Genomic DNA, 121,896 nt, shown 5'->3' on the forward strand with positions numbered 1-121,896 from the left:
GGTTACTCAGGGAAGCTCACTTTTGTTTAACATCCTACTTTCACTGCAGGAAACCCTTAGAAATCTAGATCTGTGAAGAGGACAGGGGTCGTGGATAGAATTCTCAGCATTGTCTCCAAACAAGTGGAAGAAAGCCATTATAGAAAACAAAAGTTTGTGATGTGGATATGCCCTCAGAGTCTGAAAAAAGGCCTTAGACACCAAGGGGGAGTAGGGCTGTTCTCAGCGCCACTTCCTGAAACCAGCAGGCTTAGCTCATTGATTTCCTGGGAGATTTCTTTGCAATTTGATGGCTGAACGCATCATTAATGCAAGAGAAGAATAAAATCTGAGGGGAAACTAGAAGTCTTTAACTCAACAACCAACCACCCTTAGTATTCTCAATAGTTTTCAGGACAGAGCCTTCTTTATGTATGCAGTAACAGCAGCAAGGATACTTATCGCAAAGCATTGGAAGACACAAGATTTGCCCACTCTGGAAGAATGGCAGATGCAACTGATAGACTACATGGAATTGGCAGAAATGACTGGCAGAATCCGAGACCTGGGAGAAGAGCTAGTTGAAGAGGATTGGAAGAAATTTAAAGACTACTTGCAAAAGTATTGCAAATTGTATGAATGTTAGAATGATGCAGGATACAAAGATAATATGGTATTAGTGATATAGTTGAAAGGAGTATGTAAAAAATGGTTTACAGAACAAAGGTGAAGTCAGAATAATATTATGTCAAAGTCAAATAAAATGAAAAAATGGGAAAAGATTGGAGGCATAATAGTTGAAATGTATAATATGAAATAAGATTTGAAAGAAGGTGAGGTTTTGCTGAAGAAGATTGTGTAAAAGGGAACACAGAAAAGGGAGATGTGAGGGTGTCTGGAAAGAGGATTATGAGAATAATATCTAAGAAATTGGTTTTTTTTTCTTTATGTCTTTTTTATGTCTTTTCTCTTTTGCTTTTTATGAGGGGTTTTTTACTGTGTTTTTCTATTGATGGTGATGGTGTTTTTTCTTTTTCTTATTCTGTTTTGTGAAATTTGTTTTATTGTTTGAAACTTTAATAAATATCTTTTTAAAAAAATAGTTTTCAGCATATTCCAGCATGGTGATATGCTCCCTGCCTTATTTCAATTCCTGCTTTGGTCTCCCATAAAAATAAAAATAAAGATTTATCCAAGTCACCTAACTGTGCCTTTGAACTTAAAGGTAAAGGTAAAGGTACCCCCTGACCGTTAGGTCCAGTCACGGACGACTCTGGGGTTGTGGCGCTCATCTCACTCTATAGACCGAGGGAGCTGGCGTTTGTCCACAGACAGCTTCTTTGTCATGTGGCCAGCATGACTAGGCCGCTTCTGGTGAACCAGAACAGTGCATGGAAATGCCGTTTATCTTCCCGCCGGAACGGTACCTATTTATCTACTTGCACTTTGACCTGCTTTTGAACTGCTAAGTGGGCAGGAGCTGGGACCAAACAACAGGAGCTCACCCCATCGCGGGGATTCGAACCGCCTACCTTCTGATCAGCAAGCTCTAGGCTCTGTGGTTTAGACCACAGCGCCACCCACGTCCCAATGGCCCTTGAACTTACTCCCAACAAATTCCTCTATATTTGAAAATTTGGCAATCAATAAAGTTCATCTCCTGAATTAAAAATTAGCTTGAACAGCAAACCCTTGCACATTAGAAACAAAGATATAACTTTTCCTTAAGTGCCCTTCCCCTCAACACACACATGACTACAAGCTTTGGATGGACCATTTCTGCCTTTTCCTGCCTGTTTACTGTATACCATGTTGGACTGGTTTGCATATAATTCTAAGCCATTGTTTATTAAACTATGCATTATTAAACCATGGTTGATAGTTATGTGAACCATGCCCAGCAACTCAACTATGGTTTGTTCATCTGAATCCATGCTCTGTCACTATGTGTGAACCCAGCACCCTTCCTTACTAAGCTGCAAAGGCACTAGGCAAGAACAGCTGGTAAACCAATCAAGCATTGGAGAAACAAGCCATAGTTTGATTTCTGTGGGTCAAGTTATGGTTAACTCATAGCTTAAACAAACTGGCATAGCATTGTACGTGAATCAGGCCAGTACGTTGTGCCTTGAATTATAAAACTTTTTGTTAATGAAGAGCAGACCTACACTGCCCTTCCTGCTTCACTGCAATATAACAATGTTTCCAGCCCATTGGCAGGATTGTATACTGACTGGCAAAAGAGAATTGTTTTGGTTGGCATGATGGACTAAGGAGAAGACCAGTTCTTGGCTCAAGGCCTGGCTGGCTGTGTGGATGGTCTCTCTAACAAGCTTGCTTAGAAAAAGAAGAATGAGACTTGGGGGGAGACAGCAATTATTTAGAAGCCCATAAGAAGAAAAAAAGGGGAAAGAGATAACATATTGCCAGCGAATGATGCATGGCTTCAGGCAGGAAGAGGAATGGCACAGTGCACAGCTGTGTTAAGACTGTGTTCTGAGAGCAAAACAGTTCCCTGCTTTATTGGGAAAACAAGCTTCCTATCATGAAAACTGCTTTCAAAGAGAATTTTGGCAGAGAATGTCTATGAAATGCTGCTTTTTTGCAAAAGAGAGTTATCAACGCATCATACATTTTATGCTTGAACTTCTTTCACTTATTTTTAAAACAATGAATTCATTTATTTGCATTTGTTTGATTGTATTGTGCTTTGGAATGTGTGTTTTCTACATTGCTTCTAGCATTTTTCTGGAGTTAGTAGTTCAAAAATGGCCCAAAAAAGAGAGTGCTTTTTAATAACAAATGCATATACACATTAGGAAATTCAACTTGCATTCTGCTTCTCTGCTTCTAGAGAAGTCTTGGGTGTTGAGCAAGACATCAGGGGCAGGAGCGCTGGTTGAGCTATGCCTGGATTCAACCAAATCCCAAAGCAAATACTCCCACACTGATTCAGCACATAAATGAAGATGCTGACAAGTGATCTCTTTCCTGCTACTAAAAGTTGATTGCGTTGGCAGGGACCAGAAACAGGGCTTTTTCAATGGTGGCCCCACTTCCTACCCCTGCAAACTCTGCTTATTTGCCTCTATCATTGCCTTTAAGTAGCTTCTAAAGACTTCTTTATTTTACCAAACTTCTTACAGATGTTGTTGGTCCCTTGTGTTGTTGTTGTTTTGTTTTTTGTGTGTGTTCAGTCCTTTGGGGGCAAGTTGGTTGAGGGACTTAGTGGTTAGTCAACTGCAGATGTAACTAGATGAAGCAGATTATCTACATCCATTTCGATCCGACTTCTGGATTGGGTATTTTACTTGGTGTTGGGGGCACCATACTACAGTGGTTTTGATCCCACCAGCAGGGCCACACTAGGTAACAGCACTGGGGGACTGCTGTCTGGACCCACAGCACTTGCCTTATGGCTCTATCTTGTCCCACATCCAAAACGTCTCTATAAAACCACTCAAAGAATCCGAGATTGTTGGAGGTTTGGTGAGCTGACATGTTTTCCCTTTGGCATACCAGGTGCATAGTTTGAGGGTTCTCCTCAGTTCCAAGCAGTCACTTAGAGGCCCAAGTGGCTTCAGTGGTGAGGAATGTCTATGCCCAGGAGTACATATGTTCAGCTCAGCCAGTTTGATAGCTACAGCTGTTCCTAGACTAGGATAGTTGGGCCTCAGTTATTCATGCTCTTAATAGCCCTCAACAGAAGCAGCACATCCAGTTTCACTGCCTAAGGCAAAACAGGAATGTGCCGTCCCCCTGCCACCACTGCCCTGCCTCCTTACTTGGAGCACATGAGATCTCATGAGATTTCAGTGAGCTCTCACAAGTTCTTGCCAGAAGCTGTGAGACCACTTCTCAGCCAGTGGCGGAGGCAGCGGGACGAGCAGGGCAGAAGCTATATCAACAATGGGGTGCCATTTAAAAGGCAGTGCACTACCTTGTTCCAGTGTAAGTCCTGCTGAATTTGGTGAAGCTAAATCCACATCAGTAGGGATAGGACTGCAGATTTAGAAACAGAAGTGGAATAGATGCCGTGGCTAAATTAGCTGAGGGGTTGTTTTTCATGTTAAAGGGAGGGGGGGAATAGCTCTCAAGCTCAAACCTAATATGCTAAGTTTCAACAAGGAGTGCATTTTTATGACCAAATTATAAGGCCCTGAAAGTCGAGGTTTATAATGGAAAAGACTGATAAAACCATAACTATGGAATTGCAATTGCACCACGATGAGGAAATTGGCTTGGATAATATCTCCTTCTGGAATGACTGCTATTCTAAATGATCCCGCATCTCCATAAATCTAAGCTAACTCAGTAATTCAGAATTACTAAGATTTAAGCTTAGTACCGATAAACAGTAAACTTATGGGCTATTGCTATAATAACCGCTGGTCTGTACTCCTTTATTTCACAGCAGGTGGTCTTTCAGCTGAGTGACGCCAGAATGAAAATACTTCAATCCATTTCAGAACTAATTCTGTAAAGTTGCAAAAAAGCAGGCTGCTAACTTCCTCAGAATTGTGTCTCCTAGCAAAAGGATTTAAACCAAAAAGGGGGAAAAGCGCAATGCACTAGAGTACCGTTCTTTTTACATTGTTTTATACTAATACTGCTATACTGTGACAGCTGTCTCAACATATTACCGCAATATGTCAGGAACAATGCACAGAGGGATATGTAATGTAACTCTAAACATACTGTATTTCTTTGTACCTACTTAAAACTTTTTGCAGATTACCTGATTTTGGGGGAAAGGCTTAACTGGGTGGTGTGTGTTTTTCCTGCAGTAGGAAATAACTCTGCCCTTACTTTATAGCCATAATGCCCACATTGTGGAATTTAGTTTTAAATCAGGATGGACAAATATATCGATCACTTTGCCTCATTTCCACATCAGTTTGTCATTTTAAAAAGAAAACTGAAAGAAAAAGTCCTCACAAAGATTCATAAACATTTTCCCTAGCCTTTTTCCTAATTTTGAACGTCTGCATTTCTGCAATCAGTGTCTCTTAATATAATACTTTTTTGTTATTGCATTATCATCTGCATTAATATGTGCTCAGTCCCCAATATCCACATTTTGTATGCTTTTCTGATTGCATCACAAAATTTGAAGACGTGTACATTTCAAAAGAAAGCTGCATTTCACTTTTTTATATTGATCCACATTTTTAAATGTGTTAAAATGGGATGATCTCCTCCTTTCCTGTCTAATGACTATTATTTATAACCAGTGCACCTCAACCAACAATAACTGCACAATTTTGCTAAGCCTATCTAAATTCTGTTCTTTTAACTATTTTCTTGTTCATTTCCCTTAAATTAATGTATACGTCCCACTTAAAGTAGTAGCATGTTTTAAATAGGGTGGGGAGAAATAAAATCTCCCATCAGACGTATTTTTTGATAAAGACATTTTTGATATACAGTATCAGCTGTCTACAGAAAATAATGTTATTGGTTTGGGAGGTAGGGAAGCTATATGCCGAGGCCCTTCTAATTCCAGGATCCAGCAAGTGTTAAAATCTAAGCAAGGATTCAAATTGTTGTAATAGCCAGACAAGCTTCTTGATAACGACCCTCTAAATATGGGTCATTAAGGCAACAAAGGAAGTGGTTCTGTAGCAGATGACAAATGGGCAATCCCCCCCCCCCTCAATTCACTGGTAGTTAGTTAGAAATGACAAAGACTAAAGCTGAGTTGTGTGTGTGTGTAAACTAGAAGCTGGAAGAAGAAGTAGGCTGAAGCAGTGGCGTAGAGTGGGGGGTGCAGGGGGGGCTGGCCGCACCGGGCGCAACATCTGGGGTTAGGGCAAATCCACAGGTTAGGGGGCGCAAATCCACGGGTTAGGGGGCGCAAATCCACGGGTTAGGGGGCGCAAATTACTTGCCTTGCCCCGGGTGCTGACAACCCACGCTACGCCACTGGACTGAAGCCATTGAGGGAGAGACATGCCTGATTTCTGCTCACATCCAAGGCTGTGACTATGGATGAAGCAAGACTCTCTTGGGGTGTTAATGCTGTGAACTCCTCCACCATAGGCTCAGGTTGCATATATGTATAAAGAAATCATATATCATAAAGACACCACAGTCTCCACTGGCCATCACTCCACAGGAAACACAAGCCCTGGGTAAGTCCCTCTTGCACCGCTCAGAGGTTGGGGTGGCACACAACAGTACATTAGGCCCAAGATGGTCAAGTGACCGTTCTGATGTCATTTTTCAGAAGACAACATATGTGCTCCCAGCAGCCAGTACACTTTCCACAATCTGAAATATGTATTGGTAAATGGACATCATTAAGAGCCCCTCCTTAATGAAACAGTGTCTGTTCTTGTCTCCCCACCTATACCTCTGTCCTGCAGATAGCAGCTTTGGGAGAAAAGCCATTTAACTCAGGGAAAGAGCAAAGAAGGAAAGAGTTAAACAGACTCTCCAAGTGCCACTTTCCCCATTCTTCAAAGCAGTCACATGGAACTGCTAATTAATTGGTATCCTTTTAAAAAAGTGGGAGATCCTAATCACTTATCTACCATATCACATTTAGGAGCTGTATGAGCAGAGGGCAGTAGTCATATGTTCCAGAATCCTTTTCTGCACTCCTGGGAGATTAGCCATAAGAACGTGGCCTTTGGGCTGGAAAATGTAGAGCCAGCTCCACTCGCACTCCCAAAAGTGAAAAGAAGAAGCTGGGCTGCTTCTTTCAGCCAGCTTTGAAAACAACCAGCTCTGTGTCACACGGTCACTGCCACGACTTTCCCCCTAACCTCCAAGCAGCCTCCATAGCGGTCATTCTCCTTGGAGATAAATGCTTGGGCCTGTCTTCAGCTTCCTCTAGGCACAAGGCACTGCTGCTCAGTAAAAAATGACATGCTTATCTCTTAACATTCCCACTACAAAAGTAATCTGATCACTCTTTGTAAGCAATTTCCCAACCGATCTATTTTTTTTATCGCATTAAAAGATCTGGATTTCCAACTTTCCTTAAAACTTCTTTCCCCAAACAGCATATGCTGCTCCTTCCCTGCTGCTTTCTCAATTTCCTATGCCTAAGCAGCATGAGACATTATTTAAGTGTTACATTTCCAAGTGTTCATGATTCTTTCGGTAAGATGCTCATCACACATCACTCATGCCTCATTTTACAGGCAGAGTGGGTAATTAGCATCTTCTGCAATTGGATGACATTATTTGTTTTCCTAATTTAATTCCATCATGAAGGTGATAACATGGCATGAAGCTGTAATGTACTGGTTGATTTATTAAGCTTCTTATGGATGGAAAGAATTGGGTGAGGAGCATCCATTTGTGAGAAATGGTATTTTGAAAACTGAAGCTTCTGTGGTTGAATGTGAGAAGATGCAATCAAGGCAAGAAGGCACAGTTGTCTTAAAAGTGCATTCATCTTGATTTATGTGTTTTTAAACATGCATCTTACCTGCAGAGTTTGCAGAAGGCAAAGCTGGCAACACAGTAGCAGTTCAGGAGCTACACCTGAACAATGATTGAAAAGCAGTTAAATTATACCTCTCCAATAATAATGATGGTGAAAATTGTATTTGTAAAGGGACTTATGCTGTTCAAAGTGTTTGTGTGCATTTACTCATTAATCCTAATGGCAAATCTATAACATAGGCCTGTATTATCGTTGAAGGTGGGCAGAGAGGTGGCTGGGACTAAGAGAACGGCAGCTTGTTTAAGGAGCTGCAAATAGCAACTTCATGCCAAAGATGAGATCTGAACTGGGATTCACTGTTTAATGTTAATAAAGTCAGTAAACCAATGTACCTCATTTCCACATCTCACCTATATGGGCTCTTGTTTAAAAGGTGATGCACATATTTGGGTTAACCTGTGTTTCATTGCTAAAGAAACAAACAATTTTTTAAAAAAAAACAAAAAACTTTTCAATAAACCAGAAGCGGGGGGAAAGCCAGGGCAGCCATTGTGCCAATAGCCGTCAAAGGAGTAAAATGATTTCTAATACTGGATATGGAGATTGCAGAGAAGCTGAATTAATTATTTCTGTCAGTCTTTGCTGCAGAAAGTGTGGTGCAGATGCCCACTCCTGAACCATTTTTTGTTTTGTTTTTCTGGGAGGATATTGGGAAAGGCTCTGCTTGCAGCTCCGTCAGTGGGGACAGCAAACAGGACAGGGACATAAGCCGGGGCATTCTCTACAGTGGCACCTCATCAGGCTCTCCCTTGTTGTAGCAACTTTCAGGTGAAATACAAAATTTCGCTTATTTGCTGAGGGCTTTGGAGCATAACTGGTTTTTGAGCTCCATTGGGGAAGCATTATGATCTGCTGCTTTCTATTTTACTGGTGATGATTTGGTTTCTGAGAAGATACCACTGCTTTCAGTATAGCAGGCCCAAGCCTGTGGAACTCCCTCCCACCTGAGATTAGACAGGCATCCCGCTTGCTGAACTTCAGGTACATGGCTAAGACTTTCTTGTTCCAGTGGGTGTTCCAAGGTAGTTTTTGGTTTCATGATGATGATTATTGTTGTTGTTTTATTGTTCCAATTTCTATGGGCACCATTTAGAAATGTGAAGTGGTATATAAATGTCTTAAATAAATAAAAACTGAATGACTTAGAGGTGACAAGAGATGAAGTTCTAGGGCTGGCTGACAAAATAATTAGCAAGTCAAAGAGTGAGTAGCATATGTCAGTCAATGACTCTTGTGAGGTGAGTTGGCGTCTGTGTTACATCTTGAATTGCTGGAGGAACAGAAATATTCTCTACTTGTACCGCATCTGCAAAGCCTACAAGCTGTGTGTGTGTGTGTGTGTATCCATGTTTGAAACTATATTACTGACCTTCTGCAGCAGTAAACGATTCTAGACCTTAGAATCATAAAATTGTAGTGTTGGAAGGGACCCTGGGGGTCATCTAGTCCAACCCCCAGAAATGCAGGAATCATAACTCTGGTCCTCCTTAAACTGCCTCTGTGTGGTGACTGGAACTAGGGGAAACTTCCACTATGTGGCTATATCACATCCTCAACACAAAATCACAGACCCACACACCCTTTCCTATCTCTCAGACATCTTATACTGTTTGAACTCAGAGATGCTCTGGAAACATTTCTGACAACTCATGTTTTCTGGCCACACCCACAAACAGCTCGGAGCCTCTTTTTTGCAGCTGGTGAAAGAGGATATGTCTGCCCATCTGAGCAGCTTCTTTTTGATTAATATTTGTTAAGAGTGAGTAATGGTGGACAAAGTGCAAGTCTCTTTTCATAATAAATATTAGTAGTAGTATTACATTCATTGCCCACCCTTCACCAGCAGGTCCCAGGGCGGGTTACAACAATTAAAAATCAAAACTAGTTTAAGCAGATTAAAATCATGGGAATGGGGTGAGCCCTGGAAACACATCTCAGGGTTCAAAGGACTATTTTTACTTGATCCTATGCATTTGAGGGGGAGGGCTGGGAAGAGAAAGGGAGAGTGGCTTGTGTGTGCTGCAACTGTAAACATTTCTGTTTATTGTAAAAGGTAGGCTTGGTGTGCTTGTTTATATTTGAGAGAAGTATTGAGGTATTGCATTCCTGTTTTTTCTTTAGGTTTAAAAATGTTGAGAGAGAAAGAGAGAGAGAGAGAGAGCGCACACGAGTGAGCGCACATCTGTGCATGATGTTTGGTTGGCTACTGTGAGAACAGGATGCTAGACTAAATGGGTATTTGGCCTGATTCAGCCAGCTCTTCTGTTGTGGTGATGGTAAGATGCACTGTTCATACAAAGGATACCTGTTGTGGAATTACCTTCTTAAATACAAACAGAGGTGTCTCGGCAGTGAGGCAGGTGCACTCCGTGCATGTTCATGCTGTTTATTTCTGAGGCTTAGTTCCTAAGCATGGTTCCTCTGTGAGAAGAGCTTGTAGTTTATGAGGAGTTGGTAGGGCTAACAGTTAAACCTATTGGACTGCAACATACTTTGGTTGGATAGAATATTGCCTGCATGTTTTTCTTCTCAGTAAGCCATTTAGCCAGATCCCTCCTTGTCTTCCTATGTTGAAATCCTCCTCTCTATCACTGGCACATTATGTGGTTGTTCTGGTATCCTTTCAATCATGGCTTACAGCAAAAAGGAAACAATGGTCAGAGAGCACTTTAGAAGAAGAAGAAGAGTTTGGATTTGATATCCTGCTTTATCACTACCTGAAGGAGCCTCAAAGCGGCTAACATTCTCCTTTCCCTCCCCCCCCCCCCCACAGCAAACACTTTGTGAGGTGAGTGGGGCTGAGAGACTTCAAAGACGTGTGACTGGCCCAAGGTCACCCAGCAGCTGCATGTGGAGAAGCGGAGACGTGAACCCGGTTCCCCAGATTACGAATCTACCGCTCTTAACCACTACACCACACTGGCTGTCAGAAGAAGAGAGAAGCTAGCAAATCTATTATGCCGTACGTTTTATGGGGGGGGGGCTTTGCATTTTCTGTTTGGAAGAGAGTATAAACAATCAGCACTTAACTTATTAAATGAGATTTACCAAAATACAACTAATTTTCAATTATTTGCATTTTTGCCCACTGCCAGTAACTCTGAAAAAAACCCCCAGAAATCATGTCCTCCATCATGGAGAGCAGGTGTTGCAGTGAGATCACCTGTACTGCCTCCCTGTTGTGGGGCAGGACCGTTTGGATAGCCACAATACCACATTGGTTGCCCCTCGGTTGCTGGGACAGAAATTTGGCCTGTTGGGTCATCTATTGGCTACCGAGGGGCTATTTAAGCTGCTGCACATTGCTGGGAGCTTTCTCTTTCTCTTGACGTGCATCGGATCACCTGCCCTCCCTCCCTATATTTAGGGCTGTTCTTCTGGCCTTGCTATGCCTGTCTAGGGGTTGTCTGTCTTGGAGCAGGGGCCCGGTAGGAATTTTGCCATTTGGCACATTGGCTGGTGCCATTGGGTTTTTGCCTACCATGTAGCAAATCGTCACAACTTTGTAAGGTTGGCGGTTAGGCAGTGGTTCAATGTTTGGCGGAGGGGAAGTGGTTGGCTGTGCCTGCCCCTCCATTGCTGCTGTTAGGGAATTCAATTAAAGAAATCCAGGGACTCGTCTTGCTTTTGTCTGATCCCCTTTCAGGGGTTAGGGCCACGCCAGAGTCCCTGGGAGTATATGGGGTGAACTGGAGCCTGCACTGAACTCCGTGCCTTCCTAGAATGTTTTCCCTTACTGACCTCTGGTGGTGTCCAGTTGTCAGTCCTATTCCTGCCACAGTGAAGGGTCAGGTAGCCAGGAATCAATGCCTAGGCAATCACTCACATGATGTAATTCAATAAAGTTGTGGCCAGATTATTGCCAAAAACCTTAAACTAAAATTCTGTGTATTTATTTTGAGGGGTGGTTTTGGGGGTCTTCACACGCAACAAACTAGTCCTCAACAAAACTGCAGTTGTTCTACTCCAGGGCAAGAAACCACCTAGCTATTCTGTCTGATCTTGTAAAACAAATAAGACTATGGGAAAACAGCAGAGCAAATCCCCTTTGTCCCAGGTAAGTGGCGTTGGACTGGGTGAAAGCATCTCTCTACTCAGCCCTGCCACCGTTCCTCTGGTCTAGTGCTCCCACATCTGCCCACAGATGGGTTCCCCACCTACCAGCAGAAAGTCCCCCAAATTCTTGTAAAATCCAAAACGAACTGAACCATGACACAGCATCTTGCATTTGGGTGGTGAATTTTATATATATATATATGGGTGAAATGTGATTGAAAATCCACTAGGTGGCACCCAATCATTTTCCTTGCAGCTTCTTTTCTCCCCCTATATAATTTTGATATGCAGAAAAGTTTGAGAGCCGAGAGGTTTTCCAAGGCTATGTGGAAATCAGAACATGGATCTAAAACTCAGCTTTTGCGTATGATCCACATACACGTCAGTATTTCTTTTTCTTTTTTTAATCAACTTTATGAAAATTTAAAAAACAGTTCCCAAACACAAAGTGTCGTCTTCCAAGACAAATACACATGCAGATGTTAAGTCTTGTATCCAGTCATCCAAAACAGACTTAAAGAATATTTTACGTTGCAAATTCAGCTCGCATCCATTAGGAATACTTCAATCTGTAGCAGTAAGATGATTTCTCTATCGTGGCTGCTGAGATTGAGATGGAAGGGAAATGAGATAAATCGAGACCATACAGCCAACTCCATATTTCTTTCTTATTGCTTTTATCACCCGCTAGTGATGAGTCAAGTGTTCCATAAGTGCTACATTCCGCACATTTTGGGTCCAGGTTTCTATGGTGGAAGGGAAGGGAAGCAACTATTTGCCTTACTGCTTTCATAAGAAAGAAGACTAACTATGCTTGATATTTGGGTTAATATAATTTTCCATGGGCAGGAGGACTAATAAGATGTTTCCTGGTAATAATGGATGAAAGCAAAATGTCAGTATTTCTGCTAACTTGTATAAAATTATGGAGGATGGGTGGAGGTGAAGAGTACAGATACCACATGAATGTTATGTAGAGAAGAAGGGGCTTATTTGCAGCTTATTTCCAAGCATAAAACGCACACAGATCTCCATTGCTTGAATGTATTAAGGAAATGGGAAAGATAATCTGAAAGGGCTCAGGATGCCCAGCAAAAGACACCTCAGAAACACATGGAGGCCACGCGAGGGGAAAATCCATCAGGGGGGAGGGAAAGATGTGTGAGTCATTGGAGGTTTCTGTAATACACTGTTGTTCATTATACAAGTTATAAATGGAAACCACACTATGTTTTATTAGCTGTCTAAAAGGAATAACTGTTTCTTTACTAAAAGACAAACGCCATCTTGTAAAAGTCGAGGGGAGAGATAAAATACTTGCTCCTATAAAACATATATAATGCTCTTTGAGAAACTCGCCTCACGCTATTTGCTCAGTTAAGCATGTCACAGCAAACAAATGAACTCCAATGGTTACAAATGGTGTTTGACGTTTAGAATTTTTGGAATGTCTAGGGTGTGTTATCTACTTTTGCCCTAAATACTTTTGCCTCCTAATAGGGATTTCTATATGGCAGTGTTTCCCATTCTTTTTGAACCCTGCCCGACCCCTTCAGAATACAACTTCTAACTTCAACTGTTTCAATAGTGGAAGGGGGCACAAAGGACAGGAGTTGCCTGCAGAGCTCTGCACATGCTCAAGTGCTTTGAATGACTTTTCTTTTCCCTACACTGGCTGCCTCTGAGCAGCTCTTCACTCGGCTGCCACTATTTGCTCTGTGACTTTGGTATGTAATGAACGGCATCCACAAGGAAGTGAAGAAAACAAGATACTGGGAGCAATGGATGCCTGGCTATACACATATGAAGAGTCAACTGACTTTAAAACTATTCAGATAAAAACAAATTAAAACTAGAACAGACTGGAAGTGCCTCTGTATTATAGGGTCCTGAGCAGGGGTCAGCAACCTTTTTCAGCAGGGAGCTGGTCCACTGTCCCTCAGACTTTGTGGGGGGGCTGGACTATATTGGGTGGGGTAATGAACGAATTCCTATGCCCCGCAAATAACCCAGAGATGCATTTTAAATAAAAGCACACATTCTACTTATGTAAAAACACGCTGATTCCCGAACCGTCTGTGGGCTGGATTTAGAAGGCGATTGGGCTGGATCCAGCCCCCAGGCCTTAGTTCGCCTACTCATGGTCCTGAGGAATGTTGGGTAAAGACCCCTCAATACCTTGCCATTAGGTCTAGCAAGTGAAATGAGCCTGATGATGATGATAATTATAATTCTACCCCATCCATCTGGCTGAGTTTCCCCAGCCACTCTGAGCAGTTTACAGCATATCTGTGATGGCCTGGGACTCGGGCTCGGACTCGGAACTGGAGGAGTCTTGGTCCGCACTGGATCCTCTGCCTCAGGCGGCATCTGAACCGAGTCTGGGGCCTGATTCTGAAGAGCCCCAGTCTGCACAGGTACCCCTGCAACAAGCACCAGCTGAGCCGAGTCAGGGGCCTGAGCCTGCCCTGGCTCCAGATGCGGGGATGACCTCGTTGCCTTCAGCTGGGAAATCACGTGCAGCTGTTCCACTACCAGTTGGGTCAGGAGAGGCTGAGGCGGCCTCTGGGTCTAGTAGTAACCCACAGATATCTCCCGAGCTGCAGACTCAGGTCTGAGAGAAGGAGAGACCTGAGTACTCACAGGAGGAGGGCTCGCCTTTGGGCGAAACAGGGAGGTGTCACCGGGGGATCAGGACCAGCCATTACCCCATCAGAGATAAAAGGCTGCGGGACCCTACCCCAGGTTGCAGGAGCAACATTGCTGCTTGCTGGAACCTACCTGTTACCCTGTGCCAGACCTAGCCTGGTTTCCTGCCTTGGCTGAACTGGTTGAACTGACTCCTCATGGAATCCTTGGATTCGGGACCGGACCTGGACCGCATTGCTCGGGTTAACCCCCGGGCCCAGCACAATATCTAAAACTACAAAGCATCAAGCATTAAAAGCCTCCCAATGCAGGGCTGAATTCAGATGTTTTCTAAAAGCTATGTAATTCTTTACCTCCTTGATGGGAGGGTGTTCCACAGGGTGGGCGCCACTACCGAGAAGGCCCTCTGCCTGGTTCTCTATGACCTCACTTCTCGCAATGAGGGAACTGCCAGAAGACCCTCGGTGCTGGACCTCCAAGTCTGGGCTGAACGATGAGGGTGGAGACACTCCTTCGGGTATACTGGGCCAAGGCTGATCTTTTGTATTTCTGTTCTGTAATCCAAATACCAAATCTAACCTGGAGAGAGAGGATCGATATTTGGAATGTCCAGAGGGGAAGCTGTGCCCATCTGAGCTGCAGCCAAACCAAGAAAGAGTCTTGTGGCACCTTAAAGGCAAACAGTTTTATTATGGCTTAAGCATTGGTAGACTAGAGCAGACCCTCCAAGTGTCCCTATTTTCCAGGGGTGTCCCTGATTTAGAAAAGCCATCCTGGTTTCTGATTTGATCCCAGAATGTCCCATTTTCCTTAGGATGTCACTATTTTCACTGGAGAAATGCTGGAGGGTATGGAGTTATCTAACCCCCAAGTCGTCTGAAGGCAATGCTGTAAAGGGAGTTTTTTTTAATGTTTAATGTTTCATTGTGTTTTTATATATGTTGGAAGCCACCCAGAGTGACTGGGGCAACCCAGTAAGATGTGTGGGGTATAAATAGTAAAATTATCATTATGGAATAGGATGTCCCTATTTTCATCAGATGTCTCCTGAGAAATCTCTTTGTGGGACAAGAAGCTACAGTTAGAACTGGATATGGAACAACTGACTGGTTCAAAATTGGGAAAGGAGTACGACAAGGCTGTATATTGTCTCCCTGCTTATTTAACTTATATGCAGAATTCATCATGCGAAAGGCTGGGCTGGATGAATCCCAAGCCGGAATTAAGATTGCTGAAAGAAATATCAACAACCTCAGATATGCAGATGACACAACCTTGATGGCAGAAAGTGAGGAGGAATTAAAGAACCTTTTAATGAGGGTGAAAGAGGAGAGCGCAAAATATGGTCTGAAGCTCAACATCAAAAAAACTGGGCCCATCACCTCCTGGCAAATAGAAGGGGAAGAAATGGAGGCAGTGAGAGATTTTACTTTCTTGGGCTCCATGATCACTGCAGATGGTGACAGCAGCCACAAAATTAAAAGACGCCTGCTTCTTGGGAGAAAGGCGATGGCAAACCTAGACAGCATCTTAAAAAGCAGAGACATCACCTTGCCAACAAAGGTCTGTATAGTTAAAGCCATGTTTTTCCTAGTAGTGATGTATGGAAGTGAGAGCTGGACCATAAAGAAGGCTGATCGCCGAAGAATTGATGCTTTTGAATTATGGTGTTGGAGGAGACTCTTGAGAGTCCCATGGACTGCAAGAAGATCAAACCTATCCATTCTGAAGGGAATCAGCCCTGAGTGCTCACTGGAAGGACAAATCCTGAAGCTGAGACTCCAATACTTTGGCCACCTCATGAGAAGAGAAGACTCCCTGATGTTGGGAAAGATGGAGGGCACAAGCAGAAGGGGATGACAGAGGACGAGATGGTTGGACAGTGTTCTCAAAGCTACTAACATGAGTTTGACCAAACTGCGGGAGGCAGTGGAAGACAGGAGGGCCTGGCGTGCTCTGGTCCATGGGGTCACAAAGAGTCGGACACGACTAAATGACTAAATAACTAATAAAATTTTCATCAGAGAAATGTTGGAGGGTATGCTAGAGTCCATCAGATTTATTAAATATATTCCTCAGCTGCAAAGGCATACGAATAGGGGGCTACAAGGTTACTGAATAGCCTGCTTAACCTGAGGATGTTTGTAAGAGATTTTATTACAGCCCTATTTATGATTGAACTATTCAGCTTTGTCCTTTAATTTGAAAACTGTGTTGACTTAACCTTTAATAAGAATGTTTGCTTTTTGTTATTTGATTAAAGGTTCCACCCACATTTTCTGCTACATTTGTGATCCATGAATGATACGTTCCATAAAAGCAAAGGCTCTCATGTCATGTTAAATAACAGGTATATTGTAGAATAAGTTTACATGGGTATACAGGAAAGGCAGCAAAAGGCTGTGAAGTGCCTGTGACATGTCTGGGCAGTTTTGCCCTGGCAGTGACCATACCCCCTCATTAGGAAAATTGTAATCATTATGTATCAAAATTGTATACTGCCCTTCATCTGCAGATCTCAGGGTGGTTTACCAAAAAAATAAAAATAAAATGCAAAGTACACCATAAAAACAAGAATAAGAACCACAAACCACTAAGCCTCCCCATCCCACATCTTTCTCTTTATCGGAGACCCTGGAGAGCTGCTTCCAGCCCATGTCAGCAATACTGAGCTGGGTGAACTAATCATCCCATGTTGTGTAAGGCAGCTGAACTTTGCCACACGCAATATTAACAGATGCAATACAGGTGTATCAAACCTTATAGGAATTGCTCACCATTCATTTCCTGCTGAGGCCCTTAGGCTTTTTAATTGGCTTATTAAGCAAAGCTAGGGGCCAGACTTGCATTCACAACTGCCTTGTATCCAGGCGCACAGCTCCATTGGCACAATGGGACTTCTGTTTCCTCTGCTTGTCTTACCTCTCCTTTGTAAGAGGCAGAAAGGGGATAGAGTAGGAAGCAGAGAGAAATAACGAAATGCGGCCAAGGCAGCTCCTGCTTCGCTGTGTGTTTGCCTGTGATCCTCTCCAGCTTTCTGCCTGCTTCCAGGGGAGCTTTTAAACTCTTAATAGCCCACGTCTGGCTTACACATTGGTACTCCTTCTCTGCTAAGTACAATGGGTAGTCAGACTGTAATTTTATACAGCATGTAGCATTAATTGTTTTAAAAGGATGACAGTAAAGAGAATAACCAAAACTGTTCCCAGTTATTATGCACCGAAACAAACACTTGATCTGAAGTCCTTTGTTCACTTTTTGCTTGTTTTATTTATTCAACAATGCCTAATAAAAGACATTTCAGCATCAAAACCCTTAATTATACCTGAAGATCAGGTGCATGAAAAGTTCCAAATGGCATCAGATCTTCCCTTTTCCTAAAAGGGAGAAAATGCTTGCGCTAGAAGTTTGAGCAACTACAATGCACAAGGGAACAAAACTGAGCAAATAGAGGATGGGATGTGGATATATTTCAAGAGGATCTCATGATCCTCATAAGATCAGGCAAAACAAATGAAAATTCCTAGGTTATTTAAAAAAAGATTTGCAGGATTACCTCCAGATTTATCGGTCTTTTGTTCTAATGCATGGGGAAACTATCAGAGAAGGCCAGAAGGATGTTTAAGCAATTGTTTATCTCAGGCTTTTTGCACTTGATGATGCTGACATTGCCTCATGACCAAATTGTTCCCAGTCATTGAGCAGCAAAACAAACACTTGATTTGAAGTCCTTTATTTCACTTATTGTTCATTTTATTTATTTCACAATGGCTGCTACAGGACACTGTAGAACTACAAACACTTTAGGTGATTCACTCAGATGCTGGGTGCATTTCCATCTGTTTTTTTTCTCAGTTCTGAAACCAGGGGGAAAGGTATTGCTGTTTTTAGATAGATTCCCTATAAAACTCTTTATGGAAAGGGAACAGGGTATTTGACTGACTGCCTGCTCCTGCATCAGCCTTTCCACTCCTGGGGATGACGCTTGGAGGCCCTACAGGGAATATGTATTCATTAGTAAATAAAGATTGATTAGTAATAAATTATGGGTGATTTATTTTGTGTGTTAACTTGTTTGTTAAGGACCATGAATACTTTTTAAACTGAAAAACAGGAGATGTGTGTTTGTGTATAATGAAATAAATTGAAAATAAAGAGAGGAGCTGAGTTGGTAGAGCATGAGGCATCGGTACTGACCCCCTTCCATGCCTGCTCCCTGGGATGCAAATAGGAAAACTTAAATGCCAATCGAAGACACAACAGACACCCAACCCCTCAGAACACCATGTGCCATAAGTCCATTTGTGTTTGATGCTATCTTTCTGGCTGTTCTGCAGAGCAAGCTCATGCTGACATTTAATAGCTATAACATCATCAAAATGCTGCAGTCAGCCTCATGCAGAAGATATCCAGCAGATACCTAAATGTGCTTTAAGTCACACTGACGGTTTAGCATTTGCACTGCTCACATTGGGAACGCTGAGCCAAAACACATGATAACATCAGAGTACTGTATGAGTGGGATAATGGTTGCTTTGTTTAATGTTCTTTCATATTAAGCAGTCCCTGAACATTGCAAATGTATATATCAGGGACTCAGCTATATTAGTTTTTTAAAAATTGTTGTTGTAATGTGTTATAACACTGTGACACCAGGTGGCGCAGTAGAGCTGAAATTGGAACTCTTAAATTTTCCATTGTGGGCTTTAAAACTGTTTTTTCAGAACATTTTCAGAGTGTTTTTTATAGCTGTGTAGATGCAGCCCAGGTCTAGGCTAGGGCCTTTCTCCACGACGTGCTAATTGTTTAAATGCAAGATTCTAGGTAAAGGTAAAGGTACCCCTGACCGTTAGGTCCAGTCGCAGACGACTCTGGGGAGCCGGCGTACAGCTTCTGGGTCGTGGCCAGTATGACTAAGCCACTTCTGGCGAACCAGAGCAGCACACGGAAACGCCGGTTACCTTCCCGCTGGAGGGGGTACCTATTTATCTACTTGCACTTTGACATGCTTTCGAACTGCTAGGTTGGCAGGAGCAGGGACCGAGCAATGGGAGCTCACCCCGTCGCGGGGATTCGAACTGCTGACCTTCCGATCAGCAAGCCCTAGGCTCTGTGGTTTAGACCACAGTGCCACCTGCGTCCCTATACAAGAGTCTAGTCTAATGTTAATGTTTAAAGTGCAATTCCTTCACAATGCAATGAAGATCAACACACCCATCTTAATTTACACATACAAATGGATATATGGCATGAAAATCTCTGAACAAGTATCGAAACGAAGTTGGCACTTAAAACGTAGCAACACCAGACAGAGGTAGCCGAAAGCCATTGTAAGTAGAAGCCAATTACAGCCTTGTCCTCTCTGAATTTGTCTGATGCCCCTTTAAAGCTGCCTCGGTTGGGAGCTGTCACATCTTGTGGGAGTGGATTCCAACTCTGTGCTGATTCTCTGCAATATCCCTCCAGCCTGACTTGGGCAAACATTACGCACTGGAAGAGAGGGAGACAGAACTTATTGTTGTTCTTGTGAATGTATGTGACTTATGCAAAAAAATAAGGCACATTTTCCTGGGTAATTCCTTTTTAAAAATAATAGTTTTTATTAAAGGTTTTCTTGGTTTACAAAAGTATGTGCATTGTCTCTTTTTTCAGGTTGCGTTTTCTGCAGATCAGTTACATTTGTTCTGAGACATTAGTGTTGTATGCAGTATATAGGCAATTCCAAAGAAAGGCTCTTGTACAGTGTGCTTATATCTCCTGAAGAGCTATAGCTTTTAGTTTAGGCAAACGAAGACCCTCCCTACAGAATCTACATCAATTCCCAAATAAATAAGCTCAGTGCAAGCACCCTTTGACTTTTTGTACACAACTGAAAAAGGGAGCAACCAAAGAGTGCCCCCTCTCCTTCTCTATATAATCAATATGGCATGTAAAGAAGGGGATTCTAAGGCCAAAAGGTGGAGACAAACTTCTGAATGTAGAAGGAAAAGCAGAAAGACCCCCCCACAAACACACACACCCTACCTCCAGCCAAACTAATTGTATGCCTAGGATCCAAAATAAGCTAAGTAGCTAAGGAGAAGCAGTGTGCCAACAGATGAACAAACTGTCCTTAGAACAAGCAGTCATAGGGGCATAAGTGAATATACCTCTATCATTTGAAGCTCTGCACTATATCATAACGAACATAGATAGGCCCAGTAAGCCAGGTTTGTGGCCCCCAGGGATAAGAAGGCAAACGGAAACAGAGGTTTCACAACCTGTCCAATTATTGCTTTGATTGATCTCAATGGGGGACTATCACACCACACAACCAGGCATTGCTGCCATTTGTCACCAGAAAACTAATGGCTACTTTCCCCTTCGTGTAGATCACCCCCCAAAAAGCCCTCCAAACGAGTAAAAATATTCCCCCTTCCTGGAAAATAATAGCCCATCCCAGGGGCGCCGACTTATAAAAAATATTGGGGGGGGCCCATACCGGGGAGGGTGGAGCCAACTAGGCTGGCGGGGGGCGGGGGCGGCCGGTGCAGAGAAAGCCGGAGCGGCGACTGCGCTTTGAACCCGCTGTCAGTCAGCCGGGGCTGAAAGGCAGACTTTCTCCCTCGGCTCGTCGTTTGCCCAGCCACCCGGGAGGCGGAGTGCTGAATGCCGTTACAGTTTTATTTTGGGCGCCTCCGGTCTCCTCCTCCTGCTTTTCCCGTGCTCCATCCCCTCGGCGACTTCGCGCTTCCAGCAGAGAAGCTGCGCGCAGCTCCGGGCGGCGGATGGGAAGACCCCCTCGCGGGTTTTTCACGCCTGGAGAGCGCCGGTTCGGAGCAGGTCGCAGTCTCCGCTGTTGCCGGCCGAGCAGGAGTGCCGAAGAACCAAGAGTGGGCGGGAACGAAGGGAGACGAAGCCGGGAAGTGATGGAGGCGACAGAAGGTAGCGGCGCGCGTCACCTTCTATCCGAGGCGCGTGGAAGCGGAATGAAGCGGCTGGCAGAGAATCGCCGGGGGGGGGCGTAATGAGGCTGAACTAATAATTTTCTTAAATTATTGGGGGGGCAGAGCCCCCCCAAACGAATTTTTGAGGGGGCTCGGGCCCCCTCAGGCCCCATGGAGTCGGCGCCTATGGCCCATCCCATTATTGAGAGAGGCTGCTATTTCCCCATGTGTGCTCACTGAAATCTCCTCCACCAGTAATGCTCTCACTGTTAACCAGTCATTCGTTGATGTGGCTTGGGGAAAAGGCTAAAGCTGGATGTGGTTAGTCTGGATAAAAGAAGAGTGTTTTCTCCTACTTCAGAGGGTAGGACCTGAACCAACAGATTCAAGCTACAAGAAAGGAGGGAGAACTTTCTGGTGGTGAGAGCTGTTCAGCAGCGGAACGGACTCCCTTGGAAGGTGGTAGACTCTCCAAGGTCGGAAGGCCACCTGTCATGGATGCTTTAGTTGACATTCCTGCACTGCAGGGGGTTGGACTAAGTGTCCCTCTGGGTCCCTTCCAACTCTACAGTTCTATGATTCTATGACACTGATTACTCTGACCAGCCTGTATGTTCATCTGGATGGAGAACTGTGGGCTTAAATGGATGCCGCCTGCATTGTTCTTCTCCACTCCTAACCAGCAGATGTAGCTGTGCACACAGAACACTTTCCAAAGGAATTAAAATAATGCCAAGCACCTGTTTGGGAGGGTCACTAAGGGGACTGAATTTAGTCCTCTTACCTCCTCCTATTTTCAACAAAGTAGCCTGTAGGCACTGGAAGGCTACATAAACAATTAGTGACTGGAAAACAGATTTTACAGTTTATTAATGAGGAGCTGAATAGAATGAAAGATGAAGTATGCAACCTGCAGACCAAACTAGTGATGACCGAAGCTAATGAAGGAACAAACAAACAAATTATTGATAGAATGGGAGACCACTTAGAACAAATGGGAAATAGTAGAAAAGACTGCATTAAGATTAAAAGGATAACTGAAAAAGCAGAAGGAGATAATGTAGTTTCTTATCATGTTGACTTAATTGTTTCCATAGCAGGAGTAGATTTGGCTAATAAAATTATTGCTGCAGCTTACTATTTAAATTCAAAAATAGTGCATACAAGCTAGATAGAGATAGTCAAGATATATTTCAGAGCATTAACTCAAGAGAGATGTTTTTAAGAGTCATCCAACATCTTAATGATATTAAAATTGGTGGTAATGTGATCAACTTCCTAGCAGACATTTCCTGTTACTCTGAGCTAAATCAAACTGAGGTTGAAGCATTAAATGATTCACATATTCCATTTGTCCAATGTAGTACTATCACTAATTTTTCAAATATCCCAAAATTATATTTAATTGACTTAAGTACGGAAAATTAGTTGCAAACTGATGGAAATGACAGTGTTGGAGGGAGTCTGAGTGTCAGTAGGCTTGACCTGGGAAGCAGAAGAGAATCAAAATATATTAAAGAAATAATGTTAAAGAAAAATCAGTTATCGTTGATATTTTCCCCCCTAATATATTGTTAAGAAAAAAGTATGAGTGAAATGAAATGTTTGAGTCTTAGGGTGAGAGTCAATGTTGTGCAAGCAGGCATCCTCTGAAATGGGATTTCTCTTTTGACTCCCCCCATCCCTTCAACCTTCTGTGCCCTGCAACCTACTCCAGAACAGATTTTGGAGGCATCTGAGCAGCTGGAGGGGAGAGAAAAGAAACTGGAACTACTGTTGTGGAAAGGAGGCTCCATTGTGCAAATGGGCAGACACTGGATGCCAATCATCATGTCAAAGGATTTAACCCTTCAGTTAAAAGAATGCAGATTATGCAGTTCTTGAAAAAGGGAAAAGGCAATAAAATATTTCTGCAGACACTCACATGAAAGAGGTGCAACAAGACTATATGAAACCTCCTTAGCTAGTGCAAATCTATGTTTCTTGTGTGACAGCTAAGACCAGAGGTGTGCTAATATATGTTAAAACTTCAATTCATTTCTAGTTTTTAGCAAGCGTAAGAGATAATGAGGGACACTGTATTATGAATAAAAAAGGTGCTGGGTATTTTGTTTTGTTTTGTTTTGTTTTGTTTTGTTTTGTTTTGTTAAAGATTTTATTGATTTACAAAAGTGTGTGCAATGTCTCTCTCTCTCTCATATTTTTTCCCATGTAACATTTTTACAAATCAGTTTCACTTGTTGAGACATTAGGAAGAAAAGGGGGAAAGAGATGGAGGGGGGTGCTGGGTATTTTATTTATTTATTTTCTAAAATTTATGTTCCTTTTAATTGCAAAAGGGGGGAAAAACTGATAGTAGATAAGATGCTGGTCACATTATGCACCAGATTCAAAATAAAGTGTCTTTTCCCATTTATTTCATTTCCCTCCAACCTCACTATTTACAGTGTTCTTATAGTAAATATAAATATGTAAGTGAAACCAAGCTTATGGGGAATGTCCATGGTTGGGAGGGAAGATGGTGGGCAGAGGTGGCCCATTTTGGGTGACAGGTCAAGTGCCAAGGCCCATGACACCCCACACCACTGGGCAAAGATTGGGGTGGCCTGTCACAGTGGCGTCAGGGTGGGATCCGTGCTTCCGAGTGGAAAAGGCCTGTGAGCAATGTGTGCCTGAAGTAAAAGGGGCAAAAAAAAGGAGGGAGAGAGGGAGGGATGGTGGGAGAAACAGCAACACACCTTGAGCAGTTCAAGTTGATACTGGAGCAGCCAAGCCAGCAGCAGAAGGAGAAGTTTGAGAAAATGGAGCAGGGCCAGTACTATTGGTCTGGTGAAATGAAGCAACTGCAAGCAGAGTGGATGAGAAGCCTCCTTGAGGAGAAAACTGCAATTGCATGTGAGGGGAGAGTCCTGCCTTACAAAATCCTGCAAGGGGGTGACCCTGTTGGGATACTGATGTTCTGTTCCACCTAAACAGATGTGTGGAGCTGTTGTATGTCACGTGTCTGTTTACATTCCAGAACAGCTTGCTGGGAACTTCCGTTTGTGTATAGCTTTTGCTTTGTGCTTACGGCTTTTTGCTTGGACACGAAGGGGAGCAGACATGTTTTTCCTTTGTCCTGTTGCTGAATAAAATGCCTGTAAATATGCTTACATATGCCTCTGTCCGCTCTTCCGTTGCAAAGAGTTCTTGTCTCTGCTGGCTTGCATGCTCAGTCTCTAAAGGTTTCTGAGGCCTGAGTCACAATTTTGATGCTGTTTCAAGAACCGGAGTTCGCCCGGCTGCCAGCCAGTGAGCTGGAGCCAGCTGGGGGCCTGCCAATTGCCCCCGTCTCCCAGGACACATCCCAACAGACCCAAGACCCCAGCTGGAGGTCCAGAGTGTGGAAGAGCAGCTGACGGGCTTAGACAGTGAAGAAATGCAGTCTGTAGCTGAAGGCGAGAGGGAAGATGGCATCTCAGAGAAGGATGAGCTGTCTCAATTTGGCATCTCAGAGAAGGATGAGCTGTCTCAACTCACGGCACCCTGCAAGCCCAGTGCTGCTTTGAGAGGCTCACTAAAACAGTGCTGGGGGCTCAGGGCACCATGAGCTGTTGTGGCCTCCAGCTGGAGCAGTGGCATTGGGTGAGATGGGGGGGTTATTGCCCCGGGTGCAGTTTGGGGGCACATTCCTCATGGCACCCTGCCACAACATGAGCTGTTGCATCCGTCTCACACTGTCTTCCAGCTGGAGGGTGCCTTGAGAAGGACGCAACAGCTCACAGCATCTTGGGAACCCAGCACTGTTTTTGTGGGTCTTGCAAAGTGGCGCTGGGCTGGCAGGGTGCCATGAATGAGCCCCGCAAAACAGGGTGGCATTAGCCATGTCAGCCAGCCAGGCTTCCCACTGCATGTCTGGACAGCATGGCCCCACTTAGCTCCAGTGTGTGGGGGTCTCTCTGGCAGTGCACCTGCCCCCACAGCACACCCACCCTAGACACCAATGGGGACACTCTGCCACTGGTCAAGAGACAATGGAAGAGACTGCAAGCCTGGGCAGTGTGTCTGGACGTCCTGGGCCCTTGTCAGCCTTGCTGGAAGGAGGCATACAAAGCGTCACACAACTGCCTTAGGGACTCCACCCTGGATTTGTGTAGGGTTTACTCTTTTGCCATTTATTCTCCCAAAGATTTCCCAGCAAAGGGAGCAAGTTAATAAGGTCTCTTTATAGGCTATATGTTTAATTATGTTTTTTTAAAAACTAATTAAACAATAGCCCTGCCCCCCAAACTAATTCAGGACTGGATCTGGGGCAGGTGATTGTCAGGTAGCCCCAAGGCAGGTCTACCTGATTCGGGTCCCCTCGATCAAGGGTGCCGGTCGGATGGAGGGGGCCGCACACAGTCTTAATAGCAACTACAAAAGTCACAGAATCAGATGGATACAAATATGTGGCCAATGATTTGCTGAATGTTCATGATTGGCAAATATGAATTACAGCTCATAATCCGAAGCAACAATTAATCAACACAACTATCACATTTAATGATCCACTGGGAGGAAAAATGTGACTAAAAACTGCTGGCTTCATTGTACAAATAAAAGCACAGTAGAATGTTCAAAAAATGATCAAAACTGATGGTAATTCCTGCAGAGACTCCTTAATGTTCAAAGTGCTGCCTGAGCCAAGAAACCTACCGTGCCTCATGGCAGAGCTGGTCCTGGAGAATAGAGCTTTGTGAGTTCTGTTTGCAGAACACTATTGGCAAGCACTTAGTTCACTTAGAAAACTTTCTATGTTATTACTTTGAAGTATGCTTTTGAATTCTCAAACATACCAGCTTAAGTCAACATTGCAACATAATGAAGCCACTCTGTTCTTTCCTCCTGGAAACAAATAGCCCATCACGTTATTGTCAGAGACTGTTAATGTTGTCCCTTGTACGCTCATTGAAATCTCTTTCCCTATTGTTCATTCACTTAAGGAGAAGTTGATTGCAACACATGATCTCTCTTTGTGGTCAACTGTTAGCCAATCATCGACTGATGAGGCAAGGCACCAATGTCTTCATTAGCCTAAGCACATTGCCTACATACACAAAGGCAGGAGTCAATATGTGAACGTCTATCTGGATGGGGAATTGTGTGTTCCAGTGGGTCCTGCCTCCCATGCAGTAGTGGGAGCTGCACACACAGTTTTCCAAACAGTAGAAAACTGGGGAAAGGGAGAACAGATAGAATATCCTGAAAAGGACATGGGTAGTGGATGGAATCCTGAATGGCAGTCACCCTAAAATGTTATGCTGCAGGTCCCTTTTTGAAAGGATCGCTAATAATTATATTTTCCCCATTATTATTTTTTAAGACAAGCTTTCCACTAGAAATTGATTGTGAGCATTGCATTATAGGCTCCCTGATTTTGAGGCCAGGAATAACCAAACATTAAGCCCTAAATGGCCACTGGTCCCATCACCTCCTGGCAAATAGAAGGGGAAGAAATGGAGGCAGTGAGAGATTTTACTTTCTTGGGCTCCATGATCACTGCAGATGGTGACAGCAGTCACAAAATTAGAAGACGCCTGCTTCTTGGGAGAAAGGTGATGACAAACCTAGACAGCATCTTAAAAAGCAGAGACATCAGCTTGCCAACAAAGGTCCGTATAGTTAAAGCTATGGTTTTCCCAGTAGTGATGTATGGAAGTGAGAGCTGGACCATAAAGAAGGCTGGATGCCGAAGAATGGATGCTTTTGAATTATGGTGCTGGAGGAGACTCTTGAGAGTCCCATGGACTGCAAGAAGATCAAACACATCCATTCTTAAGGAAATCAGCCCTGAGTGCTCACTGGAAGGACAGATCCTGAAGCTGAGGCTCCAAGACTTTGGCCAGCTCATGAGAAGAGAAGACTCCCTGGAAAAGACCCTGATGTTGGGAAAGATGGAGGGCACAAGCAGAAGGGGATGACAGAGGACAAGATGGTTGGACAGTGTTCTCGAAGCTACAAACATGGGTCTGACCAAACTGCGGGAGGCAGTGGAAGGCAGGAGTGCCCAGCATGCTCTGGTCCATGGGGTCACAAAGAGTCGGACACGACTAAACGACTAAACAACAACAACAAGCCCTAAATGCTGACCCAGCCACAGTATGCATGCACATACACAAAGAAAAAGCACTAAAAGAGACAAATATTTAAATAATGTAGATTTATAGAAGTCACAAGCCACAGATAAGCCCTGCTTTCTCTGCTTTTCAGCCATCATCCCGCTCAATTTGTGCATGTTTGGCTGGTTACCGTGTTGTACAAATCTGCTCCTCAGGAAAGACTTTTGTGAATTTGCCAATTTGGACATTCATAGAAGACTTCATCCCAGAAGATTGGTTCCTGTTCATTTTGCTAAACAAATTATTTGAATCACATCCAAGGACATTTTGTCAGGGAATGAACAACTACCTTTGCACCCACCCTGCAAGGTTCCTTCAAGTCTGTATTGGCCCAGTGTTGTTATTCACAAGCAGAACTTGTGTATCAGAATACGCTTGTAAAAATCGCCTTAAAACAGGACTGTCATACTGAAATTCCCAACCCCTAGCAGAGGCCAGTGAGCTTCCTACCCAGCAAGCAAAGTGGAGAGCTTAAAAGCTCTTTCCACATAGGGTGACTGACTGCTGCTCCTATTCCAGATTGTATTTCTCTGTCTCTGTTAAGTACAGGGGATGGATATTAAACTTGCCACTGGGCAGGGGGTTATTTGGATAAACTTTTAATTCAAATAACAGCTTTCTGTCAGCAAACCTATGTATTAGAGACCAAAAGTTATCCTGTACATCAGGATCCTGAAAGGTTAGTTCAGTACACCCTCTCTGGTCACAATTAGAGAGGTATTTACAAAGCAACCCATTTCCTAAATCCAAGGAATCCCCCTACAATGGCTTGGATTCCTGCTTGCCGTTCAGATTCTCTCTCTCTCTCTCTCTCTCTCTCTCTCTCTCTCTCTCTCTCTGTGTGTGTGTGTGTGTGTGTGTGTGTGTGTTTATATTCGGATGTGTAATAAAGAAATGTACATGTTATGGCTTAATACAGAACTGGTACTGCCCACCTTCATAACTCAGAAGAGTTCAGGTTTTCGTTCGGGCAACATTTTTCAGAGCTCACTGGGAGCTGTCCAGGGTACTGATTCCTTCCAGGACTTGACAAGAAACCTGATCTGACCAGGCCCGTCCATTTCCCTCGCAAGTCATAAGCCCCAGCAGAGCATGTCAAGGAGGGGGTCGCTTTCCCGACTCCTCCCTCCAAGCTACTAATCAATCACACGCAGGCACCGGAAGGGTTACCAGGCTTTCTGGCACCAGCTACAGATCATCAAACAGCAAGTCGAATACATGCCATGTTCTCTCCCTCCTCCAGCAGTTTAACTCAAAGATTTATAGGGGCTGGGGGATGTTGTCACCCAGCCAGCCCCATCACATGCTCCCACTTTGGGGACTAACTGTTACCACCTGTCTGAAGGGCCCCACCCAGCAATACTTGCTCACAGGATCACTACTTCATGACAAGCCAAACATCACTGGCAAATATTCCGCTGGCCACACTTTCTATGTTATGACTTTAAAAGAGGGTTGGAGCAATGGAAGCTTAAGCGCAAGACATGTACTAGTAGTACGTGTGAAAAGGATCTAGGGGTCTTGGTGGACCAGAAGCTTAACATGAGTCAACAGTGTGATGCAGCAGCAGCAAAAGAAAAGAAAAGCTAATGCTATTCTAGACTGCATCAACAGAAGCAAAGCGTCCCAATCAAGGGGAGTAATAGTACCACTGTATTCTGCCTTGGTCAGAGCACACCTTGAATACTGTGTCCAATTCTGGGCACCACAATTTAAGAAGGATGTTGACAAGCTGGAACATGTGCAGAGGAGGGCGAACAAGATGATCAAGGGTCTGGAAACCAAGCCTTATGAGGAGCGGTTGAAGGAGCTGGTATGTTTAGTCTGGAGAAGAGGAGACTGAGAGGAGATATGACAGCCATCTTCAAATATCTCAAGGGCTGTCACTTGGAAGAGGGAACAAGCTTATTTTCTCCTGCTCTGGAGGGTAGGATCGGAACCAATGGCTTCAAGGTACAAGGAAGGAGATTCCGATTCAACATTAGGAAGAACTTTCTGGCAGTAAGAGCTGTTCGACAGTGGAACAGTCTCCCTCGGGAGGTTGTGGACTCTCCTTCCTTGAAGGTTTTTAAGCAGAGCTTGATCGTCATCTGTCCTGGATGCTTTAGTTGAGATTCCTGCATTGCAGGAGGTTGGACTAGATGATCATTGGCGTCACTTCCAACTCTACAATTCTTATGATCTCCCCACGGCGTGCTAATTAGGCTTTAGGGGATAGCTTGTATTAATGCTAAGGGGATTTTTTCCCCTAAGCCTAATTGCTTGGGGGGGGGAGTGATTTTTGTTGTTTAGTCGTTTAGTCGTGTCCGACTCTTTGTGACCCCCTGGACCAGAGCACGCCAGGCACTCCTGTCTTCCACTGCCTCCCACAGTTTGGTCAAACTCATGCTGGTCGCTTCGAGAACACTGTCCAACCATCTCGTCCTCTGTCGTCCCCTTCTCCTTGTTGATCTTTCCCAACATCAGGGTCTTTTCCAGGGAGTCTTCTCTTCTCATGAGGTGGCCAAAGTATTGGAGCCTCAGCTTCACGATCTGGCCTTCCAGTGAGCACTCAGGGCTGATTTCCTTCAGAATGGATACGGGTGATTTTTAGAGAGGGGAGAATCATCCCTCCCTACATACTGTGATCTACGTACATACCCACTTCACAGCAGCTAGGCTTATGGGGAGACTATTATCTTGGTTTCAAGTCTTTTTTTTAAAAAAAAAATAAGGTAACCTTCCCTATGGGGGTGATTAGTGAGGTGCATGGCTATTGTTTCATTCTGCACACATCGCACCCCCCCCCCATTTACCCCTTATGACAATTAGCCAGCTTTGGCTGGTGACCCAACTGTACTCCTATCTGGACAGGGATAGCCTCACTACTGTTGTCTATGCTCTGGTAACCTCTAGGTTAGGTTACTGTAATGCATTCTACATAGGGCTGTCTCTGAAGATGGTTCGGAAACTTCAGCTGGTGCAGAATTTGGTGACCAGTCATATTACACCAATCCTGGCCCAACTGCACTGGCTGCCGATCAGTTTCTAGGCCCAATTCAAAGTGCTAGTTTTGACCCATAAAGCCTTAAATGGCCTTAAACAGCTCAGAACCTCAGGACCTCTCTCCATATGAACCTGCCTGGACTCTGCAATCATCATCTGAGGCCCGTCTTCTTGTGTCCCCTCCACAAGAGGTCCAAAGGGTGGCAACATGAGAAAGGGGCCTTTTCTGCAGTGGCTCCTCCCCCAAGGAGGTTCACCTGGCGCCTTCATTATACACCATTAGGCACCAGGTGAAAATATTCCTCTTCAACCAGACTTTGGCAGATTAACATCCTATATAGTTTAATATGTGCGTGTGGGAGGGGGTCAGGGGGAGTGGGATTATTGGTTGGTTTGGTTTTGTTCTTGTTCTTATAATGTATTTTGTCTTTTTATCTTGTATTTTTATGCTGTGAGCTGCCCTGAGATCTACGGATCAAGGGCAGTATACAAATGTAATTAATTAATTAATTAATTGAAATAATAATAATAATAACAACAACAACAACAACAATAATATAGTGGGGCCAGTGTAGAGGGCAGAGAGATCAAGACTGGTGTTAGCTAGGAAGGGAAGGGAGAAAGTGTGTGTGTGTGTTTGTGTGTGTGTGTGTGTGTGTGTGTGTGTGTGTAAATGAATGCATAGAGGTGAAGGGTGTTTATGGGCGAGAGAATTATGGATAAAAGGGGTGGATCCACATGTCCTGCACACTTTAGGATCTGGTTCCTACCTCACCCCTTACTGGTATGCAACCCGCAGCAGAGTAACCCTGAGAAAATCCTCTTTAATTATTTGACATTTAACATGTGGCAATATTGCAACATAATGAATACACTTTGTTCTTTTTTCTGTGAGAATATTCACCCTATAAAACAAAAGCCCATCACATTATTGACAGAGGCTGTTCACTGAAATCTTTTCTGCTATTGTTCCAGCTGCAAAGTAGGTTTAAGGAGGAACTGTTCATGCCAAAGATCTCCTCTTGTGTTCAGATGTTGACCATAACCAGTGATTACTGGTTGTGAGTCTAAGGACATTATGCACAGAAAAACCAGATTCAGTGCATGTCTGCCCAGCTGCCTGGGAACTGTGCACAAGCCTGCATGGTTCCCTTCTCCCTTACAGCAGTGATGAGCTGCACAAACAGAACCCTTTCAAAAGGCTACGCGGGAGCGACAATGGGGATATTTTGTCTTCCCCTTCACTCACATTGAATAAAACAACAGAACCCTTCCTGAGTATAATCATGCAATTGAGTAATGTCAGCTAAAACGGAAATCGCTACTAATCCTCTTCCACACCTCCTGCTACCGAGACAAATAAGGAAACCAAAATGCTGCTTGGAGGCACAACTGAGAACAAAACCTGTACAGCCTTTCAGGACACTGTGTGCTAGAAGTACATCTCTGTCTAGGCTACAAGCTCAGGTCAACAAGCTTCGCTGGCTAAAGCATCGCCAAAATGCACCAGGCAGCTTAACAAAGAACATATCCAGAAGATCTATCTCTAAAGATCTTTTTCATTGTCATAAGGGCCGACCCAAGGCGTCTTGCTGCCTGAGGTGAAGCACAAGGTGGCAAACCTTACTTCCATGTACCAAAGCTGGCTAAACTGGCAGCTGAATCTCAGTTCAACCCCGGCAATGGAACAGCACCCACCACCACACCTTAGTGTGGGGCAGATCACGTGGCTTGCACAGCTCTGCTGCCTGAAGCAGCCACCTCACTCTGCCTAATGGTAGGGCTAGGCTGGGCCACCCTGCCATTTGATTGGCTTATGCTGCATTTATGAGCTGGGGCAACCCAGTCAAACAACGGGGTACAAACAATAAAATTATGAAGAGAAGGAAGAAGATGAATGCAGCTATATCAGTTTAATAAACAAATTTCTGTCCTACACTTTACTTATTTATTGTTCAAGTTGAAAGCACCTTCTACAAAATAAATGGACATGGCAGTCATTGCAAGACTGCCAATGGGGGAACATTTATAGAAGTTTCTTCTTGTCAAACACATAGCCATCAGGAATAGGACTCAGTAAGAATCTTTCTCAGTGATGTGCTAGTTGTCTGCATGCAATATTGTCGTATTTTTCATACAGGAAAGCATTCCAAAATTAAATCCTTCACTGATACCTTGACATGATACAGTTGAGGAAGGTTTTTACTGTTTGTTTCACTGATCACATAACTCAGTCACAAGAGAGGAGCTCAGGAAAGGATATAGGGGTACCTTGTTTGTGGGCAAAAGAGTAAGAGGCAAGTTTGGGGATAACAGAACCACAGTATGATTAACTATTAACTATTCAACTGGATATCAGCTTCAAGCAATATCTCACATTGCAGGCCTTCCCTTTGAAGGGGCCACAACTGATACTATATATGTTCAGTTCATGTATTATGGCCAAATTTGTACTGTAATAATGATTAATAATGTTAATGATTCAGCTAATTCCCTGGTGACCCATTGGAATGCGGAGTTAACCAGGGCTATTGACTGTCGGGCTCTGATGCGCCCTCTCCGGTTGCATGGAGCCCGGACAGCCCTGTGGTTTCCCCGGAGCTGAGAGCAATGAAACAAATGTTGAGATGGCTAGAGCTGGGAGAGGCCGCTGAGACCATATAACACCGGTCCTGAGAGACCTGCATTGGCTCCCAGTACATTTCCAAGCACAATTCAAAGTGTTGGTGCTGACCTTTAAAGCCCTAAATTGCCTCGGTCCTGTATACCTGAAGGAGTGTCTCCACCCCCATCGTTCAGCCCGGACACTGAAGTCCAGCTCCAAGGGTCTTCTGGCAGTTCCCTCATTGCAAGAAGTGAGGTTACAGGGAAGCAGGCAGAGGGCCTTCTTGGTAGTAGCGCCTGCCCTGTGGAACGCCCTCCCTCCAGATGTCAAGGAAATAAACATATATCTGACTTTTAGAAGACATCTGAAGGCAACCCTGTAAAGTTTTTAATGTTTGAGTTTTTTTTGTGTTTTAACATTTTGTTGAAAGCTGCCCAAAGTGGCTGCCCAAAGTATTATTATTAAAATTATTGACATGTTGGCAAAACACAAATGTAGCACTTTTTCTAATTAATTAATTAATCGAACTATCTGTAGAAATACATTTTATGATGCGCTATATATTACATAGTTCTCAATACAAATATCATATTTTTATTATAATGATTAATTGTTAATATATATATATATATATATGGCTTATATGCCAGAATGACTTCTAAGTGGTTTACAATGATAACATCGACCCATAATTAAAATACACAGTAACATTAAAACATCCTCACTTGAAATATATAATAAAACAAACAATAAAAGTAGCATCTCAATTACAACAATTAAAGACTAAAGGCAAGTACAAAATGGAATCATTGTTCCAAGATCTCTTTTAGGACCTAAAAGATTGATCTTGCGTTGATTGCACTTATATTTGAAAATCTGTATTCATTTAACTTTGTTGATCAAACTAGCCACCTCAGGTTAAGGCTATTCAGAGAAGAAGAAAATTGAGCAGATGTCTTGAAGTTTTAGAATATGCTTAGCAGTCCATTCCTTAAAAAACTTAGGTGATTTGGCTCAGGTAGATTTATTTCAGAAATAGGTGACTATTGCATTGACTCTGTAATGAAATAAAATATAATCTGGATCTTTCCCCTGCAATCCATGCATTGTTTTGTTGCACAGGGATTTTTGCAAATGAGCAAAGTTTCATCCTGGAAACCTCATTAATAGCTCTTTTATGCCAAGCCACAAGCCCCTGTCAGCAAAAGAGAAACCAGGAAAACTGCCTGAATATTTACTATCCCAGGAAGAAAGCCTTTCCGCAGAACCTCTACAGAACCCTCTTTGGTTGTTAGCACTCTTCAGGCAAAGCTCTCAAAACGGTTTACACAGGAATGAAAGAAGAAAACAAATACTAACCAATAAAAATAATTGTGTGACCATTGAAGTGCACACACACACACACACGCACGCGCGCACACACACACACACACAGACAGACTTAACAGATAGCAAGAAAAGAATGAATGGGTTCTTTTTTCTCCTCCCAAAAAATATTCTCACCTCAGAATATATTTATTGTTTTTTTCATATACAAAGAAAGTGACCAAAAAGGAGGCGGCTGGGTTAAAGAGCTTGCCAGATGTGCTGCCTGCAGTGCACCCAGCAACTTCTAGAGAACATTTCTGAAAAAAGAAGGGACCCCCTTTTTTTCCCCCTCACACCTCTTGGTCAGTCTTCTTTCCACCAGCACTACTATTCCAAGTATGTATTTTCTTTTTATATTTTTTTTAAAATGACTTTTTAAAGAGCAGGCGCACAAGACTCCACAGTTGTGCCAACCATCTTCCACCTCCCAGAGTGTTTCTGGGCTCCCCTGGTGCCAAATATGGCCTCCTCATTCACATCACAGGAGACCACTGAGGATAATTCTCCTTCCCTTCCCTTCCTTTGCCTTGGGATACTGTCCAGAGAATTTACAAAATTCAGTCAAAACATGGCCATTCCCTAAGGTGTTTTGAGGGTTATGTATATGGACCAAGAAGTGTGCACATTTCCCCCTTCATGGGAGGATTATGTGCATGTTCTCCATGAGGTATAAAGAATGTGCCAAAAGCTGCTCAATTTACATTCCCCTTTACACACACACACACACACACACACACACACACACACAATTCTAGCCACATTCACACCATACATTTAAAGCACTATGGTACCACTTAAAAATTCATGGCTCATCATAGCCCTCCAAATCCAATACATCTGTATTCTTCAGTTGGCACCAATCTCTTATCCAAGAAAAACAGGCAGCCTCGTAATATAACTTTAAATCAGGTAGGCCAAATCACCACCTCTCTTTGATGTCAATTAGTAGGGTGTGCTTTATCCTTCTTTCTGGAGATGTGCTACTCATTTCCATTGGGAAAGCGTACAAAAGTAACATTTCCTGAATGATTTGGCTCCAATCTAGCCTCAAACATGGATAAGCATCATGAAGAAGGAGCAAAACTTTGAAGGTGGGTAGACTTTGCTGCAACAAAGAAACTTCTGAGCTCTTTCAACAAGACTCTAGCTCAGAGAAATTAACAGAAACCTCGGAGGGAAGACATGTCCTCTGCTCAACAAAGCACTGTAGCCGAACAATTAACAAAATCACATTTCTGGTTGTGGAAGTCGTCATTATTACCGGAGAAGTTCCAGTTCTGGGTCAGATGGCTGTGCTTATACTTATGGATATCAAACCACAAAAGAAGTTTTTTGTTTTGCATGCCTGATGCTCCTCTTTATTCCGAGTGCACCTGGGAGAGGTCTCATGTGTGCCAGGGAGTTCTCTGAACATGATACATGCACAGTGAATGTCATTCAGTGAATAGAGATTAACTTTCTCAAATATAGTGGAATATTACAAGAGGTTCAAAGCAATGTTTCCACCTGTTACTGAAATTGTTTACCCTAAGATGCAGTTTCCTGTTATTTTGCTTTACTGGCAATCTACGATGATACGTTAAAATATTTTTGCACAACCTAATTCTTGTGACTAGAGCCACATGAATCAACAAGTGTCACCTTCACCCTTATCTCATGCCACCAACACTCTCTTCATAGGCATCATGAAGCCAAGCTTCATTACATACTTAACTTTCTCTAACATACTTCAACCTTACTATCATACCAACGTGCAAGGATAGGGAGGTTGGCAAAGAAACGGATATTTTAAAAGTCAGGAGCTTGAGAAGTTCAATGTGACGTTGTTGTTTTGTGTGTGTAGGGGGATTGTTTTGTTGTTGTTTTTTGTTAAATTTATTACCTGCCTTACCAGCCGGTCTGGTGGGGGGCATTTGCAACAATTTAAAATTCAGAAATTCAGAAATTAAAAACATGGGCCTTTGGTCCTATTGTGCTACCCAAGTCATGTAGGTCCCATGGCAGTCTCAAGCATGTCTCATAACCATACAAATGAACACAATGAAGGCACCTCATGTAACTGCAGCAGCTATACCTTTTTGAACCTCACATCCTTAAACTGCTGTGAGGAATGTGAGGAATGTGGAATCCATCATTTGCACTAAAGACAAGAGGAAGAAAATTCCGGGCACCTTTAAGCCTCTGTAAGAGGCATTTGCCTGTCAATGATTCTCAAATTATCTGGAACAAATCTTTCTTCTGCTGTTTTGCACTGGAACAAGGCTAAAAGGAAACACTGAAGCTGAAATAATTCATGAAGCAGAAGAGTAGATGTTTGTGCCTGTCCTAACCCTTATAGGTGACAATCCTAAAGTCACTTGCCAGGTATTAGGCACCATTGAAAATACTGAAACTTACCGTATTTTTTGCTCTATAAGACTCACTTTTTCCCTCCTAAAAAGTAAGGGGAAATGTATGTGCGTCTTATGGGGCGAATGCAGGCTGTGCAGCTATCCCAGAAGCCGGAACAGCAAGAGGGATCACTGCTTTCGCTGCGCAGCAATCCCTCTTGCTGTTCTGGCTTCTGGGATTCAGAAATTTTTTTTTCTTGTTTTCCTCCTCCAAAAACTAGGTGTGTCTTGTGGTCTGGTGCATCTTATAGAGTGAAAAATATGGTACTTCTAATGAAACGTAAATAGGATTGTATCAATAATTGTGCTTTCTGGGGTAAGCATTTTTTTAAAATAATAATAATAATAATCCACCCCACAGTCAATGTAAAGAAAGGTAGCTATGCCAGCTCTAGGAGTGATGTACATTAGGGTGTATCCTGGGAATAATGAGACTTTGGATCCACCATTTCCAGGCCCTCATCTAGCACATTTGTTTTCAGTCCCACTATGGAGAATCCCCAGTGGTTTGGGCATTTTCAGCCATTGCACTAGGGAGACGGCAGCCTGTGGCTCTCTTCCAACAGTCCCTCAACTGCCCTCCCTGAAGGCTTGTTCCCTAAACAGGCATAAACAATTCATAAAACTGTTACTATGTTGTATGAAGTGTTACCAGGATCCAGAAAAAGTGAGAAGCCAGAGCTGATGGATTCGGTTCCATGAATCTGAAATACGAAGGTTCCATGTGCTTCCAGATGTAAACAACTGCAGAAGATGATAGGAGGAAATCAAAGAGGGGGGAAATTGAGTAATTGAGTCATACAAAATTGCTTTTCAAAAACTGTCAGCCATGGCAAGCTGGAGGAAGCCACGGATAAGTGTCAGGCAGCAGTGGGTCCAATCCCCACAGCAGGTCGCCAGCAATGGAAAAGACAAGGAAAAGTTCTTACCAACTGCTTTTCATTCAATATTCACAGAGAGAAGCTTGGAAATGCAGCCTCTTGGAATAGTGGCGTTGCCCTGAGTCTCCACCCCCTCCCTCTCTCACATTATGCGTCATCCCTATGGGAGCTGAGATGTGTCCTCTGCCTCTGAGCTCTCTGCTCTCCTACTTTCAAGGCTCACTGGGTTCTGGGAGGGGGGGTCTGGAATGCTTTCTAAAGTCACTGTGCCATCAGCTGTCCCCCCCCCCCTTGTGCTTCTTCCTCCTCCTCTCCCATTATTTCCCAGCTTTCCCTCTCATCTGCCTCTGAGCTGTGATCCCCCTCAAATCCCTGTTGTAATTCAGAACTGTCTTCCTCTTCAGGACCAGGCTGGGGAGGCAGTCTCCACCATTCCTCCTCTGCCCAGTCCCTGACAATAAGCCTTATTTATACAGTACAATCCCCCTTTGTTTGCACAGTCCTTACTGTACCAAGTCACGTTTGCGCTGGAAATTATACCATAACAGAAAGAACAAAATAGTTCTACAAGTTTTACTCAGTCCATTATGTTTGAAAGATAACAGTAATGTATGCTTTCATAAATGACGTTCCCATCAAACCAGGTTTGACGGCAGTAAAATGGACATAAGCCAGAGAACTATTTCATATTCTCCTTGGAAAACGAACTCAGCCATCAGTATCCTATTCTTCATGCCTTGCAGTATCCATTAAGTGAAGACTTCCTTATATTTTCAACACAAAAAGCACACTCTGATTTAGCTGAAAATTAATAATCAATGTTAAGTTTTTAAAAATGGATTAGTTTGATGTTGTTGGTGACCCAGCCTCTAGTAACAATGTGTTTGGGTTGGGGGTGACTTTTAGTCCAGTTCAGCCACTCGTTATGGAAAGCTCCTGATTTATTTTCCTTTTTGTCTTTTGCAGAGGAAAATCAAGTTGTTCCTCATCTAGCACAATTGTAGGGTTATAACAGCAGTAACATTTTCACAGCCAGGAAAATATCAGGAAATAAAAGCTATTACAAAAACAAATATTGCAAGAAGACAGTGACACAATTCTCACATCCTACTTCACACAGCCGTTTCTGTGACTCACATTGCAAAGCAGGAAGCAACAGAGGTAGGGGTGTGTGTGGAGAATATATATATATATATATATATATATATATATATATATATATATATCACTGAAGCAAGAAAATCCACTCATTTTCAAAGGAAGGAAACTGCCTAAAGGTACAACGAATTCTTCTGAACTCCCTAGAAAAATAAAGGTAAGTTATTTTGGGGATATCACCAAAGTTACATTGCTGTGGTGCATATCGTGTAACTCAGGCAGTGTTCCATAATTATTATTATATTTTTAAACTTCCGTTTTTCCTAGAAGCTCCAGGTAGCGCAGAGCCATAGTGGGGGGGGGGCGGGGAAGGGGGGTTTGGCCCTGAGCGCACATTTTTGAGGAGGCACAATCATGCTCCCCCACAATGCTATGGATATTGATGGTAAAACCACTGGACTAAGGGACGGGACTTATTTTGCAAATGAAAGTATGGATTCTGAATCATTTTGCACAGCAATATTCTGATGTAAGAGTTGTGTATGGCTGAGACAATGGACTCTGTGGCTTGCACTGAGATTGCAGCAGCAGCATGCTGCGTTTGTCTAGAAGGCAAGTCTGTCACACTGTGGTGCCTCTCACTTTATAAAAAAAATTAGTAGCCAAATATATGTGGTTGCACAGGTATAGCTTGTGCTCTACTGGCCTTAAATATGCCTTGGAGGTGCTTGCCTTCTAGACCTCTGCCTTCTAGACTAATTTTCACTAAAGTTCCATGCTGTTCTATAGTATTGTCACCACTGGATTTGGTGGGTCTGTAGCAATGCTGACAAGAGCAAAGATTTAGAGTGGACAATGGCCTGATTCACACATCACAGTAAGCCAGGGTAGGGCCATATTATTATTATTATTATTATTATTATTATTATTATTATTATTATTATTATTATTCCTATACCACCAGTTTATAACATAACACAAAAATGCATACCATAGTAACAAAAAAAGTACCTACCTGTATAAAGGTAAAGGGACCCCTGACCATTAGGTCCAGTCGTGACCAACTCTGGGGTTGCAGCGCTCATCTTGCTTTATTGGCCGAGGGAGCCGGTGTACAGCTTCCGGCGAAAGCCGCTTCTGGCGAACCAGAGCAGCACACGGAAATGCCGTTTACCTTCCCGTTGGAGTGGTACCTATTTATCTACTTGCACTTTGATGTGCTTTCGAACTGCTAGGTTGGCAGGAGCAGGGACCAAGCAACGGGAGCTCACCCCATCATAGGGATTCGAACCGCCGACCTTCTGATCGGCAAGTCCTAGGCTCTGTGGTTTAACCCACAGCGCCACCCGCGTCCCTCCTACCTGTATACACACGGTTTAAATAGTCATAGATTTAATTAGCCAAAGGCCTGAGCAAATATGAATGTTTTTGCCTGGTGCGTAAAGATATGTAACAAAGGCACCCGGTGCGCCTCCCTGAGGAGAGCATGCCACATGGATGTGCTGGTTCCCAAAGAGGTGCTTGCACCCATTTGGGGGGCTTTTTAATTTGATACAGGACAGCTGCTAAGCCAAGGTTTGCGTTAGTGAGTCATCTAAACCCAGAATTGTGGTTAAGTTCACTCTTTATCCCTGAGGATGGACTGATCTGATTATTTAACTTTTTTTTCTCCTTTTAAAAAATGTATCTACTACTTACAAGCTTCTGGATAGATCAGAAATATTTTTCAGTGATAAAAAGTGACACTGTGCATTGGCACTGGAGAAAAACCTCTCAATCTACTGTTTTAATGTGCTAGCAAGGACTTTTTCTTCCTAAATACCACAACTTGTTAACTTGGAGACCCAAAAATAACACAAGTCCTGGTGAATGATCCTGTTCTCAATTTCTTGTTATTGACATTTTGTACCTCTTTCAAAATATTTCTAAAATATTCTGAGCCTCAACAGACAATACATTTTAAAAATAAAAAAGAACTAAATGCCCCTGTCACTCATTCCTATTATAACCCTTCTTTTTCAAAGAGCTCTCCATCAGCAGCTGCAAAGGAGAGCAGGTTGGGTTAATGAAAAATGTCGCCAGCGGAACAAATAACTAGCATTAACCATTCAGAAGTATAGGTTCTCTGATCATTGCAGAGCGCTCATGATGACACAGCAAACTCAGAACAATACTCAGATTCCTTCTTACCTGTACTTAGTTACAGTTCCCAGCTCAGAAGGAAACAAAGTTCTGGTGTACTATTAGGAGAGGCCGGAGTGGCAGAGGGCAGTCATGGATCACTACTTTGTGGCAGCCTTTTTCTCTTACCTGCATCCAGGGGGGTGGAGGGAGGGAGAGAACGATAAAACATCAAAAGATTTGAATTACTGTGATATGCTGGTTCCTGATCTCTCTCTCTCTCTCTCTCTCTCTCTCTCTCTCTCTCTCTCTCTCTCTCTGTGTGTGTGTGTGTGTGTCTGTCTGTCTGTCTGTCTGTCTGTCTGTCTGTCTGTCTCAAATAGCTGGTTTCTACATTAAGGATTTATTTTGTATATTGTTATAGGATTGGGGTTGTGATGGTTTAGATTATATCATTGGATCGCAACCAAGCCTGTGATTTTTTTTTAATCTAGTAGAGGGAATCTGCTGAGCTCCTTGAACCTCTCTTTTGATTCAATAATGGGGCTGGTAGACATCCATTTGCTTGTTAGATGTGTTAGCGCAGAAAGGATGTGTTGCCAGACAGACAACTGAGATGCTTCCAGGAGGAGTGGGGAGTGGGCCTTTCTCCTGGCTGGGTTTTAGACTATCCCCTGCTTCTTAGGATGACATAAGTGTAAGCCAGGAGGTGAAAGGACTTAGAAAGGCTCCTCTTGTTCTCGGCTGAATCCAAAATTATGGTGTTGGATACTCACCCACCCAGAAACTAACGAGGAGGCAAGATCTGTTACAGTGTAAGTGCTGTGAGTCCCTATGCTTGGATTGTATATATGTGTAAAAAAGCCCACATATCCTATAGATATCACAGTCTCCACTGACCCAAACTGTCCTGTTTTTACTGGGACTTACAGAATTACCGAAGCTGCCCCGGGTTCTGATTCCATCCCGGGATGTCCTGCGATTTCAGGCAAGGGGGTTCTATACCTTTGCCTGCTGGCCAGCTGCTGCCGCCCACCACACACACACACGGAGGGCTGTAGCATCCTGAAGTACAAGGCCACTTCTGGACATTCGTCACTGCGGCCCTCCATGTGTGTGTGGCATTGGGCAGGTGACGGCAGCGGGCAGGTGAGTGGCGATGTGCAGTGGCAGGCACGGACACGCACAAGCTGGTAAGGTGGCAAGTGAGCAGCAGTGGCAGGAAGGGGGTGTGAGCTGGCCAGCGGTGGTAGCAACAGTGGGATAGTGAAGAATGACCCAATTTCTTCTTGGGAAATGTTGGAGCATATGCTGACCTTCATTCCAAGGAAACGAAACCCTGCATAAGTAATGGGTTTAGGCTCAGAGATTAGGCTGCGTGTAGCAACAGGTAATTTCCCAAAATTTCACATGGAAACATAGCACAAGTGTTCTCTCCCATGGATCATGATAACTCTCAGCCCTGTCTTTGTAACTCTAAGGGCTTATCTACACTTCCTCTTGTTCTGCTACTTTTCCCCAGGGAAAACCACTCTTTAGCATACAATCAGAGCAAATAGAAATCAGGTTTCTCACAAACTGCTCTTTGTTCCAATTTGGAGCTAAAGAGCAGGTTTCCCCTGGGAATGGAGCAGGGGAAGGGGGAAACTGCTCAGACTTGTGCCTAGAAATTGTAGTTCAAGTGGAAAACCACTTGGACCTGTGCTTTCTAGACATGGGACAGGTGGAAGTGCGGACAAAGCCTTAGACCAGTGTTTCCCAACCTTGGGCCTCCAGCTGTTTTTGGACTACAACTCCCATCATCCCTAGCTAGCAAGACCAGTGGTCAGGGATGATGGGAATTGTAGTTCAAAAACAGCTGGAGGCCCAAGGTTGGGAAACACTGCCTTAGACACATGGTAACCAAGACTGCCATCCTTAATTTGAGGACACATGGTTGGGATTGTGCTGTACCATGGTCAAATATTTACACTTTCTCTTAACACTAAATTTTGTCATTCAAAACAATAAATTTTGACTTACTGAAGAGGCCTCAAATGGCTTTAATGATCCCTGAAGGAAATCTCTACTCTAGCTAGACTGCCCAGTGTGCTGCTGTAGCCATGAGTTTTCTAAATCAAGGATGGGTTGGAGCAGATGATCTTTATGTCCCTTCCAACCTGATGATTCTGTTATTCGTGGGGAGAAGAGGGACCTGCCAGATCTTTGAAATTTACTCAATGAGTAAAGCAGGCTCCCTGTTTCAGAAGGTCAACCAACTTACAGAGGCTTATGAAAATGACAAGCAGGGGCACAGAGCTAGCATGCTCAGCCCTAAGGGGCCCCCTCACGTAGTTTCAAATTACACAGGTAAGGTGGATGTTTTAGTGGCATAGATATATTGCAGTTAAGATGACAAATGTGTCCTGGTTTCTTTGCTTTTCAGCCATGATCCTGCTCATTTTGTGTGCCTGCCTGGCTGCAGGGCTGCATCAATCTGCTGCACAGGTAGGACTTTGGTTTATTTGTAGAATGTGGGGTGTTCATAAAAGGCAAACTGGTTCCTGATGCTTTTGCTAAGGCCACCTATCCTAATCAAATCCAAGGAGATCTTGCCAGAGAGTGGGAAAGCACTTTCACACCCACCCTTCAAGGTTCATTGAGGTCTGTGCTGGCCAAGCTTGACATGAGCGTGTCTGTGCAAAATAGCCCTAAGCTGCCAGGCAGGTGCCCAACTTGCTCCCTTTTCCTCACTCCATATTCTTTGCTACCTAGAGAGCAAAGTCCTGCCCCAACCAGGCTCAAGGTGCTTTCCTGCTGGTGACTGCAGATAGAACCCATCTGCCTTTGCTATGCCAGCAGACAAGAAGCTAGTTGAGCTTCTTTCAGAGAAGACTTTCAGAGAACTGACTTCACAGCTCATACCTCTCTGGTGAGTCACATCCAGAGGACAGAGCACTAACAAATGGCCAAAGGAATTTGAAATTAATTATTCTCCAGATTATAGGTTTGTAATCTTCTGTTTTTAACTCTCCAGTTTTTGTAGTTTTTTAAAAATTATTTCTGCTGTATTTTTGTTGTTTCCTGCTGCTGTTTTCGTGTTAACTTATAAATGACTTTCTATTATTCTCCAAAGAAATACACAAAATGTTCAAAAAAGGAGGCAAAAGGATTATAAGAGAGTTCACAGGGAATAATATTATTACAGTAATACAGGATAAATAAGCTACTTTACACATTAAACCTACTATGAACACTTTAGATTTATTATAACACTGCTATTGTCTTGCAAAAACCAAATAAAAGCATGAAATTGATTCCTGTCCTTGAGATCCTTAACATTTATTTGATGAATTTAACTGATAAATTTTAATCACAGGGTCTCAATTGCTTTGCATATATTTATACACCTTGATTTTCTCCCCATCGTTGTTGTCAATTTTATTATTCCTAACGGTTCCCATAATTTTCTGATCAATTCTATTTTAGCTGGTTTCCTACTGTCTTTCCTTTTAGCATATAATATCCATTCAAAGGATATATACAAGACTTGTATCTAGTGCTTTTTAGATACACAATACTTTACAAAGTTCAGTAGATGCATGAATGGGTTAATAATTACAGTAAGCCCACAACTTAAGCAGGGGTTACATTCCAGGGATCATGCCTAAAGCCAAAATCATGTAGAGTCAAAGCACATTGGGGTCAAAGGTGGGTGGGATTGCCAAAGTCATTTTTTCCTGGAACCCTGCCCCCTTTCCACCTCTATCTATCTATCTATATCTATCTATCTATCTATCTATCCATCTATCATCTATCTATCTATCATCTATCTATCTATCTATCTATCTATTGCCACAAGTTGAAATCTGTATGCACACAAGTTAAACATGCATAAGTTGCAATATTACTGTATTGCAGATATTAATATTGTGCAGCATGAAGCAATTGGATGCATATAAACTGAGTCCTTTTGGAACAAAAATTGTCCAGACTCAAAGTTTTACTAACCAGAACTTCTTCAAAAACAGGTACAAAAACATCCATGTTTATAAAATATATGCATATTCAAGCATAGGTTCTTCTTCTTAAATATATAACTTAGTTACGATCAGAGCTGAAATCAAGGCTCTGTTTTTCCCATGGCCTGCACTAACCTGCAGCTTCTTGAGAGGCTTCCTCATCACATCCTTCCCTGACTGTGCCTGGGAGCAAATGGCCAAGCCAGCTCCCTTTCAAAATGGTGACTTCACAATGGAGGACCTTAATCACATGATTAAGGAGAGTTAAACACTCACACGAACGCTAGCAGAGAACAACAACTCAGCTAGAGCTCAGAGAGAGCTTCCTTCTAGCTTAGTAGAATTTTCCAGCGTTAAACCCTTTGTGACAGACATACAAACATCCTCCACTTCAATGTGCAATTAAACAATTATACTTAACATACTGTACTCCAGTTTGGATGACTTCGTTGATAACCGCAATTACCATACACCAACCACTTTCTGCCTCAGGACAGCAATGTGATAATAGTCATTTTTCTTTTCTTTGAAGAAGCAACAATGCCCCCCCCCAATTTACCCAATATTTTACTTTTCCACAAAGTTTCTTTCTTAAATAAAAAGTCCCATACTTCATCTGTGGTTACAGTCTGCATGTTTTTCTTCTCTTTTTCTCTATAATGGAGTTTTCCTTGATAATTCTCTTGTAACATTATTCTTGTTCTTCTCTACTGTAAAAATTAAATGCTATTTTTAACTGTTAATTTATAAGTTTATATTTAATAAATTTGGGTCATTGGTTCAAATACGTGTTTCCAAATGTAAACCAGTCTGGGCTGACTTTATTTTCATGTGACCTATCAACTAAAAAAGATTTATTTGCTGGGAACTCTTATCCGCATCCCTGTGTTAGCTTGTCAATAAGGACGCAGTCTCAATTTCTTTTCTTTCTGTTTCACTTTATGTATATAGTGTACATGATTCACATTTTAAAAGTTGCTCCATAGATATGAACACACACACACCCCCACCAAAAAAACCCATAATGGCTCATTATTGGACCAGGGCATTGTGCCTTGAGTACTTCCTCCTCCCTTCTCTTGCAAGCCTTGGTGTAAGATTTCTGGGGTTTACTAAACCATTGTTTCCCATTATGCCTCAACCAGAAAAGTGTGGCTTAAGTTGTAAGTGTGGTTAGGCTATGGTTTGCAAACTAGCATTTGGTTGGTGCTTAATTCACAGTTTCCTAGTTCTGATGTAATGGGAAACTATGGTTTAGCAAAGCCAGAAAACTTGCAAAGGGGAGTGAGAGAAAGGTAGAGGAGGCAGAGCAGGAGGGAACACACAGACACAGTCCATGGTTTATCAGTCTGAGATGGTTGCATCTGAACCCTTGGCCACTGTCTCTTTGGTTGCAGGTCTCTGACCATTTCGCTAGTTTGAGCACCATCAATGAAGACCAGAAAAAGGAGATTGTGGACATACACAATAAGCTACGGAGAGAAGTCCAACCACCTGCTAGCAACATGGTGAAGATGGTAAGACACATTTTGAAAACCCAACAGAAATGTATTCAGGAACAATACTGGCATTTTTTAAATTAATTGCTGGGCGGGGGGGGGGGGGATTTGTTAAGGTAGGAAAATTATGAAACCAGAGCAAAATATAGTGGACAAGATATTGCAACATGGTTTTGTTTTTACCTGTTGCATTTTATCTAGTTAAGTCACTCTGAAATTTTGTTTTTGTAAAAAGAGGGTAACAAATGTAATTATTATTAACAGAGCTACAACAATCTCCATTAACCGATGATGAGTACATAAACTACTACACAAGTAAATCCAATGTGATGTAAGGATTGGAGTGGCAAACTAGGTCTAAGGAGATGCAGGCTGAAGTCCCACTAAACCATGAAGCCACGGCTCAGCCTCCTGGCTCTCAGCCTAGTTGACCTTACAGTGTTGTGTGGCTAAAATAGGAAGAAGAACCACATATGCTGCCCTGAGCTCCTTGGAGGAAAGTCAAGATACACAAACATAATAAATGAATGAATTTGGCAACATTGGCCATTTCTGGCAATGAGTTTCCTATTAAGTGACCTATTTGCAATTGCTGTTTACCCAAATTCCACTCTTAAATGCTTGGTTACAGAGAAAAAATGTCAAAAACATTGCTAAATAAATCATCCTTTCTTTCTTTCTTTCTTTCTTTCTTTCTTGCTTGCTTGCTTGCTTGTTTGCTTGCTTTCTTTGCAAAAATAGACTAAGATCCAAATGCAGTAACGAAAATGCACCTGATTTGACTAGATAAGTAAGAGAAGCATAGAAAGAAATCCTGGGAACATAATGTGCTTCTAAATACCTATAATTTTAAAAAGGCTTGATTTCCACAATTGGCCATGATTTATTGAACCAGGCTTGTGCCAATAGCTGAGAAATTGCCTTTCAGTGTTTAGCTAGAACATCAACATCACCAGAGTTACAAAATCCACTGGTAATTGATGCATTTCTGGGGATTACTGTTCTATAAACTTGTAAGTCACTAATGTATTTTTATCTGTACATAGGAGTGGAGCGATGATATACGAAAGATTGCACAATGGTGGGCAAACCAATGCACATTAGAACACAGTGCGGCATCTGATAGAACACTAAGTAAGTAAAGAACCCATCTTCCAACAAATACGAGTTCAAACAGATTATTTAAAGTGGATTTTTGTTAGAAGACATTAAATCTATTTCATGAAGAAGAGAATAACAAATATTTAATGCAATATTTTTCTTTGAAAAAAATTGATTTGAACTTTTATTTTAATTCAGTGCTATATCAAAAGAAACGCATGAGTGGCACATTTAAAATATGCCGATTGGCCTTTGCAGCTGAATGTTTTATATCTTCATACCACACTTGAGGCAATATATGCAGGTCTTGGAATCTGCTCCCAAGGTTTGGGGCTTGGGAATGCCTTTTCACAACTGGAGCCACAGAAGCTGCCCTGTACATACAGACCTATCCATATTTCTCTTTTGAACCAAGCCAAAGACTGCGCTCCTTGAAGTGTCTTGCATATACTCCAATAAGTCTTCCAGCAGCCGTAATCTCTGCCATCTATAGCAAATGGTATCCAGGTAACAACCTGGGTGCTGTAAGTTATACATTTATACATATGAATGCCCAAGTGAGGAACTACAGTGAAATCATGCAGTGTTGCCATAACTTGAAAGGGAGCCTGACAGAACAGGAGTGGGGGGAATCTCCAAGGGGGAAAGGGGGGAAAGAACACTTTTCTCCTTCCCACCATCCCAAAAGCTGACCCCACTATCATGTAAAAGTGCTGAAGTGCTAAAGTTTGAGATAGGTGTCAGCCCTGAAGTTGAGCCTTTTGTTGGTCTATAGCAGGGAGAAACTTTCCAAAGAGTATGAAAAGGAACATTTCCCCCTTCCCTTTCCTCTTCTGTCCTCTTCTGTCTCCTGAAACCTTGAGTCAGGAGCTCAAGAAGGTACCATTCCTCCTCCTTCCCTTGTCTCTCCCTCTCTGGGCTCTTCCCCACTTCTGCCTGCCCTGTGCCCACAAAGCAGGCCCCCAAGAGGTTTTCTGCTTCCCAAACACAGGTCTGAGTAGTTTTTCATTTGTCCCACCACTTTCCCTGAGAAAACCTACCACTCTGCAGAAAAACCAATTGTTGTGTGTTCTGATTCAGTGGTGAACAGCAGGTTTTCCCGGGGGGGGGGGGGCAGCAAGACAAGGAGAAGTGTGGATGAGGCCTTATTTTCTCTCCCTCTCAGTCGCTCTGCCAACACCCTCAATATTCCATGGCCCCATGCTTCCAATCTTCTGTGGGTTCTGCAAGACAGTGATTGCCGGTCCTTGTCAGGCTATTTTGGTTTGTGCCTATTTAGATTTATTTCCTTTCAATTTTTACAAGTGAGCATACTTCTGTGTACCCTGTATGCAGAAACCTCTGCCATTTAGAGGTGGGTGTATTTCACCGCAAAGCTAGTAGGCTGAGAAGACCACCCAGGGTCTGCACCAGAGGCAACAAATATAAACTCGCAACAAAATGCAATGCATCCCCAATCTGTAACAGGAGTGCTCCAGTCAGGCTGATACAGGAATCTGAGTCCCCATGAACCACTTCCTTAAATGGGGTGGTGGTGTTCACTTTCCGTATTGATAAGGACGGGAACATGAAAGAATTAGGGGCTGTGTCCTTGCCCCAACTCTTTTTGGCATATTCTTCACCCTCTTGCTCTCCCATGCCTTCAGCTCAACAATTAAAGGAGCAACGGACTCACCATCAGCATGACAAAGACAAACGTTCTGGATCTGGATATCACCAGCACTCCATGTAAAACAGCATTGGTGACCACATGCTTGAGGTGGTAGATGGTTTTGCCTACTTGGGTTCCACCATAACCAGTAATCTCTCCAGTGACACTAAGCTGGGCAACTATATTGACAAGGCAGCTATGGCAAAGGCTCGCCTCTCCAAAAGGGTATAGGAGAATGGGATGCTAATGATCAACACCAAGAAGAAAGTCTACCAGGCTTGCATGTTCAGTACACTGCTGCATGGAAGTGAGTTGTGGGCAACTAACACCCGCCAAGAGCGACACCTCAGGGCCTTCCATATGTGCTGTCTTGGAAAGATTTGGGGTTGCAAAACCATGTAATGTCAGGGGAGAGACTTCCTGGCCCTTTCAGTACATGGGACTCCATTCACAGACAAGAGCAGTTTGATAGTGGACTGGACTCCCTCGGAAGCTGGAGGGCTCTCCATCACTGGAGGTGTTTAAGCAGAAGTTGGGTGGCCAGCTGTCATGGATGTTTTGGATGAGATTCCTGCATTGCAGGAGGCTGAACCCAGTGATCCTTGGGGTCCCTTCCAACTCTACAGTTCTATGATTCTGTGATTCTATTACTATGTTTTACGTTTACTGTCAGAGGCAGCAGGTCTCAGTATAAAGGTAAAGATAAAGGAGAGGTTTCAACAAAGGAAGAATGTTAAATTTTGTAGGGGGTTTTTTTGGTGAAAAACCAATAAATAAGTTTTTTTTAAAAAAAAGAATTAGGGGTAAGGTCATTACAGATTTATAGAAAAGAAACTAAGTCCTAGACCAGGATTGGCAAAAAGATTTAGCCGCGGGCCAGTCCACTGTCCCTCAGACTTTGTGGCGGGCAGAGAAGCTTCACCGGGGGGAGCTGGAATTAGAGGTGAGGGGGGCAAGTAGTCCTCCTCCCCACACCCCAACCCCAGCTGATGCGCTTACCTACCCAGGGGCCGCTGCTGCTGCTGCTTCTGGTGGGTAGGCAGAGGGAGTTTGTCTGCTCCACAGGAGCACCAGGGTGGCGGGGACAGGAAGATGAGCGGTGCAGAAGGCTGGCTCCAGAGAGGGCTTGCTTAAAATGGCGCTCAGTCAGCTCAGCCCAGCCCCCTTCCTCCTCTAGGCAGGGCAGGGAGAAGCCAGGAGGAGGGAGGGAGGAGGCGCTGCCGCAGTGGGGGGGGGGGTGGAATGGCACAGCCTGAACAAATAGAATCCCCATGCCGATCCACAGATAGTCCGTGGGCTGGATCCTGAAGGCAATTGGGCCTGATCCGGCCCGTGGCCCTTAGTTTGCAGACCCCTGTCCTAGACAGTATAAATGCTACTTTTCCTGAAGCACATGCAGAAGTAGGCAAGCCTTCAAGTTCTTGTAAATAATTGTTTTTCCACTTGCAGATGGCAGATCCTGTGGTGAAAATCTCTTCATGTCAACTTCCCTCAAGAGTTGGACTGAAGCCATTCTGAGTTGGTATAATGAAAAAGATGACTTTCTGTATGCTTCTGGAGCAAAGACGGAAGGAGCCGTGATTGGCCATTACACTCAGGTACTATGACACTGGTCAGAGGTTAAAAAGTTTGAACTATTTATTTACAAATTTAACTAGCTGTTTCAAAAGTGTTTGGAAGGGGCAGACTAGCAAGCAGAGATATCAGTTACTATAGCAGAACAAATACAGCAAAATATGTCAGATCTCAAAGCCCAAGAAATGTAACTGAGGATACTGTCAAGAAATTTCAAAATCAGTTAAGCCTAAGCTTGAAATTCAATGACAATATCCAAAATGCATTAGCCTTGCTGAATGTTGCGCCATGGTAAAAGAAACGTTCACTACCTGGCTAACATCTTCATACTTTTTGAGGTTTCCAATTATTTTTTTAAAATAAACTATTTTGCTATCTTAAATTTCTCAAAGCAGTTCACAAGAGTATTTGAAACAAATCACATGGACCCAAATACCTTTGCAAGGTAGACAGAGAGGTTTTTACTCCTGAACAGCTCTTTATGGGAAGTAAGTTTGAATACATTGCACAAACTGCCGATTCTATAGGAGAGGTTTGCATCAATGCATGTCTCTTAGACTGATTTGTGATCATAGAATCATAGAGTTGGAATAGACCACAAGGGCCATCGAGTCCAACCCCCTGCCAAGCAGGAAACACCATCAGAGCACTCCTGACATATGGTTGTCAAGCCTCTGCTTAAAGACCTCCAAAGAAGGAGACTCCACCACACTCCTTGGCAGCAAATTCCACTGTCAAACAGCTCTTACTGTCAGGAAGTTCTTCCTAATGTTTAGGTGGAATCTTCTTTCTTGTAGTTTGGATCCATTGCTCCGTGTCCGCTTCTCTGGAGCAGCAGAAAACAACCTTTCTCCCTCCTCTATATGACATCCTTTTATATATTTGAACATGGCTATCATATCACCCATTAACCTCCTCTTCTCCAGGCTAAACATGCCCAGCTCCCTTAGCCGTTCCTCATAAGGCATCGTTTCCAGGCCTTTGACCATTTTGGTTGCCCTCCTCTGGACACGTTCCAGTTTGTCAGTGTCCTTCTTGAACTGTGGTGCCCAGAACTGGACACAGTACTCCAGGTGAGGTCTGACCAGAGCAGAATACAGTGGCACTATTACTTCCCTTGATCTAGATGCTATACTCCTATTGATGCAGCTCAGAATTGCATTGGCTTTTTTAGCTGCCGCGTCACACTGCTGGCTCATGTCAAGTTTGTGGTCAACCAAGACTCCTAGATCCTTTTCACATGTACTGCTCTCAAGCCAGGTGTCCCCCATCTTGTATTTGTGCCTCTCATTTTTTTTGAATCATGAATCATCTTTATTATTTACTAGAGATGTAGGAGGGGAATTCTATTCAGTTTGCATTTAAAGGCAAACCTGTTGCACTGTACATGTTAGGGGAAGGTGGGATCTGTGCAATAGAATTGCAGCACTGAGATAGGATGTGGAGGATCCATTTCAATACTCCTTAAGGTTGTCATGTTGTGCACTCAGATTTACAGTGTGATCACATTCATGTTCATTTGTGTATCTGCAGGTGGTTTGGTATAATTCGCATCTAATCGGATGTGCTATTGCCTTCTGTCCAGACCAAGAATACCAGTACTACTATGTTTGCCAGTACAGTCCTGCGTATGTATTAACAGAAGAACGTGCTGCCTCTTGCAATGCTGTTTTTATCTTGGGACATAAGCATTTAAGTTTAGGGTTAGCAGCCAACCTGTATTCTGTAGCACTGACCAATAACATTGTAGTTTTTTGAGAAATCCTCACAGGGGACTGGAAAACCAGATTCAGCCAGACTCCATCCTGCTGCTTCCAGTTTCCTCCAAGCTCTATACCAGGGGTCAGCAAAAAAAATTAGTCGCGGGCCGGTCCACTGTCCCTCAGACCTTGTGGTGGGCCAGAGAAGCAGAACAGCGGGGAAGCTGGAAGAAGGGGGGCAATTAGTCCTCCTCCCCACCCCCCAGCCCCAGCCACGGCGCTTACCTTCCCTGGGGCTGCCACCATCACCACCTGCTGCTGCTTTCTTGTGGGTAGGAAGAGAACATCCGCTCCACTCTCTGGCCCACAGGAGTACCAGGGCGGCGGCGGCGGAGGGGAGATGAGCGGCGCGAAAGGGCTGGCTCCGGAGAGGGGCTGCTCAAAATGGTGCTCAGCAAGCCCCCTTCCTCCTCTAGGCAGGGCAAGGAGAAGCCAGGAGGAGGGAGGGAGGAGGCGCCACCGCGGTGTGTGCGAGGGAGAGGGAGGGAATGGAATGGTGCAGGGGAGGTGCAGCCCAAACGAACAGAATCCCCACGCTGATCCACAAACAGGCTGTGGGCCAGATCCTGAAGGCCATGGGGCCTGATCTGGCCCGTGGTCCTTCGCTTGCCGACCCCTGCTCTACACCTATTGCCCGCCAGAGTCTGCCTCATGCCATTTATATGTTCTGTCAGTACATATAAGGATCCTTTTCTGGTGCATATGGGAATGAGTTTCCCTTCTCTGCCTTCTCTCTTGGCTGCAGCCACCTGGGATTTTCTTCTGCATAATGTGCCTGGATGTGTTCAGTATAATGTGTTCTGCATAATGTGCCCTGTGCCTGGAAGTGGCATGTGAATGACACAACTCCATGAGGGCAGCCGACTGCAGGGGTCAATCCTACACAGCTGGCAGATTTCAATCTTGACCTCCAAAGCACAAACAAAACATATTATGTGCTCGAAGTACTATTGCTGTGTAGTTCCTTTCAGTAACTGCTTTCCTTTCTTTTCAAGGCAGCCTGCAGCATCTTGCTCCTATGTGGTGGTTTCCTCTACTACAGGAGGATAGGAAAATTGTTAAGCAAAACAAATCTATTTAGTTGGATGCAGCACATAACCTGCCACTAGTTTTGTTTACCTATTCATATTGGTGCTTCCCTACTTGCGGCCTTCCTCATATGTCACTAGGGACTCAGCTACCTTAGTAAAGAAACAAGGAACTGAATATGTTTTAAACATGCAGCACCAGATGGCGCCAGAGAGCAGGAATTGTTTAAAACTACATTTCTCATAGGATTTTTTTTCTTTTGTTAAAATGATCTAATTTCTGACTAATTTATAGCGTTTCCCCCCTATGTCTCATATTCATTGCTGAATATATCTTACACAATAAACATGTAAAAGTATTGTCTCATGGCAGTTCACTTGGCTGCCAGCAGGTGGCACTGTGAACTGCAGGGTGATGGCAGACTGAGCTCCCAGAGCTTTGGGGCCCTTGCGGCCATGTTGCAGGGGGGTGAGGAAGGGGCTGTTGTAACCCTTTTCTCTAATCGCAGTTATGCAGAGGCTGAATATGATTCGGCAACAGCAACAGAAATGAATCGGCATATCCTCAAAAAAACACTTCACACACAGCCCTGAGACTTGACCTCTCATCAAGAAAAGAAGTTTGGGGCTTCAACCTTAGCTTAGATGAAGCCCCGATCTTCAGTCCCTGCCAGTTAAACTTTGGGGAGCAAAGCCTTCTGCTGGGAGCTGGAATGATCTGGCGGAGGTCATATGGATTTCATTGGATGGTTACTGGAACAGTAAAATAAAATCTGTGGATTCTTTTTGCCCAAAGTAGCTAATGTGGTTTGGTTTCTTCACCCCATAACTTCCAAGGCACAAAATGTTGTGTTCTGTTTTGTATTGCTTTGAGTGTTGTTGTGTTTTCTGATCAAACCTGGCCATGACCCACCCCAAACAGGGTTTGTTATGACCCCTGTATGCATCCCTGATCCGGACAGACAGTTGGAGGCTGCAGTGGCATCCAGTGTGGAGCTGACTCTGGCTCAGGGTTCAGGGCAGTCTAACTATGGAAGATGGGGAGACAGCTGCTGCAGATGGACAAGAACACCCAGAGGAGCACCCCAGGCCACTAGGGCCTATAGGGCCAGAGCCTGGACCCTCACAGGCCCCTTCCACCAGGGGCATAGCATGGTGGGGCCAGGGGGGCATGGCCCCAGACACACAATTTTGAGGGGGTGAAACTAGGTGCCCCCCCAAGAACCCCCATCCTGCCCTGCCTGCTGCCAGGGGTCTCTGGGCCTGGCCTCAATGCGGTGTCCCTGGCCCCCTCACTAAATGGCTGCCCAGCCAGGGCTCACTCGCTCCTTGCTTGGTGAGCAGGCACGGACAGAGGGATGCAAGCAAGGAGCAACCCCAGCATGGCCCAGCCCAGCGATTCTCTCTGCGGGCATCAGGGAGAATCAGCCACCAAGGGTTGTGTCAGCCAGCTGGGCTCCCCCTGCACTGGGGGGGGGGGAGCAGCACAGCACACCCTGCTTGGCTCCAGTGGTGAGGGCTGGGTTGGCGTGGCAGGGTCTGTTCATCCTCGGCGCCCCGCCTCTGCCTGGCATGCATGTGCAGGCACCCCAGGCATCGCCAAACAAGACGATGCCGCTGCGTGCCAGGAGCACACCAGAGGTGAGGTTAAGGAATGAAGGAAGAGTGCCGATGGCCCTTTAAGGCTCTGAAGCAGCTCTAGAGCCTGAAGGAAGCGCCTGAATAGAAGGCCTCTGCCCCCAGCCTTTCTTGGAGCAAGTTACTCGCTTGGTGCCTAGATGAATGATAGAGGGGTGTGTGAATGTGTGTTGAAAGTAGGCTTTAAGTTAATGGTACTGGCCCTAGCCAACACTAAAATGTGGCCCCTGGAAAGCTCTCCCGAATGCAGTGTGGCCCTTGGGCTGGAAAAGATCCCACAGCCCTGATGCAGTGGCCAACATCTGTTTTTGGAGTAGGCATCAACCCCTCTAGCCAGCTGTTCTCTTCTATACCCCACACAGGCCCTTCCCCTCCTAACATATTTGCTGTGTGGAAGATTGAGCAACTGGTGCCATTCAAGAAGGCCATCTCTCAAGTTAGAAAGAAAAAGATATATAAACTGCTGGTTTTCATTTATCATTCCAGAGGGAACATCAAAGGCAAGATTGCCACCCCCTACGAAGCAGGAGAACCCTGTGGGCGCTGCCCAAATGATTGTGACAAGGGATTGTGCAGTAAGTTTGAGAATGTTAAACTATTGTGAGGCAAAAAGATACTGGCAAACTCTGAGTGCCCTTAAAGAAGTTTGTGAAATTATCCAACTAATCCTTGTACATGAAAACCATAACCCTTCTCTTAAAAACAAATATCCAACACCACTTGGGCCCCAGAGTTTGCTATGGTGGAAAACAGGGTCCTGAACCTTTAGTCTGACCCAGCAGGAGGCTCTCCTAGAGAGTCATTTTTGTTTTGTTTAAATTTTCTCCAGTATGTAACACTCTCTCTCTCTCTCTCTCTCTCTCTCTCTCTCTCTCTCTCTCTCTCATTTTTAGCCAATCCATGCACGGAATCAAATCTTTATAGCAACTGCGCGAGCTTAAAGGATCAAGTGGGATGTGATCATCCTATAATGGAAAAGTGTGGGGCTTCTTGCAAATGTCCCACACAAATAATATAAGGCTCCTGAATTTCTTTCTTATACCAACCATCTCTTTGTATTAATATAACAATACGCTTTGCTAAATTAGACTATTGTTCATTTTTGATTATCACTGATCCATAGACTACTACTGGACAAAACCATTTTATATGTAAATGGTTTCTAATAATTTTTTTACATGTAATTGTAATTGTTTATAGTTATTACAAAAATGAATTTAACATTAGAATTTTACTCTCTGTTTGATCTGCAGTCAAACTAATAAAGCTTTTGAGTCTGAGAAAACAAAAGAAAATGTTTTGATTTCCTTGTAACTACGGAATGTAGCAAATTGCAGTTTGACCATTTGTGCTCAGGGTGTGGACAGCAACAATCCCACACAGAAAGAGAAATGGCCAGAACTTTATTGGTTACAACTAAGCCACTTTGGCCTAGCAGAGGGTGCAAGGATCCAAATATCAGGCAGCCCGGCTCTGGGCAGAAGCACACAGCCAATCTGCAGGCTGGGAAATGTAAGTGGAAGGTCAGAGAGCTTTGAGTTCATGAGCCACTATTGCCATCCTGCAGGTCACAGGCGTTCCAGGGCCAAAGCTGGTTTGGGTCCAGAAGCAACGCCCAAATCCCTCCTCAAGAGAGTCCCCATTGAGAAGCAGGGAGCCCAATGGGCAAAAAAAATGAGAGGCACAAATACAAGATGGGTGACACCTGGCTTGGGAGCAGTACATGTGAAAAGGATCTAGGAGTCTTGGTTGACCACAAACTTGACATGAGCCAACAGTGTGACGCAGCAGCTAAAAAAGCCAATGCAATTCTGGGCTGCATCAATAGGAGTATAGCATCTAGATCAAGGGAAGTAATAGTGCCACTGTATTCTGCTCTGGTCAGACCTCACCTGGAGTACTGTGTCCAGTTCTGGGCACCACAGTTCAAGAAGGACACTGACAAACTGGAACGTGTCCAGAGGAGGGCAACCAAAATGGTCAAAGGCCTGGAAACGATGCCTTATGAGGAACGGCTAAGGGAGCTGGGCATGTTTAGCCGGGAGAAGAGGAGGTTAAGGGGTGATATGATAGCCATGTTCAAATATATAAAAGGATGTCATATAGAGGAGGAAGAAAGGTTGTTTTCTGCTGCTCCAGAGAAGCGGACACGGAGCAATGGATCCAAACTACAAGAAAGAAGATTCCACCTAAACATTAGGAAGAACTTCCTGACAGTAAGAGCTGTTTGACAGTGGAATTTGCTGCCAAGGAGTGTGGTGGAGTCTCCTTCTTTGGAGGTCTTTAGGCAGAGGCTTGACAACCATATGTCAGGAGTGCTCTGATGGTGTTTCCTGCTTGGCAGGGGGTTGGACTCGATGGCCCTTGTGGTCTATTCCAACTCTATGATTCTATGATCCCTTATTTTGGCTGCTGGTCCCTTATTTTCGAGGCTGCTGGTCCTTTATTTTTAAATCTGTAAGTTGACAGCTATGGGCCCAGCTGCTGTTTTAGGGGTCGCTTTTCATTGTCTGGTTCCTGTTGAGTGTGTTTCCTTTGTTAATTGAGTCCCATTTGTTAATTGAGGCTTCCTGTTTGAGTCTGCCAGCTGCTGAGTCCCGAGCACCCAAGCAACACAGAGGTGATATTTGGAGGTTTTGTTTTTGCTATTTATTTATTTTTTGCATTTTGGTTTGTGTGGCTTTTTTGGTTTTTTGACTGTGGCTTCATTTTATGGGACTGACCTGTGACTATGGCTTGTGACTTCATTTTTGTGACTTGTTTTTGTAACTGTGTGGAACCTAGTTCAGCTACTGGTTGATTGTGTGACTGCAAAAATGGATAAAAGTCCCCCATCCAAACAATGGCTATCATCAGTGCACATAAGAAAAAAAACAAATGTGGGGTTTTTTTCCATCTACAATACTGTCTTATTTATTTTATAGTACAGTACATTGATTATTGTGGGGACGCGGGTGGCGCTGTGGGTAAAAGCCTCAGCGCCTAGGACTTGCCGATCGAAAGGTCGGTGGTTCAAATCCCCGCGGCGGGGTGCGCTCCCGTTGCTCGGTCCCAGCGCCTGCCAACCTAGCAGTTCGAAAGCACCCCCGGATGCAAGTAGATAAATAGGGACCGCTTACTGGCGGGAAGGTAAACGGCGTTTCCGTGTGCGGCTCTGGCTCGCCAGATGCAGCTTTGTCACGCTGGCCACGTGACCCGGAAGTGTCTCCGGACAGCGCTGGCCCCCGGCCTCTTGAGTGAGATGGGCGCATAACCCCAGAGTCTGTCAAGACTGGCCCGTACGGGCAGGGGTACCTTTACCTTTACCTTTTACATTGATTATTGCCTTCTTTTCATGGATCAATGGTCTCGTTAGACAGTAAAATTCATGTTAAATTGCTGTTTTAGGAGGTGTTTTTCATTGTCTAGAACAGATCTATCCATTTTCAATTACTTTCTATAGGAAAGCACGCCTTGTTTTAAGTCCACTTTGTTCTAAGACTGGACTTCTGGAACGGATTACGGTCTTAAATCAAGGTACCACTGTATTTCCTCCACACTAAGCAACAGGCTGCAAAATATAATTTCAAATCAGGCAGTTCCTTCACATCTCGCAGTACTTTCATTTTAACTCATGGTTTTTTACATTGCCACAAAACTTAGATGAATCTTTTTTGCCATTTCTAAACAGTAAATCAGTCACAATAGGTATTGTTTGAAATAAGAAGATCATTCTAGGCAAAACATTCATTTTTATTACTGAAATTTTGACCCGCAATGACAATTTTAACCTTTCCCATCTTGGCATATCTTTTCTAACTTCAGCCCATGTCAAATGTTATTTGTTGTTGACCACCTAGTATGTGGTCATATTAATACTTTCCTTTTCTGATGGTTAATCTTAAAAACTGCTAATGCACCAAACTCATTTATTGGTCCATAAGAATACTGATTCCCTGCTGTGGTATTCTAAAGCTCTAACTTTTTCTAAAGTTAACATCATGTCATCAGCAAATGCCCTTAGCTTGTATATTTCTTTTTAAATCTTTCTTCCCATAATTCTTTCCTCTAATATCTCTCAGCAACACTTCTAGGACCAGAATAAAAAGTAACAGGGAAAGTGGACATCTTTGCCTTCTCCCCTTCTGTATATCACGGGGTTTAGTCATATCTCCATCAAGCACTATCTGTGCAACCTTTGGATTTTTTTAAAAAAATAATTTTTTATTAAATTTCCAATTGACAAACCAATCATATCACATTAATTCCAAATTATACCAATACATAATAAACTCCAAAAATTTAGCCGAATTTTAAATTTGTGTTGGGGGTACCCATGCTTTGAGTTCAGAAAGGGTCCTATCATGTTATAGGCGAAGGGGATCGAGATACGGATATGCTCGTACCCCTTCCAATCTGCGCCCCATCCCAAGAGACGAGGGTAGGGTGAGCAAGGATTACTCACCTCCTTCACTGGTGTTGTGCAATGCCAGGTCTATAGGCAACAAAACCGCCACCCTGCGAGATTTCTTTATCTCGCTGGGGGTCGACCTGGCTTGTGTGACGGAGACCTGGGTGCGTGAAGGGGTAACTGTTACCTTACGAGAGATGGCGCCCCCGGGTTTCTCCGTCCTCCACCAGTCACGGACTGTGGGCCGGGGGGGAGGGGTGGCAGTATTAATCCGGGAAGATTGTCCTTTCAGGGCTCTACCATCGCCATCAATCCCCGGCATTGAATGTGTTGGCCTAGTGTGGGGCTCCGAGGAGAGCTTGGCTGTCTGGCTGGTGTACCGGCCACCTAGCGCACCAGCAGCCACCCTGTCAGGCCTGCTGGAGGCGGTGGCCGGCTGGGCCTTGGAGTTCCCTAACCTATTGGTATTGGGAGACTTCAACTTCCATGCTGATGCCACTCCCTCCTCACAGGCTCTGGACCTGGTGTCTTCCATGGCGACACTAGGGCTCTCCCAGTTTGTTTCGGGCCCCACACATCAAGCAGGCCACACGCTGGATTTGATCTTTGGCGCCGGTATAGATGTGATCATGTCTCCTTCGATGAAGGTGCCATGGTCTGATCACTACGCTCTGAAAGCCAGGATTGACTTTCCACCCCCACCCTGCTTAGGTGGCGAGCCGATTTGGGCTCGCCCGCAGAGGCTGATGGACCCTGATAGATTCCGTCAAGCCTTGCGGGACCTTGCTCCCCCTGGCGACTCATTGATTGAGCTTGTTGAGGGCTGGAATACCCAGCTCCTGGCAGCCATCGATGAGATCGCACCTAAGCGCCCTCTGCGACCCCGCAGAAACCGGGCTCCCTGGTTTACCGAGGAGCTTCGGAAAATGAAGCGGGACCTCAGACGGCTAGAGCGAGTATGGCGGGGTGCCCGTGACGGAGCCTCAAGAACATCTTATAGGGTTTTTATGAAAACCTATGAGATGGCAGTGAAGGCCGCTAAGAAGTCTTACTTCTCGGCCTCCATTGCATCCGCTAGCTCTCGCCCGGCGCAATTATTTAGTATAATTCGGTCTTTAACGTCCCTCGAAGGACAGCCAAATTTAAATAACAATCTGACACACAGCTGTGAGGCATTTGCGAGCTTTTTTGCGGAGAAGGTCCTGTTGCTCCGCCATGACCTCCCTGCCAATTTGGATACAATAAAGGAACTGGAGGCCCCTCGACTGTCCTCGGGTCCAGTATTGGACCACTTTGACCGGATATCTCCAGCTGATGTGGACAGATTCCTCCAAGCTGGAAAGCCCACCACCTGTCCTCTTGACCCGTGCCCGTCATGGCTAATTAGAGCGTGTCCAGACGAGGTGCGGGCCCCCCTGGGGGATATCATCAATTTGTCCCTTGGCACCGGGATATTCCCAGGGGAACTGAAGGAGGCGGTGGTGCGTCCGCTCTTAAAGAAAACATCATTAGATCCCTTAGATCTATCCAATTACCGCCCGGTCTCGAATCTTCCTTTCCTGGGTAAGGTGATTGAGAGAGCGGTTGCTGAACAGCTCGGTAGGTTTCTGGATGAAACATCTGCTCTGGATCCATTCCAGTCCGGCTTCCGCGCTGGGCATGGGACCGAGACGGCTCTGGTCGCCCTAACAGATGATCTCCGCAGGCAGCTGGATCGAGGCGGGTCGGGGCTGCTGATTCTTCTTGATCTGTCAGCAGCCTTTGACATGGTCGATCACGAACTTCTGGACCACCGCCTTGCCGACGTGGGGATCCAGGGCACAGTCCTTCAATGGCTGCACTCGTTTCTCTCTGGTCGGGGACAGAGGGTGGCGCTTGGGGGGGAATTGTCATCGCGTCACTCCTTGGTGTGTGGAGTGCCTCAGGGTGCGATTCTCTCCCCAATGCTTTTTAACATCTTTATGCGCCCCCTCGCCCAGCTTGTCCGGAGTTTTGGGCTGGGTTGCCATCAGTATGCTGATGACACCCAACTCTATCTGTTGATGGATGGCCATCCTGACTCGGCCCCAGACACACTGACCAGATGTCTGGAAGCTGTGGCTGGATGGTTATGTGGGAGCCGGTTGAAGTTAAATCCTTCGAAGACAGAGGTCCTCTGGCTGGGGCGGGACGATATGGGATCGAGGGGGCAACTCCCATCTCTTGCGGGGGTGCAATTAGTGCCAGCACCGTCCGTTAAGAGTTTGGGTGTAATCTTCGATACCTCCCTCTCTATGGAGGCGCAGATTACAGCTATAACAAAGGCGGCATTTTTTCATCTCCGCCAAGCTAAGCAGTTAGCCCCTTATCTCTCTCGCCCTGATCTAGCCACTGTGATCCATGCGACGGTCACCTCCAGACTGGATTATTGTAACTCGCTCTACGTGGGGCTGCCCTTGAAACTGACCCAGAAACTCCAGCGGGTGCAGAATGCCGCGGCGAGACTCCTTATGGGGTCTTCGCTGCGAGATCACATTCATCCGGTACTATACCAGCTGCACTGGCTCCCGGTGGAGTACAGGATCAGGTTTAAGGTGCTGGTTTTAACCTTTAAAGCCCTATACGGCCTAGGACCCTCGTACCTACGGGACCGCCTCTCCTGGTATGCCCCACAGAGAAACCTACGGTCTGCAAATAACAACATCCTCAAGGTCCCAGGCCTCAGAGAGGTTAGGCTGGCCTCAACTAGAGCCAGGGCCTTCTCGGCGGCGGCTCCAATCTGGTGGAATGCTCTGTCACAAGAGACTAGGGCCCTGCGGGACCTGACATCTTTCCGCAGGGCCTGCAAGACAGAGTTGTTCCACCAGGCCTTTGGTCAGGGCGCAGCCTGACTCCCTCCTCTGGCAACCTGCACAGAATTTTGCCTAATCGGTTGCCAACAATTTGATTTTAATTAATTTTTATAATGAAATGTTTTTAGAATGTTTTTAGAATTTGACTGTTCGACTATTTGACTGTTGTTAGCCGCCCTGAGCCCGGCTTCGGCTGGGGAGGGCGGGATATAAATAAAATTTATTATTTATTATTATTATTATCTCATATTTCTGCTGCTTTGATGTTCACAAGTCCCATCTTTCCATCTCTTTGTTGTTATCCTTTGCAAATCTTCCAATCTTCTTGTTGTTATCATTTTTTTTCTCTTTATAACCTCTGAGATTATCTCCACAAGCGAGTTGAAGCAAACATTATTATAGTCCTGTGTGGATTTTCACGCTGATCCAAAAATTCTGTTCAAACGGCAGGCACCATTTCAGCAGTTCCCATAAGATACAATCTAGGCGTCTGCTCATTAACTTTCCCAGACCGGTTGCTCCATAAATCAGTCTTTTCAGGGGAGTTCTTGCCAGATCAAACGTAGAATTCAGATATGCTAACAGAACCATGGCTTCCTCCCCCTTTGACTGTAAATCTTGCAACAAAGTCTGTCTCGTCTCATAATGGCGGTTCCCAATTAGAACTGCGTCATCCAAAAGCCTTTCATTTCCTTTCCAGATCTTCCGCAAAACAAAGCCTTTAGTTAATAATTTTATTTCCACACAGTTTATTTTCCCATCTCACTTGCTATCAGTCGTGTGGCGGTTCTTCTTGGGGAGGGGTTGTTAGGTAAATCATATTGAAAAAGAGAAAAGTCCCCCCCCCTTCCAATCCGTTTCAACATACCAACATAGCTGTGATTCTTTGATGTAGTCTTCCATTCAATCCAACCCGTCACTCAGCTTCTCAGAGGTCGATTTAATTAGCAATCAGTACACCCTTTCCTTCGCTCAAAACATGTGCATTTACTCTTCTCCAATTGTTTATCTTAAGCAATGCAACTAGGATCGCAATCAAAAGCGGCATGCAGGAGAGCGAAAAACTCACCGAGGGCTTTCCGTCCAGTGCCCCCACCCCCTCCTTTCGAACTTGGGGGTGATTTATAGGCATCCGCGGACGAGGCAGCATTTTCCCATCCCCTGGGAAAACCCGGGAGGCTAATTATTCCCATCATTAGCCTCTTAATTACCTTGTGTGAGCCGGAGAGATGGTATTGTCAGCCATCTTCCAATGCACCCCTAGTGGCCTGTGCAACCTTTTGAAGGGCATATTCTCAGTGTCTTTATCTGCCAACCATAGGAGCCCATTCCTAGGGGCTGAGGGGTCTTCAGCATCCACTAAAACCTCTGAGGGGGCTCCCCCCCCCCAGTTTATGGGCATTGCCATTCAAATGGTTGCGTGGACCACCAATGGTGTGCGTGGACCACTTACCTGCCGCCCCCCGCCCCCATTTTATTCAAGTTGGCACCCCTGCTGCCAAAACTTTCAACTCCCTCTCCTCTGCTGTTTGGTTGCTCAGATACGGATTCAAGCCAGGGGTGTCAGCTCACATCACACTCCTACATGAAGGTTATATTGAGCGTATCTGGGGCACAGAGGGTATTTCGGTTGATGTGAATCAACAGGAAAAAGGGGTAAGTTGTTAGGTGAACAAATTGGATGTTATGGGATTTAAATTAGGCCAAAACTTTATTGATTGCAGGTGTAGGTTGGATTTGGCTTGGGCCACAATTCAAAGAAAGAGATGGTGGGGAAGCCGGCTACTCCAAGCGCTGGCACGGGAATTTCCCAGCTGCCGGCCGCCTAGTCGCAGCCTTCTTTCCTGGGGGTCAGAGCCTGGCATGATGGGTAAGCTGTGTCTGGGTAAGCTGCCATTCTCTCTGGCCACCTCCTTGTTAGTGTTTTGTGGGAGGGAGATTTAGGTGGGTGGAGTTAAAGTGGACGAAAGTGCTCTGTCTTCCAGCGTTATCAATCCTCATCAGCTCTGTTTTAAAAAATAGATGACTGTGTGCAGTCTGCAGATGATGCTGTGGCTGCAGGGTCTGTTTCTATTGGCCACAGTGTGGACCATTTCCTTAGCCAGCGAGCAATGGAACATGCGGAAGGGAAAGGAGGAGCCAAGCATTCCTCCAAAGGGCGCCATTTCCTTAGCCAGAGAACCAGGGAACATGCGGAAGGGAAAGGCTCCTCCTGGAGTCAAGGTAATCCATTGCATTTATGGCCTCGTAATGTGTGAATAATTTGTTTAAATAAAGAAAGAAATGAAACCTCCCTTCTTTAATTAAAAAAGAAGAGGGAGAAATGATTCTTGATGCCTTTGTTAATCATATGCCTATGGCTTTGTTTAATAAGGTTGAATTGGACAGTTTAGATTTGGGATTTTTGCGTCCCACTTTCGAAAGACTGGTTAAAGAACAATATGTATATCTTTTCCCGATCCCAAATCAATGAATGTAAGAGCTTGTTCTCAACATCCCGTCACCCTTTCAGGCATGACCAGGAAAAACAATGAAGTTTTAGCAGATGTAGGGCTGGAACTATGATGAAGGGAAAGCCTTGATGGGGTAAATCAACAACAACAACCAAAAACCCTTTATTGGGAGGGGTTGTCATGTGCTTCTTTGTTGATATTGAGCATTGTCCTCGTATCACTTTATATTATACAGTGGTACCTCGGGTTAAGTACTTAATTCGTTCCGGAGGTCCATTCTTAACCTGAAACTGTTCTTAACCTGAAGCACCACTTTAGCTAATGGGGCCTCCTGCTGCCGCCGGAGCCCGATTTCTGTTCTTATCCTGAAGCAAAGTTCTTAACCTGAAGCACTATTTCTAGTTTAGCGGAGTGTGTAACCTGAAGCATATGTAACCTGAAGCGTATGTAACCCGAGGTACCACTGTATAGCAAGACATTCAAGCAGTAGAGTTTAGTTCATCTGGGTAAGTGGGGCACTGTCCTACCAAGCGAAGCCTGTCCTTAGCCAGCCCCCACCTGCTCCTGCTCCTCTTTAGCCCCAGGGTTGCTGTTATAGACTTTGCCTTTCAGGCTCTAACTCCCCACTCCTGTTGACTCTCCTGCAATCTGCCCCTAAAGTCCAATGGGCACCATTCGGACTTCTAGCCAGCTGTCATAAAGAATGTCTCATCCTTGGCGAAGGCTTGTGCAAAGAAGTGAGAGCCGTGGAAGTGTATGACCGTGTCGCAAAGGTGGTGGCCCCAAAACGTGAACGACTCAGGGAGTCTGAAGGTTTGCTTGCTGTTCAAATGCAGGAGCTCAATATGAAGTGAGCAGAACCCAAGAAGGTGACTGACCGCCTCCAGAAGCTAAATGATGAGCTGGAAGAACTGAATAACCAGAAGAAAGAACTCGAGAACAGCATTGACGTATGCTCTCAGTAGCTGGACAGGGCTGAAAAGCTGATCAGTGGCTTAGGAGGCAAGAAGGATAGGTGGACGGAAGCAGCACACTTGCCAGGAATTTGATACACTGACCTCATTGGGGATGTCTTCTTATCTTCAGGGATGGTGGTGGCTTCTTGGGGAGCCTTTACCGTTGATTACTGTACAGAATGTCAGAAGAAATGGCCGGCTTTGTGCAGGAGAAGAAAGTCCCATGCTTTACTGATTTCAGCCTGAGTAACACTTTAGGAATTGATGCTTTTGAATTATGGTGCTGGAGGAGACTCTTGAGAGTCCCATGGACTGCAAGAAGATCCAACCTCTCCATTCTGAAGGAAATCAGCCCTGAATGCTCACTGGAAGGACAGATCGTGAAGCTGAGGCTCCAATACTCTGGCCACCTCATGAGAAGAGAAGACTCCCTGGAAAAGACCCTGATGTTGGGGAAGATGGAGGGCACAAGGAGAAGGGGACGGCAGAGGACAAGATGGTTGGACAGTGTTCTCGAAGCTACAAACATGGGTCTGACCAAACTGCGGGAGGCAGTGGAAGACAGGAGTGCCTGCCGTGCTCTGGTCCATGGGGTCACGAAGAGTCGGACACGACTAAACGACTAAACAACAACAACAACAACAACACTTTAGGGGAAACAGAGAAGATTATTAACATCTACATCCAGTCTCTTAAAATCACCCCGGCCACCCAGCAGTTCATCGGGGAAGATATATATTGAACCCCCAACATTTGACCTTGTTAGAAGTTGCCATGAATCCAAATGCTGCACAGCTCCGATTCTTGTCCTGTCATCAGGTGCTGATCCCATGGCAGGTGAGATTTCTTAAGCAACTGCCTTTCAGTTGAACAAGGCGATAATTTGCATCTTTCACTACCCACACCCTGAGCAGCAGCTCAAACTCTGACCCAGAGGAGGAGTGTACAGCCAGGTTTTTTAAAAAAAAATGGCAGTGCAAGCAGATGAGGTGCCAGACCCAGACCCGGGTCTCCAATTCTAAATCTGAGCCAGAGATTCCATGGTCAGAGGCAGTAATGCCTCGCAAGTCCAGTTGCTGGAAACCACAGAAGGCAAGAGTTGTGTTCAAGTCTTACTTGCGAGTTGTCCTCAGGCATCTGGTTGACCATTATGAGAACAGGATTCTGGACTAGATGGGCCATTGGCTGATCCAACTCTTCTTAGGCTCTTGTAAGGCCCCCAAACTGGGATCCCTAGAGACAGTGAAGAACTGCATTTAAGATTGGAAATATTAGAAACCTAAAGGGACAGATTTACCCATCCATATTCCTGAGTGGGGAATTTAAAGTGGATCTCCCTGATCTACTGCGCTGTCCACAACACCACACTGATGCTCTCGTCGTATATGTGCTGCACCTCTAAACTAAGGAACAGCACAGCATGGATTAAACAGTCACTGGCAACAGATTTTGACCCCATGCCAGTAATTGCACAACCATTGCACCAATCATTGTGTCAGTCTGTGCGATTAAGCGGGGGCTTAGATTTATTGAAGATTTCCTCGGTATGTCACTCACTGAGCCGTTTTTGCTGCCCAAAGCACCCCAAATAACAAATGGGAGTATTTTTATGTGGTTACAAACTTGGGTCTATTTTGCTCAGATTTCCTAGGTGGCCATACAGTATAGGCAGCTTCTGTTCAAATTAACCAGAGGCACTTGTGCCGTTTCTGTGTCCATCAGAATGCAGCTGTTCAGTTTTGAGCTCAGCAGTTTTCAAATGACAGCTGAAGGGCACATAAATAATATTTAACATTAGCGGCTCAAATTAATGTAAGACCTGGAACACACTGGTGCACTGCAAAGGAAGTTAATTAAAGATAAATATCTCCCTCTTGCATCCAATATTGAGACATATGCCTGGGCTTCACTATAGTTTTGTTTCAGCGTAGCCTATTAGCATTGAATGGCATTTTATTGTTTGCCATCAGAAGAAGAAAGCTTGCTGCCTTGCAGACTCACTTTCCCCCCACTCTGACCTGGACAGGTTGGAACATTCCTTATGAATTAAAAGAATCTGATCTGAGAATCAGTATGCAGCAGATTCAGATGTTTCTGAATGAATATGAAGAAACCTCATTTGAAGCTCTCATATATCTTACAGGTATGGACATTATGCCTACATTCAGACATAGTGATGGTTTCGCATCATGAAAATGAGTTTAGCATGATTTAGCTAAACCATGATTTATCATTATGAACTTGAGCATACTACAAATATTATGAAAATCAGCCCCCAAGGCTTGCACACTTCCCCTTGCCATTCCTCAGTGTAGCCATAGCAGAGCAGCTGGAAAAGAGGAGGGGGAGAGAGGAGCATGCAAGGCACACTGCAGCTCATGTGATGCTCACTGCCTTATACAAAGTCAGTTGATTGGTCCATCTAATTCAGTATCGTCTGCTCTGACTGGCTGATACCTTCCTTTGCCACAGGCAAGGATTTCTCCCAGTCTTACCAGGATATGGCGGCGATTGAATCTGGAATCCTCCCCAAAACATCTGGTTTCCTATTACATCTGGGCCACAGTCAAATAGCCGCCTGCACCCCCACCATACCACCCTTCCAAGGTGCATCCAGGACTAGCCCACAGCATATGGGGATTTGTGACGAGAGTCCAATTCTGACCAAACTCCATCGTCTCTGTAATGCCAGGCCAGCTAACATATAGCTGCTTATTAAAGATGTCCCACCTGTAGGTTCCAATTCCCTCCTGAGCCTGCAGTATGTGGGCTCTGGTCGCCTTGTGAGCAGAGTCTTACTGGTCTCCTGTTTTAAACAGAAGGTATCTCTGTACGTTCCATAAACACCTTACCATTTTCATCCTAATGCGTTGTTTCAATCCCTAGGCGAATGTAACTATGGCAGGAGAGCAACGGAGAACAAGGACAGGTGTCTCCAGCTCTCTCTTATTTCCATAGTGTATTACAGAAATTCAGAAGTCCTGGAAAACTATCAGCTTTCCCCACAGGGGGCATATTTTGTACCATCCTTCAGTACATCCTTCGGGACCATAAGACACACCTTGTTTTTAGAGGAGGAAAAGAAAAAAAATATTTTGAACGAAACAGTGGATGTATAATTTTTGTGGTTCATGCTGTGGCCACAGAGATGTGATTTGACAGTAAGTTTGGGGTAGCCCAATGCAAAAATCCTGAGGATCCATGTGGATCCGTGCTTTGTAACCATGTTTTTGCGCCACTGTGGCCCCAGGCAACAGTGGGTGCGTGATTTTTTTGGTGCAGGCTGTAGCCATGGACATGCTATGTGATCTGATGGTGAATTTGGGGTGACCCAATGCAAAAATCCTGAGGATCCATGTGGACTTGTGCTTTGTAACCACGTTTTAAGTGGGGAGGGAAGGAAAAACACTGGAGGGACAAGGAGCACGTGTTGGGTGTGTGGAGAAGGAGGCTGCTAATAATGCAGGAGAAGGGTTTAAGTACTGAAGAGACAAGGAGCACATTGGGGTGTGTGGAGAAGGAGCTTTTCAGTGAGCTGAGCGGGGAGGAGGGAGGGAAAGAGAGCACGGTTCCTTTAAAGCAGCCAACCAGACAGCAGCCGCTTACACCCATGTAAGCGGCTCCTCTCCCGCTTTGCTGCTTCAAAGTGAGCCACGGAGGAGGGAAGGAAGGGGAACCATGGATCCTCTGCTCGTGACTGCAGCAGGATCCCCCCGCCATCCGTAGGCATTCGCTCAATAAGACGCACAGACATTTCCCCTTACTTTTTAGGAGGAAAAAAGTATGTCTTATGGAGTGAAAAATACGGTAGGTGCCAAAAAAAGGTGCTTACTTAAAATGTTTTCTCTCTAAAGAGCCAGTGTGGTGTAGTGGTTAGGAGCGGTGGACTCGTAATCTGGTGAACCGGGTTCGCGTCTCCGCTCCTCCACATGCAGCTGCTGGGTGACCTTGGGCCAGTCACACTTCTCTGAAGTCTCTCAGCCCCACTCACCTCACAGAGTGTTTGTTGTGGGGGAGGAAGGGAAAGGAGAATGTGAGCCGCTTTGAGACTCCTTCGGGTACTGATAAAGCGGGATATCAAATCCAAACTCCTCTTCTTCTTCATCTTCTTCTTCTTTGTCTTCTTTTTCTTCAAAAAGATAGACTCATGACATGCAAAGCGAGATATGTCAAGCCTTTATTTGTTATAATTGTGATGTTTATGGTGTACAGCTGATGAAAACCCCAAATTAACAATCTCAGAAAATTAGACTATTAAATGAAATCAGCAAAACAAGGACTGCAAATAGAGCAATATTGCACCTCTGAGAAGTAGAAGCATGCATATGTACTCAGTACTTGGTTTGGGCCCCTTTTGCATCAATTACTGCCTCAATGCGGCGTGGCATGGATGCTATCTGCCTTTGGCACTGCTGAGGTGTTATGGAAGACCAGGAAGCTTCAATAGCAGCCTTCAGCTCTTCTGCATTGCTCAGTCTCATGTCTCTCTTCTTTCTCTTGGCAATGCCCCATAGATTCTCTATGGGGTTCAGGTCAGGCGGGTTTGCTGGCCAATCAAGCACAGTAATCCCATGTCCATTGAATCAGGTTTTGGTACTTTTGGCAGTGTGGGCAGGTGACAAAGTCCTACTGGAAAATGAAATCAGCATCCCCATAAAGCTCGTCTGCTGTAGGAAGCATGAAGTGCTCCAAAATCTCCTGGTAGATGGCTACATTGACCCTGGACTTAATGAAGCACAGTGGACCAACACCAGCTGATGACATGGCTCCCCAAATCTCTTTTCTGATGAGAGCAGCTTTTGCATCTCATTTGGAAACCAGGGACCCAGAGTCTGGAGGAGAAGAAGAAGAAGAAGAAGAAGAAGAAGAAGAAGAAGAAGAAGAAGAAGAAGAAGAAGAAGAATAGTAGTAGTAGTAGTAGTAGTAGTAGTAGTAGTAGTAGTAGTAGTAGTAGTTTGGATTTGATATCCCGCTTTATCACTACCCGAAGGAGTCTCAAAGCGGCTAACATTCTCCTTTCCCTTCCTCCCCCACAACAAACACTCTGTGAGGTGAGTGGGGCTGAGAGACTTCAGAGAAGCGTGACTAGCCCAAGGTCACCCAGAGGCTGCATGTGGAGGAGTGGAGACGCAAACCCGGTTCACCAGATTACAAGACTACCGCTCTTAACCACTACACCACACTGGCTCTGGAGGAAGAATGGGGAGGCACACAATGCCAGATGCTTGAAGTCCAATGTGAAGTTTCCACAGTCTGTGTTGATTTGGGGAGCCATGCCATCAGCTGGGAGATCAGCTGGGAGATCAGAGTTCGACTCCTCGGTCGGCCATGAAGGTCACTGGTTCCTTGGGCCAGTCACACTCTCTCAGCCTGACCTGTCTCGCAAGATGGTTGTTGGGATAAAAGAGGGAGGAGGCAAACTTAAGTACACCACCTTGAGCTCCTTGGGGAAAAGGTGGGAGGCTATAAATGTGATAAATAAATAAATATCCTTTACGTCCAATATTACATAGAAAGCGAAGCATTCTTTATGTGAAATAGCCTTTGTGTGAGGGGCATTGGCAATAATATTCCCAGTTTGCATAGCAGCCAATTCCTAGGGGCCAAGGTCCCTTCGCCCCTGCCCCTTACAAAATATTTGAGGGAGCCAAGGTCCTCCATAGGTGATGGGCATAGCCATTCAAATGGTGTGCATGTGCTGCATCTTGTGGTCGGTTATGCAGGGTGGGGCTTACCTGAGCCCTCCCAATATTTATTCAAGTTGCCACCCCTGCCAGTTGAGATGCTAAAACTGCCACACCCTAAGCATAATTGTTCAGAAGAAAACCCCTCTGAGTTTGAAGGAAGCTGTTCCCAAGCAGGTATGCACAGAACTGCAGTATCAATAACCTTCCATATTTCTAAACAAAAAAATTCCTTCCAGTAGCACCTTAAAGACCAACTAAGTTAGTTCTTGGTATGAGCTTTCGTGTGCATGCACACTTCTTCAGATACACTTCAGACCAACACGGCTACCTATCTGTAACCTTCCATATTTCTGAGGTGGATGGAGAATTTCAGCATGATGGGGTGTACTCACAGTAGCTCTAAGGAGATTGTTGTATTGGGCAAGCGGAAACACTTCCACTTCATCTCCTCATCAACACAAATGAAATGTTTAAATGTTTTTGGGTTGCCCTTGAATCTTCCCACCAGGCTCGCCATCCTCTCCTGCCACACCCTTTGAGAACCACTGAATTAATGAGTCCCTGGAATTTGAATCCATTGGAGGCATTCTGCTTTTGTTGATGTCTAGTCTGATGGTGGTGTGTTTCGTGTTCTTTTCACTTTCAGACAATCCTTGCAAACGTGTAGATAATTACAGCAACTGAGCTGATGTAGCGAAGTAAGGCAGATGCAAGAAGAAAGCTTTGAGGCAGATTGTCCTGCTTCTTGCCTGCATACCATTGAAATAAAATAGGGGTATTCGTCTTCTCTGTTGAATTCCGCATTCTCATTCAAATCAGGCCATCAGTCAGGACCTTCTGGATGACCCCTTCCAAATGAAACTTGTTAACAGGCTTTTTAAATTGAAAACTCATAAATTACCTTGCAAGTGTGGATTTCTTTATTTTATTGCTTGTCTAATGGGGGGGGGGGTGGAAGTTGTTGGCAATCTGAAGTGTCACGCCTGACATGTGGCCCTCAGACAGTTGCCCAGGACCCACCTTGCAGTCAGAACCTGGTGTATGCATGGCTGCTTCTGTGGTAAATGTAACTCATAACCAGACTTACCCATTGAGTAACTTCATCCATTGGCTTTGGTGGAGCTTAACAGGATCAGGCCATTATATGCTGATCTGAGACAAGCAGACTTCATAGCTTCTTAGTGAAGATATCATTGCAGGTCACTGGATCCATTTTCCAGCCAGGAACACAAGCGTGTGATCAAGGGCTCAACAGAAATAGCTAAACTTACTCTTAATCAGGTGTGTGTCTACCAAGCTGATCTCAGGACCCCTTGTTCCCAGAGGAAGTGAGAGGCTTAGCATCATTCTATAACATATTACTCTCCATCCAAACTGAGTTGCCACTCTGGTGGGCAAGCTAGAAAAAAATAATCCAAGCTGAAATCCCACTAAGAAAAGAAGAGCTTTTGGTTAACGTCCCAAATATAGCTGTTCTTAAATCTTTCAGATAAGACATATATAGAAAGCTGGACCACTCACAAGACTGGGATACGTATGGATATCTGCTATAAGATGCATTTAAATAATCAATTCATGGTGGAAAAAAGTGCTTGTGTAAATCACCTTAAGTAACCCTGAATTCGAGATGCTAGAACATTGGGAAGAGCCCTTCTTAGAAATATATTTATGGGAACAACTTAATTTGCACTGAAAAGTTCATTGCTAATATCTGTCATAACCAAAAGTAACACAATGCACCACTATGTGGACTCAATTCACAATGGGCCAGTTCACGGACAATGGGCTGGTTCATAGACTCACCCATCCAGGGATATAATATGCACACAAGGCCACAATTGTACTTCACCTGTGCAATAACCTCCATTTCCCCACTCACTTGTCAGTGGCCAGGGTTATTCTTCTGAAGGAGGGAAGGATGAAGGTCTATGAGCAATGAGACCACCAACCAGAGCCATGACTCCATCACACTGACAAAGTATTTGAGCCTGCTCCCATTTCCCACACCAATGCATCTTGTGTAAGAAAACCAGAATGAGAGGCCAAACCTTAAGGCAGGCATAGGCAAACTCCGGTCCTCCAGATGTTTGGGACTACAGTTCCCATCATCCCTGACCACTGGTCCTGTTAGCTAGGGATGATGGGAATTGTAGTCCCAAACATCTGGAGGACCGGAGTTTGCCTATGCCTGCCTTAAGATAATATGTGAGATATGAAAACGTATTACGACATATTATTGGCTCAATGCTTTTAAAAAAAGTTCCGGCAGAAAGAAAGTCATGGTATCCCTTGTTCTAGAAGAACATTTGAATAGGAACATTCAGTTTTGAACATTATGACTTGTCACAATCTAGAAAGGACATGTAACACAGTATAAGTCACTGTATTTTGCTTTTCCTGATACATCCTCATGCTCCCATGAATCCCTACTCTGCTTCAGCAGATTCCAGAAGCACATGCAGCAGAACATATGTGCAGCAATTATGTCAGGATGCTAAGTGGACAGAAGCAATCACTGAATGCTGGAATGCCACTCAGTATGCCATCATCAGCATCACCTCTGGAAAGATCAGCTGTGTGGCATCACTGCATAAAGAGATACGAGCTGCCAAGTTATCAGCAAATGAGGGACACCAGAACATTTCCTATCACTTCATCAGTGCATAAACAGTTTAAGTAGTCAATAGCAGGCAGAGTCCAACTATTATCAGGAGGAGGACTTAACCCTTCCCTTGCGACAGTCCTGATCCAGACTGGGCGACTGACACCTGCTTCCATTGGCTCAGATGGGAGCTTTACTTCCAATATAATTAGCAGGCGCCAGGGAGAAATTCACCAGGGAGACTCCAATACTTTGGCCACCTCATAAGAAGAGAAGACTCCCTGGAAAAGACCCTGATGTTGGGAAAGATGGAGGGCACAAGGAGAAGGGGACGACAGAGGACGAGATGGTTGGACAGCGTTCTCGAAGCTACCAGCATGCGTTTGACCAAACTGAGGGAGGCAGTGGAAGACAGGAGTGCCTGGCGTGCTCTGGTCCATGGGGTCACAAAGAGTCGAAAACGACTAAACGACTAAACAACAACAACAATGGGAGAAATTCTTCTGCTATAGGAAGCACATAAGTCTGTATCAAAAGAAAGGGTAGCCATTATTATGCAATGCTACCTAAAAGCATTTATCTATGAATGTTAACACATCCAACATTTAAAATCCTCACATCTTCTAAATGAAAAGTAAAGGAAGGCACATCAGTGATCTGATTTAACTACACACCTATGCAAATGAAATGGGTTGTTGATAAATTGGGATTTCTAAACAGCTTGTGATCACATACTGCAATCTGTAATGATTCAGTGCCTTCAAGCATTCATGATGGTTTGCAGTTGGTTTAGAGTCTTAGGCTGCAGCTGCAAACACATTCTGCTTTGGGGGGAAATGGGACTTGCTTCTAAGTAAATGTGCTTAGCACTATGGGTGATGAAAGGATGCCATGGGATAAAGAACAAGCACAGATATCAATCGTTCATAAGAAGTTGGCTGGCATGAAAGAGCTCACTAATAAGAAATGCTTTGTTGTTGCATAGAAGATGGTTAATAAATTTCAGGAAATCATCTTTTTTTAAACAAGATAAGAGAAATCCAAAGTTCTCCCTGGTGAAAATTGTGTGATTTACTGTTGGACATTGAGTCATTCTGCAGAGAAGGAAACAGGAGAGGTATATAAGCATAACATCATCCAGTGACATCCAGAACCTCCTTAAATCTACAAAGAAGGTTATTCTGGTCTCACTGGAAACGAGAAGGTAAGATTTTTGGGGGGATGGGGGGAGCCAGTTTATACCAAAGCCTGCTATATCACATAGCCTGCCATATGAAGGTTATTTGCAACTAGAGTTGCCATATTTCAAAAAGTAAAACCAGGAAACCCCAAAATTGCTGAGCTTTTTGTTTGTTTGTTTTTATAATATTTTTTATTGCTTTGTTTTCCAAGGTCCAAATAAATGAACAGTACATCATCAATAACACAACAAATGCTGTTTTACAAAAAAAAGAAGAAATTAAATAACAGAAAATTCATTTTTCCAAATCTTTTTTCATCATCAATTGGACTTCCCCACATCCTCCATCCCTGCATTCCTTACAATAAAAATAAGCAGCAAATTAATACCTTGTTTCATGTGTTTTTGTATTTTCATCTAATTATTTACTCTAAAAATTAAACTTTTCTCGGTCATAACTTAGTTTCAATCATTTTCGAATTCAATACTGAAGCATGATTTTCTCAAAACTTAGCAAATTCTCAACATTCATATAGCTTATAATGTTTTTGTAAATAGTCCTTGAATTTTTTCCAGTCCTCTTCCACTGTCTCTTCTCCCAGGTCTCGAATTCTGCCTGTCATTTCAGCCAGTTCCATATAGTCCATCAGTTGCGTGTGCCACTCTTCCAGTGTGGGTACCTCCTGTGCCTTCCAGTATTTGGCTATAAGGATTCTTGCTGCTGTAGTTGCATATAAAAAGAAAGTTCTGTCTTTCTTTGGCACTCTCTGGCCTACAATGCCCAGGAGGAAGGCCTCTGGTTTCTTATGAAAGGTATACTTAAATACCTTTTTCAACTCGTTATAAATCATTTCCCAAAAAGCCTTCACCCTCGGGCATGTCCACCAAAGGTGAAAGAATGTTCCTTCAGCCTCCTTACACAAAATTGCTGAGCTTTTTGTTGTTGAACCAATATTTCAATTGACTTGCCTAAGATTCAGGACAAAGCATCGCCTTTCAGAGATTCCACCTGGATGTCAATTCCACCTTTGAAATGTCTGGGGAAAACCGGATGTATGGCAGCCGTAGCTAAACACGTTAGGTTAGCTCAGGGGGAGACATCTTAATATTCACATTTCTATTATTAATTTGTTTATTTCATAAAATTTATACACCACTTCACTGTTTAAAAAAAACAACAACAACCCTGAAAGCAGTTTACAAAACTCTTCTACTGAAGACTCTGCACTTAAGCCAGCGGATAAATCGTGTCCTCCTCCCAGATAGCACGTGTTGCGGGGAGATCATCAGGACTGACCTCATTGCTTGTGTGGGTGGAAGCGATTGGATAGCCACAACAACCCAATTGGTGGTCCCTCGGTTGCTGGGGTAAATCTGGCCCCTGGGAGCATTTGGGGTGAGCTTGAGTCTGAGCCTGGTCCATTGCTCCCCCAGAATGTTTTCCCTTACTGACCTCTGCCGGTTTCCAGTCGTCAGTGCTGCCCTGACAAGGTCAGGTGCAGCTAGTCGGGAACCAATGCCTAAGCAAACCACTCACAATCTGTAATCAATAAAGTTGTGGCCAAAATAATGCCAAGAACCTTAAACTAAATTCTGTGTCAATTGTGTCTTTCTTTATTGGGGGAGGTCTTGGGATCGTAATATGCAAGAGCATTACAATAGTCTTCAATGGATATAATGCTAGGGATATATCTAATGTATATTTTACAAATTTCACATTTATACCTTCCCCCAGAAGACTCCTGGGAACCATACTTTTCAGCAGGTGCTCACAATTCAGTCTAGAGATCACAGACAGACCTAAAAGACCCAGAGCCCCCAGGGAGAAGGAGACTGTGATTAAAGCAATTTCAAGGCTGCTATTTTATGAGCATTTACTTGGGGATTCCCATTCCAGTGGGAATGACCTTTAAGGAACATGTACATCCAAGTTACTACAGGTCAATTATTCCTTCTAAAAGCCTGATGTTTTTCTTTGTGGAGGATTAGTATGCTATAATCTATATTAAACATTGTACTTACATTGTACAATTCAGCAATGAATTGCCACTGTTAAACAACCGGGAGTCCAAAACCCTCATCCATCTCCTGCAAACCATCCAGAGATCTTCCAGCAGATCCTGATCTGTCACCTGACCAGCCCTGTTCCGGGAAGCAGAAATCGACTTCTCGGCTGCTGCCACGTGAGGAGTTTGGAATCTAAACCAGCCCTCAGGAGAGGGGTGCCATGTCTCAATAAGTACATTCTACATACAAACAGCAAATGTAAGGTAAAACCCCTGCTGTTATTTTGTTTTCAGAGATGATCATTCTCATTGTGTTGCTGAGTTTTGCAGCTGTGTTACAACAACCTGCTTCAAAAGTAACTTTCTTAGCTACACAAGCATCCATGCCTAACTTTCTCCCCTTTAAATCAGTAGGGGGGAAAGTGTTACTAAAATTGGTTGGGTTGTTTTCAAATCTAAGATTGGATTGCGCCAACCAAAATATTCTCTTTAATCAGTCAAAATGTGTTTTACTGCTTCATCCAGGAACACAATGAACTTGAAAAATATCATACTTAAGGGGAAGTCCAAACAAATGTAACTGTATTTTTTTTAAAAAAAAATAAACTTGATTGAATCTCGATTCTTTAAGGATGTTGTGGTTTTCAATTCCACTAAAAGTAATGGCAAGTCTCTTTTTTATTTCAGTAACTGTACATTCATCCAAAGCATAGGTGCCGGGTGCCCAGGGACCTGGGTGCCAAGGCTCCCACAACATTTTAGATGACAGAGCCAGGCTCGGTTGCGCATGCATGCTGTGGGCGACATGCGCACTATGTCATCATGCCCCTGGCGTGTGTGCGCTACGTCACTGCGCCCCCATTTTGTGTATGAGTGATGTGGGCATGCGGGGGGGGCGTGATGACATAGAGCGCACACACCAGAAGGGCATGATGGCAATGCCCAGCCTCAGGCACCCACAGTTGCTGGGCACCACTGATCCAGAATACACCAGAGAGTTTGATGTTACTACATTACCCAACAGTTTACAATTCAGATTTCATTTAGGTCAGAGCAGCCTGACAGAGGCAAATGGGGCCGACTAAGCACTTTTTCATGATTCTTAGAGAAGCAATGGTAAAATTATATTAGCATAATGAAAAATAATCCAATAAATAAAGACAAGAGAAATATTACTTGTTCTCTTACTTCAGGCACATGCAGTAGGAATTGGACCAGCTCAGCGAAATCAGATTGTTGACAAGCACAATGCCCTGCGGAGAGGAGTGCAGCCACCGGCAAGCAACATGCTGAAGATGGTAAGCAAGGAAGAGGCCTTGTTGTAGGTCAGGGGCCTTGGCAAAGGCTTTCCAGGGATACTACACCTCCTTGCAGGCAGAAAACCTTTGTTCTTCACCCTCTCATAGTAATCTTCAAGGATAGGACTAGATTCAACAACAGCTTGAATGCCACTTACACATCGTTTTAGAAAAGACAGAAGAGGACAAAAAGTGGGCACATATTTCCATATCATCATTTATGCGTATGTCACTATTCCATCGTTCAAGCCATGCTCAATGCAATTTACATAATTAGATAAATATAACAAAATTTGTCATAAGCAAAGAATAAAACACATCCAGACATATACAACAAAATTAAATATTCCCCACATAAGTCCTAATAAGATCTAAGAATAAGCATACAAAAAAAACCTCATGGTGGTGGCAGCCGAGGTGGTGGAGAGAAAACCCAACCAGCCAAGTTAAGGCAGCCGGGGGGCAGCAATGGCGTGCTGAAGTGGCCTGAGTGGGTGTGGGGTGAGCAGGGAAGTGGTGTGGGGGTGGCAGTGGTGATGGTGGGCCTGAGTGGGTGGGGGGGTGCCCTGGATTTAGGCTAGAAGAAGTTGGCGGGTATGCTATATAATGGCTGGATCTACACACCTCAAAAAAGCATTTCAGGAAAACGTGTTGTAAACCTCATAATGGGAAATCATGTTGGCGAAAGATGGAATTCTACAGTGCCATCTGGGGTCACAGTGTTATAAAGCATTTAAAACGCTTTTTCTGTACTAATGTAGCTGAGTCCAAAGTGTCCTGAGTTCTGTGGCCCAGGCCTCACCACCACAACTTTGCCTAAACATGCAGACTTTTCTCCCCCAGCAAGCAGCTGTGGCAGGTGGAATGGAGGCTGTCTTCTGTGAAAAGGAAGGGGCGCTCCTGGCAAGAGAGGTGTGGGAGGAGGGAGACGGGGGAACTCTGATGTCAGACATGTAGGGCCACCACCCCAGAAGGAAACATCAGTTTCTGTAAACATCAATGTACACACCAGGGCTTCACTAGAAGTGGGACAAGGCTACAATGCTCGCATCAGGTCAAATTTGACTTGGAGGGAAACACACCAAAGCACAAGAAATGGCAGCATACGTTTGGAATATGAATAACATTGTGCATCCATAGATTCAAAGCCCAGTGGTTGTGGTGCACTGGAACCCAAGTAAATGGTAATGTGTGCACATCCCAATGAGTAGCTGAGAGCACCTAACTCACCATCTTAACCAGGGTTTAAAAGCTGGCTAGGGATGTGGGTGGCGTTGTGGTCTAAACCACTGAGCCCCTTGGGCTTGCCAATCTGAAGGTCAGCAGTTTGAATCCATGCAACAGGGTAAGCTCCCATTGCTCTGTCCCAGTTTCTGCCCAACCTAGCAGTTCAAAAGCATGAGAGTGAAAGTAGATAAACAGGTACCGCTGCTGCGGGAAGGTAAACGGTGTTTCCATGTGCTCTGGTTTCCATCATGGAATTCCGTTGCACCAAAAGCAGTTAGTTATGCTGGCCGCATGACCCAGAAAGCTGTCTACGGACAAATGCCGGCTCCCTCAGCCTGAAAGTGAGATCAGCGCCGCAACCCCATATTCACCTTTGACAGGACTTAACTGTCCAGGGGTCCTTTACCTTTTTTTACCTTACTATCGTTAAGCATAGCTGGCATGAGTCAGGCAAAGGTAATGCTAAACAATGCTTAAGATCATCCAGGGACTGAGGTTGGGGATTGAATCTAGAACAGAACACGTGAAATTTTTAAGAAATCAGAGGTATATGATGTTCTCCATTTTTAGAGAATGTGTCCATTCACACATTTACTACTTTTTTTTCATTTAGAGATGGAATTCGGCTGCTGAAGCGAATGCAAAACGCTGGGCAAGCAACTGTAAATTTGCTCACAGCCCAAGTAACCAAAGAGTTGCCGGCAAGTACATCTGTCAGTAAGCACTGTGCAAAAAATTGAGGGTGATCTAAAATCTAACCCACATCTAATATACATTCACAATTGTTGCACTGACTCCACAATTGTCATTCTGAGCATAATATTAAAAATACCCGAGGAATCCCACGGAAAGAGGCACAATGGAGAGGAATGTTCCCATTCTCCCTAACATCTGAAGTCAGAATTCCACATGCCATTCTCACTAGCTAAGCTTTACCTCGACACACACTGTGTCCACCTGTGATACATATAACTTTTTAAGCACAGAGGACCAGTGCACTGCACCTTCCTGCTCCCTCAGGTGTTCTAAAGAAGGTGAAACCTGAAACATTTTGCTTTTGAACTTCAATATCTCTGCCTTGTTAATCACAGTAATGGGGGGGAGATGGAGATTGGAGATAGAGAGATAGAGAGAGAGAGAGAGAGAGAGAGAGAGAGAGAGAGAGAGAGAGAGAGAGAGATGAGAGAGAGAGAGAGAGAGAGAGAGAGAGAGAGAGAGATGATAGCGATGATGGAGATGGAGATGGAGATTGGAGACGAGACGGAGGCGGAGGCGGAGGCGGAGGCGGAGGCGGAGGCGGAGGCGGAGGCGGAGACAGAGATGATAGCGATGATGGAGATGGAGATGGAGATGGAGACTGGAGACTGGAGACTGGAGACTGGAGGCAGAGGCAGAGGCAGAGGCAGAGGCAGAGGCAGAGACAGAGACAGAGACAGAGACAGAGACAGAGATAGAGATCAATACAATAATTCAGTGGCAAGCAGTGAAATTTTTCACATGGAAAGTTAAGGTGAGAAGTGACAGCCTGCAAGGGCAATTGGGGTGATGTTGCATGTGTGACATTACAACGCCACAATGTCATACACGTGAGCATTGCGCCTCTATCCCTAAGCTGGGCAGAAGCTTCCTGGGCTTTGAGAAGGAGGCGCCAGGCCTCTGACAAGATGCCAGGTGGGCTTTGGAAAGGTGTCAGGAGGGCTCTTGAACCCTTATGGGGACTTGCCTTGTCCACTGACCACACACCACTGCAGTAATTCTAAAACCCCCAGAGAGTGAGTGCCTTTTAGAAAAGACATTTACAGGCAAACATACATGTGCTAACAACAAAACAGGTGTACCTTTTGCTTTAGAATAATTATTTTGCATTCAGATGTAAGTAGCTTTAACCAACTAGCTAACCAGACAGATTTGTGAGTGGGGGGACCAATTCTGCTTGGAATAAACAAGCTTTTCCCTGTTGCAGCATGTTCCTCTGAAGCATTGCATGACTCCTCTTGTTTACAGAATTTCCTAGGTCAGGAATCATGAGTTTTGCTAATGCTTCCCGTCTCCACTTCTAGATGGCATCTCATGTGGTGAAAATATATATGCATCATCTCACGCTACTTCATGGAATGACGTGATTCAAGCTTGGTACAACGAGGTGAAAGATTTCAAGTACGGTGTTGGAGAAGTCCGTCCAGGGGCCGTAATTGGCCATTACACTCAGGTAACTCAAAGACCGTTTTGTATCTTTGTCAAGCGCATGGTTCAGCTAGTCAATCCATGCCTGACAGCCCACTCACATCTTGGCTTGCGGCTGCCAGGGACCTCACAGAAGGAAGGAAGGAAACCGAGAAGGGGTGGGTTTTTCCCTCACGTTTCACCCAGTACTTTTTCCATATTTTTCACACAGAAGTTCAGATAATGGATTGTCCTTAGAATCATAGAATCATAGAATCATAGAATCATAGAGTTGGAATAGACCACAAGGGCCATCGAGTCCAACCCCCTGCCAAGCAGGAAACACCATCAGAGCACTCCTGACATATGGTTGTCAAGCCTCTGCTTAAAGACCTCCAAAGAAGGAGACTCCACCACACTCCTTGGCAGCAAATTCCACTGTCGAACAGCTCTTACTGTCAGGAAGTTCTTCCTAATGTTTAGGTGGAATCTTCTTTCTTGTAGTTTGGATCCATTGCTCCGTGTCCGCTTCTCTGGAGCAGCAGAAAACAGCCTTTCTCCCTCCTCTATGTGACATCCTTTTATATATTTGAACATGGCTATCATATCACCCCTTAACCTCCTCTTCTCCAGGCTAAACATGCCCAGCTCCCTTAGCCGTTCCTCATAAGGCATCGTTTCCAGGCCTTTGACCATTTTGGTTGCCCTCCTCTGGACACGTTCCAGTTTGTCAGTGTCCTTCTTGAACTGTGGTGCCCAGAACTGGACACAGTACTCCAGGTGAGGTCTGACCAGAGCAGAATACAGTGGCACTATTACTTCCCTTGATCTAGATGCTATACTCCTATTGATGAGGCCCAGAATTGCATTGGCTTTTTTAGCTGCTGCGTCACACTGTTGGCTCATGTCAAGTTTGTGGTCAACCAAGACTCCTAGATCCTTTTCACATGTACTGCTCTCAAGCCAGGTGTCCCCCATCTTGTATTTGTGCCTCTCATTTTTTTTGCCCAAGTGCAATACTTTACATTTCTCCCTGTTAAAATTCATCTTGTTTGTTTTGGCCCAGTTCTCTAATCTGTCAAGGTCGTTTTGAAGTGTGATCCTGTCCTCTGGGGTGTTAGCCACCCCTCCCAGTTTGGTGTCATCTGCAAATTTGATCAGGATGCCCTTGAGTCCATCATCCAAGTCGTTGATAAAGATGTTGAATAAGACCGGGCCCAAGACAGAACCTTATCTCTGCTGTGCCTTTCTTTCTGTTTTTTCTTCGGATGCCATTCTCATTCACAGCTTATTCAAACTTCCTTTCCCTGAGGGGAAAAATGAGGGTGCTTCAATTAGACACAACACAAAGTGATGATATTTTGGTTGTTGTTTTTTTAAAAAAAGCTGTTAAATGTATGTTTTCCTTGCTCTGCATGGAAACAGATTCCAATATCTTTTCTTGTGTGGATGTTCTTATACTTACAGGTGGTTTGGCACAAGTCTCACCTAATTGGTTGTTATGATGCCCATTGTCCTCAAAGCAGAATGAAGTACCTCTACGTTTGCCAGTACTGTCCTGCGTATGTATTATTTATTTATCTGTTTGCTTGTTTGTTTGTTTGTCATTTGTTACCCATAGTCTCCAAAGGATTTATGTTTCATATCAGTTTTCCTTTTATATATTACAAAAAAAAAAAACCTGAATAAAAGAACGCTCATAAGAGCCACAGGACGCTTGGGCAGCACACTAGTACTGTATTAACTCTGCATTTCAATGGCTGCCAACCAACCAGAAAACGAAAACAACAAAGTCCTTATTACCTTTGGGCTACTTGCTTAAAAAATAAGGAAGCAGCAGTGGATTTATTTTTTTATGACAAAGTCAAAACCCCTCAGAAAAGAATTTTCTGACATTTTATGGAAACCTCTACCTCCCCGCTCCCTTTGGATCCTCCTAAACACTTTCATTCTGGAATGTTCATTGCACTGAATATTCAGTGAAATGGACTCCCTAACTTCACCATCAGGGCGGATCCAGTCAGACCTTAACCATATCAACTTCCTTATGCCAGCTCTAAAATCCTGGGGAAATCCCGTGCCACCCCAGAGAATATTTGGCAGAAAACCTCCATTTGCCACCCACAACTAGTGTAGAGAATTCTGGGAGGCTTACTTCATTCAGCCCAATATTTCCTTGTTCATAGGAGCAGTCACAGTTATCCTCAGGAGAATAGGCAGGGAAGTCACAAAACTAGTGACTTCCCGTTCACCCAACATAGATGTTTGTAACCCAAATTACATACAATTGCATTTTAAGGTTCTGTCTTATATAATTTCATCCTCTTTAACATGTTTCTTAATATACTCGGCTGTTTTCTGACACTTCAAACCCCAATGTGGTCTTTGCATATGGCGAATAACTTTTTTAATACAGTGGTACCTCGGGTTAAGTATTTAATTCGTTCTGGAGGTCTGTTCTTAACCTAAAACTGTTCTTAACCTGAAGCAACACTTTAGCTAATGGGGCCTCCTGCTGCCGCTCTGCCGGAGCACGATTTCTGTTCTCATGCTGAAGCAAAGTTCTTAACCTGAGGTACTATTTCTGTCTGTAACCTGAAGCGTATGTAACCTGAAGCGTATGTAACCCGAGGTACCACTGTAGACTAGAAAGGGTTTCCAGTCTTCTTTAAGGATTTGAAATCTGTGTCTCTTATCAGTGCTGTCAGTTTTGCCATCTCTGCGTATTCCCAGATTTTCATCAACCATTCTTCTCTAGAGGGTGTTCCCTCCTCCTTCCATTTCTGTGCATTGAGAATCCTTGCCATTGTACTCACATACATAAATACCATTGAGGCTTCCTTTGGGATTTTTCTGTCTAGTATCCCCAGTAGGAAGGATTCTAGCCTCTTGGGAAAAGCCAATTTATTTATTTTTCTTAATTTCATTATATATCACATCCCAAAAGGCCTTCGCCTCCCTGCAGGTCCACCACATATGATAAAATGACCCCTCACAGTCATTACATTTCCAACACTTGTTTGATACATTTTTGTACATTTGAACTAGTTTCTTTGGGGTTAAATATGATCTGTATATCATCTTGTAATAATTTTCTTTTAAGCCATAAAATGCTGTAAATGTCATTCCTGTTTTCCAAAGCTCTTCCCAGGCAGCCGTATCTATATTATGTCCAACATCCTTAGCACAATTAGTCATTGTTATTTTAACCATTTCATCCTTTGTTTCCCAGCCTAGCAATGATTTGTACATGTTAGAAACTAATTTCTCATCATTGTTACATAAACCTGCTTTCAACTTTGCCCGGACTTTTTCAGTTGAAGAGTGAGTTGGCTTTTTCCTGCATCTGACTAGAACAATAAGCCAATATATTTGGGAGGCAGAAGGAGTTGCTGCCCCTCCTTCTCTCTGCATCCCACCCTGACAGCTGCATGGCAGAGGCAGGAGGGTTCAGTCCTGCTCAGCTTCACCGCATGACTGTCTTCCCTTGCTGGGAAGAGGTGCTCCTTCTCCCAGCTGCCCAGTCACTCTGGGAGGCTGACCCTGTTTGGCCTTGTCTCCACCCGACTCAGCCAAAGCCCCAATCCACCTGAATGAGCTCAATTCATTTTAGGCTTGGAGCCTCAGCAAAAACCAGCGTGCAGCACTATTACTCACATTCATTTCAAAAATGTATGCACTGCTTGTCAAAAAACATCCGAGCAGTTTGAACAATAAAATTAAGGGGAAATTAAGAACAATAATTTACAGCACACAAAAGGTTAATACAACAGTAGACTAAAGGAACTTTCTAAAAAATATGCATACATACTTTTCTAATTGAGAACAGAAAGCACAAATGTATCCCTGTTTGTTTACTTCTTATTTATCTTATTTATCATCCCAGAGGGAACATGATGGGATCACTTCAGACCCCATATAAGTCTGGATCACCTTGTGGGAACTGCCCTGGCTCATGCGACAATGGATTATGCAGTGAGTAGAAATAACTTCAAGTATTATCATAATGCCTTTTTGTACTTTAGAAAGGGCACTCAGTAAGAATGGGTCCAGTAAATTTGATGGGAGGTTATTCCTGAGTAGATGTGCACAAGATTATAGACCCCATAACCTTCTTTATTCTGTAGGTGGTTGCAGGATGTCTATGTAAATGTTCTCATGACCTGCACATCCACCCTTTAAAAAATGCCCAATTTATTCTGGGTTACAGCTAGGATTGCTAAACTAATTACTAATTCAGCTCCTACATTCATTAAAACAAACTGCTAAATAATGTTTTACGTGTTCTTCTTTTTCTTTTAAATCACTTTCAGTTTTGATCTTAAGCTCCACTATGTCAACTAAAAATGAAAAAGTCCCTGGAGTTTGAATCCTTGGAGGTGTTAACTCTGATGTGTTCTTGTCCTTTTCATTTTTAGCCAATCATTGAAAATATAGAGATAATAACATCACCTGTGAAGCTGTAGTGAAATCACAAGGATGCAATAAATAGGAAATTATGCAAGATTGTGTCGCTTCTTGCAAGTGCCTCCCCCCCCCCCGAAATAACATAGGAGGTCCCTCTTGGGGCGTTCATCATCTTCGTTGAACTCTGCATTCTCACTTAAATCATACAATCCTCCAGTTTCTTCTGACAGATCCCATCTAAATGAAATTTCTTAACATGTTTTTGAAACTGAAAACTCATTAAAAGTCTTGCATGCATGGATGTTTTCATTCTTTCTTTTTGCCTAATGGGGGGGGGGAGTTGGGGGTAGGGTCTAAAGAGTCACAGGAGAAATAAAAGGCACACAGATGCACACCTGCAAAGGATCCCAAGAGGGATGCAATGTATGGCTGAGTAAATGCGGATACAGGAAGCCTGGAATGGAAGGGGGACAAACGTAATGAAATGAAGTGTAACCAACCCACAGCTGCTCCACCTGGGCTCACACTGACATAACACAGGTTGGATCCTAGGCTCATCCTGCAGCTGAAGCAATTTTGCAATACATAGCAACCCAAAAACCTACGCAGCAACACATGTGCACGATGGTCCTGGTACCCCCAGTGCTTGGAATCAACTAGTGCATTTGAACAAAAATCTCTGAACGACCGCAGAAAGTTGTTAACATAATTGCTAGATGAACTATGGGTGAATTAAGTTAATTTGGGAGTGGGACAATTTCTCATTCATCTTTACGCTCAGTCCCTCCACCCAGTGCTCTGGACTCTCAGACTTTTAGCATTCCGCAGTTTTTAAAATAAAAGTATTAGTTGTTACATTACCAGGAATGGGAGGTGAGAAGCAAATGGTGTTCTAAGGTTTCTTCTGTTGCTAAGGTGACTTAAGTCCACACAACATAAGAAGAGTGTTCTGGATCAGGCCAATGGCCCATCTGTTTTCACAGTGGTGAATGAGATGCTGGCAGGGTTCAAGCCCAAAAGAACTCTTCTTGCAACCGGGATTCTGCATTGCTGCCTTCAGCTGTGGAGGAAGAGCTTAGCGACTGTGGCTAGTAGCCTTTGATAGCACTCTCCTCCCTGAATTTGTCTAACTTTCTTTTAAAGCCATCTAAGTTGGTGGCCACTATTTCCTCCTGTGGAAGTGAGTTCTATAACTGATGTGATCAGAAGGAAGGAAAGGGAAGCATTTCCTGTATCTTCCTTGGTGACAGTGAGATCTCTGACAGGGGGTGTTAGAAGCTCCTGATCAGCTCCAGCAAATCTTTTGTGAAACTCCTAGTAAAATGACGTGGAGATTAATGAGGAGCAGGGGAGAAAGGAGGAGAAACTAATATGACATGCAGCCATGATACAAACGGGTGGAAATGAATACTTAAATGAGGGAAGGGATGGAAAGGGTTAATAGAAGGAATTTAATAAAGTGCAATGGGGTGAGGAGTGAAAACACTTCTCAAGCCAAGAAGGGAGTAAAAAGGGCAATAAGTTAAGTGACCACATTATTTTTGTGTTTATACATACACACATACGTATATTGAACCTTCCCAGCAACTGGCTAACAGATGAGAATGCAAAGGCTCCAATGTGATGCTATAGCCCAGCGGAGCGGCACAAAAATAGGGGGAGGTGGTATTCAACGCAGTTTTACTCAAACCTATAGAGTTGAATGGACCTACCTTGGTCATGTTTATTAATTTCAGTGGGTCTGTTTGAGTGAAACCAGCTGAGTACCACCCAGGAGTTCCCACTTCCAATGTCTGGCGACAATCCCACAGGGAGAAGACTTGTCTTGAGGCAGGGCAGGGCTATAGCCAATCCAAGTGGGTGGAGGAATAACCAATGTCCTCCTTCAGGTAACTGGCTCAAGCAACCAGAGTAGCAGCAGTATCTGCAGCAGCCGAAACAACCAAGACACTTGTAGCAAACACAGTACTCGGGTCATAAGGCTACCAATGCATGGAATGCTGAGGTTAAGTTGTCACAGTCCAGGAATGGCCCAGGGAGCTCACTTGGGCCTCTAATGGATTAAGGAGAACCCCCAGGCAGCATATCTGCTCCTTCAGAAGAAGCACAAGCCCATCCAGTATAGGACGTTGACCTGTCTTCCAGATAGGGAGCCACTCTATAGGCCTCCATCTTTCTAGGATTCAAGGTCAATTTATAGATCCTTGTTCACCATTGCATCCAGGCACAGCTCCAAAAACTCATAGTGACCATATGGATGCTGAATAGCATTGAAGACAAGATCGGTGCTTGGAGCAACTAGCTCAGACCTCTTTACACACTGAGCTTCTCAGATAAACTGAGGTACAACAATAGGTTTGATTCCCCTCCTCCCAAGGTGAGGAGTGGCCTAGCTAAGCCTGGCAGGACAGCTTACTCTATGCCATTAACCCCTTCATGCATCAAGTGGACTTAAGCATGTTGGTTCTACAAGGCTGGTGATCCCACAAGCCCAGATGGGCAACCAAAACATGCATGGGGGCACACCCCACCTTGCTGGAACAGGATCGGGAGCAACCTATCCCAATGCATGCCATGGCAGTCCAGCCGAAGCCCACTGCCTAAGGCACAGCTTGGTCCCAATGTTTGGCTTTGCCACCTGGTGATCGCCTAGAATACCACACTAGGCCACATACCATGATATATCCCCACTGATCTGTCAAAAACAAAGGCTGAGACACTAAGGACTTCCTCCCCACCACTAACTTCAAATCACGAGCAAAAGTAAGGGGGGGAGAGTATGGACCAACACAGGGGATGCAAAACTTAAAAAAACCCTTCCTTAAGATATAGGGTGTCTGCCTTTGGGGGGGTGTAATTTTCCATCAGATGTCACAAAGCTGCTGCACTGATTGAGCTGGGGCCCTTTCCCAGGAATAGTGCTTGATGGTCCCAGCATCTTACCCTGGGAATCCCAGAAACCACCCTAGCAGAACCTTTCTCAGGGACAAGTCGTGAAGGGATGAGGACCACCACCCCCCATGCCAAGATGGAGCTTGGGAGGGAAAGCGCAACATCCGCACACTCTTTCTCCTGCTTCCACCCAACCACATGCTCTCCCCACCACCACCACCACCGCAACCCTTCGCTCTGCTGGCTCTTTCTCCAGTGCCACGGTGGCTGGGCCTCAGCCTTCTTGCAGCCTACTCAGCCTTGCCTCGGCCACCAGAAGTGAGACACCTACGTCCAGAAGTGTGCTTTTGGATGTGTTGCGCCCACTTCTGTGAATATGGACGCGGCAGATATCAGCCACAGTGGTGGAGGAGCCTATGATGGAGGCTGCTCCGGCCACCCTGGAAGAGGTGGCAGTGGCTAGGTCGCACAATCAGAGCATCACAGATTTCAAACAACCGCTGGGCAGGTTTCTGTGAATTTGTGATGTCCAGATTAATTTGGGGAAATTGAGTCGTATGAACCACCAGGGATTCGGCAGATACCACATTAACTGTACTCCCAGCAAAGCAAACAAGGTTGAACCCCCCTCCTACCCTGTGGGAACGTGAAGGAAGAGCAACCTGCCTAGCCAGAAGATGGCCATTATCAGTCCTGTCCCTACAGATCAGATAAGAGTGAGCCATAGGTCCACCTCCTTCTTAAAGGTAAAAAAAGGTAAAGGACCCCTGGACGGTTAAGTCCAGTCAAAGGCGACTATGTGGTTGTAGCACTCTAATAATAATAATAATAATAATAATAATAATAATAATAATTTTTATTTATATCCCGCCCTCCCCAGCCGAAGCCAGGCTCAGAGCGGCTAACAACAGTAAAACGATAAAACATTCTAAAATCATTTCATTATAAAATTAATTCCAATCAAATTAATGGAAACCATTGGGCTAGAAGTTCTGTGAGGATTGCCAAAGGAGGGAGTCAGGCTGTGCCTTGGCCAAAGGCCTGGTGGAACAGCTCTGTCTTGCAGGCCCTGCTGAAAGATGTCAAGTCCCGCAGGGCCCTAGTCTTTTGTGACAGAACATTCCACCAGATCAGGGCCACGGCCGAAAAAGCCCTGATCTTGCTTTCAGGCCTCGGGAACCGCTTTCTGGGTCATGTGGCCAGCATGACTAAACCACTTCTGGTGCAACGGAACACCATGACAGAAACCAGAGCGCACAGAAACGGCATTTACCTTCCCGCCACAGCAGTACCTATTTAGCTACTTGCACTCGTGTGCTTTTGAACTGCTGGGTTGGCAGGAGCTGGGACAGAGCAACAGGAGCTCACCCCGTCGTGGAGATTTGAACCGCCAATCTTCTGATCAGTAAGTCCAAGAGGCTCGGTGGTTTAGACCACAACGCCACCCACATCCCCACCTCCTCCTTATGCCATAGTAGGAAACATTCAAAGGCAGCCGTAATACAAAAAGCCTCTTCATATGCCAGCCATTCTCTGCCCACAAACTCAGAATAGGCTCTGTACACGATATTCCAATATCAGGTCCACATCATCTCCTTCTGCCCATACCCCCTTCCAAGAAAGGAGAATGGGTCCACAAAAACAGTGAAGTCTGTCTAGCAACCACAAAAGACTGGCTGGGCCCCCAATGTGGAAATCTCCATGTGGTTAGGGACCCCAGACAGGTCAATCCCATTTCTGAAAAGGGGAAACTTCTCCTGAACCAGAGGCTGGACTAGCATCTCAAGCCCTGGCAGGTGTCAACAGAGTTGGAGATTCCATGCTAAGCCCGCTCCCCTGAATCCAAGGGCCATAGACAGTAGGCTTCGCCTTCTTCAAGGGCCACCTTCTCAGCCTCAGCATTCTCCAGCCTGCCAAAGCAAGCCTGAATTAGCTGACCATCGAGGCCTTTCTTCAACTGAAGACAAGGTGGACATTGAAAGTGGTGCTTGGCTGTGGCTTTAGGGGCCTTGACTTTGCCCTTCCAGCCTGCTCTGACCGCCTGTGAGTCACAATAGATACCAGGAAGCCAGAGAGGTGCAAAGTGCCCTCCCAAAAACCCTGTAAACAGTGCTGACAAGAGTAACCTTACTCTAAATCCAGTGTGGACCTGCCAATATGACCCCAGGACCATTTGTTCCCAGAGGGAGTGAGAGGCTTAGAATCATTCTTTAACACATTACCAGTGTGGTGTAGTGGTTAGGAGCGGTAGACTTGTAATCTGGTGAACCGGGTTCGCGTCCCTGCTCCTCTACATGAAGCTGCTGGGTGACCTTGGGCCAGTCACACTTCTCTGAAGTCTCTCAGCCTCACAGAGTGTTTGTTGTGGGGGAGGAAGGGAAGGAGATTGTTAGCTGCTTTGAGACTCCCGAGGGTAGTGATAAAGCGGAATATCAAATCCAAATTCCTCTTCTTCTCTTCTACTTTCCACCCAAACTGAGTTGCCAGTGTGGTGGGCAAGCTAGAAAATATTCATCCAAGCTGAAATCCCACTAAGAAAAGAAGAGATCTTGGTTTAACTTTCCAAATACAGCTGTTCTAAAATCTTTCAGGTAAGACATGTATTGAAGGCTGGACCACTCACAAGACTGGGATACATATGGATATCTGCTATAAGATGCATTTAAATAATCAATTCATGGTGGAAAAAGTGCTTGTGTAAATCACCTTAAGTAACCCTGAATTCGAGATGCTAGAACATTGGGAAGAGCCCTTCTTAGAAATATATTTATGGGAACAACTTAATTTGCACTGAAAAGTTCATTGCTAATATCTGTCATAGCCAAAGGTAACACAATGCACCACTATGTGGACTCAATTCACAGACAATGGGCTGATTCATAGACTCACCCATCCAGGGATATAATATGCATACAAGGCCACAATTGTACTTCACCTGTGCAATAACCTCCATTTCCCCACTCACTTGTCAGTGGCCAGGTTATTCTTCTGAAGGAGGGAAGGATGAAGGTCTATGGGCAATGAGACCACCAAGCAGAGCCATGTCTCCATCACACTGACAAAGTATTTGAGCCTGCTCCCATTTCCCACACCAATGCATCTTGTGTAAGAAAACCAGAATGAGAGGCCAAACCTTAAGATAATATGCGAGATATGAAAACGTATTACAACATATTATTGGCTCAGTGCTTTAAAAAAAATATTCCAGCACAAAGAAAGTCATGGCATCCCTTATTCTAGAAGAACATTTGAATAGGAACATTCAGTTTTGAACATTATGACTTGTCACAATCTAGAAAGGACATGTAACACAGTATAAGTCACTGTATTTTGCTTTTCCTGATACATCCTCATGCTCCCATGAATCCCTACTCTGCTTCAGCAGATTCCAGAAGCACATGCAGCAGAACATATGTGCAGCAATTATGTCAGGATGCTAAGTGGACAGAAGCAATCACTGAATGCTGGAATGCCACTCAGTATGCCATCATCAGCATCACCTCTGGAAAGATCAGCTGTGTGGCATCACTGCATAAAGCAGTGTTTCCCAACCTTGGGCCTCCAGCTGTTTTTGGACTACAACTCCCATCATCCCTAGCTAGCAAGACCAGTGGTCAGGGATGATGGGAATTGTAGTTCAAAAACAGCTGGAGGCCCAAGGTTGGGAAACACTGGCATAAAGAGATACGAGCTGCCAAGGATCAGCAAATGAGGGACACCAGAACATTTCCTATCACTTCAGCAGTGCATAAACAGTTTAAGTAGTCAATAGCAGGCAGAGCCCAACTATTATCAGGAGGAGGACTTAACCCTTCCCTTGTGACAGTCCTGATCCAGACTGGGCGACTGACACCTGCTTCCATTGGCTCAAATGGGAGCTTTACTTCCAATATAATTAGCAGGCACCAGGGACCAATGATGCCATTAATGAAACAACCAAACCAGCTAGTTTAACCTGTGGTGTCAGCTGTGTTCTACTACAGACCAGGAAATATCAGACAGACATAGGAGAAACTGCTCTGGAGAGTCCCAGGACTGCAACCTATGCAGACAATTGTGACTGAGAAGCAAGATCCGCTATGCTCAATGTGGCTTACTCCCAAATTGGTGCTTAGCACTGAAACCGTACATTCATGCCTGGAAATAGGCAATAAAACTAATTTCTGCATGTCGTAGGAGTGCTGGGGAATAGAGACAATTATTATTTCAGAAGAAAACCATGTCAAAAGGTAATGTAAAGAATTGCACATTTTTCTAGACACACAGGTAATAATGATTATTCAATGAAGAATGGTCTATGCTACAATTAAATCCTAAACTGAAGGCCCATATTGTTAGATCAGCACTTCTGAAGCCCACCCCATACAACTGTGTAAACTTTTACACACCCATTATCTATGGTTAATTAAGTATTCTATGTATTTGTTTAAATCTACGTTCGGTTCTTGCTCCTATTTATTTAATAATTATTCATTTAGATTCATACTGTTATGCTATTTATTTAGATGTTTTGCTTATGCTGGTCTATGACCATAATAAAGTACTTAAAAGCATAATCATCATCATCATCATCATAGTGATTAGTATCCACACTGAACTTTCAGGTACTGAAAAAAATACATGAAATGACATTTGCCCACCATCATGATGCTCCTGTGATCTAATCACATTTTATCCTCCTCTTCCTCCTTCAAGTACAAAGAATGTCTTCAAATCATATTGTGGGTGAAGGGGAGATTCAATTGGCAGTTCTGTATTAATCCTGTGGCAAATGTTTTAGCATATTTTGACAGAAAACCATTAATATTTGATGCGTTAATTGTTGTCTCATTTCCTCTTGGGGAAAAATGTGTGATTCCAGGCTGTTAGCAACCTTTACAGATAGCAGCAGAATTTTATGGTTAATCTGCATCCCTGAAAAGAACAGTTCATATTTAGTTATTTACAGTGCTTTTCCGGTGGGGTGGGCATGCAGGGGTATGCATACCCCTAAACATTTTGTGAATTTAAGCCTGGTTTCTTTGAAGGGCAGTATTTCGATATAAGTAGGAAAATGAGAGTATCCCTAAACATTTTTTAAGGAAAAAAGCATTAGTTATTTATAGAGTTTTCTTAGCTTTTCAAGAAAATTTGTCTGTTATAGGAAGCACACAATTTTGTATCAAAAGAAATGGTAGCCATTATTATGCAATGCTACCTAAAAGCATTTATCCATGAATGTTAACACATCCAACATTTACTGTAAAATCCTCACATCTTCTAAATGAAAAGTAAAGGAAGGCACATCAGTGATCTGATTTAACTACACACCTATGCAAATGAAATGGGGTGTTGATACATTGGGTTTTCTAAACAGCTTGTGGTCACATACCGCAATCTGTGCCATCTGTAATGACTCAGTGCCTTCAACCATTCATGATGGTTTGCAGTTGGTTTAGAGTCTTAGGCTGCAGCTGCAAATACATTCTGCTTTGGGGGGAAATGGGACTTGCTTCTAAGTAAATTTGCTTAGCTCTATGGGTGATGAAATGATGCCATAGGACAGGGGTCAGCAACCTAAGTCCCATGGGCTACAGGTGGCCCATGGGGGTTGTTTAACCGGCCCCCGAGCTGTCCCCGAACTGAGCCACCCGCTCAGTGAGTCCCCACGTGCTGCGCTAAACCAGTGCAGTGCAGCACGGGCACTCGCTTCCGCAGCACCGAAAATTGCATCTGTGCAGGCACAGGCAACAGAAATCGTGGGCGGGCGCACTCACACACACACACATGCAATCCGGCCCACGGAGGGATCTCCACTGGAGTGAACCGCCCAGGTGAGGTAAACCTCGCTGACCCCGCCATAGGATAAAGAACAAGCACAGATATCAATCCTTCATAAGAAGTTGGCAGGCATGAAAGAGCTCACTAATAAGAGATGCTTTGTTGTTGCATAGAAGATGGTTAATAAATTTCAGGAAATAATCTTTTTTTAAACAACGTAAGAGAAATCCAAAGTTCCCCCTTGTCAAAATTGTGTGATTTACTGTTGGACATTGAGTCATTCTGCAAAGCAGGAAAAAGGAGAGGTATATAAGCATAACATCATCCAGTGATATCCAGAACCTCCTTAAATCTACAAAGAAGGTTATTCCAGTCTTAACTAGAAACAAGGAGGAAGGTAAGATTTTGGGGGGGAGGGTGCCAGTTTTATACCATAGTCTGCTATATCCCATAGTCGGCTATATGAAGTTTATTAGCAGAGTTAAACAATTTAGGTTATCTCAGGAGGATACAACTTTTTGATCAAATTTCTATTATTTATGTACTTATTTCATAAAACATACTAGGGTTATCATATTTCATGAAAATCCAAACACAAAAGCTGTTGAGCTCTTTTAGGCAAAGTTGCTGAGCTGTGGGGGGGGGAGGGGGCAAAGTTGTTGAGTGATTTGCTCCCGGGCACTGTTCCCGACAGCCGGATCCCGGGTATGTCTGGGAAATTCCAGATGTGTGGTAATCCTGTTATCAGTAGGTATGAGTATCCTAGCTTCTTAGAAGTGAACTGCACTGGACTGTATTCGTAGTATAGCTACACCATCACACATTTAAACATCTCCTTGTTTCCCTTTCTTTTTGGGAGCCCCTCCAGAGCAAATTGAGGGGCAATTCAGTGAACTGCAGGGGGAAAGAAAGGAAAGGATGGCTGCATAATAAAGGAAATTTGATGGGCTCAGGTGGTGTTTTTCAGTGCAGCCACTATGTCCACTAACCAGAGACAGAAGCAAAATAGTTTAGTGGGGTGGAGTCAGATGTAAAGTGGTGACTCTGGAGGAGACACTTGCCTGCGGCACTCCTATTCCAGGAGGTACAAATCTCAACTAGTGCCACATGAGCAATTTGAAATTTAAACTACTACTCAGAAGAGTGGCGCCATGTTTCAATAAGTACGCTCTTTATCTAAACAGAAACTCTAAAATAATCTCTCCAGTGTTATTTTGTTTTCAGAGATGATCCTGCTCATCGTGTTGCTGAGTCTTGCTGCTCTGCTGCAACAGCCTGCTTCAAGAGTAAGTTTTTTACGTTGTGTAGTGTAGCAATACTGGGAGATGCTAAAGAGTCTCAGTCAGTGGGACATGAAAAGTTACTGAAGTTAGCTGGATTGTTTTCAAATACAAAATTTAGTTTGGCCAACTAAACCTTCACTTTAATAAGCCAAAACGCTTTTGACTGCTTCATCAATACTGTAAACACACTGAAGTGAAAAAAGATCATACTTACCAGGAAATCCAAACAAATGCAATTAATTTGGGTTAACCTTAAAACATGATGGAAGGATGGTCCAGTTACATATCCCACTAAAAGTAATGCTAAGTTTCTCATAGTTTTCAGTAATGGATTTATCCAGAGGAGTCCAGAGACATCTTGACGCCTCTGCATCACTCAACTCGAGGACCTGTTGATCTGCTCCATGGAGCCAGTGTGGTGTAGTGGTTAAGAGCGGTGGACTCGTAATCTGGGGAACCGGGTTCGCGTCTCTGCTCCTCCACATGCAGCTGCTGGGTGACCTTCGGCCAGTCACACTTCTTCGAAGTCTCTCAGCCTCACTCACCTCACAGAGTGTTTGTTGTGGGGGAGGAAGGGAAAGGAGAATGTTAGCTGCTTTGAGACTCCTTAAAGGGAGTGAAAGGTGGGATATCAAATCCAAACAAAAAAAAATGGTCAGCTACACTATCACAGAACATTTAAAATTCATCCCTTCAATTTTAGTTTACAACTGATGTTTCATTTATGACAGAAGAGCCTGACAGAAGCAAGTGCACACTTTTTAACCATGTCCATGATTCTTAGTGAAAGTATGCTAAAATTACATTGGTGTAATGAAAAATATAATCATATAAATAAATACAAGAAAAAAATACTCCATCTCTCACTTTAGGCACATGCACAAGGGGTTGGACCAGGTGAGCGACAGGAAATTCTTGACAAGCACAATGCCCTGCGGAGAGGAGTGCAGCCACCAGCAAGCAACATGCTGAAGATGGTAAGTGGTTTAAAGGTTTACTACACTTTCTGGCTGGCAGAAAATTGCATGCGCTAGTTTATACATATCTTTTATTATTTGTTAATTTATATTCCCTAGTGGCTACTACATGATTTGCAACTATAAACCCAATCTGTAATTAAAATACACAATAACATTAACTTATTTAATTCATATATACGATTAAAAGCATTCATTGTCCACTACATAGACAATGAATATGCATTTTTCAGAGAAGCTAAGTAGTAGCTAAGAGCACCTAATTCAGCATTTTAACCTTGGTTTGAAGTGGTTTACGGATGCTGGTAACTACTGTTACGTATGGTTGGCATGGGTCAGGAAGAATAAACAAAAACGTGCGCACAACCCAGGTAGTATCTGAGGGCACCTAACTCAGCATCTTTGAAAGCTGGCTGTTGCCATTAACCATGACTGGCATGAGTCAGGCAGATGTAATACTAAGCCCAAGAGGGAAAAGACTGCACACTTTGATTTTGCTTCATGTATTCAAACCATGACATAGCCTGAGAAGAACTATCATTAAAAAGACACACAAGTTTTTTTAAGAGAGCTGAAAGGTGAGAATGATCAGGCAAATATGAGCCTCTCCATTTTTACATTTTGCATCCAGTCTCATGTTTAATACATATTTTTTTTCTTATAGGAATGGAGTGGAGCTGCAGAAGCAAATGCCAAACGTTGGGCAAGTGGATGTCAATATCAACACAGCCCACCAGAACAAAGAACTGCTGGCAAGTATAGCTTTCACTAAGCATTGTAGAAATAATTTAGAGACCTGAAATATAATCCACATTTAGTCAGCATTCACTAACTCTTCAACAACCCTGCAATGGTCATTCTGCAGATAATACTGAAAATACTGGAGGAATGCCACTAAAAGGGGAACGGTGGAATGTTCTGGTTCTTTCAAAAATTTGAGGTCAGAATTCCACACTCAGTTCTGACCAGCTAAGCTTTGTCTGCAGGAGTGGAGGAAGGGGTGTGTGGTGGGGGCGGACCACCCTGGGTGTGGTGTCTTCGCTGAGGGGGGTGACATTTGGCACGCCATCCGCCCGCAACTCCCAAGCCTAGCCCGAGCCGTAGGGGGAAGCGCCGCTTTGCCATTGTCACTTCTCCCTTCCCCTTTGTTTTGACAGCTCAATGGAGACTTGGGAGTCGCAGGCAGGCTGCGCACTGAATGTCCGCCATTGGCGACTCGCTCCACCCTCGGCTGCAGGGTGCGCCCGAGTGGCTATCCTGCGCCTGGGAGGGCACCCTCCGCACCCCACACCCCTCAGAAGTGCTGCCCTGGGCAGCACTGGCCTATGCTCCGCCACTGTTTGTCTGTACACACACTTTACACCACGCGTGTCCAAAGTCCGTTTCGGGGGCCTAATCTGGCCCGCTGGTCAGTTTAATCCAGCCCCTGTAGCAGTTTATTTCTGGGGGGAAATCCCAAAAAAACCTCAACAACTTTGGACGGCCCTTTGGACAGCCCTCGCGGCGCTTCACTTCATCAAATCTGGCCCTCTTTGAAAAAAGTTTGGACACCACTGTTTTACACCAATGATGCATACTCCCTCGTTCTCTGAGAATGGTAATGGGACTCACTTGAGTTCCAGCTGGAAAAAAGCCCTGCTTCCACATACTCTATTATGATCTGTTTTTTTAAAGCATTATTTATGGCCACATCAAAGAAACTGAGCCACCAACTCCAGGTTCTCAGAGGGGAAGTGGACTTTGTGGCTCTCTGTTGATTTATGTAACTTATTTAGTAACTGATGGCAAATGTGTTTCATATTGTGCTGTTCTTGATTATGAGGCTTTTGATCGGCCATTTTTCCCTTATCTTGGTAAACTGCTGTACAGTGTTGCCTCTTTTGCACAAGTTTCTTTAATATTTTTCTCTATATCTTTATTTTTCTTTATATACCTGTGATCATCGTTTGAGACACTTCTTCATGTGTCACACCATGAAAGGTCTAGATGGTGTAAATTCGAGATTAGGCCTTTTCTGCAGTGGCTCCCCATTTTGCGGACTGCTCTACGCAGAGAGGCTCAACTGGAACCACCATTATATATCTTTAGGAGCCAGGCAAAAACTTTCCTCTATAACCTTAGCGCTATCAGTCAGTTTGGTTTATTGTGTTTAGCAAGAAGCTATTACACACTTAAAAACAATAACAGGAATGCTAATAATAGCAGGAATACTGCACTGCTACTAATAATGGTTAACATTTCTACTCCCCAACGCCTACCTCTTTAACTATAATTGGCCTTTAACTATCTATGGCCTTTTAGAAATGGGTGGGATTTTTTAATGTATTTCTTTTTCTTCTTGGTTTTATGGTTTAGCTAGTGTCATGGTGGGGTGGGAGCTGTGTGGCTGTCGTTGGTTGGTTGGTTGGTTGGTTGGTTGGTTGGTTGGTTGGTTGGAAGTCACTTTAGGTTGGCGTGGGTAAGATAAAGCAACTAACATATTTAATAAATAATAGGAATAATAGGAATATGCTCAGTTGTTTACTCCCTTTCTTGAATTGTTGAAATACTCTGTTATGGGGGTGAAGAGAGAGAGAGAGAGAGAGAGAGAGAGAGAGAGAGAGAGAGAGAGAGCACTATACCTTTTGCTTTGGAACTATTGTTGTACATACAAATGTATACAGATTTACTTAAGCAGACACATCTGCGGGGGGGGGGGGCGACAAATCCTGCTTGGAATAAGCAAGTTTTACCGGTTGTAGCATGTTTCTCCAAAGCATTGAAGGGCTCCCCTTGTTTATAGAATTCCCCGAATCACTAATAATGACTTTTCTTAATGTTAACCGTCTCCACTTCTAGATGGATTCCGATGTGGTGAAAATTTGCTCATGTCAAGTGGCCCTATGCCATGGTCTAAAGTAGTTCAAGAGTGGTACGACGAGGTGAAAGATTTTCAGTACGGTGTTGGAGCGGTCCCGGCAGGAGCCAAAGTTGGCCATTATACCCAGGTAACTCAAACACCGTTTTGTATCTTTGTCAAGCGCATGGCTCATCTAGTCAATCCATGTCTGACAGCCCACTCACATCTTGGCTTGCGGCTGCCTGTAGTGGGGTTAGAGAGCTGGAAAAAAGAAATCCATATTTAGACAAATCTAAAATGTCTGGGATACAAATTTTCATGGCCCTCTGGCAGCTACAGTGGTTCCTAGGGGCTTAATTTGGTCAGAATCAACTATAGACTTCAGAATTGACACTAAATGCATTAGTTCTGGTAAATGAGCCACCATAGTTGCTGGTGGGCTGTGAAAATTTGTGTCCTGGGCTTTTTAGACTCGTCTGCAGTAGTGCTATTTTTCTGGAAAGAGAGGTGCTGGAACTCACCATGAACACCTCCCTTAGAATAGCACCTGAGAGGCGCCCTGTACAGTCTACCCATGTACTATCTGAAGCCAAAGGGTGTGTTGGTTGCCGGATGTGAAATATATTAGCATTATTTTCAGCTCTCCTACTACACTTCTGGGACTGTGCAAAAGAAAAGATAAAGAAACCAAGGGAGGTTCTTGTGCCCCCAACAGGTGACATGGCAGGTAGTCTACTTTTGGTTTGGTGGGTCACTTTGGGCAGGGTCGGCCTCTCTCACATATTCCTATTCATAGTTTTCACACAGGAAGGATCATCGTTCTCTCTCCTACACCTTTGCTTCTGAGGGTTCTTCAGGCACCCATGAGACCATTCCTGTTCACAGCTGTATATACAATCATAGACTCACAGAACTGTAGAGCAGGAAGGGACCACGGCGATCATCTAGTCCAGGCACGTCCAACAGATAGATCGTGACCCACCAGTAGATCACTGGATGTTTGTGTTAGATCACTGGTAGATCACTGTTCCCCCCAGAAGCTCAACAACTTTGGCTCTTCTAGAAAAAGCTCAACAACTTTGACTTGAACCCAAAAACGGGGGTAGATCACTGCCAGTTTTTAACTCTGTGAGTTGATCGCAGTCTCTTGGGAGTTGGCCACTAGTCTAATCCCCTGCAATGCAGGAATCTTTTGCCCAATGTGAGGCTTGAATCCACGACCCTGAGATCAAGAGTCTCATGATCTACCAAATGAGCTATTTCTGAGCTGCTACTGCCAGAGGAAGAAAATGATTGAAATTGTTATCTGGAAATTGTTTATTTCTTTAGTATCATACTCCTTTTCAAGGTGCTCCTAATTATACACAACAGAAAGTGGTGATTGATTTATTTTTGCGGGGGGAGTTTAAATGGTATTGTCAGGTGAATGTTTTCCTGGCTCAAAACAGATTCTAACTGATTTTCTTGTGTGGATGTTTTTATATCTACAGGTGGTTTGGTACAGGTCTTACAAAGTCGGTTGCTCTGTGAACCAGTGCCCTCAAAATCCCCTAAAATACTACTACGTTTGCCAGTACTGCCCTGCGTATGTATCATTCAGTCAGTCCGTCATTAAACCTGTTAGTCATTTCTTACCCAAGGTCTCTAAGGGACTTACAACACATTTAAAACATAAATAAAAAGGCATTATACTATAAAAACAGAATGAAACAACTTCATTAAGAACCACAGGATGCATGGGCAACACACTAGTAATGTATTAACTCTGCATTTCAATGGTTGCCAACCAACTAGAAAACAAAAACAGCCAGGTCGTTCCTATTAGCTTTGAGCCATTTGCCAGGAAATCAGGAAACAACAGTGGATTTTTTTTTAAAAGGTTGAGTCAAAACCCCTCAGAAAAGAATTTTCTGGCAATCTATGGAAAACTTTATTTATTTATTGGGTCCTCTGAACAGCTGGAGATTTTCACTCCTCCTCTGGTGAATATTCAGTGACAGGCCCTCCCTAATTTCACCACCCATTACGGTTTGGTGCACCGGTGAATCCAGTTTAACATTCCCTTCATATTGTTGCTGAAGGAAGCAAAGGGCTGTGCTCCCACTCCTTGCAGCCCTCCTCTCTTAGTGCCCATGGCTTCTGTCATCCACCAATACGCACCTGCAGCATATTCAACATTAAGTGAGCCACAGTGCCTCAGAAAAGAATGTTCTCATTTTTAAGCTTGTTGTAAACCAGGTGTGGGAACCACCAACCCAGAGACCTAATTAGCCTTGCTCCCAGCCATTCAAGCCCTGCCAGGTGCTGGATTTTGTCATTTGAAGAGTTAGTTGGCCGGTCTACATTTTCCTGGACTTGAATAGAACAACTCATAGTAATAGGCCTAATTGAGCATATATTTGGGAGGCAAAGAAGATACTGCATCTCCTCCTCTCCCCCCACCCCACTCCTGCAGCTGCACCGCAGGCACAGAAGTGTTCACTCCTGCTCAGTTTGACCACCTGGCTATGTTCCCCTGCTGTGAAGAGGAGTGCGGCCAAAGTTCCTTCTTCCCACACAATGTCCCTTCTCCTGACAGCCCAAACACTCTGGGAGGGCGATCCTATCAGTGCTGTCTCCACGCAACTCATCCAAAGCCCAGGTCTACCTGAATTAAACTTAATTCGATTCAGGCTGAAGGCTTTAGCTGAAACCAGTTCACAGCCCTACTCCTCACATTGCACAATATTTGTGCTATAAGTTCATTGATTAAATAAATGGAATAGAACTTTTCTAATTAAGAAAATCATTTACTGAGATTATACGATTATTCTAGTCAAATATATCCTTGTTTACTCTTTCACTTTCATCATTCCAGAGGGAACGTAGTAGGATCACTTCAAACCCCATATAAATCTGGATCACCTTGTGCGGACTGCCCTGGCTCATGCGACAATGGATTATGCAGTGAGTAGAAATAACTTCAAATATTATCATAATGCCTTTTTGTACTTTAGAAAGGGCACTTAATAAGAATGGATCCCAGTAAATTTGATGGAAGCTTATTCCTGAGTAGATGTGCACAAAATTGTAGACCCCATAACCTTCCTTATTCTGTAGGTGGTTGCAGGATGTCAATGTAAATGTTCTCATGACCTGCACATCCACCCTTAAAAAAATGCCCAATTTATTCTGGGTTACAGCCAGGATTGCTAAACTAATTACTAATTCAGTTCCTACATTCATTAAAACAACTGCTAAATAATGTTTTAAGTGGGGGGCTTTTTCTTGTAAATCACCTCCACTATAGCAACTAAAAATGAAAGCATCTCTTGAGTTTGAATCACAGGGGCCTTTTGCTTTTGTTAACTCTGATGTGTTCTTGTCCTTTTTCATTTTCAGCCAATCCTTGCAAACATGACAATAAGTACAGCAACTGTGACGAGGCAGTGCAAGCGCAAGGGTGCAAGGGCAGCCTCGCGAATGAATGCGCTGCTTCTTGCTATTGTCCCACTGAAATAAAATAGGGGGTCCCCCGACGTGATCTTCGTTGAACTCTGCATTCTCATTTAATTTTCATCCTCTAGCATCTTCTGACAAATCCCATCCAAATGAAATTTGTTGATTTGTTTTTGAATCGGAAAACTCATAAAAAGTGTTGCATGCATGGATGTTTTCATTCTTTCTTTTTGCCTAATGGGGAGGAATGGAAGTTGGGAGTAGGGTCTTACAGTCGCAGGAAAAATAACAGACACAGAGATGCAAAAGATCCCAAGATGGACACAATGTATGGCTGATTAAATGTGAATGGAAGGTGGACAAACGAAATGAAATCAACACAGCATAAGCAGCTGCTACACCTGGGCCCACCCTGACATAACGCAGGTGAAAATTCTCAAGCCAGGAAGAGAATAAAAATTGATGAGTTAATTGAGTTTAGAATGTGAGACCAGTGGCGTAGCGTGGGTTGTCAGCACCCGGGGCAAGGCAAGTAATTTGCGCCCCCTAACCCGTGGATTTGCGCCCCCTAACCTGTGGATTTGCGCCCCCTAACCCGTGGATTTGCCCTAACCCCAGATGTTGCGCCCGGTGTGGCCAGCCCCCCCTGCACCCCCCACGCTACGCCACTGTGTGAGACTGCACATCATCAGAGCATTTTGTTGCAGTTTATCAAGGTCTGCGAACTGGCTTGTGTACCAAGAGTGGAACGTAGCAACCAAAGTACAGAGGATGAGGAAATGTTTGCTTTCTTGGCTTTGTCATGAGTTTCTTCACATCACATTATTTATGTATTTATACACACACACACGCGGACCCACATTTGTATTGAACTTTTCCTCAGCAACGGGCAAGAAAAGGCTCTGGCGTGATGCTGTAGCCCAGTGAAGCAGTACAAAAACAAGAATTGGCATTAGTTTTATTTGGTTCCTTTGTGGGAGCATAACACTGGTAACCCATTTTCATCAGTGAGATAATGGAGGGCCAGCTACTCTAAACAGGAAAGATCCCTAAGCAGGTATATTTAGAGTTGTTGGAGAGAGAAGGGCCCAGAAACAAGAGGGGGGGCCTGACTCTTGTGGGACCAGGCGTCGGGCTCCCCAGCCCATATAAATAAGAGACAAATATGACTGGTTTTGGGGTCAAAACAGGCCACAGTTTTATTGAATACAGATGAAAGAGGTTTGGCTTGGGCATGGGGCAATCTAAATACTTCCGGCCCACCCGCTGGAAGTGATGCGTGGTAAATCCAGGCAGGGGTTCCTAAGACTTGCATCAAATAGGGTGACCACTGTCTGGGGAAGTACCTTCAGCCCTGGCTTCACTGACTTGAAAGATAATCCAAGCATCTATAAATTTAGAAAGCCAAAACATGAAGGTGATATTTTATCAGATGGCAGCAGGTGCTGAGCACCCTTAGCAACAACGGCATGTCTGTATCCAAGTCCCACTAGGGACTCAAGAAGGTAAGGGGCTCCCAGGTCAGCAGAATAAATCAAACAAACTTATTGTACCTGCTGCTAGCCTGACACTGGCCAGAGGAGGACAATCTAACTGTATACTGGAGTGTGTTTGTTTAAGCACTTTCCTCTGTGTCCATACTATTTCATTCACTGTCCAAGTGTGCTGCCTTTCTTCCTATATACATAAAAATGTAAGGTTGTCATCACACAGCCCCCATTGGATGACTTGTAGTGCATGCAACCATGTACAGTATGTATGCATCCCTGTAAAGTGTAGGTGTATAACAACTGACTGGTAGGGGAATTCCTGTAGCTCCAATAAAACAACTGAGAGATGTATGGAGGGAGCTAGTGGTATAAGCCTTCTTCCCTGAGAGTATGAAGCATGCAAAGTACTAGGGCACACAATAACCCTCAAGAACAAATGGGGAGGGGGGGGGACTTAAGAGGCTATGGGAAAGTCACACAGCATCTACCTTCCATCATAATTCATGGAACTTCTTGGCCTGTCAAAGGCTATAAAATGTTGACAGGAGCCCCAAACATTAACAGTAACCTGCCCCAAAGAGAAAATGGGTGTGTATGATAAAATTACCCCCCTTCACCACAGAAAAACCACCCTGCATTCCTGGAATGGAGCAGGGAGGACTGAAAACTGCCCCCTGATGGGCTGCACAACAGGGGGGGAGAAGGGGAATGTAGGGAACCCAGGAGAAACCCCCACAGAGCCTGCAACCACTGAACCCTGCTGCCTCGAAGGGGGCTGTAAACAGCACATTGTTGTGGGGAAAGCTGGCCAGGATCCCCACCCAGCTCCCAGAGGCCATACACCATGGTGATCTTGATGAGGCCACCACACCTGCCACTCACCCCAGCTTCTGCAGCTGCCAACCCATCTCCATGGATTACGATAACCCTTGGAGCAGGAGCCATGAGGAAACCACAGTTGCTGGGCACACTTTAATGCCCCAAACACATCTGACTTCCACCTAGGCCCAACCTACTAAGTAAATTCTTATGATCCTGAATCATTAAGGTTTCAGTGGTGTTTTTCCACCAGATTTGTCCCTGTTTTTGAAATAATCTGAAGGCTATATTTTTTTTTTTGTTTGCAAATATGGGGGGGTTTACTTGGGGACTGCTGTTTCATTTCTGATTTCCTGATATGTTTTTGATGCCTTTTCATTTATTAGCTAATTCAAGCAGCCCATATTGTTTCCATAATGACAAAGTAACCAACAATGTTTCATAATCTCTTTAATATAATTAATTGCAATCAGTGGAGGCAGTCCTAGACAAAGTTTCCTCTTATATTATGAGGCGGGGGGAAGTATAACACTTTGCCTGAGAAGAGACCAATGGTTTTAATGTTCCAAACATAGGTTGCTTTTAACCAAATCTTTTAGTCATAGCTTCCCCGCTCCTCCACATGCAGCTGCTGGGTGACCTTGGGCTAGTCACACTTCTCTGAAGTCTCTCAGCCCCACTCACCTCACAGAGTGTGGGGTTTTTTTGTGGGGGAGGAAGGGAAAGGAGATTGTGAGTCGCTTTGAGACTCCCTAGGGTAGTGATAAAGTGGGATACCAAATCCAAACTCTTCTCCTTGGAGGCCCCGCGGAGCGTCCTGCCCCGGCTCACCCCATGGGCAGCTGGTCCTGCCCACTGCCCCAAGCACCCGATCAGCTTGCTCCGCCGCTGCATACCTGCTTCCCTACACAGTACAGAAAGGGAATCAAGTCCGTCCTGAGAGTTTTTTATTCTGTTTAGCTGAGAAAAGGGACAGAGCACTTGTTAGAAAAATACATTGTACACCCTCCACACACTTGGAAATACACACTGTGTTCCATCATTCCATATTGCATCATTGTGAGATTATATTGTTCATCAGATAAGTGCATATAGTTTAGAAAAGAAAATCTACCTGGTGCTTCTTCACCTCTACTCTTCATATTAGCTTCAACTTCAATTACAGCATAGATATCAGAAATTTGTCTTTGAAATTCAGTGCTGTTCCTACCGCACTGCCATTGGCTTGTTTTTTCAAAATTTTCTCGCAGTACTGGGCTTTCTTTGCAGTCAGTATAAGGCAATATATCTTTTGATATGTCTTCTGCAGGCAAGTCGGCAGTAGCCATAAAATTTCTCACTTCTCTCAGTGGAACCATTTTTTTAAAAGCCTCCTACCTTGTGGAATTCCCTTCTAAGAGACATAGAGTTGGCACTATCAATCCGGGAACTCCAGGACTCATTTATGGGAAGAGGCTCAATAGCCGGCTCCTGTCGGGAGAGGCAACGATCGGTATCTGTGTGATCCCTGTGATCTGCTGGCAGAGTCTGAAATGTTAATGAGCACCTCAGTGCTTCCTTCTCTCTGCAGTTCTGCATCAGGAAGAGAAAAGGCATTGCCCTGATTAATGCTTCAGATTTTAAAAAGAACAGAAGATGTTAGAAGGCCGTGGAGGGGTTTACAAGGGTGTGTTTAACTGTACAGTTGGACTTGGGTTACATTTGGTGATAGAACAATATGGGGAACAAGGTGTTTCACTGTGTGTTCCCTCCATCTTAGGAGAAAGGAGTAACTTCAGACACCTCCTCCACACCTGTCACAGACTGGTCAGGTTTGTGGGCAGCTGTACCCATATCTATAAGACCAGAGTCAGATTTATATGTATTAGCCAACTGGTATCAAGTGATTTGCTTTTAAAGTCTATTTCAGAATTTTGTAAGTTTAATTTACAATGAATGGATGTCTGTATCATCAAAACAAATCAACTGGATTGTCATATTGTGTCTTGAAATGAATTACAGTGGTGCCTCAGGTTACAGACGCTTCAGGTTACAGACTCCGCTAACCCCAAAATAGTACCTCGGGTTAAGAACTTTGCTTCAGGATGAGAACAGAAATCGCCCCATTAGCTAAAGTGGTGCTTCAGGTTAAGAACAGTTTCAGGTTAAGAACGGACCTCCAGAACGAATTAAACTCTTAACCCGAGGTACCACTGTAGCGTTAAACTTTGTAATGATGATACATTTTTGCTCTTCTGTTCCCAGCCACTTTAGGCCTGTTTGTGTTACAACCATAAAAATAAGTCGGGGTCAAGGGGTGTGTTTTCAGCATTCTGTATCATGAATGTGCCAGTCGCCCTTCTGTGGGGAAGGAGAGACACAGCTTAGGGGCAGCCACAGAGAATAGCGTGAAACTGACCTCTGCAAACTCAGCACAGGTAATGTAGCACTTGATTTTCTGTTTCTTCAAATACTCAATAAGATTATATCCATAACTCAGAGGACTATATCAATAATAAGACATAGTTTTGTTACAACACATGATGGGGATCTGATTTCGTCACATTACCGCTATCTACTTGAGTAAGACGCCCTGTGGTTTAGGTGGGGGGAAGTAATAAAAAAGGAAGAGAAAAGTGCGTGGAGTGTAAGGAAGTCTAACAAACATTTCCCCCGCAGTGACTACTTCAGTGTTTTTTAAAAAATATGAAATACAGTGGTACCTCGGGTTAAGAACTTAATTCGTTCTGGAGGTCCGTTCTTAACCTGAAACTGTTCTTAACCTGAAGACCACTTTAGCTAATGGGGCCTCCTGCTCCTGCTGCCGCACCACCACCACACAATATCTGCTCTCATCCTGAAGCAAAGTTCTTAACCCAAGGTACTATTTCTGGGTTAGCGGCGTCTGTAACCTGAAGCGTCTGTAACCTGAAGCGTCTGTAACCCGAGGTACCACTGTATTAAAGTTTTCAACAACAAAAACATCCTCTCATTTATTATTTATTTTATGGTGCCTCTGCTTTGCTGGTTCCGTAAGGACATTCTTAGTCTGCTTATTGGGTAATCCAGAACTGAGCACATGAGACAGGATGTATTTGCAGGAATTATATCTCCACTGTGATGCTAGTTGAACATAAGCAAATACTGAAGATTTAAATGGCCGTTGGCGTGTGATAACATCACCTCCAGGAATACCAGCTGAGTGGCATCAATGCATCAATAGATGCGGGAATCAGCAAAGGAGTGGGGCAGGGGAGGGAGGGAATGGGTCCAACTTTCAAAACAAGAAGATTTCCTATCACTTCAACATCTGCAGTAACAGGTTAAAAACACTTGCCGTACATCCTTGTTTACTAGATTATGGCACCACCAGTGCATTGCTTCATACACAGAAAGAAGGAAGGAAGAAACCTCTTTGGTAGCAGCAATAGCTTGTGAATTCCTCTCATTACAATGTATATTGAGTCAATGATGTGTTTAGATCTACCAGCGATAAAATGATGCCACAGGATACAGAAAAGGCACAGATATCAATCCATCATAAGATGCTGGTTGGAATTTTTCAGGAAATAAAACATTGTTAAAAAGACATGTGACAGATTCAAACTTCTGACTGGTCAATGAGGTGTGTAATTTACGGTTGGACACTGAGTCATTCTGCAAAGCAGGAAACAGGAGAGGTATATAAGCATAACATCGGCCGTTGATTTCCATAACCTCTTTGAAGCTACAAAGAAGGTACTTCAAGTCTTCCTTGAAATAATAAGGTAAGGTTTAAGCGGGGGGGGGGGGTGTTTGTTAACCTATACATTAGCCCGCTGTATCCCATAACCACCTACATGAAGGTTGCTAGGAGAGTTAAGTAAGATAAATTGTATAAAAATAATTGCTCAGGAGGATGCATCTTATTGATCAAATTCCTACTGAAGAATCTGCACTTAAGCCATCTGTCTTCATTGGCTGCAATGCTGGGGGTGTATCTAATGTATGTTTTACAAAGGTTTACTGTCATGCTTTCTCATGGGAGGTAAAGGTAAAGGACTCCTGGACAGTTAAGTCGAGTCAAAGGCGACTATGGGGTGTGGTGCTCATCTAGCTTCAGGCTAAGGGAGCTGGTGTTCCGGGTCATGTGGCCAGCATGACTCAACCGCTTCTGGCGCAACAGAACACTGTGATGGAAACCAGAGCGCATGGAAATGCCGTTTACCTTCCTGCCACAGCGGTACCTATTTATCTACTTGCACCGGTCTGCTTTCGAACTGCTAGGTTGGCAGGAGCTGGGACAGAGCAATAGGAGCTCACTCTGTCACACAGATTCGAACAGCCGACCTTCTGACTGGCAAGCTCAAGAGGCTCAGTGGTTTAGACCGCAGCACCACCCGCGTTGTATGTGTAAATACAGTGTGTGTAAATACAAATCTGCATCCAAGTTACTACAGGTCAATAATTATTTCTAACTGCCTGGTTTTGGGGTGGGGGTGGGTTTCAGCAAGTTGTAAGCTATTTTAAGCATTGTACATTCATTGGGAGGGTGTGGTATAAATCTGCTAAAATAAATTGCCACTCTTAAACAAGCCTTATTCATTCATTGCATCCAGAGATCTTCCAGCAGGTTCTGATCTGCCACCTGCCCCATTCTAAGAGACACAAGTCTATTTTTTCATGTGGAGCCACATGAGCATTTTGAAATTTAAACTACTACTCAGAAGAGTGGCACCATGTTTCAATAAGTACGCTCTTTATCTAAACAGAAACTCTAAGATAATATCTCCGGTGTTATTTTGTTTTCAGAGATGATCCTGCTCATCGTGTTGCTGAGTCTTGCTGCTCTGATGCAACAGCCTGCTTCAAGGGTAAAGTGTTGTTGTTTTTTACGTTGTGTAGTGTAGCAATACTGAGAGATGCTTAACTCTCCTATCTCAGTCAGTGGGACATGAAAAGTTACTAAATTTAGCTGGGTTGTTTTCAAATACGGGATTGGAGCTTCGTCAACCTAAACATTCTCTTTAATTAGCCAAAATGTGCTTCACTGCTTCATCTGTGAAGACAATAAATTTTAAGAAGATCATACTTAATGGAGGAAGTTGATTTCAATAACTGTGGATTTATCCAGAGTACGTCAGAGAGACGTTAACGCCACGGCATTGCCCAACAGTTTACAACAGCTTACAACTGAGATTTTGCTTATGTCAGATTTCATTTATGGCATGTATTCACCATGGCCATGATTCTTACAGAAACAGTGCTAAAATTATATTGGTGTAATATATTATGAATAAATGCAAGAGGAATTTAATCACTCTCTCACTTTAGGCACACGCACTAGGGGTTGGACCAGGTGAGCAAAAGCAAATTCTTGACAAGCACAATGCCCTGCGGAGAGAAGTGAAGCCAACTGCAAGCAACATGCTGAAGATGGTAAGATAGAAAGAGGTGAAATTCATAGTTCCCGGTGCATTGGCAAGTGCTTTGCATGTTTACTGCACTTTCTTGCAGGCAGAAAACTTGTTCTTAATCACTTCAAGAATGAGGCTCACAAGCAGATTTGCATTTCACAAGGGAATGCCATTTAAACATCATTTTTTAATTTAAAAAGGACAAGCAGGCACATGATATTTGCATATGCTAATTCACAGGTATAAGTGCAAATTTAGAACTAATCAGTATGATTTCAACAGAAATACAATGCAAATGGGGAACCAGACTGTAACCAGGCTACCCCTGGTGCCTCCTCAGTTGGCTGGCTGGGGGTTCTTAGCTTGTGATATTAGAGTCAGCTTAAGGAAGTCGTGCCGATTCATGTTAAGCAAGCAAGGTTCAGCTTAATGAGTTGCGGTAATCATTAGTAATAATAGTGCAGGCTCAGAGTCTATTGATGCCACTTCTCACCTGTGCGCTTTGGGTTCCCTTGGACAGATATAATCCACCCCCTTGCTTTCTTTAACTTCCTACATGTTCTTGTCCAATCAGGAGGGGGAAAACCATGTATGCTTTCCTTTCCTCCACTTGTCCATGTAGTGGGCTATGCATATGCACTTACCTCAGTAGTAACTTAGTAGTAGCTGAGAATGCCTAACTCAGTCTCTTAGGTAAAAGGTAAAGGACCCCTGGATGGTTAAGTCCAGTCAAAGGTGACTATGGGGTGTGGTGCTCATCTCACTTCAGGCCGAGGGAACCAGTGTTTGTCCACAGACAGCTTTCCAGGTCATGTTGCCAGCATGACTAAACCACTTCTGTCTTAGCGGGACACAGTGATAGAAACCAGAGCGCATGGAAACGCTGTTTACCATCCCACCGCAGTGGTACCTATTCATCTACTCACACTGGTGTGCTTTTGAACTGCTAGGTTGGCAGGAGCTGGGACAGAGCAACGGGCGCTCACCCCGTTGTGGGGATTCGAACTGCCAACCTTCTGATCGACAAGTCCAAGTGGCTCAGTGGTTTAGAGCACAGTGCCACCCGCGTCAGTCTCTTAATCAGGGTTTGGATGATGGTTACTGCCATTAAGCAGGGCTGACAGGAGTCAGGTAGATGTGATGCTAAACTATGGTTAAGATCATCCAGGTGTTGGGGTTGGGGCAGAACCGGCCCTCCCATGAGGCAAGCTGAGGCAACCGCCTCAGGCAGCAGAATCCACAGGGGCAGCAGTTCTGACTCCAAGGAACATGCTGCCTGTCACTGTTGCCACAGTGGCAGCTGTGGTGCCTTCCTTGGAGGACACGTCTGCTACCACCTTGGTACACCCCCCCCATGCCGCTTCCCCCTCAGCAAATAGGAGGGACTGCTCATCTCCTCCCACTTCTAAGGAGGAAATATCTGGGGCTGCCCTCTGGGGTCTCCTGGGCTCTGCACCCACCTGGCATGATTCAGAGATGGCCCCTTTCCCCCCCATGAGAGCCTCTGATTACCAGCTCAACCATCAGGTAAGGCTGATTTGATTCCCTCCCTTGTTCCCAATGTAGTTCTTCACTCCCCGCTTGTTCCCAATGTTGATCTTTATCCCCCCCCCCATTTTTTCTGATGTAGAAGCTCATTCCCCCCCCTTCTTTCCTAGTGGGGGGCACCATTTTGTGGTTTGTCTCAGGTGCCAAAATATCTTGGGCAAGTGCTGGGTTGGGACTGGCTCCCAAGAATGAAAGAGTGATGGGAAAGGGCTTCACAGTTCTGTTTTTCCTTCATATATTCAAGCCATGACCCAGCCACAAAATAACTATCATTAAAGGGGAACATGCATGCACACATGGACATACACGTCAAGGTTTTGAAGAAAGCTGAAAGGTGACAAGCGATCAGACAGATATCATCTCCTCCATCTTTACAGTATGCCTCCATTCTCACCTTTGCTACATCTTTTTTCATTTAGGAATGGAGTCCTGCTGCGAGAGCAAATGCCGAACGCGTGGCAAAGAAATGTCGTTTTGCCCACAGCCCACCAGACCAAAGAACTGCTGGCAAGTAGAGCTGTCAATAAGCACTGTAGAAATATTTTAGAGAGATCTATAATATAATCCACATTCAATCAGCATTCACTTACTCCTTCAACAACCTTGCAGTCATCAGTCTGAGCATAATTTTTAAAAAGCATATTTTAAAAAAACACACTGGAAGAATGCCACAAAAAGAGAATAATACAGAGGAATGTTCGAGTTCTTTCTAACATCCAAACTCAGAAATCAGCGTACCTTTGCCTCTATACATGCAGCATCCACCTTAGATGCATACAATTTTTAAAGCATCACACAGCAGTTCATACATGTTCATTCCGGATCCTGGAAGTATGTAGTTAATCACTAAAACAATAAATCTTTTGCAGTCACTAACAATTCAGAGATGGTAACATTTTAAAGCAAAACCTTTCAGCTTCTACTTTCTTCAGCTGATCTGAAGGTATTACTTTGGAATTCATCAAAGGATGCCAGCTATTGAGCAAGTTATACAGCACAGCTGAGGTTAACCTTTTTTGGCTGTCTAAAACATGGATATATTTAATGTCTTATACGCCAACAGGTTCTAAATTCAGAATATTTTAATTTGCTCTGGTGAGCCTATGGATAGTCACCAAAGAATCAGAACCACATGAAAAAGGAAGCTCATTTAACATTTACTAAAAGTAACTGACAAATGTTTCTTTGAGAGCCAGTGTGGTGTAGTGGTTAAGAGCGGTAGTCTCGTAATCTGGTGAACCGGGTTCGTGTCCCTGCTCCTCCACATGCAGCTGCTGGGTGACCTTGGGCTAGTCACACTTCTTTGAAGTCTCTCAGCCTCACAGAGTGTTTGTTGTGGGGGAGGAAGGGAAAGGAGAATGTGAGCCACTTTGAGACTCCTTAGGGTAGTGATAAAGAGGGATATCAAATCCAAATTCTTCTTCTTCTTTCTGGTAACACCTTTGAATAAGTTTACTCATTAAAATTAATTCTTCATTATTTATTGCTTGTACCAAAATGCAGACTCTTCTTTCTTCCTCTACCTTTCATTGCAACTCAGTTTTCAAATGTAAACCACAAATTCTGCCCACATCTGGGACTCAGCTAGACTGGTAAAGAAAAAGTGATTTATATGCACTGTATGTGTGATATAACATTGTGCCACCGACGTGGAGTTCCGTTTTTCTCTCCCTGTTACAACACTTTAAACTGAAACACTTCTAGCTAAGAATGTACCCTACTGAAACAAAAACTTCTGTCTCTAAAGAGGGATTATAATATTGGTTGAAATAAAGATATTCTTGTATAACAAACATTTAATATAAAGACAAATACCTGGGCAATTATACATCAATCACCACCCTTAGTGTGCCCAGTTCATATTTTATATCCCCCCTTTCACCCCATAGTTTAAAACTGAACAGCTGCTTCCCAGTTTAATCAGATATAGATGACTCCTAAACGCTAAGCAAGAAACATGGAACATCAAAAGGTATCCCAAATAGAACTGTATCAAAGTAGTTATAAGATTTATCATTCCCAATTAAGCAAAGATTCTGTGTTGTTCAAGCACTGGCTCAAATGGGTTACATACGGTACATAAAATCTCTCCTTTTCGGGTGAACAAATTCTGCTTGAATAAACAAGCTTTTACCTGTTGCAGCATGTTCCCCTGAAGCATTGCATGACTCCTCTTGTTTACAGAATTTCCTAGGTCAGGAATCATGAGTTTTGCTAATGCTTCCCGTCTCAACTTCTAGATGGCATCTCATGTGGTGAAAATATATATGCATCATCTCACGCTACTTCATGGAATGACGTGATTCAAGCTTGGTACGACGAGGTGAAAGATTTCAAGTACGGTGTTGGAGAAGTCCGTCGAGGGGCCGTAACTGGCCATTACACTCAGGTAACTCAAAGACCGTTTTGTATCTTTGTCAAGCGCATGGTTCAGCTAGTCAATCCATGCCTGACAGCCCACTCACATCTTGGTTTGCGGCTGCCAGGGACCTCACAGAAGGAAGGAAGGAAACCGAGAAGGGGTGGGTTTTTCCCTCACGTTTCACCCAGTACTTTTTCCATATTTTTCACATAGGAAGTTCAGATCATGGATTGTCTTTATTTCTGCTGTGCCTTTCTTTCTGTGGTTTCTTCAGACCATGATGCCATTCACATTCACAGCTGTATACATTTCTGAGCTGCATCTCCCAGAGGAAGAAAATTATTGGAATTGTTACTTGGAAATTGTTTATTTCTTTAGTGTCATACCCCCTTTTCAAGGTGCTCCTAATAAAACAACACAAAGTGATGAAATCTAGGGATTGTTTTATTTTTATTTTTAATGCTGGTGTTAAATGTATGTTTTTCTGGCTCATTATGAAAACAGTTAGATTCTAACGTATTTTCTTGTGTGGATGTTTTTATATCTACAGGTGGTTTGGTACAGGTCTTACAGAATTGGTTGTTATGCTGCCCACTGCCCTCAAAACCGCTTCAAATACCTCTACTTTTGCCACTACTGTCCTGCGTATGTACTACTTAATTATTTATTGAGCTTGTTAGCTGTTTGTTACACAACGTCTTCAAGGGATCTAACAACACATTTTAAACATAAATATGAAATACATTAGACTATAAAAACGGAATGGAACAACTCTCATAACAGCCACAGGAAGTTTGCACACTAGTAAAGCAGTAACTCAGGATGTCAATGGTTGCTAGCCAGCTAGAAAACAAAAACAGCCAGGTCATTCCTATTACCTTGGGTAATCAGGTGGCAGCAGCTGGTGTTGTGTTGTGTTGTGTTGTGTTGTGTTGTGTTGGGCTGAGTCAAAATCCCAAAATAATTTTCTGGCAATCTCTGGAAAACTTTATTTTGGGAGTCCTCCTGAACAGTTGGTACCTTTAGTCCTGTTAAGGTTTGGTGCACCAGTTTAGCTATGGTTTAGGTAAAGGGACCCCTGACCATTAAGTCCAGTCGCAGATGACTCTGGGGTTGCGGCGCTCATCTCGCTTTACTCGCCTAGGGAGCTGGTGTTTGTCTGCAGACAGCTTCCGGGTCATGTGGCCAGCATGACTAAGCCGTTTTTTGGCAAAACCAGAGCAGTGCACGGAAACCCTATTTACCTTCCCGCCGGAGGGGTACCTATTTATCTACTTGCACTTGATGTGCTTTCAAACTGCTAGGTTGGCAGGAGCAGGGACCAAGCAATGGGAACTCACCCCGTTGCAGGGATTCGAACCGCCGACCTTCTGATTGGCAAGCCCTAGGTTCTGTGGTTTAGACCACAGCGCCACCCACGTCCCTTAGCTATGGTTTAACCTTGCTTTAATACTGTGAAAAGGCACAAAAGGCAGCGCCCCCACTCCTTGCAATCCTCCTCTCTTAGTGCCCATAGCTTCCGTCATCCACCAATTCACACCAGCAGCATATTCAGCATTAAGTGAGCCACAGTGTCTCAGAAAAGAATGTTCTCTTTTATTCATTTACATATTTATTAAGTTTGCTCTAAACCAGTGTTGGGAACCTCCAACCTGGCTTCCCTGTTTGACCCACCAGGATATTTCAGCCAAGCCAAGCCACACCTGCCTGCCCTACACCTAATGTTATATAGAAGCAGGTGGGGGCAGACAAAGACCTGGCTCAGCAGAAAGAGATTTTCAGGCACCTCTGTTAGGTGGACCAGTGGCAGCTGCAAAGCCCTGTTCAAGGGGCTTAACAAAGGCTGGCATCTTTGACAAGCAATGCAGAGCCAAATTCTTCAAAGTTCAGAACCCAGGAAGTTTTACCCAAGAGGGTAAAGGATTCTCTTGAAAAGTGTATGGAGATACAGGAACCCCTTGATCATATTTTGTTGCATTGCTAGTGGGCACATATGGTACAGTCTGTGAATAATGCCCGTGAGATTCTCTTTACTGATGATACAGCCCCAGCCCTTTGGAAGAGGTATCCAGCTATTAACATTCCTGAGAGATTACATAACACTGGGAGGTCCACAAGATAAAGGGAGTTAATAGCAGATTGTCAACGGACAGAATAATCTCCACAGAACATTAGAATAATCCAAATTACAACATGCTGTGTTCATTAAGTTCATTTGCATTGGCTTGTTCTGGGTGTTGAGTTGTCACCCTTCCCTCTTTAGAAACAGGGGTGTGGTGTTGTGCAAGCAGCTTAGGTTGCACATAGGAAAATAAAGTAGTTGTGTTTTATCCCTCCCAATGTGATGTCCTGCCTTTCTAGTAATTCTACAGGCAAGACTTCTTCACTCTCCAGCCAAGGCATCCCAGCCTCATTTCCATTCCCACTAGCACCTAGAGCACAGCATTACTGAACTGACGCCACTAGATTGCTCCCTCTGAATACAAACAACCGGCTACAGCATACCAAGACTGAGCTGCTTTGGGGCTTTTAAAAATATATATATTTATATGAATTTCATGAAATAAATAAAAAAAACTGCACTTTTTTGCATTTCTCATTCCAGAGGGAACATACAAGGCTTACTTAAAACCCCATATAAGTCTGGACCATCTTGCGGGGACTGCCGTCATGCTTGTGACAACAAATTATGCAGTATGTACAAATAACTTCAAATATTAAAGCTTCTCCATCTTTTCTTTAGAAAGGGCACTCAGTTAGAATTCAGAACTCATTGGGCCTGTTAACTGTCACCAAGTTAGTATAAGGGATAATAGGAAAAGCTGTGCTGATTTCTGCTTAGAGGCCCTACTTCTGGATCTGCCCCAATGTGCACTGGGAGCAGCTTCTGGTGTGATGTGGAAGTCTTGCATCCAGATATGATACTACTTCTGCGCTGCATGCACAATGCACTGCCAAAGAGATGCTCGCCCTGACAGTTTAGCCAGGAAGAAAGCAGGAGGTGGGCAGGCAGAGATCCACTGCTGCTTATGAAGATCTATATAGAAATATAGATATCGCTGTTCCCCCAAGATTACAAGGTTATTTGTAGAGTGGAAGGGATATCACCAATTATATTCTAAATTTGAATGCTAAAACCAGCATATTCCAAACCTAGTTACTCAGAAGAAAATCCCACTGAATTTGATGGAAGCCGGGGCAGCACATCCTGTTTCACCACTAGAGGTGAAATGAGAAGTTCTGCCTTGCCGCCACTCCCACCACCACCTAATTGCTTCTGCCGCTACTGCGCACCCTGCCACATCTGCCAAAGGCGGAGTAGCAGCGCTCCCATCAGCACCAAAGATCTTGCCCCAAATGGACACAATCTTGCCCCAAACTGGCACTGATGGCAGTACCACTTCTCCATTGATGGTGGGGAGGTCATACCACCTGTGGAAAGGCTTCTGCCTCCTGAGTCACAATAACCTTTTAAATTTTTTAGGTGAATGTAGGGATTTCTACATAATGTTCATAAGATGTGGCAATGAAAGCCTGCCCAATTTCACAGCATCCTAGGATTGTAGAGTTGGTAGGGTCATCTAGTCCAACCTCCTGCAATGCAGGAATCTCAACTAAAGCAGCCAGGGCAGATGGCCATCCAACCTCTGCTTAAGAACCTCCAAGGAAGGAGAGTCCACCACCTCACAAGGGAGTCCATTCCACTGTCAAACAGCTCTTACTGTCAGAAGGTTCTTCCTGATGTTTAGTCGGAATCTCCTTCCTTGTAATTTGACTCCATTGGTTCAGGTTCTACCCTCTGGAGCAGGAGGGAATACGCTTGCCCCATCTTACATGTGACGGCCTTTCAGATACCGGTACTTGAAGTTAGCTGTTATATCACCTCTCTGTCTCCTCTTCTCCAGGTTAAACATGCCCAACTCCCTCAACCATTCCTCATAAGGCTTGTTTTTCAGGCCTTTTCTTCTGAGTTATGGTCAGGGTTGCTAAACTGTTTATGCATTTAATTATTACATACATTAGAACAACTGTTAAATAATATGTTCAGTGTTCTTTTTTCTTTTGTATAATCTTCAGTTTTGATCTTAAGCTCCAGTATATGAACTAAAAATGAAAGCGTCCCTAGAGTTTGAATCAATTGGGGATGTTTTGCTTTTGTTAATGTCCAGACTGATGGTAGTGTGTTCTCCTTTTCACTTTCAGCCAACCCTTGCAAACATACTGATACGTTCTCCAACTGCCCTGACTTAGTGAAGTTACTAGGATGTACGAAACAAAACATGCTGGAAGACTGCGCTGCTTCTTGCCTGTGTAAGAATGAAATAAAATAGGTCTCCTTTTGGCACTTATGATTTTTGTTGAACTCCACAAACTCACCTTCAGCATCTTTTAATGATCTTTTCCAAATGAAATTTGTAAACACGCTTTTAAAATTGAAAAATAAATTATCTTGCATACATGGATGTATTTTTTGTGTAAGGTGGGACTGGAAGTTGGGATGGGAAGAAAATTTACAATTTACAAAATTAGCAGCTGGTGGGTTTCTGGATGAAACATCGGCTCTGGATCCATTCCAGTCCGGCTTCCGCGCTGGTCATGGGACCGAGACGGCTCTGGTTGCCCTAACAGATGATCTTCGTAGACAGCTGGATCGAGGCGGGTCGGGGCTGCTGATTCTTCTAGATCTGTCAGCAGCTTTCGACATGGTCGATCACGAACTTCTGGACCACCGCCTTGCCGACGTGGGGATCCAGGGCACAGTCCTTCAATGGCTGCGCTCGTTTCTCTCTGGTCGGGGACAGAGGGTGGCGCTTGGGAGGGAATTGTCATCGCGCCACTCCTTGGTGTGTGGAGTGCCTCAGGGTGCGATACTCTCCCCAATGCTTTTCAACATCTTTATGCGCCCCCTCACCCAGCTTGTTCGGAGTTTTGGGCTGGGCTGCCATCAATATGCCGATGACACCCAACTCTATCTGTTGATGGATGGCCATCCTGACTCGGCCCCAGACACACTGACCAGATGTTTGGAAGCTGTGGCTGGATGGTTACGTGGGAGCCGGTTGAAGCTAAATCCTTTGAAGACAGAGGTCCTGTGGCTGGGACGGGGCGATATGGGATTGGGGGGGGCAACTCCCATCTCTTGCGGGGGCACAATTAGTGCCAGCACCATCCGTTAAGAGTTTGGGTGTAATCTTCGATACCTCCCTCTCCATGGAGGCGCAGATTGCAGCTATAACAAAGGCAGCATTTTTCCATCTCCGCCAAGCTAAGCAGTTGGCTCCTTACCTCTCTTGCCCTGACCTAGCCACTGTGATCCACGCGACGGTCACCTCCAGACTGGATTATTGTAACTCGCTCTACGTGGGGTTGCCCTTGAGACTGACCCAGAAACTCCAGCGGGTGCAGAATGCTGCAGCGAGACTCCTTACAAGGTCTTCACTGCGAGATCACATTCACCCAGTGCTATACCAGCTGCACTGGCTCCCGGTGGAGTACAGGATCAAGTTTAAGGTGCTGGTTTTAACCTTTAAAGCCCTATACGGCCTAGGACCCTTGTACCTACGGGACCGCCTCTCCTGGTATGCCCCACAGAGAAACTTACAGTCTTCAAATAAAAACATCTTGAAGGTCCCAGGCCACAGAGAAGTTAGGCTGGCCTCAACTAGAGCCAGGGCTTTTTCGGCTGTGGCTCCGATCTGGTGGAACACTCTGTCACAAGAGACCAGGGCCCTGCGGGACTTGACATCTTTCTGCAGGGCCTGCAAGACAGAGCTGTTCCACCAGGCCTTTGGCTAGGGCACAGCCTGACTCCCTCCCTCGGCAATCTTCGCGGAGCTCTGGCCCAATGGTTGCCATTGGCTTGAATTAATTAATTTTTATAATGAATGATTTTAGAATGTTGTTTATGCTGTACTTTTGTACTGTTTTATTGTTGTTAGCCGCCCTGAGCCCGGCTTCGGCTGGGGAGGGCGGGATATAAATAAAATTTTTTATTATTATTATTATTATTATTATTATTATTATTATTATTATTATTATTGTTATTACACCAGGGCTCACACTGCATAGCATAGTTAACATCCTATGCTCAAATGAAGGGAATGAAAAGGAACACAAAATTTGGCCAAAAAATGGTAAGCAGACAGTAAGGGATCCTAAAAAAAGAATTTGTGGAACAGGAACACATTGCTAAAAATATTAGGACCGGGGGGGGGGGGTTCTTTAAATACACTGGCATCAAGACACTGCCTAGGGAGGCAGGTGGACCTTGGGTGACAGGGGAGTCAAAGGTGTACCAAAGGAAGATGAGGGGACTGCGGAGGAGCTGAATGAATTATTTGCATCTGTCTTCCAAACAGAAGATATAGGGCAGATCCCAGCGTCTAACTTTTGCAGGAAGAGTCTCTGAGGAACTCCAACAAATAGTGGTGACAAGAGATGAAGTTAGAGGCATAGCAGAGAAAATATAAACTGAAAAATTGCTGGGTCCAGATGACATCCACGCAAGAGTTCTCAAAGAACTCAAATATGAGGCAGCTGATCTTCTAACAAAAATATATAACTTGTCCTTCAGATCAGATGGCACACCTGTGGACTGGATAGTAGCCAATGTAACAGTATTTTTTAAAAGGGAGGCAGGAGGATCCTGGAAATTAGTTTCATGTTTCTGGGCAAACTGATGGAAAGTATTGTTCAGAATCATATAACCAAGTATATAGAACACCAAGCCTTGCTTGAAGCCTGATGCTCTGAAATGGGGGATAACTTTAGGTAGCAGAAATAGGGGCATGTGGAAGGAACAGAAGAACTATGATAAATCCATTCTAGGAAGAGACAGGGTTGGATCCTAAGGTAAGTTAAGGAAATTCAAGGAAGGAAAATGTGCCCTTTCTTTCCCTCTTGAAATCCTCTCTGGAAGGCCAGGAAGCTCTCTGTTCAATCTAGGAATTTCCTTCAGCAGTCCCCTATGGCACACCCTCTATTCATAAGACCACAGAACTTG

The 121,896-nt window shown here is 44.2% G+C and overlaps 2 protein-coding genes across 2 annotated transcripts; both read left to right on the top strand.

Moving 5' to 3' along the window:
* The first annotated feature begins 43,041 nt into the window (after positions 1 to 43,041).
* Positions 43,042 to 86,132, top strand: LOC114593517 (uncharacterized). The gene is made up of 18 exons (XM_077925347.1): positions 43,042 to 43,144; positions 46,056 to 46,175; positions 47,204 to 47,291; positions 50,359 to 50,507; positions 52,018 to 52,112; positions 55,397 to 55,485; positions 55,804 to 55,921; positions 63,673 to 63,787; positions 64,168 to 64,354; positions 65,245 to 65,397; positions 67,567 to 67,683; positions 77,310 to 77,371; positions 78,209 to 78,313; positions 80,154 to 80,241; positions 81,601 to 81,749; positions 83,171 to 83,265; positions 85,590 to 85,678; positions 86,122 to 86,132. Exons 1-18 carry the CDS (start codon positions 43,049 to 43,051, stop codon positions 86,130 to 86,132), a joined length of 1,926 nt encoding a protein of 641 aa, XP_077781473.1. The 5' UTR covers positions 43,042 to 43,048.
* An 8,967-nt stretch (positions 86,133 to 95,099) lies between these two features.
* LOC114593260 (uncharacterized) lies at positions 95,100 to 119,350 on the top strand. The gene is made up of 15 exons (XM_077925348.1): positions 95,100 to 95,159; positions 95,989 to 96,048; positions 96,918 to 97,022; positions 97,687 to 97,774; positions 99,843 to 100,009; positions 101,352 to 101,446; positions 102,719 to 102,807; positions 103,243 to 103,362; positions 110,379 to 110,440; positions 110,901 to 111,005; positions 112,951 to 113,043; positions 114,750 to 114,920; positions 115,444 to 115,538; positions 117,499 to 117,587; positions 119,097 to 119,350. The coding sequence occupies exons 2-15, from the start codon at positions 95,989 to 95,991 to the stop codon at positions 119,222 to 119,224; spliced, it is 1,467 nt and encodes a 488-aa protein (XP_077781474.1). The 5' UTR covers positions 95,100 to 95,159; the 3' UTR covers positions 119,225 to 119,350.
* Positions 119,351 to 121,896: the final 2,546 nt, after the last annotated feature.

Source organism: Podarcis muralis, chromosome 3 (assembly GCF_964188315.1).
Source record: "Podarcis muralis chromosome 3, rPodMur119.hap1.1, whole genome shotgun sequence".
NCBI classification, from domain to species: Eukaryota; Metazoa; Chordata; class Lepidosauria; order Squamata; family Lacertidae; genus Podarcis; species Podarcis muralis.

Excerpts from the sequence above, each read along its gene's own strand:
- LOC114593260 (XM_077925348.1), top strand. The coding sequence starts at position 95,989 with ATGATCCTGCTCATCGTGTTGCTGAGTCTTGCTGCTCTGCTGCAACAG. Across the intron at positions 101,447-102,718 it reads GTTTGCCAGTACTGCCCTGC|AGGGAACGTAGTAGGATCAC; the intron begins GTATGTATCATT and ends TCATCATTCCAG. Across the intron at positions 117,588-119,096 it reads TTGTGACAACAAATTATGCA|CCAACCCTTGCAAACATACT; the intron begins GTATGTACAAAT and ends TTTCACTTTCAG.
- LOC114593517 (XM_077925347.1), top strand. The coding sequence starts at position 43,049 with ATGACAAATGTGTCCTGGTTTCTTTGCTTTTCAGCCATGATCCTGCTC. Across the intron at positions 52,113-55,396 it reads GTTTGCCAGTACAGTCCTGC|AGGGAACATCAAAGGCAAGA; the intron begins GTATGTATTAAC and ends TTATCATTCCAG. Across the intron at positions 83,266-85,589 it reads GTTTGCCAGTACTGTCCTGC|AGGGAACATGATGGGATCAC; the intron begins GTATGTATTATT and ends TTATCATCCCAG.